Below are 133,760 nucleotides of genomic sequence, written 5' to 3'. Positions count from 1 at the left end.
ACCTCGAATGTCACACTATTTCACTGCTGTGTTGGCAAAGTGCTAAAGTAGGACATGATTGAGCTCCAGTGTTTTCTCTGCATGGTGTGAATGTGAATGTCGGAGCAAAGACATTTCCCTCTCTGTAATTGAGAGTGCTCTCTATGCCATATTTACATTTATAATGATAGGTAGTGTTACCTTTCCTGTGCCGCGAGGCACTTTAGAGACCTACAGGAAATTTCATCTGAAGGCAATAGCGCATAGTGTCTGAATGTCGACCCTCTGAGCACACAGGGGGGAGCACAAAGTTGGCACCCACCGCTGCATAGACAGGGATTCTGCTCCCAGTAACAATTCCCCTTAGCTTGGCTGAGCTTTTCAGGGTTGTGTCCTCAGATGGGAAGCCAGTGAGGGATGGTGTCCTTGAATGGACACTAGTGACTCATACTTAGTTGGTTGGTGAGATACTAATAGTCATTGCCTGCACATTTTATCTCAGTGGATGCGAAAAGAAGCTGTTCCCTGTGCATCATGTGTCGTGGAAGAAGCACATACAGATGCCTTTAAAATTTTTACCAAAAAAATTACCTCATTTATTCAGTTTGTTTCTTTAGTTTTTAACTCCTCTCTACTTCGTTGTTGCATAGAGAATTGGACATTCTAACTCTTGCAAAAAAGGTTTTGCAATGCAGCTTTTCACATGTGAGAAATTCATAATAGAGTACCTGTGACGGCTTTTGTGGTTATCAGACAGCTACAGTACATGTGAAAACATATGTTTAACGTGCTTGTAAGGGACAGAAGTTTCACTTGGGAATTCATCCAAGTTAAAACTTTGCAGTGAGATTAAATTCATAATATAGGTGCCATGGCCGTAGCTACCATTCAGTGCTCTGATGTCCTGTCCTTTGTGACATTTCAAGTTTCAAGGTGTAATGACATCAAGAGGAGTTTACATCTTACAGTTAGACACATACTGGCATGCATGCTGGAGAATAATTGCACTGAGGGGCGCTATGCAGTGAATGTGTGCGCATGACTATTTATTTACATACGCTCACACCAGCAGCAGGAAAACTGCTCACTTACATTGGTTATTTCATCAGCCATTAGTCCAGAGAACGTGCGCTACTTCACCTCAGACACAATTCTTCTTTTGTCTGCATGAGCCAAAATTTTTAATATTTCATTTTGAATGGTGTCAGACATCCAGTTGTCTGTTTACTGAAGCCATTCATGTCGTGTACCCTGGCCAAATCATAAGTCCATCTATCGCCCACTCTGTCACAAGAGACTTGAAACTTTAAACTCTATCCACTTACTATGCCCCCACAGTGGAAGTCCCTCACATTCACATTTTTATGGATCTAAAAAGCATCTCCTGTCATTTTTTTTCAGTTTTTTCTCAGTCTGTTCAGCCTGTCCACACTACTGATTAACTCCTGCTATCGCAAATCTCTCCTAAGGTCAGCTGACCTTCACCTTTGTATTTTGATCTCGTCTGACTCATTGACATTGTTATGTAAGATCAGAGAAATAAATCAAATCTGCACATTTAAACATCTTTTTTTTTTTAGCTAACCCAAATGGTAAAATAGTCAGTTACTTATAGACTATATTGTTACTCCCCTGGTCAATGGGGGTGTTGTTTTGGGTATAACATAACAACCAATCCTTCACAGAGGACGAGAGATGGGATTGGTCTGCCGAAGTGGTCGCTAGTCAATCACAGCACTGACACATATAGACAGACAACCATTAACACTTACATGTTCACCAATAAGCAATTTAGAGTTGCCGATGAATGAATCAGTGTGGGAGGTTTAAACTAACGTGGCTGAACAGTTGAGTCAAAGTTTGGTAGGTTGTGCTTCAAAAATTCAATGTTCTGGATGGCTTTGGACTCTGTTTCCAAATTCCTTCCAATGGCTCATATGTGCATGTGAGGTGTAATGCTCACTTGAATTTAATGTTTTTTTTAAAAAGGGTTTTTGGGAAGAAAAAGGTGAAGTAGTTGCTTTTGCAGTAAGCACATATTGTTCTCATTTCCTTTAGCATACATTACAGACACATGACTAATGCTATTTGTCTGGCAGCCTGGTAACACTGCATAGACATAAGCTATGTAACACTGATTGCCTGCAGTTATTCTGCTGCCGCCGACCGACCAAGTGTCGTGAGATAAGATCAGGACATCAGTTGTCGTTGATGAGGTGCTGCCTCCTGCACTGTAGACTTCTGGTTTCCTTTCCGTGGCCATCTGCCAAGTTACCTAGTAGCAGGCAGAAGGAAAAACAAAACAGATCCCTTTTCCCGCTCCTTGTTTTCTGACTTCTTTGAAGTTTCCACGGCATCAGCAGAATTAGAAAAAAAAAGCCACGGGGGTGTTCGTAGGGAAACCCCACCCTCCCCCTTGTTTCGCTGTTGACTTCTTGCTAATTTTAAGGGCTTGGTCTCGTTTTTTCCAGTCTATGGTTTTACACACTGACATCATACATTCCATTTGTAAAAATCACCTCCTGAGGCAGACATGCTTTCGTGCATGTATGTGTATGTGATGGAGTGTAAACTATGTAATTACCTGCTATCGACACATACTCCGCTGTGTATGACACACAGGTCTGGTTGTTAGAGATCAACGGGCTCATCACTCTTTAGATCAACATGATGTAATGCAGCTTTTTAAAGACCTTAGCTGGCCTGCCTCTGCCGAAGGAATTGATTATGTATCTGTTACAGATTTTCTACTTTTCCTTCATGCATTTCCATAGGACATTGTGTTCTGATGCGTCCATTGTGTTGCTTTGATATCGCAGCTGAAATAGCCAGATTAATGCCAGCAATAACTTGGGGAAGATTTAAGGGATAACATTCGGAAAGCCATCCTGTGTGTCTTTTCTGCCAGAGGAAAAGAGCCTTAGAATAACAGGCTTAAGATTAAGGAGGAAATATTTTCTGCTTTTGCTCACTGTTAGTACAGCTCACAAGAATTTTTCAGTGGGAAAGAAGTCAAAATATTCCATGTGGCTGATGGTGATGAGTAACAGGGAAGAGATTTGGAGAAAACCAGTGTGACAGGACAGCATTTGCAAATTGTAAGATGATCTCTTATTTTTTTTAGGTGAGGGAGAAAAACAAGGAACTTTCTGCTCTAAGTACCTTTGACAAAAGCAGCATGAATGCAGAAAATGAATCTGTCATGATTTTAATGGAGCTCTATACGACATTCAGAGCATATTTATGATTCAGAGTCTGATTCAGGTTGTTTGCACATGGTTGTCAACATGGAGGTAGCCAAGCTGACAGCTAGCAGCAAATGGTGCTACTAGTGTGAACAGTGCTACCAACAGCGACAGGTCTAATGGTGTTAACCAGGGATTGTACATAAAGATGAATAGCACGTCCCCACCTACCCTCGCTAAGCTTAAGTAAAGCCAAAATATCCCTGATACAGCCACTGCCATCTTGCACCGGTGATGTATTTTGGAGCCAGATTCTGCACAGTAGTGATTACAGCAGTGGGGGAGTTCCCACCAAAACATCTGTTCAACCAATCTTGAGCAGCGCCATGTAACGCAAGTGCATGTATTGGCATAAACAGCTGTCAGTTATGGTGGAAAATCCCCTTTTTTTTAGAATTAAATAACACATTAAAACCAAACTTATCAGAAAAACAATGATATATCAGCGTGATACCTTAAATACCTTTGAGAAACATTTATTTGGTGTGCACTTTGAGTTTTTAGTTTGGCCCGTGTCCCGCTCACTCATTCTCATCCACTGTTTCATTCACTGTCCCATATAGAGTCCAGGGGGCAATCGAGATGTCTAAGCCTCACTTTGGGGGAGCTGTCATGACATCCATCTTTATATACATGGTGTTAACCAAGGGGAACCAGAGGGTGGGCGCTACGCTTTAGCACCACGGTCATCCCAATATCAGCGGTAACTGGTGTGTGAGTGCAGTGCAGCGTGGTTGCTATTACCTAGCCAGCGAGATAAGCACTCATGCACGTGCAGCTGCATTGTCTACCACAACAAAAAAACAAAGAAACTCAGGACTCAAGAGATAGCGTGACTTAATTTTCCCCATTTCTCCATAGCAAATGGTGGTTTGCTGCTGTATTAATCTTCTGAGTTGCTTGCAGCTCCTTTAACATGTCATAGCAGGAAAAGCACAGGTGTAAATGATGGCTGTATTCCAGTAAGTTGTTAGGTTTTGTGCATGCTGGCTCACTGTCTTGGCGTACTGAGTCACTGAATGGAACAGCGCCAACAGTTATTTTTGCTATTAATCACACCTGTGCCTTGCTACTGAAGAGTGTAGATAGATAGATAAATAGATAGATACTGTAGATAGATAGATAGATAGATAGACACAGACCTCATTTTGCCTTTTAGCAGGCTGGCATATGTTTGCTAAATAGCACGAACCAAAGGTGGGCTTATTGGAACATCATTAATTTTGCAGGTATCATAAACCAAAGTAGCCTACAGCACAAAATGAATATCTGATCTTTTGATGGTGCTAGAGGAAAAGTCAGGCGCTTACCAAAGATATTAGAATCTGTCCTCTAGGTACAAAGAACAACTGTAGCAAACTTTGACAAAAAGTTTCAAAGCCAGTAAGGTTTGTTCTCTGAGTATGACTATCTACAAAAGTTCATGACAATCCAGTAATTACTGAAATATTTCAGTCTGGACCAAAGTGGTGGACCAGCCAACAGACTGACATTGCCTTTCCTACAGACAGGCAACAAGCTTGATTTAAAAATTCCAAATTGCAAATGGAATACCCAGTTTCATGTTTTATAAGCTCACATTGTGGCAGCAACAGCTGAGAGAAAACTCCTCTGTGGTGTTATCAAATCGTGGGGACTTTCCTCCAACTTGTTTTTGAGACATTTAAATGATGCATGGAGTTCCTATTAAAAGTTTGATGGTTCACCTATACAAGCTATGAAAATCTGGTCATCCCATTGAAATATCTCCTTGTTGTAGGATGTTATTTGTTTTTATTTAGCAGTACATTTATGCACAACACCACACAGGGGATTTCTGTTGAAGGGCCTGACCCTGCAGCTGGGCCAGTTTATGAGATGTGGCGTGCCAGGTGGTAATAAAGCAACTGGAAAACCCACAGTTAACCCACTAATGCTCGCTGGTGCTAGTTCTTTATGTGAGTAGTTTTCAACAAATCAACATTTGTGCTCAGTATTCCCGTTATTCTGAATATGACAGCATTTTTGATTTGACGTGGGTCACATAAACAGCATATTCTGTTTAAATTTTCAGAATTAGGCCATTTTCCATGTTAGTATTTTCCGATTAAGACATGGCATATGCAGATATTATTCGGGTTTTCAGAGCATTATTTGGACAAGTATACAGCCAATGTGGAATACGCACCTAATTGGGGTTTCTACTGCAGTTTGTGACAAACAGCATGTTGTCTGTTTACAGTAAGCTGTGTGTGGGGAGGAGAAGTGTTAGTGGAATATTCATTTTCATTAGACATGTAAATAATGTGGTAGGAATAATGCCTTTTTTGAAAAAGGGGGAAAACTGGACTACTTTGTGCATATGAAGTACTCAATGGAGCCATTAAAAATGAAGTTGCACAAATAGCTTTTTGTTCACGACACATGATGCAAGCGTGATTTTATTTTAAAAACAATGCAACAATTTCTTCATCCACTAGAATGCTGCCAGACGTGTGTGTGGGAGTTGAGTCAGTGTCACTTTGCCATAATCATCATGAAATAGTTTAAAATAACATACAGAGCTGAAAACCCCCAATTAGGGTGCAAGGCCCTCTTGTCACCATGCACTGAATCTGTCACGCTAATCACAATCTTGTGCATTAGGAACACTTGTTCTCCTGCCTCCCTCCTCTTGACAACTGTCTGTCTTTGTCATATTCCCCCTTTTCTATAAAGTCTGTTTTCTTCACAGCACCTGCAGTAGCATGTTTATCTTTTTCACTACAGACTTCAACATATCAGCTTCTATTCTTTTCATGCATTCAAAGGATTTCAAATGAGCCCTCCCATCCATCCCCCTCGCTGAGAGTCGCTCCGAGGGCTGATCTGACGTAGACCACATGCAGAGCTTGTGTATGATGGTATTGACTTTACATTCAGTCTGCTTACTCTCCCAGGGCTTCCCTCGGAGAGGTAAAATGGGGTTGGCAACATTATTTCGCCTCTTGTGAAACCTCTCAGTGAGTTTCTGAATGCAGAGCTGATTTATGGATTTGTTCTGAGGTGTGAATCAGGTTTCATCAGTGGTGACAGTATGCAGATATGATGGAAAAATGGCTAAAAGTACACACAAGGTATGAAGTGCCAGCTCTGCTTTAATGTTGCTGTTGCTATTACCCAACATACTCTCCCAATGATGTCAACATGCCTGTATGAATGGTGATGTCATCTAAAAGAAAAGGGTTGGGAGAGCGTCGCCAACACAAGACTGTCTAGGAGCCAGAGCATTAGCATAGAGGCTAGACAGGTCCACTTTCAAACCCAATCACCCGAGCTGTCATCCTCCTGCTACTGCTGCTTGTTGCTCCAAGCCCCTGCCAGGGCTCAGTCTCAAAATAACTACAAAATAATATTCAAAGAAATGGCTGTATTCCATAAAGATATTTCCCCCACAGAGCTCATCTCTCTGCCTCGCTGTAATTGGGGTGTGACCTAAATATCTGACTGAAGCTGCACTTGTGCGAGTCTGCAGCCTCATTGACCTACATATGAGGAGAACATTGGTAAAGCTTTGCAGGAATCAATACACCACAATGTCCTTGCACTTGGCACTGAGGCTGTCCTTTGAATGGAAAACACTTTGTTGTTCTTGTCGTGGGTAGCTTTTAATTTAGACTTAGTTTGTGACTGTATACAGGTTTGTTATCAACCTGTTGGCTATGTGAAATGTTGAGCATTTTATTTTGAAATATCTCATTTTTATGCAATGATTGAGGTTAAAAAGTGAATTATTGTTCATGGCTCTGCTCTCTGAACATTAAGAAAGAGTTTTGTAACCACTCCCTGTTTGTCCTCCTTACGTGGCTGTGTCAGCTATAGTGTGTTTCGTAATGACTTCAGCAAACCTCTCAAGTTTACTTTCGACCTATTTAGGCTTTCAGTCCTCTCACTAAGTGTTTCAGTTGTGCTGCTGTAGTTAAAGTTTGTCCCAGGTGTTTGTGGTTTTAACGTTGCATTCAGCACCCTGCCCTTCTTTTGAGACTTGCATGGAAAAGAATGAAGGTGACTGCACAGATGACATCTCAGAGTCATAGATAGTATCTGATGTCCATGCAGGTTGCATAAATAGTTTTGCTTAAAAATAATATTCTTAAAATCAGCAACAAATTCTGTTGAACTTTTGCATAATGCACTTATTATTTGCATTTATCTGCTCACTAAGACTCAAATTGCAAAGTAAAATACATTCTATCAACAAATTTACATAGTAATTAAGTGGCTAATCTGTCTGGTCTGAATTTCCATAAATATAATGTGTCTCTATTTAGACAGGCACAGAACTTCTGATAGTATTCCCACAAAATGTCTTAAATACGCAACATTTTGTTAACAGAAGGGATTTATGTTGAATGTGAAAAATGAACTGTTCATCAGCGCAGAAAGTCCTAAAAATAAAACAAAGAGAAACAAAGACTGCCATCAAAATTCATTAGGGCTATTCCCTGCGGTTTCGTAATTGATCGTGACAGATCCACCTCCTGTTGATGACAGCCTCTTTCCTACTGTGAGCCCCTCAGTGAGTGGGATTGATTTAGGACTTCCTCCGTGCTCTTCTCCTCGGCAACAATAAACTGGCTCCAGCCTGATGTTCCTGTGTTCTTACCCCTCCAGGGGTAACCAGGCTTGGTTTGGTTTACACGTGCCCTGTAATTAGGACCATCCTCTGGGTCTTGTAATGTCCATGAATTAGGAATTGTTTGTGAGGAGATAGCCAGCACTGGTGTATAAAGTTAGAGACGCCGTTGGAATAAATGTGTGTTTTACAGCATGTGGACGCAGGGTTTCTCAAGTTTTTAATTACAGGGCTGTCCGCACTCAGATTATTTATCTCGGGTGAGAACTAAAGGCCAGGCTAAACAGAGGTTAGGCACCTTGTGGCTGTCTTAAAGTGATGTTTGGTTCTATGTGGGGTATTAGATTTGACTATAGATTGCTGATGAAAACACATTGTGGTACCACTGTCTGTTCTACTTCTTAAAAGAATTAAAGTGCCAGCTTACACGTCTGTGCCAGCAGAAAATGAAGCCATCCACAAAAAAAACACATGCCAAATAGTGACTACTGTGAGTTGTATTTCTTTGGTAATGCTAGCAGCATTTGTGTATGGATGGTAATGTAAGTCAGTTGCTCCACCTCTTTGGGCCAGACTGAAATAATTCAACAACTAAAAGATGAAATGCCATAAAATTCATTATCCACAGAGGATGAATCCTACAGATTTTTTCCTGTTGCACCATCACAACGTTACAGTTTTGACTTGTCCAGTGTTTTGGTTTATAAAGAAATGCCTGCAAAAGTTGTGGTATTCCCATCAGCCTCAACTGTGGGATAACCACGCCCACTTATTACACATATGACAACTGGAAATAAATGTGTCACTGCAAAAAAAGCGCACTGAAATAAAGTGTCATTACAAAATAAAATAAGTAATAAAATAATGTTTAAATTTATTTATGTCTGTCCACTTTTTACTCCATTTATTTATTTAATATTGATTAAAATGGCATTCTACATGACTATGCCTTAAGTTAAGTGCTAATTAGCAAATTTCAACATGTTTAACCAAGATGGTGAACATGGTTAACATTATACCTGCTAAACCTACAGAGCCGCTAGTATAGCTGTAAACTCCCTGAAACTGTCCTCCCTCCAAAAACCTACACCATAGGTTGTTTGAACAAGCAGATTATTACAACTCATACTAACATTTAGTGTAGGAAGTGACATCTAATGGCCATAGTAATAATAAAAGCAGAAAAAGAGGAAGTCAAGTGACACAAATGGTTGGGTTTGTGGACGGGTCAAACAAACACAGGATTTTCTACCAGGGGACTGCTGTTTGTGTCCAGTGTTAAGCCAAAAGTTTAGGCTGAGTTATTTTAATTTATGTATGTTTGTTTGGAATGTTATATAACTTAACATCATGTAAAGTTGCATAACGTCACATAGCGTAACAGCACGTAATGTCACGTAATGTTGCGTAACATCACATTGTAATATTACATCAAGTATGTAACATGACGACACCTAACCCTAACCCAACACCCAACTATGATTCTTTTCGCAAACCTAATCACACCAGTAGGGGATCTATATTGAAAAAAAAAAACATTTCTCTGGGTCGTATTAGAAAGTAGAAACTTAAAATGGTTGTATGGGTAAATGAGTGTTTTCATTTTCTGCACAACGAAGCAAAAAAAATTCTATGGCATGAACACAACTTTGTGCTAACAATCCCACAATGCAATGTGTCCCATTTCGTAGATGCAAAATTTAACGTTGTGCAACTCTAAATCTGTCAGTGATAATGCAAAATTACAATAATGGATAAGTGTCCAAAATCTTAATTTATCTATTTCTGTAAAGTAAACTATATAAGAAGCACTATTACAAATTTGAATATAACTGAGAGGCCATTTAAGGTTTTTTTTTTAAAGTGTAACTTCTGCTCCACCTAATTTGCACAAACAAACCTGGCAATCAAATGCAAAGGATCTGGTAGTGAAATGCTTTGTGCATCTTTAGGCAATTCCTTTTATTGATTGGATATGGATGAAATGATTCAGGGGAATCAATAATCATGGCTGCACACATTTTTACATTGTGAAGTAAAATGTGTTTTATATATTGTGCTAACTGTGTTTGCACTGACAAAAAAAGATGTAGTTATTGAGGTTGAGTTGTAATAACTCATGGAGTTATTTGTCTAAATATTGAAGGTAATAATTAGTTCCTGGATGCCTCATATCTTCATCTGTCAGTGTCACTAATTGTTTCATTCACATTTCCTCGTTGTGCCTTTTCCTCTGCTCTTACATAACATCTCTCTTGTTCCATGAAGCATGATTATTTACACGTGATCTAAGCAGCGAATGATCGTCCGGCCTCTTTCAGTGTTAGGAAGTTGCTTTTTCTCTGACCAGCAGCCAGAATTACAGGCAGGAAATTGAGAGCAGAATCGGTGCCAGAGGGTGTGTGTGTTTTGTAGCAAAGGGTGTTTTGTGGAGACAGCAAGTTGGATTGTGGATCCCGTCCCCCGCTCGGCGCCATGAGGCCCACGCACAGGAAGCTTCCCCTGCTAAATACAGCTGACCCCCCCTCCCTCCTCCCCTCCCATCCCCTCCCTTCCCCTCCTCCATCTACAGGTCTGCACACTGAGAGCTGAACAGAGAACAGACAGTGAAAGTAGCCTCTTCTTCCTCCCCTTCTGCTAATTCGTCCCTCCATCCCTCCACAGCTGCGAGTTTTAATGAGCCCTCACTTTTAGGCTTTGTTGCAATTCACTGTTTTGAGATAATATATTTCTCTCTGTAAATGGCCTTGACCGTGATCTGACCTCGCTGCTCAAAAATCACACAGACACACAGCTCCACTCAAGACCCCCTGACCCTCTGTGGCAGAGACCCAGTAAAAAGCGAGAAACGGGCTGTGGCGTCGGAAACAGGCTCTTTTACAACCTCCCTCTTCTTTCATGGGCTGCCATCCCTTTAACACCCTTTCTTTGCCTGTTTAGATCCTGAGCGAGGCTTGCTAATCAGCTTTTAACACAGAGATAGAGACTTAGGAGTTGGTGAAATTAAGCCCCGAGCACATCTCTGCACCAACACCTTGGGTAATAATGTCCTCACTGTCCACAGTTGGTTATTTTTCTAATCGTAACCACCAGAACAGACTGGGAGAGCGGCAGTAATCTCAGCAGAGTGCTGTCTGACTGGCTGCATGTCAATCTCCTCGCCTTTGAATCAATGAGAATACTGTGCATCAGCACTCTGCAACCACCAAGTAATTTGGTGGCATGAAATTTTGGATTTAGCGTCGGACAAATGGAACCCTTTTTTTGGCTGATTCCAGGCAGTGGAGAGACCTGTTAGCAATAATTACAGATCATTCAAGTCATTTACACCAAAATTACATTGTAAAATAATTAGTTTAATCCCAGCCCAGGGAATTACGTTCATATTAGAATGCTTTACGTCCGATGCCAATACTCATTGCCAATGCAGGATGAAGTGTACCCCTTATAAAGCCAAGTGGAAGGGATGGGTGGTGGACAATTTGAATTTCATGCGGGACACTGGAGTTCACCTCAAAGACAAATGTATTCCTTATTCCTATCACCATAACCTTCTTAACTTAAACTGCATTTTAAGATTTTTTTGCCATAAGCAACAAAAACCAGCCATAAACACAACATTGACAATTAATCACCTGTTAAATTAATATGAGCGACGGGGGGTAGGAGAAACTGATCACAATTCAGTTATGTCGATGTAAGAAGTTGATTTATTTTTCAGAGATGAAGGAAAGACTTTTGTGAGCAGCAAAATATTCCTCTGGGAGTGCCTGCGGTCATCAGTCTAAGTATCCGCGAGTCCAGACTAAAATGCAATACCAGAGTTTACAAACTAAAATTGGGTCAGTAGTGTTTTCAAATTCTCTAGTGACTTGAATATGCACGAATAGTTTGGTCACTAGTTATAGCAGGCAGTAATAGTTATGTATTTTAAAACAAAAACATAGTGTGTAAGTAGCCTAAGAGCAATAAAGTGCCACAGCTATTCGCTAACTTTGTCTACTGTTTAGTGTTTTGCAGGCCATGCACAGTGGAATTTTTTTTCCTCTAAATAACCAAAAGCAGCTGTCTAAGTCATTAGACTGCACCTAAACATTTTGGTTTTATGCAGGACATAAAACCAAAATAATGAGATGCTAAAATGCTCTATAGAACTGAGGGAGACTGCAGTGTTGGGTGATAATTTGAGGTGGGTTTGATAATATGAGTGACACTTTTAACATTACAGTCATTTGATCCATTGTTAATATGAAAATATTGATTATAGCAGCTTTAACCATACCATAGTTGAAATGCTTCAATATTGTAGAAAGTGAGAATTTAAAAATAATGTTGACTCTGGACACACAAAGCTGTAATTGAGTGTAATCCTGTCTTTTGCAGAATCTCCAGGTAAACAAAACGCATGAGCCTGCTGATTACGGTGCTATATTCAGAGCTTAACAAGATATTTAGGGCTGACAAGCTGTAACGTTAATCGCTATAAACGGCACGGCCACAGCTATTTACACTATTGACACTCCCCCACAGACACACACCAGAGAGCCTCTCATAGTAGAGCCGCTACCCCAGCCAAAACACAGGTACCCAGACTCCCACCAGACAGCCATCCTTTCCAGCAGAGAAACAGAGAGGCTGGCAGTAGCTGCTCATGGATGATTAGCTCTGACTACCAGCTCCCCCCGAGTCACGTACTATGTAGAGTTTCTCTGCTGCTTTTTTCTGGTATAATTTTTTCAGCGGAATTTGAGTTTTGATAGGAAATGTTTGTTTAGTGCAGACAAAAAATAGAAGGAGGATCCTAATTTTTATTAACGCCAACATCAAAATAATCTAATTTTGTGCAGAAAATGGGCCTCTGTTGTAGACAGTGTGTGTCTAGTATAGCTGTTTGTCCTCTTTTAACTTCCTGTACTGTACACTAAGCCCAGCAGCCTCTGTGGGATGTGTAGCTGGCAGATTATGGAGAGATCAATACACTCTGCAGGAGGCAGCAAATGAAGGAGATACGAGGAAGAGACTTTAGGATGAGATGGGAAAGATGATGTGGAAGCTCTGAAGACAGGGATGAGAGGAAGTAGGAAGAAATTTTCTGCTGAGTGCACGCCTTGATGACAGACCACTTATGAATCAGTGTGTGCAGAACTAATGATGAAATAAGCAATGCACTGTGTGCTGCCATGAAGACTCGATGGAAGTGGTACAAGGAAATCAAAGTGAAGCAAACATGTCTGAAGAGGAATGACTGCTGCTGTCTTGTCTGGGTTGCTCGGGCGGTCTGATCTGAGCTCAGGGAGAGTTTGCAGTCAGATCGAACTCAGCCACAAATGGCTTGTCTTAATGTGATTAGGGCTCTTTGAACCCTTGCAGGGCAAGGTCAGACCCTTTACTTGTTACCTTCCCTGGTAACCTACCAGTATGGAAGATGCACTGGGACTGGTCTCATTCTACATACTGGGGCTGTTGAAGCTGGCTTTTCTTGTAAGGTATTTCGGGATAATGACCCCACTTATGGTATGGAATAAATTACAAAATGAAAATTGCAATTAATGATAGGAATGCAGGTGTCAAGTGCAAGGATGTGCATGAATGGAAGACTAACAAAGAGATATGACAGGTGCTACTGTCAGGCTTTTTTTTGTGTGTTGCAGGTGGCCACACTGATTAAAGTAATACTTCAACCACAAAATTGTTATTTTCATATCAGTTACTCACCCTGTGTTACCTTGAATTTGTAAAGAACTTAGCTTTTCTTAGCTTAGAGTGTCTCAGTGGTGAACTAAGAATCCAAAAACTGTTCTTGAAGAATCACAGTAAAGCAGGCTGTTCTCATGCACTGCTCTTATGTATACCTTCAAAAAATGATACATCACAATTCATAAATGACCCACATAATGATGAGCCAGTAATCTGTGTATAATGCACATAATTGGGTAGGTTGATCATGTGACCAGTGTGCTAATAGTATAAAAGTAGAACAGAATTTTATGTAAAAAAGAAAGTTAGGGTGGTGGATTTGTCAAATAACACAGGACTTTCCCCCAGGAGTCTGGTGTTTGTGTCCCATGTGAGACCAAGTGAACTTTTTAATCTATATAATGTTGATATATGATATAAAATTGACATTGCTGTTGTTAAACGTGGCCCCATTTACTTTGATTCATCAAGAATTCTTGTTGTTTAAGGATTTTTCCTTCATTGTGGACACGTGCAAGAAAAATTACGTTTTCTTAACAAATCCAAGGTAACACAGGGTGTGTACTTGATTTACAAATGATCATTTTGTGGGTGAAGCATTCCTTTAAATAAGCTGAATATACCAAATAATGACAATCCTTTCTACTTTTAGTAAGCGTTATGATGATATGACAAACAGGATTACAGGTACAGAAGGATTTTTTGGGCTTCGAGTGAGCTGAAATGTGACTGATCAAAAAGCGTCAGCGGCTCAGTAACAGGAAGATGTCCCCGATAATTGGCGCATTCTGTGAATTTTCCACTGGGAATTGCTGGTTGTGAGCATAATTGACCAGCGGCACAGCAACAGAGCATTGATAACCAAACATGGACAGAGCGGGCTCAGCTGTTTAAGGTACTCATCTGCTGCTGTGTATTAATGGGGCTTTGGAGTGCTCCTGAGCTCTGCGGTCTCCTTATCCCCATCACTGTTGTGTAAAGAGAGGGAGCCTAATCCTATCTGGCCTGCAAATCCTCCTCTGGGGCCCAGACTGTGTGGAAACAGGCAAACCAATGCACAGGCGCCTGACTGGCCCTCTCTCTGTCTTTTGTACACTTAGTCACACATGCACACACACACACACACACACACACACACACACACACACACACACACACACCTCTGGAGAGCTGCCAATGCCACTGCAGTCACAGGTGAGCACCGTAGTTTACTGCAAACAAAGAAAGGGATTGTCAGGATACTTTCCTCGTCACATACACTGTGGTGGAAAGTGTCTTGTGTAATGTGTATGCATAAGGGGAAACTCATGCATTGGTGGGTTATGAATAGAAATGTACATCAACAGAGTCGAGACTGTAAACAGCTGAAAAAATGTGGATCTTTCATTTCACACTACATTTCCCAGCAGTGAATAAAGAGGCTGCTGAGGTGAAGTGAGAGTACATGTCCTTCTTTCAACTCTCTGCCCCGCCGAGTGCTCTTTTACAGTAGGACAGTTTGCCAGGTGATTATTACACTGCCGCCAAGCAAACCTGACCAAATGAAAACAGTGACCTCCTCTCGTCTCCCGTTCGCGAGCCAGCGAGAACAGTTCTCTAATTGTTGCTTTGCTGCTCTGCTCTCCTTTGCCAGCCAGCTACATTATCCCTAAATGACAAACACACGGTGTTATTTTGGGTGATCTGCAAAACTGCAGGAGCCAGTAGGACTCCGCATTAAAACACACACTAATGATAGTCTGCTAGGTTTGGTACACAAATCATCCACTAGAAATAAGCAGTGTGTATCCAAAATGTTCAGAAAAATTGTCTTGGTGTTTTAGAAATAAAAGCAAAAACTTATGATTTAAAATCGCAGGTTATTTTGAGTGACAGTTTTTTTCCTGTTTATTTTAGTATTTTTCTCATTTGTTTTTTTAATCATCAACAACTCTAATCAAGCATTAGTCTGTCAGTTAATTTTAGTTTGCAGGGTGTTTAGGGACGAGCCAGAGGAGCAAGTGAACCCATGAGCGACCCAACACAACCCTCTGCCCTTTTCAATGCCTTGCAGACTTGGTTACTAACTGCAAAAAATAAGACAAACTGTATAAGGGCAAGCAAAAATTTACCTCATGCAAGTAGATTTTGAAAACTTCTACCATTTATTGCACAGTTTGCAGCAAGTTTGAGAGCATGGCAGATAAAATGAGGTCATTTTCCAGTGTGTTCATGAGTGTTCATGACAAAAAAATCATACAACAATTTGTATAGGGGCAAGCAAACACTTTCTTCAGGTGGATTTCTGACCCTGTTGCCCATCTGGGCAAACTAGGCAAATGGCAAAAAACATCAATGTTGAACTGGGGTATTAGGAGTAAGGGAAACTTTATGCTAGTAGTTCCCAGTTGGTGGTCCGTGGTCCAGAATTGGGTCGCATGGCCATTCTGAATTGACTGCAAGTTTCGGGTTTGTAAAAAAAAAAACACACTTTATTTTGAAGTAGAGTGAATTTATTTTGAGGTGTCATTTCTGTCTTATTTCTTATGTTCTAAGCCAACGTTTTGTTTACATTTTGGGAAATACATTTGAATTTGAGGTAATTTATCTGATGTGTGGACTTTGGACTAATGACTAAGGAGAAATCTGGACCCTGTGGCTGGATAATAATAATAATAATAACAACTGATGTTTTACACATGAAAATAATAGAAGAGAAAATGCAAATTAAGACATAAAAAGCTGCCTTAAAGGAGCAGTTGTACATTTTTTTTCTTTCTCAGAGTCAGGTGAGGACATTTATATTACTCTCGTATATCAGAGTCGTATCAATTCTAATGTAATTCTCTGTAAAAAAGGGATCCAGTTACTGAATTGTCAAACGAGTCCGTGAATATTTTTTGCCTGTTTTTTTCTTTTCTTTTTACAAAAAATATATTACTGTGATAATCAATGATGAAACAACTCCAAGATACATATCAGCCAAACCTGAAATCTCTTTGCCACATAATGTCATCAACACCAGAAATCATTCCATCACATCTTTGTAAATTTGCATTTTTATTAATCCCAAATCACTTCCCTGAATTGGAATAATTCCTCGCCGATTAGCGCCCCTCTTTATTCCTCTGAGGCTTATACTCCTATAGTCGATCTATCTCAGCTCTGCAGAGCCCATAAATTGTGGCTAAAGAGGGGAGACAAACAGTGGGCTGGTGATGTGGGAATCAGGCGATTTAATCCTTTGTCATTATCTGGCAGGCCCTGCCAGCAGACATCTGCTTGTGAATGCGGTTTAGGGAACACTGAGAGACCCGGTGTTACTTAGGTTAGAGAGGAAGAGACACACCCTGGTCCCTTTATGCCGCTTACATGCACTTCATTAGGGTCTGGGTGTTCTTCTCAACAATGGAGAACTGGCCCTGTCGCTGATAGCTTTATCTCTGGGTTGCTAAACAGGCGCCAAAATCCGCCCAGAAGTGGTTCATCCCATTGCCAGCTTCAGCAGAAAAAAAAACATAACTTCCCGTATCCTGCCGAGATATGGTCTCCAAGACTGATGAGTCAGGTTAATAAAGGTGAAATGATGAGTCACGCTTGAAAACAAGAATACAGAGAGTGCCGGAGCGGTGAAGTGAAACCGATCGCACCACGCAGAAAAAAAGTCTTTTGTGTGATAGTACCTGGCTGAGCTGTTTGACATTTCAGTGTGAAACAAGGTCTGGCAGTCAGTTTGGGAAGTGGAAAAAAGAAATCTGGTCTACAAGACGTATTTGACGAAAACAACATCAAAACATAAAGAAAAACAGGTAAAACTGATCCTGTTTGTTTCTTAAAAAGGACCACTGGAAAGGCAATGTGGCAAACACAGGAAAACAGTCAGTGGAAAGGATACTAATCTAGACCTAATCCCCTCAGCATCTGTCACTGATGCATTAATCAGACAGAAAGGAAACATGTTATTCTGTAAGGCCTCCTCTTATCTAAAAAGCCACTGTTGTTGAATTTTGCACACTGGATGTGGGTCACATGTCTTCTAGAAAACAACAGAAAACCTTGTAAACCAGTTTTACCTCTTGTTACTGGATTTTAGTAGATTAGAAACAGAGTCGTAACACTGTGAATTAAGAGTACACATATAAATGGTTTGTAAAGGATTTCCAAATTGCTCGTAATTAGATTATAAAAGATTTACAGGCTCCATATTTCATGCTTACGTCCTCTGAAAGAGCTTTATTAAATTCACTATATCTGCCGTGCTGCTACTCCTGCTTGTGTTAAAGGTTTAAATTGGCACATATTTGCTCGCGAGGTGTCAGATTGCATCAACATCTTGTGCTGCCATCTATAATCACACCTGCAAACACGGGCCTGATCTACTGAAGAATTAACTCTGGGAAGCTATAAATAAATTTGCTTTACTAGTTTAATTAATTAGAGTATCAGGGCTCCATTAGCACATTGATGCAGATCAGTTAACTCTGCAGTTATTCGCACCAAACAAACACTTTTCATCGGCGCTATTGTGGTCGTTACCTTAACAACTGCTGATAGATTCATCGCTGACGGCATATGGATCCATTGTGTGTGAGATAAAGCGGAGTGTATTGTTTATATGATTAACAGCACCTTAAAGTGTGATGCGTGGTCACTGATAGGCTCCTCACTTAATCATCATGAAACACATGCTGTCACTCCCTGAGCCCCATCAGTCAGAGAGGGGCTTATGTTGGGGCCAATCCCGGCCGCCGGGGATGGGGCCAAACAGGCCTGGATACATGTGAAGAGTATATGCTGCTACAGTGTGATGTCACGTCAGGACTGAGATGATTAAAGTAGCCACAGTGCGCATCAAATCTCAAAAACACCATCATGATCTGCCGCCTTAATCTCTCTGCAAACGCTTGGTTTAAAAAAAAGAAAAACAAGCGCTCCTAAAAACATGTGTTTACACCGACTGAGATCAGCTTCCCGGCTCTGATTGGATTCGCTTTGTTGTGTGTTTTTGATTGAGTAACATCAGCCCTTTAACGTCCTGCTCTACTGTTTAGAAGAGCACTTTTAGTCACTATATCTTAATGAAAAATGTGATATCTCTACCATTTGGTTTAGGTTTGTTATAATAATTTGTTAAAATATAAAATGGTCAAGAAACATTAGAAACATGCTCTGCCACAATTTGATATATGTTGGTATACCAACAAATTACCAGTATTATAACAGTAAATGATTTGTAATTATGAGTTTTTCAGTTTTATCATTACCATGAATAGCCATCTTAGCCAGTCTATATTATATACAACAAAAAAACTATGAGGTCAGTTTAAAGAAATAAACATTGTTTTTTGCTACTTAAGTCCCAAGTGCGAAGAAAATGAAAAAAAAATACACTGCTTTTTTCTTGGTGTGGACTTTAAAGGGTTAGAAGTATTTACAGCATTGATGGACATTTAGTATCATCTGCATCTCTACCTCGCTACACGCAGGGTTTCAGACAAGAAACTAATCTGCTTTATCACGATAAACACATTGATTATGCAATAACACATAATTAGGATAATGATTCACTCTCCCGCACATGACAGTTAACGCCTGCGCTCAAAAGGAAACAAACGGCCCCTTTAGCATATGGCTTTTGTTTTCAGTTTCATCTTATCTAGATTAGTCTCATTAAGATCAGAAATCTCTTTTATAAGCAGCAGAGGGACATTTGGCTCCAGATGGAAATCATTGTGCAATAAATGATACGTAATAAAAAAAAACTTATTTGCATCTATATACCAGTTGTTTGCACAAACATACACAAAATCATACATGAGCTGTTGACTAATGGAGTCCTGTGTCTGCATGTGACGTGTAACTCCCTCTCCATTTCACCCCGACGACCTTCCTCCCGGTACACAAATATTGCTCATTACATGGGGGTTTATGTGCTCGATATAGCCATTGACCCTCAGCCTGCCTCTGGCTCCTGCCTCTCCTCCTCTCTCCCACATCTCCTCCCTGTCGATGGCTAGTTACCGATGGGGCAGTAAATTAGAGTGGCTGGGCTGGGATTAGGTATGAGAGGGGGGATGTCTGAGAGGCAGCGCGGAGGAGGCACGCACACATACACACTCACACACACACACAAAACAGACATACCCACACAGATGATTGTCTCTTCGTATGCCAGACAACTCCACATTTTACTGGCCCTCCTCCTCCTCTACCTGCAGATTGTGCTATCAATCAATCCAATTTCCTGTTTGCTTTTTTTTTTTTTTTTACTTTTTTATGTTTGCAGATGCTCAGGTTTGCATGCAGCACACCGTACGGCACATCTCGAGGCTGAAAAGGGCCATTTCTGCAGCTGTTTGGACACAAGACGTTGGATAATTAAGAAATTAATATGGGGACTTGTTGATGAGTGTGGGTTTTTTTATCATTGCAGGCAGATTCAAACTTTGGAAAAGCGTACTATATTTAAAAAATATGCTTATTTTTCTTAAAGGGTCAATGTGCAAGACTCAGGGGGACTGCAGATTGCAACCAGCTGAAACCTCTCCCAGTTATAATTCCTTTAGTGTTTATTTCTCATAAGTACTTGGACTGTCCATTCTGGGCTACTGTAGAAACCCTGCAGTGCAACTTGGCCTCAAGTTGCTCCTTAAACAAGGACCTGCTGCTCATCTTGATATAAACAGCTCACTCTAAGATATCAAATACACAACAATTCTTATTTTTGGGTAATTATACACAAAATGAAATATACTTATTACATTATATCCCATTTCTGCCAATGTATCCCCCTAATCCTACACACTGGACCTTTGAAACAAGCAAAATAATGCAAGTTTTATATTTTTTTCCAGTGAGAATAAACTTTTTTTAATAATGTTTTTCTGGGATTTAGTCATTTTTAATGAATAAGTGACACCCCATGGAAAAATTTTGTTTGTTTAATTTTGTATCTGCATGTGGGAGTGCATGACTTGTTAAGGTCGATATTATTATTTTGCAGTGCGTGTTGGGGGTAAGAGGAGCCTGTAGTCTTAATATAGGGGATGACCTCAGTGGTGTCCTTTCTTCAGCTCCTACTATAGACGGACTGTGCACACACGGATTCGCGCTCGAGGCAGCCGATGGAAATAGAATTGCTGCAGGGATTTCTCCACCAAATGACCTGGAAAACATTGCCTGCTTGACTTGTGGGATAATATGTGTATCTCCTGCACATCTTTGCACTGATATCTAATTTCTGAGGACACCAGAGTCATCTTTAGCTATTTGCTTGCTTGCTTAATTAGATCAGATACTGTTTTTTTTTTTATCACCATAAGGAAGAATTTGAAATAAGATTACTTGGCTTCATAAGATTAGGGCTCTTTAATGTTTTAAATATCAGGTCTGTGCTGTTTTGTAGGAACAAATTCACTCCATGACTAAATGCTAAACCAATTCAAGACTGCTCTCTTGGTGTGACTCCAAACTATTTGGCATTCCATTCTCAGTTCTCTCTGCTGCGTGCTGCCAAAACATTTTAGAAATAATTACGTGTACTTCTGTGAAAACGCTCAGGAATCTCCTACCTCTCTCCTGCTCTGTCTCCTCGTTCTCTCACATGCACAAACCGACATGCATGTATTCATAGTGTTTGTGTGTTTGCGAGTGTATGCAGTGGAAACGGCGTGTGGGGTCTTTGTGTCCAGGAGTGAGAGACCTGCTCCAGTGATTAATGGGGTTCCTGTGTGAGGCACCGCAAGGCGCCGTACACAATCACTGGGCCAGACCGCAGCCCCGCCAGGCTTGTCCTTCACATGAGGAGAAGAGAAAGGCGGGAAGGAGGGAGGGCAGAGGGAAAAAAAATTCCCTCGCTGTCCTTTACTCTCTCTTTCCTCCCTTCTGCCCATCCATCCTGCTTTTCCCTCCTAAAACGATCTACTTTTACTCCCACCCATTTTCTCCGTCCGCTCCCTTTCCGTTGGCCCCTGTCCTCTGTTAAACTCCACGTCCACATGTACTTGCACACGTGCACATGAACACGATGTGAGAAACCTTTTTTTTTGCAAAAACACTCAGGAAAAAGCAGAAGTGCAGTGAGAGAAAAAGATAAAGTGAATTGTCAGCACAACACGAGCTCAGCTTTGAAGAAAAAGCTGGGGTGGAGGGCGAGGAGCCTGCTGTGAATCCCTCTCCCTCCCTCCAACACCCCTTCCCTGCGGTTCGGGTATGCGGCCCCTCTTCTCAGTGTTAAACAAGCCTTTTAAATAGGCTTTAACCTGGGCCCACCCTCAATGGGGCCATTGTGGGAACGGATGTGTGGACAGTAGTGCTCGGTAAACACTACTACTTGTCCCTTTCTCACATTCTGAGGCCATTCTGCACCAGCTAGCCCGGAGGTTCAAGCTGTAGTGTGTGTGTGTGTGTGTGTGTGTGTGTGTGTGTGTGTGTGTGTGTGTGTGTGTGTGTGTGTGTGTGTATTTGAGGAAGTGTGTGTATCAAAGTTAGTGAGATACACACTGAGAAAATTTGAAATGGACTGATCAACAAATTGAAACAAAAAGAGACGAAGATGGAAATGACGGGCGGTGGAGGAAGTTTTCACTTCCTTTACTAGTAAAGTAAGAGATATCACTCTATGAAGATACTCTGTTACAAGTAAAAGTCCTGAACTTAAAATGTTACTTAAGTAAAAGTAATAAGGTGTAATCAAGAAAATGTGCTTAAAGTATGAAAAGTAAATTGAAAAGTATCCTATTCAGAAAAAAATGAAAAAAATAAATTCTATAAATATAAACTACCAAAAAAAAAGATGTTTGTTAAAATAATTAACAAAATATCCAATTTACAAAAAACACCCATAAAACTCAAAACTATTCAAAAAAGAAGGAAAAAAATGACTCAAATGTTTAATTAAAATATTACCAAACTACCTAATTCAGGAAAAATAAAAAACACCCAAAACCTCAAAACTGTTACAAATAAGAGATTATAAAAAAACAAAAGTAAATGACTTTTTTGTGTTTGCTGTATTTATTAACATAGTTGTCAAATAATGTTCTGTCGATCAGGTAATAGATTAATAAACTAATCAAGTCAGCTGTACTTTACACTTTACATAAAGTATTGGATAATCTAAAAATATTAATTTGCAAAGTAACTAAAGCGTTCAGATAAATGTAGTGAAGTAAAAAGTATAATATTTCCTCCTGAAATGTCGTGGAGTGTATAAAGTATGAAGTGGCATAAAAAGACTCACATAAAGTCCAAGTTTGTACTTTACTACAATACTTGAGTAAATGTACTTAGTTACATTCCACTACTGGAAATGACAGTTTGTTAGAAGAGGGGAAGGTGTGGTAAATCATGCAAATCAGGGACATAAAAGTGATGAAAAATGAATTTTAAACTTTTGTATAACATGGTACAAAATCCAATAGACTTCTCAGCCTGTCTGTCAATAAATCTGAACGACCGTCCAGGCGTCTGTGACCACGTTCTCTGCCCTGACATCCACCCAATCGTCTTTTTTGTTAACGTTAAACGACTGTGGACTTATTTGGTTAACCCACGTCAGTTCGGGGCTGGATTTCATTATCTTCCCACTCCCGGGGTCTCTAATTGGGCCTCACTGTTGTTGGCCCGGCACCTGCAGTTGGCCTGCATGTCACTGTAGCCGTGGTAACAGCAGCATGCTGTGATGCAGATTCTCCGAGCCTCAGCGACTGCACGTCCCCCAGCCACCCCCCACCTGCTCCTCCCCTGCCGATCCCCCATTACCAGCGCCGTAATGTCCTCCATCCCCCCCGAGTGAAAAAATGCCACTCATTAGACGTTACGGGGGGATTTTGTTTGACGACAAGCAACCACTGCAGAGCCGAGAGCCGAGATTTAGTTAACTAACTACACTGCAAAGCTGTTTTAATGGAGTGGGTGCACACATGACTCAGACATAAACACAAATATCTGGATTACATAACCAGAGTGAGTTAAATTATTACATTTACACGGCTCACAGTCTCCTCTGTACATCTAGCTGAAAGGAGTTGTTCAATAGCGTGGTAATGTGTATAGATGTGTGTTAGTTTACAGCCTAATTGGAAAATGGAAAGTTATGTTAGAAGATTGATGCCACTCTGTTGTCTGTGCGGTAAATATTAAACTACAGCCAGCAGCCTGTATTTGAAGCATGGAGCCACATGAAGCCTAGCTCTGTTCAAAAGTAACAAAATCTACTCACCAGCACTTCTAAAGCCCGGTATACGCCTTGCGTTTTTGGGCTTCCCCAGTCGAAAGATGACCAATGTGAAAGAAACGTGGCAAAAAATAACGTGGCGTTCTTCTTCATACTTTTTTAAACACACATAAATGCCACTATAGCGAGGGCTCGAGTCATGTTTTTCATTTTCCTTTTAACACTACAGTGGCGGAAATGGATGATGCATGTTGACAACGTTTTGTTCTTGCGTATTGACATCGATGGACATAGGTCGTAGCGTGCGATTTAGTAGGTGTTGTCATTGTTCTGTGTGCGTACATGAAACTTGATGTCATACCCAAGTGCTAAAATCGCACGGTCTGTAGGAAGCTTAAACTCACTTATTTTCTAGGTTTTGTTCAATGTTAAAATAACAAGCTGTGGTTTTCGAAGGGTCTTTGTGCGAAAAGTTTGACTTTCTGGAGTCACCTCAGTCTACGTTTAGGTTTGTGTACAGATCATTGACTGTAAATTGAACAACATATAGTCTTTATGCTAAGCCAAGCTAACTGGCTGCTGGCTGTAGCTTCGTTGTATCAATGTGAGAGTGGGTTCAGTCTTCTCCTGTTTTGATTGAGGTTTTGATGCAAAGAGATTCGTGCATCACAGGGGGGAAAAAGGCTGTGGCGGTGGAGTGGAAAATCTGTAAAGGAAAATGTTTTACATATAAAAACTAATTTCCTATCATATAATACTGCATTCATCATAAGTAAGAACAACTATTCATTAAACTTTAACAATACGCAGTAAATGAAAGCTGCTATCCACACATGCTGCACAAAAGAAATTATTGACATTTTACTCAAACTTCCCTCGGCCATCTGACAAATATAATAAAGTCATTAACATAATAAACATAAACATGAATTTTTGGTCACTGGCTGAGTGTATGGCTACCTGTTCACAGGTAACTTAGCTGTGATAACTACCATTAGTGACGGTAAATTGATAAGCACTTGAAAATCAGCCTGTTTTCACCAGTAGGGTTAAAAACCGGCTTTTCCTGGGGTACGGCAACATTAATTGGACAAACAACACGCAGAACTTTAGTGCAGTGTAATACAAGAAGTGGAAATAGCCAAGTAATAATGGCAATTTATTGCAAACTATTTTTTCGAAGGATTGTGCCTGGTTGCCTGTTGTAGCTAACTTCTTTTTTTTGATCAATAATTGCGGGGGGTGATGAATTTATTTCCCAAAATATGTAACTATTCATTGAAAGTGTGTGTGTGTGTGTGTGTGTGTGTGTGTGTGTGTGTGTGTGTGTGTGTGTGTGTGCGCGCGCGCGCGCGCGTGTGTGTGTTTGTGTCAACTAGCTGTAATAATAGTCTCAAAATGCTACTTTGCTTTGTTGTTGCGAAGCTGTTGCTTTGATTATAACCTGAACAGCATGTGCACAGAACCGAAAATACAAAACCACACGTGAGCAGACTAGAAAAACTGATGACTAACTCAGCTTTGTTTGCTGAGTGATGGTTACTAAATTGTTATTTGTCTCAGTAAGTGAGACGGTGAGTGAGCTGTTGACATTTGACTCACAAATGTTTCTTCTTAATCCTCCAGACTACATGATCAGTTTTCTGCTATTGTTTGGAAATTCCAGCCAGCCGGCTCGTTTCTTTTTGTTGTTGTTTTTCCCCAGCACCACCTATTTTGACATTGTGATACACTGTAAACTGTAAAACAGACAATGAGAACCAAAAAATGAGGAAGTGCTCCGTTTGTGACGGGAAACGTGTCAGCGCGGTGGTTTCCTTCTCCTTGTGTCAGTGAGAGTGTGACGCGGAGAGGGACTTCCAGCGTTCAGGCCGATTCTCACCTTTTGTTGTTTTGCAATTTTCAGTCAAAGCAGGTCAGTTACTGTAAAGCAGATCAAGTACTGTAAAGTATGTCAGTAATAACGCTGATGAGTAACAGTAACAAAATGAGATCAGATACATCAATAACATGTTCAGTGGCTATAAATCTTGTAAAAACTTTATTCAGGAGGCAGAGTTTTACTATTTTCTTTTATGATTTTAGCCTCAGTTTTTGGTGCTATGTGTGCACGTAAAATCCGTACATGAGCTGCCTGTTATCAGCTCAATATCAGCGGAGCAGCACAGAGCTTCCTGTGCTTCAGCCTCTGCCTTTCTTTGAAAGCACGTGTGCTGCATGTAAACATTTCAATGAGGAAGTGCTGCAGTAAAAGGAAAATAAGCAGATGAGGAGTTTCGCTTTTGTTGTCTGGCACTCAACCGAGCTAATATCTCTGCGTGCACTCCCACACTACATCTCTTAGAACTGTTATGTAGCCATAAAGCACAGGTTGCCACATATTGATTTCTGGGCAATGCAGGGAGCCATCAGGAGCTGTAAATTCTACAAGACATGTGTCCCAACAACACCGCTGCCCGAGCACTGACAGTAGTTTCGCAGCAATTGAGGAGAGTGTGATGGCAGCTCTGAGGTCTACAATGATCACAGCGTCTTTGTGATGAAGTGGCCCCAATGAAGGCCAATTGCAGGGGCCGCTGTGGAAGTGAGGTTTTAGCTCAGTCATGTGAATAACGGGCCTGAGTGTTGCTGAATGATGTGACTGGCGTGCTGCGAGCAGGGGACCCCTTCCTGTGTCACTCAGCATTAACCCTTTCAGTGCCAGATTTCCACACCCTCTATTTTCACTTTCTGTTGTCTGTAACAGCGTCCTTTGAGCAACGTTTCTGTGCAGCGAGACATGCCGTTTGGTTGATCTCTCTTTACCTGTTCTCTTCCCAGTGCAAAACACTGCAATAATAGATTCAGCCTATTAATATTCAAGGTGCCAGTGCCATCTGTCTCATGTCAGGGTTTGGAAACTGGATGATTACCTGGATTCACAGAATGTACCTCATGTCCACAAATCTGTTTTTAAAAGAAAGGTCGGTGTTTATGGTAAGCTGTGTATTGAATTCTTTTAAGAGATAAAATGATTGTTTCATTAATGGATCAGTTAATCAATGAAAATTCATTCATTCATCAATTTTCAAGCTAAAAGCCAAAGGAGTTTTTTGTGAAGGGTTTTTTGCAAATAACTTTTATTTTTATTAAAATTTAGGTTTGGTCTATTAGAGGTCATAACATTAACATTTATATTTAGTTAACATATTCAAATGCCTTGTTTTGTCAACCAACAGTCCAGAAATCTCCCCCAAATCAAAAACACATATTTGTCCTTTTACCTGTAGTGTTATTTATCAATAAAGATTGTTTTTTGTGAGTTACAGAACATGTTCAAAGCACCAAAAAAAGAAAGAAAAGAAAAGCATTTGAAAACCTTGAGCAGTGTCTCTTTCCAGAAATTGTGACGCAGTTACTCAAGATAATCTACAGACCTTGTTGCAAGCAGTTTCATGTAGGAATTATTTTCTTTCTACTGAACTACACCTGCCTAACATATCACTGTATTTATTGCTAGCTCACTTAGCACCACTGAGGTAACATTAGGTAACATTATAGCTCAACTGAGGAGGTCACCATTAATGTTTACATCTTGCTCTAGCCTCATTTTCGCTGCACAAAAAACCCACTAACACCCATTAACATCTAACTTTTAAATGCAATGGGAATGCATCTGGCACCGACACACTATAAACAAAACAACACACACATACAGACTTCAGCTGACAAAAAGGCCAAGGTGAGTTCAGTGGCAGTGGGAATTGCTCATATTTAGTAGGTTTGCCCGTTTTTAAAAATCCTGCGTGCACACGCTAACTTTGGTGGGAATGTGGTGTCTGTTATGAACACGAGCCTCTCATCCATGAGTAGATGCACGCTTCCTGTACAGTAGGTGGGTGTAGCTGGGTAGAGAGAAAATAGTTCCTACATGAACCTGCGCACAACAAGGTCTGTGGATTATCTTGAGTAAGCAGGTCATAATTTCTGGAAAGTGACATTGCTGTTGAGCTTTTCAAATGTGTTTTTTTCCCACTTTGACAACAAAAGTCGAGTGCCATCAAGTTCCATTATAATCAAGGAAAGTAAACATCTCTACGGTTAATATCTCCAAGACTTGGCAACTTACATCAAAACAATCTAATGTGATGAATACAACTACACCTAAGAAGAAAAATGTGTATAGGGTGAACTGTGCCTTTAATATCAAATTTAAGAGCAAATTAATTTTAAAAATAATTTTCTGTTAATCAGTAAATCAAATGATCATTTCTCTCCTGTGTGATAGTACATTTAATCTCTTTGGGTTTTGGCTTGTTGGTTAAGCTTTAGAGACATTTTGCACTATTTTCTGACCAAGCGGTTTTTTGGTTTTTTTTGAGAAAAAAAAAAATCTGCAGATTAATCAATAGGCACTAACTGTTACTTGCAGCCCTGGGTTTTTAAAATCTAATTATCTATAAAGAATAAAGGTACTCTAAAGCCTTGGTGCCTTGAGTGAGGCCATTCTTTTGATAGTCTATTAGGCAATCAATAATATTATGTCAGGGGGAAGTCTATAGCACATCACACCAATGAATAAAACATAGAACAAACGTCCTGGGAGAGACAATCCAGAATGCATTAGTCAGACAGCACTGTGACGTTGCCAAGTAAACAAAACACAAACTGGCAGCTTTTCTCCCCCTAAAGCTAAAGACACATCGCACAGAGAACCAGTAAGAGCAAACACACATACTGTATGCAGTGAGGGCAACCAAAACATAGTGCTTGTTTGTTAGTGAATGAATGGAGGCATTGAAAACTGAACATTTCTTGTCTCAGTGTTGCGGCGACAAAGGAAAACAGCAGAGGCAAGTTGCTGGATTTATGAATCGTGCCTGTCTCTGCGCCGAACAAACTCGTGAATATTACTTCCATTTCAGACAATCCTGGAAGGTAAAAATGGAAATAGATGCTCTTTTTATGTTTTAGGGGGGGGAAAGAAAACAGGAAAGGTAGATGCTTGAAAGGGTCTTTGTTCTTGTGAGAGACGCTCTTGGAAAACATCACGTTTCCTCACTCATCCTCAAAGGGTGGGAGAAAAGGGGGGGGAAAAAAGAAAAATTGACCTCTCCTTTAATGGGCAGCTGATGATGTCATATCACTACACACAGATTCTTTGGTCTCCAAGTAAACCAGCTCCTCTGCGTGCTGATTGGCTGACTGGCTGCGAGAGGGGGGAGGGTGTTTCTTTTTTTTTTCTTTCTTTCTTTCTTTCCCTCTTGCTTCTGGATTAATTCCTGTGCCTGAGTGAGCTCATCGCTTGGTCTTTTTTTCATGTAACTTGTGTCGAAACAACAGTTTCTCTGCATGAAATCATGTCTGCAAAACTGAGTGATTTAGACTGCATTGTCATTTGAAGATAATGTGTTTTAAGTAACCAAACAAAACACTCTTTCTGCTCCAAAATCCAATAAACGAACCTTATGCATGCTTCCCTCTGCTAAATCTATCTCCTCAAGAGCTCTTTTCTTTTTCTCCCGCCGCTTGTTTTCCCGGCCATGATGAACGGTGGCCTGAACTTTGCATTGCACTGGTTGCCCTCTGCAGTGAAACACAATGCCATGCGCCTCGATCACAGTCATGTCTGGGGCTACAGGTGACCAGCTGTCTGCCTGTGTTCCTCTCCTCTGGGACAGCTGGAGCCATCAATCAGCTCCCCCTGAGCCCCGTTGTGTCCGTCTGCCCCGCTCTGACCACAACAACAACATCAGACTGTCTCATCTGGTGTGTTGCTCCTCTGGGGGACACTTCTCAACTTCTATTTTCACAAATGTTCTTGTGAATTTATATATTTCCAAGCTTCCTGGACCAACGCTTTTAATCTCGGCTGACACTCTTGTGTTTTTTTTTTTGTTGTTTTTTTTTTTTTAATTGTGTCTATTTATTGTTGCCGTTTCACTCTGCGGTCTTCACCTCAGGAGCACTTTTTTATGATGCCTGTGATGGCCATAAATTGATACATTGTTGAGCCCACTCCACACAGCACGTGCAGTCACAGGCCTTTCTCCCTCCGCAGATGGAAAGCATTGAAGCCCATTATTGTGCTCTTGGAGGGGCGTCTTCCACCATGAACTCTCTGGCACACTTTTAAAGAGAGTGGCCTTAATGTATTCAGGCCTGATTCAGTGGCTTTGGCACTAGGGCGACCATCCCCCCCCCACACACACACATCCAATACACACATATGCAGCTCTTTTTCTTAGAAGAGAGGGTAAACATGTGTGAGTTGCACTGTTCCCTGGAACTTTTCCTTGTTTATCAAAAAGGGAATGGATGGGGCTGACAGGGGACTTCAAAGGGCAACATAAAAAAGCATGAGTTCCACCGCCAAGACATTTCCTGTTTATCTCGAGAGAACTTCATGAAGGACACTTCATCAAAGAGCGAGAATCGGCGCAAGAGCTCACGAGTCATTTTTGCTACCCAGATTGTTGCGTAATGTGCGTCCATCAAAACAGCATTGTTGAACCTGTGTGAGCGATCTGATGTTTGCCAACTATAATTAGGCTTGAACTGATCCACAGAAGTGGCAGAGTGAGGAAGAATGTCTCCAGGCTCTCTGGGACTTGTCAAACAGAGGGCTAATTGTTAATGCTGGTGATTATTAGGTTTTTGTGTGTGAAGAGAGCAGGATTCCTCAGTAATGGCTGTGACTGTTGCTCATGTGACTGTTGGTTTCGTCCTCGGGGCCTAGGATGGTTCATTGTTGTGTCCTAAAGAGTCGCAGGGCGACAGGGAAGCTAATCGGGTGGAGTCTGTCTGGACACACAGACTCCCTGGCTCACACTGGGGCTTTACCGCGTCACACACCCTCACCTACTGCATTACACACCTTCTACACATGAAAACAAAAACAAACCAGATGGTATTAAAATTACAGCTGCTGTCAGATAAGAGACAACAACAAAGATTCCTCATGCAGATAGCACTAGTGGATGTTTATTTACATGTATAGTTATTTGTTTACTTAACCTTTTATTGTATTGCCTTTATTAAAAATATGTTTTATTTTGAAGGACTTTGGATAATTAGAGTAGTTTAGAGAAGTTTTGAGAAAGTAGAGTAAAAGTTCCCTAAAATAATATAAGAATTTCTATTTTTTTTCTTCTCTTTTTCTAATAAATCATCTTGTGATCTCTCAGGTTAGGAATTACTCTCTACAACTCCTTCCACCTCTTTGGGTCGCAATGACAACAGAGACTGCAAAACCACTCAAAATTATCCCTTTCTTCCCTACAGTGTAATTAGGCTATGACAGTATGTGATGAAATGGATATATTATTTACCTTGATCTTGACTAAGAAAATGTTGTGTGTTTAAAACATAAGAAAAACACACAGACGCTCACAAACATTAGGGGAGACTGGGGACTGTTGTAACATGGCATAGTGTTATCTCTTCCAATTTCTTCAACCAGGAACAAACTACAAATCATCTGGTTCACTCTGCACATGTTCAGTAAAATAAAAATAATAATAATAATATTTTTTAGGTCTGAAAGTACCACACACATACACACATACACTCAAAATTACTTTATTGTGATTTACAAAAAAAATATATCATATATTCACCCACCAATGAATTTTTGTCCTTGATGTCTTGCAGATCTACAGCAACGTGAAACCTGTTCTACGGTAAGCATTTGTTCATAATTTAATACAGTTTGTACAGTTTTTATGCTTAACTCATGTTCATTTTGTTTATATGTATATATATTTAATAGAAGTTTCTGATGCTAATGTTTTAGCTTTTAGCTGTAAGGTTAGCTAGTTCATGGTTATAAGAGTTGTTTTGTTAATTGTAGCAACCTTGAAAAAACTGTGTCATCCTATCCAGGCATTTGTGGGTTTTTTGGCTTTTTTGTATTTATAGGCGTATTCAAATTTCAGTAAGTTTTGGAAGAGAAAGAGTAGGGCTGGTTGATACAGAGAAAATCAAATGTTAAGATAGTTTTGACCAAATACCTCAACAATGATATTGGGATATTGGTTCCCAGTCTACTTCCAAGTCTAAGTTTTTTACTATATTCACTCAAGGTTGTTTTTTTGTCATTTAAATCAGAATCTAGCTTTTATGTTAACGCTAACTTGTTAGTGTCAAAACCTCTAAGACTTAATCTTTGCTCAGTTGTTTTCATGTGGACACATCAACTCATACAACACCCGCGTTGTTTTGTTAATCAGCAGCTTTTCTCACATTTTCACTACAACCTCAAACGACTCCTTCAGCGCCACAAACAAGTCGTGTGGCCAGCGATAATCTCTGTTATCTAACACGTTCATTATCACAAAGCCGTTTGCCGTTGTTTGCATGCTAATGTTTGACTCAGGTGAAACTGCCAGCCTAAAAAGGAAACCACTGAAAACAAGTAAACCCTCTCACATGCATGCTGCATGTTATGGTTTTTTCATCATGAACTCTGTATAAACTTGGACAGAGAACTTGATTTGAAAACAGTAACACTGTGGACCCAATGGAAGCACTAATGGGACTATTTCTGCTGTTGTTCAGTTTACTGTGCTTGTTTTGTCACGGTGGGTGAGGCCCTAAGTGGGGCCCCCGGGCTCAACAGGTCAGCGAGAAAAGGGCCCTCTATTAGCAGGAGACAATTAGCATATAGCTCTACACAGCTTTAGGAGACCTCCCCCCAAATATCTGAGTCAAGCACCTGTATTGACATTGGCAGAACACTTTGCCTCAGTGTTGAGGTCCAGCTGAGAATGAAAGCAAAGCATGTCAGTGCGCTCAGTGTGAGCAGCAGGACTTGTAAATACCTGAGAGGAGCTCAGGGAAAGAGGGGAAGGGTGTGTGACGCTGCTGCTTGTGGAGAAAGCGGCTGCAAATTGATCCGTGTTTACAGCACTGTGGAATTTCAGTCATTGTGCTGATGTGAAACCTTTAAATCAGTGAAAATTAATTCTTGATCTCGTTGAACAGTAGTCTCAGGGCCTTAGGCCTTTTCATTTTTCATCTTATTTGTTGGTTTAGCAGTTGAGTTACATTTTCAGCTGCTGTTATTTTAAGAGGCCGTTCCTATTTTCCTCTGAAAATCAACAACTGCTGATAAATCTACTCGACCTTTACAAAGCATCCTCTATTTTCCCAGGAATTTGTTCCAAATTACAAAGTTCCTTCCAGAAAATGTCCTTAGGAAATTATTTGGAAATCACAGACTGATAAAAATAAAGAGCCCCCTTCATGCTGTCAGAGGTTATTTATGTATTTGTTTTATGGCCTTAATGTAGTCAAATTTAAAGCAGCATTTTGACATTTTGAAGAAGCAGCTACATTATTATTGTGGTTAAAAGAGTTCATGATAACGATATTATTGCGATATTGATAGAGAAGCAAAAAATTATTGCTCGCAGTCAAATTCATTCACTTCATATCTGCTTATTATGCCTTTTGTCTCTTTTTGGCAAATGCATTACACTCAATATATGAGAGTAGGGAGGTGGAGAGAGAGTCTGTTGCCGTAATTGTAAAAAAAAAAGTGTACAAAAAGAATTATTACACGTAATGAATAGTGAAAAGGCAAACAGGTAGACAAAGCGAGAATGGAGAGAAACAAAAGTTATTCAGAAGGCGCTGGATTATTTACATGATATTATATGGTGTTATTAACAATATATTAGTATTATGTCATTTTTTATCATTAATACCTGCACATTGCGACGACCGTGCCTGCTGATATCTCCACTTATTGCCTGACAACTGCTCCCTGCCACAAAATAGTCCGGATCATATTCTCCTGTAAAACGGTAAGTTGTCGTTTTTTTAACTTTGATTATTTTTATGGATTTAACAAAAAAAGGTAGCGTTAAAAGGTGCTGGTATGCTGTTTCCCCTTGCTTTCTTTGTGCTAAGCTAAGCTAACTGGATATTTACTGCAGCCTTATATTTAATCGTCTGATGTGAGGGTGGTATTGAACTTCTCATCGTACTTGAATAGGTACAAGCTATTTCCAAGAATGACGGACTCTTCCCTTACCAACACTGATTCTAAAAATACAAGATTCAGCCTAAAAATTACTCATGTTTAAATTTAACTGTGTCTCATTGGCTTGCTGACAAGTGAACAGAGTTAAGATTATTTTGTCAATTTATAAACTGTCATTGTAAGTCACACACTTTAAAAGTGTTGTTTTGATCGAGTGTTATGGTAAAAACGGTTGTTTCCTGTGAAACTGTGCATATTTAACTTTTGTTTTCCTTTAGACAGAGAGTGAGTCATTTCATTCAGTCATTTCAAGCTTAGTCAGTATTTTCCTTTAACTGGAAATAAGCCACACCACAGAGTATTACGGCACCTCCCACGTCACTATTAGAGATGATGCTATCTGTCTACTGATGATACAACTCCTCACTGCGTGCCAGTTAGCTCACACACACAGGAATCTGGGGATCCTCTGATAATGGCTTAGGGAGCTTTCCAACAATTGCTTTTTTATGTGACAACATCAGACTCCACTCTTATTTGAACAACATTACAAGACAATATATTACTGCTGTCCTGTTAAAACTACAGATCTCCATTGCACCAGCTTTTTAAATAGTTTATTCTGCTAGATAATCAGGACAATCCACAAAAACACTTATACTTCCACTATATATAGAGGATATTATACTACTATATATTAAGAGAACTAGTTTTATTTATACTTATATTGTAGACTATTGTTTATAGTTGGAGGATGTTTTAATAAATGTATCTTCTGAAAGTGGTTTATGGAGCTTTCCAGAAGTTGTTTCTTTGATGTGATAGATATCAGACACTCCACTCTCATTTGCTCTTTTCAAGTTAAGAACATTACCAGATAGTTTACAGTATATTATTGTTGTAATGTTAAAACAACAAATCACAAAAACATCAGTCCTACTTTCAGCTTCTTGACAATGCACTTTTTTAGATGAGCAAATGAGCTTTTTTGATAGTTTGCACACATGAATAATAAGGAAAACCTATTTAAAAAACACACACTTGCACTTTATGTACAGAATATGCTATACACTATCCTTAGACTGCTAATTTTATATTTTAGCTAGGATTTAAGCAAAATATGTTTTTATATACCATGTACAAAATGTTATGTTGTGTTGTTTCTTATTGGACTAGGATGCTAGTTTTAGTTAAATATCCAATTTTGTATTTTTTATAATTTTGCTCGTATTACTATTTTAAAATATCTATCTATCTATCTATCTATCTATCTATCTATCTATCTATCTATCTATCTATCTATCTATCTATCTGTCTGTCTATCTAGTTCACAAACTCACCACCAGAGGCTCTTTAAGGGCTCATCAGTGACTGTTTTATTATCTGACAAAAAATATTATTATAATTATTATTATCATCATTATCATATTAATACAATAGATGACCATATGCAACCTATTTTTCTCCGGCAGGTAGTAGGGGCTCAGTCACAGTGGAGGACAGGCAGGAAGCGGCGTGGGCAGCCTCCCTGTGTCACCGCCTGCGTCAGACCAGACGCCAGGAGGGAGTTTTCCACTGACGAAAAAGGCTGCGCTTCTCGGCAGTCTGCTACAGACAAGGGAAGCGCTTCAGCTGGTACGGAGCCCCGTACGGCGGAGAGACACAGACAATAGCAACCGAGATCTAGCTGTCTATATGCGGGGATAAGCGCTGCTATCTATTCGTGCCATTTTTTGTTGGATTTACCTCCACCGTTTTACCCCACCGGCGGTTTATCCAGCGCTATTTTGTCACTAATGGTGATCGGATACTTGAATTGGTGGTGAGTAGACACAGAATGGAGCTGATTGACTGAACAGCGTATTTTTATGTGCTTGATCTCAGCGGAGGAGGGACGCCAAATACTTTAAATGTTCTTTCTCATCTGTCATTTAAATGTTTGTGAGAATTACGCGTGAATCTTTACGCCGCGTTGGCTGGATTTCCTTTTAAACATACTTTATTGTAAATATTGACACGCTTGGCTTCTCGCTGGAGTTTAAACTCACTGCTTCACACACAGGTGATCATAATCTGATTAAAAATAATGTATTGATTCAGGCGAAATTCCAACAATCGTGATTAATGAATAGATCGATCGCTAAATAATCGGGGCTTTATTAGAAACTTCCCAGCTCGCACCTGGAGTGTTTTACTCCGTGTTGCGGTGTGGATTCAGCTATGGATTCATTTATGTGAACTGTTGATGAGGTCGGGCTTTGTGTATTCAGCGGAGTTGTTCTTGTTCACCTCAGCGGTGCTGGTGCGCCTCTTGTAACTCGAGCGACTCCTGAAGGCAGTACATCTGAGCACACACAGCTGACAGGGGCTGCTGTCATTAGAATTAGCATTAATCATGAGGAATGATCGGGTCAACGGGGAGAGAGAGCGAGAGCACATGCCTCGCGACGCGCGCACGTACGGCTACATTTAAGGTTTGATTGGTTTTGTGCATATATCAGTTTACGCTTTAAACCAGGTGTGGATACGGAATGTTGAGCGCCTTCATTGTTTGAATAATTCCCCGTAACAGCACATGCATGTGTCCTTAGAATAACTGTGACGCATAAATGTTTGTTAGTTTACGCAGCCAGTGCGCTTTGTTTATTTACGAGATGATTATTCCCATCACAGGCTGTTTTATTAATGCATTACCCAGAAATGACACTCCACTCTGAGGCTCTTGTTTTATAGAGACCAGACTGTTTTTGATGGAGTCAATTTAATCGTCTCTAGCGCGACCTCACCCGGATCTTTTTTGGAATCATGTTTTCTAGAATTAGGCTACAGAGAGCTGAATGATCCTTTGTTTACAGAGAGGGAATATAGCAGTTGGTGCTGTGCATTTCATGTGGCATTCATTTCCCAGGAATGTGCAGTGTTGTTGAATAACTCTCTATGCACACTTGTGTTATATGATTTTTTTTAGTTTTTGCTTACATTTTACACCAAAAAAATAGTTTTAAAACTTAAATGACATAAAGCAAAAATGGGCAATATATTAGAATGGTAGTTACCACTCATACCTCCCTCATATCCATCATATGATCCTGTACTCAGCTAACCTTGTGCTGCCTGCAGCTGTCAGCATAGATGATCTGGATGGCCACTTCCTGTGCACTGCAGTGTACGTTTCACAACCTCAGGAAGCTTACACACTCTTTTAGTATCTGTCTCCCCAGCTGGGAGAGGCAGCAGCAGCAGCGGTAGTGCAGAGTTCAGACAAGGTTGTCTGTGCCTGCTTCATTTTGGTCACGCAGGATGGCCCCCACGCTTTTGTGCCTGGAGATGTGAGAGGGGACGAGGAGGTGGGGGGGTGCAGGGAGCCTGCTGACGGTCTCCCACACACAGCAGTCAGCAGAGAGCTCCCATCTGCTTTGTCCTCTCCCAGCATTCCTCACTGCAAGTGTCCCAGACTGGAGCACGACCCCTGAACCCACAACCGCCTCCTCCCTTCCTCCACACACACCCAAAGCTGCATGTTTGCTGTTATGTAAAGGAATTCTTTGCTTGAGATTTTCTCAACTGTTTTTTTCACACAGTTTCTGATCCATGCAAATCATAGGAAAAAAAATATTTTTCTTTCTGCATAGTGAGACTTTCCCCAAGAATGACCTAAAACCAGTCCTGTTTTTGGTTTACAGTGTGAGTAAACTAACCCAAATGAGTAACAGCACACAGTCTGACTCCTGCAGGCATCACCTGGCTATTCAAGTTTGGCCCGCATACGAGATTAATGACAGCTGAGGGCATGTGAGGTCCACGTGCAAGCTAATACCCTGTCAGGTGTGGCCAGGAGAGGAAGCTCGCTCGGCTGCCTTGAGGGAGGAGGACTTTCCAGTGGTTAGCAGTAGAAAACACATCTGGGTTAGATAGAGCCTGTGTTCTTCTCCCACTATTACAGCAAGAGTGGTGCTGCCAGAATGGAATTCCTGTGGCCTGGAGACATGACATTATTTATTTGTTTTGTACAATCCTCCCTCCTTCTTCCCACTACCTCTCCGTTTTGGAATCAGAGTGTGCACGGGTCGGGGCAGAGGAACAGAATGTTTCTGTGGCACAGTCACGGAGAGCTTTGGGGCTTCGGTGAGAACAACAGGCTCACAGAGGAGAAAACAGGAGCTCTCCCTGCTTTGTTCCAGCAGGTGGAGCGCTTTGAGTAACAGCTGAGTTGAAGAATTGAGCCAGTGTTTCCCCAGCTGTGCAGGCCGCTGGAATTCAGCCCACCGTCACCTTGATGGCTCTGATCAATTACCCTCCCCTCCCTCCCCATCTTCTCAGTGACAGAGCTGGAAGTGAGAGGTGCAATACCATGAAGCCTGCAGGGGGGGTGGCCTGCCCAGGCACGCTTCCACACACGCAGGAAGACTCCCAGGTTCATCATTATCACATTTTATGAGCACTCAACTCAGTCAGTCAGTCATTCAGGCACTGCACAGAGCTGTCAGTGTGCCATGTAAATGCTCTCTGCTGGCTAAGTTTAGTGCGACTTGTCGCCCCCACCCACACTGTTATCAGCTGCAAGAGGGCTGGACAGGCAGTGCAAGGGGGCAAAGTCAACTGTGACTTGTCCTGTTTGGCTTCAGGGCAGACAGGGTCAGTTTAAACAGGCTGCTGGGTGACGTCTCCACGCAGGCACAGATTCATGCAGACATTTTCTTTCCTTTTAGGCTTTTAAGATTTTCCTGGACATACAAATGTCACTTTGTCCTTTCTTGTTTTTTGTTTCTCTTTTTTGTGATTGCATCTTTTGCAATGTATGTATGAAATGGTGGAGGAGGTACAAAAAGGAGGATTTTTTTAAGCACTGGGAAAGATTTTTTTAAATTATTTGGCTCTGGGGAAGGACTTTAAATGGTTGTATGTCATGTTTATTTTATGCACCCTCCCAACCCTGAAACCCATAAGGTTTTAAAGGTATGTTTTTCTTTGAAAATCACCAAATCACACCATTTATCAAGGATCAAGGACTCTATATTGTCTCTATAGCCATGCAATATACGAGAGTAACAAAATTAAGTACTTTTCTCTCCTGAATTGCAAAACTATTAAGGAAGGGACTGTTCCTCCCTAAAATCCTTTTTTATTACTAAAGAGGCTGAGCAACATTATTAGCTTATTTATTGTTGAATGTTCATAATGAGTGACTAATTAAAGCTAAACTTTATAACACTCCCCCCTGTTGGAATAATTTAAGATTCCTTAACAAGGACTTGAAGAGCTGTCTGCAGATAAAACAGGAATGAATTGGGATTCTGAATTCATATTAACAGCCTGTAGCTGCATGTATCAAGATAATCTTATTCGACTGACATAGTTATGCGTCTGACTTGAGCTGTGTAGTGCTTCTGGTGACAAATCTCCTCGCCAGAGATTTATCTTCCCAACTCTGTGACAACTGGCTGGGGAGCACCTCAGCGGATGCGTCCTTTATCTGCCTGCCTGTGTGCGGTTGATGGAATGACAGTGATGCATAATTTAGTGCGCGTTGAAAACATGCTGTGCTCCCTCTCTGGCTCGGCTGTCCGATCACATCCATTCTCCGTTTTGGAGCCGACATTCACAGGCGCTGCTTTCTTGAGGAGCCGGCTCTGAATTCTACTCTTTCATCTTTTTTTCCTCTCCCTTCCCTCCACCCTTTTGCAAATGAGTCATTGCACAATTGTTGTCTTTTTACCCCTCAGTCCCTTGTTCCATGCGCTCCCCCTGCTCTGCTGGCCTTGTTCCGTGGGTGCAGCGGCTGAGCAGGCTGAGAAGCTCCAGATTGACTACAAGCCGTCCCCTTGCCAGGATTAACCTCTCGCCATTGTTTCTGCCCGTTGAACAGGATTAACAAATCAATGTGTCAGGTAGACTGCAGTCAAGAGACAATGACCCAGTTCTGACACCACTGCCCCCCTCCCACCTCTCTCCCTCTCCTCCCCCTTCTGCCTCACTGCAGCTTTTAATTAAAAAGACTTTGCTTAGCTGGCGCTATGCACTCCCCTGAGGATGCCTTGCAGCTTTGTTTTCATTTTTTTGCAGAGTATTGGGGGTGGGAGTAATGGCAAAAATGTAAGGTGAGCCCATGTTCTCACATTTAGGCTGCAGCATGGCGTTTACAACACACTTGTTGTCTGATCAGTGATAAGCAACAGATGCAGCACCCAGGTGTTTCTAAGTAGTTCCAAGGCAAATCCTGTGATGTGTAGCTGTGAGAGGCATTTGGAGATTATTTCCTGCATGACTAAGTTGATGAATGGGAAATGAGCGACTTCGGTAAAACATGCTGAAGCGGTCACTAGGCTTGGCTGGTATGTAATATTTCATACCTTCATACCTTCCTGAAATTTAACAGGAGTGTCTGGTATATGACAGTGTAAGTGTCCTCACCTACGGCACTACTTTTTCTCAGATAATTTGTCTTTTTAACTCATTATAAAACACACTTGATTCAAACTCAACAGAAGCAAAATAAAACTCACACAAACTCTTGCTAGTAATCTAATTAGTAAGCCCACTGTTCCAACAATCACCAGCTCCGGTTTGGTCAAAATAAATCATAATTCACTAAGTTAGATGTAAAAATCATTCTACATAGTTTCTCTGCCATTGCTGGATGCTGGCTGTTTACAGTCCTGTGACTTCTCCCTCCACCACTGGGTGTCATAGTGTCTTTCAGCTCAGCTGCCTGTTCCACCAGTAGAGACTGGAGACTGAGCTCTGGCTTTGTGTGCTGTGCACTACATACAATGAGTTTTATAGAAAGAGGATCACCTGTATTTATGATATATATTTTCCCGAAGGTATATATTAAAAAACACACCTTCAGGATTTCTAAGTACCCTGGGATACCGTAATACCATGACACCGCCCAAGCCTAGTCGTCACAGTGTAAAGGATGCTTTTTTTTTGCAGACACAGTACGAGCAAGTTTGACCTATCACAAGGTGATTCATTCATCATATGTGCACTGGGGACAACAATATCTGACTGCAGCAATAACAGCCCCCCCCCCCCCCCCACCCCAACCCCCCTACCGTTGGATAGCTGCCCCCACTACCTATACAAAGGTGTCTTGCCCTTGACTCTCACTTCTCTTTTATCCTTGTCAAAAGACAGGGCGGCTTTTGCATAATTGCTCCCTGTTGCATGCTGAAAATGACCCCCTCCTTACATACCTGCTTAGGCATTTTTTTCTCCTGTTCTTTGATTGCTGACGCTTGCATAACATCCTGATAAGACAAACCAGGCATGCAGGTCACACACGGAGTTAAAGTTCCTCTAAAGCCATTGGAGGATCTCGAGGCGTATCCTGTCTTAGCTGTCCTCTAAGGAGCAGTGGTAACAAATTAGCCTGTTGGCAGCACAGCTTGGTGTCTGAGCCGTGCTCAGTCTAATAATTGACATGTTTGGGACATAAATTTAACTAGTTTAAGATCCTTAATCTGAGTTCTCCCCATAAAGAATAGTCGAGCCAAAAAGCAACAGAAAGAGCAATTTCCTTATAAACATTTAGACAAAATTACAGGTATTACTGAGCAAATATTTGAACAAACACAGCTAAAAATAACCTAAAATCAAAGTGCATAAATAACATGCCTGAGCCGCAGCAGCTGTAAGTGATTTGGCTGCGATTCCAAACACAGTAAACAGTTTGATGGTGAAATGATCTTTTTAGGGGCAAAGTAAAAGCCTCCTTTCCTCATTCCACATCATCGTAAGGGAGTGTCTGTACTGGAGTTGAGCCCAGTCATGTCTTCCCTCTCCCCTCACTTCCTTCCTCCCACCCTCCACCCCTCCTTGTTTAAGCCAGCAGGAGCTCGGCCTGCGGACTGCGGTGATGACCTGTCTTGTCTCGCAGTCGCCTCACGCTTCCCAGAACTTGTGAAGAAGATCGTCTGTTGTTTGTCAGAGCGGCATGGCGCGTTTACGTCCCATAACCGTAAAACACAGCAGCAGTAAACCTTCCTCCTCATCCAGCACGTTAATTTTTCATGTCAGTGGTTTCTGTTCTTTTTTCCTGGAAGATGCTGAAGACAGGAGGTTTATTCGCTTGAGCTATGAGAGCATTTTTCATTGACTAAAATAAGATTTAAAGATGTCTTGTACATGGAACAGATATTGGGCAATGTTTTTGGAGATTAGAGGGTAAATGGCATTCTCTTTCCTCATGATCATCTTTTCTTTCCTTGTCTCTGTCTGTCTCATTCAAAGGATTGATTGTTTTTATCGCTGAACCAGCAGCCCCTCTCTCGGGAGCTCTTGCAGAACACACGCAGGAGTTGCATAGCAAAACATCTTAACTATGCATAGCTGTACTATGAGCGCCGTGCAAACACATTGAACTGAATAAGTGGCAAATTGCCTTGGTGCTGGCTGGCATATTTGATAGTGACAGCTGCCTAAAGGGAATGATTGAAATTAAACGTCCATGGCTGGATGATTTGGTCACCTCTGTGCTCAGTCCTTCTCTCCAATCAATGTATTTGCTGAGCTGATGGGATTTGGAAGAGGGTGAAGGGTCCAGTAATTGTTGACTTATGCGAATAGGACTGATTGATTGCTTTCTGCGCTGTGGCTAACTTCCACTCTCAGCTGCATGAGATTGGGATGCATACAATCTCACATGGCCGAGCACAGGACCTGACCAGTAAAGGCCTGTGTGAGCACAACAACTTTGTTGTAGGGTTGTCAAACGATTCATTTTTAAAATTATGAATAATTGCAATTTCAATAGTTCATTGCATTTTTTAACTGCATGTTTTCAATTCCATTATTTGCATTTCAAAACAGTCCATACTAACAAGGTAAAGCACTTCTTACCAGACTGTCTTGATTATGAATCAAATGACAGCAAAAAAAACTGCATGGGACTAGTAAAAAGTTGGGCTTGTCTATAAAGTGAAGACTCATGGCTACCTATAGAGCCCATTTTTATCAAGATATCTTGAGGTCAGAGGTCATGGGACCCCTGTGAAATGGCCATGCTGTTTTTACCACCATAACTAAGCCTAGATTTTGAGTGTTATTTAGCCCTCCTCTTGCATGACAGTTGACACCACCAGATTCCCTAGGTCTTCTAGTTTCATATGGTACCAGTAGCATCACTCTAGCTTTAAAATTCAGTCCAGTACAGCCTCTGAAATACAGGAATGTTGACTGGCGATTAATGCGATTTAAAAAAATAAAAAAGTTATGCACAGACCTTATTTGCATCGTGAGCTGTACTTTGTTGCAACATACAGTTTATTCATTGGTTCTGGTTGTCTTTTTCTGCACATTCATAAGACAAAACTTCAAAGTTGTTAAAATAAAGTGTGAATAATTTGCTAACAGCCCCTCCCTCTGCTCCTTCCTGCAGATTGTTCACACTAACGCCATGAGTGGGCTTCTCAAGAGGAAGTTTGAGGAGGTGGATGAGGACCCATGCTACTCCTCGCCCTCCTCCCTCTCCTCTGCCTGCTCAGGCTGGGACTCGGAGGGGGAGAGCTGCTACTCGGACACCCTGGATTCCACTCCCAGCAACCCCAGCTCCCCGGCAACACATTTCAACAGTGAGTGTCCTCATCCAGCGACGATAAATCATAGAAAGAGCTGATGGTACATGCTTTTTAATGCGTTCTCTCGCCTTGTCTTTACTGCTCCACGGAGGCTCTGATAACAAACCCATAAAGAACGGAGGGGGAGAGTTAAGGAATTTAGGCAGCTGGCAGCCCATGAAACACTTCACAGAAATGATTTCAGACTTCTGCAATGAATACCCCTTTTGATTTTATGCCCCAAAGCTGCAAAATGGCTAATCGCATTATGCAGTGGCTGCTCACCTTGGCTCTGCCACTCCACCTTTTTCTCAGAGCGTTGTAGACAGATACCTTTCTTTAGGAGATGTGGGTCGCACAGCTTCAGGATGTTTTGGTCTGGACCCGGGTGCTGGCCTTTAGGGGACTGGTCAGGCTGGAGAGGGATTGTAGTGGGAGAGAAGGGCAAACAGTTGTGAGGTTTCCAGGATGGCGGGGCAGGGAGCCAGGAGGAGAAGCATGGCAGGTTGCCAAGGCTGGGAACACACAGAGCCTTGTCTGAAGCCCGGGCATGCACCCAGCACAGGTGCTGAAAGAGGCTGGGTGAAGGGATACAAGAAGAGGAGGGAGTGAGGACTATCAAGAAAAGACGGCACATCTAGAGGAGCAGATTGTGCAAACCATTATAATCCGGTGTTTGTGTTGGACAGAAAGTTGCCTGCCATTGTGGAGTGAAGAGGGGAAAACAGCCAGCAAAGCTATCCCATTTAGAGGCAGTGGAGAAGGTGTCATTTATCTCCTACGGGTGTCATAAGCCTGACTGGATTTGATGGATGTGAAGTTCAAACTGGCAGTTTGTCTCATTTGTTTTACCCCTGGCGGCAGATTTTGACGACACAGCGAGGCTATTGTCTGTACCTGCATTGGGGTAAAAGGTTGCTTTTCATCATCTGAGCTTCAATTATTGCACACAGACTTTCCCGTTTGACTTCGGCGAGGGCACTTGTTCAGGGTGTGTCTCCGAGAACGCTCCATAGCTGAGAAAAGGAATTTCCCACCACATAATAAAGGTGTAATGCTCAACACATGTTAGGTCTTAGCATCTTTTTCTGATCGCACATACATAAAAAACTGATGGCTTAAGCTGAGGAGAAAGTTTTCTTAAAGCGAGGCTCAAAAGTCGTGTTGAATATTCCTGGGCAGAGGAAGTGGAATTTATTATAATGCTTGAATAATTGTTCCCGCATATGGTTCCACTTTGATACCCATATGGTTTTATTGTATTTGTCTGGGGATAGAACTACGGCTGGTTGCATTGGGTCCTGAATGTTTTTAACAGAGCGAGGACCTTTGACTCCTATGAGTTACTGGGCCATTTGTTGGGATTGTCGGCTTGCAGGAAAGCCAGGGTGGGCAGTTTTTTATTCGTGAGAGCTACACTTCCACCCTCCACCTCTTCCGGAAGCCCGGAGCATTTACTCACCCGTTTGTGATCCTGGCAGCTCGGCTTCCTCCGTTGTGTTGGCCACCATGGGGAATTTCCCGGGCTGGGTGGTTTTTGACGCACAGCAAGACAAGAAATGAGACTGAATGGATTCTCAGTAGTTTAGGTTTCTTTTTACAGGATGTAAATGTGTTGGATACCTGTTAGCAGTGTCTTTTAATTGGGTACATGATAAGGTTTGGGTGAGGACTAGAGCAATGAATCAGAGGGGTGTCCTTTTACAGTCTGTTCAGCAGGGTTTGTATGGGACATGATGCCATCTAGTGGCAAAATGCACCAATAACCTTCTGTTTAACTCTCCTCTTGTGGTAAGATGATTTCTAAATTTACTCTTTCTTCATCTACAGCAACATCCATTCTTAAGAAATCAAAGAGAGCACGACGGGGCAATGTCACCTTTGACCAGGTGACGGTGTTCTTCTTCCCTCGGTGTCAGGGCTTCACCAGTGTTCCCAGTCGAGGAGGATGCACTCTGGGGATGATGCAGCGCCACAGCGTTCTCCGCACATATACACTTGCAGAGTTTGCTGTGGAGCAGCGGCTCCTACGCCGGGAAAAATTCCTCAACAGACTCAGGGAGGAGAAGCTGGAAGCTCTCAAACTGAAGGTGAGAAAAGTTGCCATAAAGTGTTTTGGAAAGTTTGTAAAAATTCCCAAATTCTGACACAATTACTCATTTGATGACCTGTTGACCTGATGACCTGTTCTCCAGCTGACAAAGAATGGAACCCAAGAGAACGAGGAGGCAGAGCGGCTAACGGTGGATGACATCCCCGAGCAGGACATTGACATCAGCGGGGCTAACTTGGATGAGGGCTCTTTCCTCCAGCCTTACCCGCCTAAACGTCGCTACGCGCTACTCAAAGCAGCCGGCGTGAAGAAAATCGACAAGGAGGAGAAGAGACAGCTGCACGATCTGAGGATCTCCAGGGAGAACTGCGGTTGCGACTGTCAGGGCTTCTGCGAGCCTGAGACGTGTAGCTGCAGCCTGGCGGGCATCAAATGTCAGGTACGAGCCGACAGAAGAAAAAAACAAAAAAAACCTGTGGTTCAACAAATCAAAATACTATTGGGACTTCTTATCACACGTAATTTAACTCCTTCTTTCTGCTCCCCATAGATGGATCATTCCTCTTTCCCGTGCGGCTGCACCAAGGACGGCTGCGGAAACACAGAAGGTCGCATCGAGTTCAACTCCACCCGGGTACAGACGCATTACATCCACACTATCATGAAGCTGGAGCTGGAGAAAAGGCTGGAGGAGCAGTCGAGCACAGAGGAGGAAGAGGAGAACGCCACCACCTTACCAGCAGTGCCCTCCTTCCCCTTTAGTTCTGAACTGGCGGCAGCTGGAGAGAACAGTTGCAGCAGCGATATGACGGACTTATCAGACTCTTCGGGTCAGAGCGAGGACTCCGAGGCAGGCGCGAGCCCGTGTGAGCATCGCACCCCGTTGGATGTGGATGAGAAAGGCCTCAGCCGCATTTTGAGCTTCAGCGACACGGAGAACGGCTCAAGGAGTAGCAGGGACAGTGGGGACTGTAAAGACATTTGCTCTCCAGATCAGCGGCAAGAACAACAGCAGCCATCTACGGAGGCTTTTAGCAGCTTTAGCATGGTGGACTTCGCTGACGAGAATGACAATATAGATGCCGCACTGTTGGACGATCACACAGACAATCAAGCAACAGCCATCTCAGAACTTTTGGATGAAAACGCCAACCAGGGAAACGGCCTATTCCATAGCAGTAGTGTGCCACACACGCCGTCCCCGACCATCGACCGCTCTGCGAGCTATAACATGGACCTGAGCCTCTCCTCGGAGTCAGACCTGGAGTTTTTTGATGGTTTCCCCTGCTTGGGGCCCAGCTCGCTCTACAACTCCCTCAAGGAGTACGAACACATGGACAACTTTTTTCAGTTTCAGTTGCCTAGTTACCCCAGCCTCCCTCCGGCGAGCGACCCCGGGACCTGCCTCCTGGAGTCGCTGATTGGCCTTTCAGAATCAGTCCCAGAGCCCCCCGCCACATTTACAGACAATCAGCTGTTGGAGGAAGCCATGAAATTGTCTGTGATGGAGTCTGTGAAAGTTTGACGAAAATGTGTGGACAGTGCAAGAAAAAAATAGAAATAAAAAAAACGGGGGGTTTTGGAGGGGATCAAACATGCACATAAAAAAACGTCAACTTTTGGAGGAAGCTGTGATTTCCCTTTTGCCTAATAAATGTTCAGATTCCAGACTTGCCTTCAAAACGTTAGCAAAGCAGTTTGGGATTATTGCTGTGTGAGATGGCAGCTAGTGTTAAAAGGAAATCGAGATCAATTTGACCAGGCCCATAGAAACCAATGATGGCTCTCAGTTCCTAAGAAAGCTCTTTTAACCAAACCAAGATCACCAACCATATGCTAAACAGGAATTCACCTTTAAGGGGCCAGGTTGGGAATCTCAACACAGCTGAATGTGCACCTCAGGGATTTTTCTAGCTTTCTAGCTTTTGGAGGCAATGTATGGTGACCATTGCTGTGATGGCCTTCATATGAAATCAAATCGCAAAAGTCTGGTTCATGTCCTCCCTTTATTTGGGCTTGAGTAGGTAGGGTCCTCCCTGTGTTGAATCCTGAAGCTAGCGGACTCTTTCTCCTCAAGATCTCCCCCCAGGGTCTTTATGGTACACAAAAATCCCTCTAAAAGCTCCTCGATCAGCACTTTATCTGTGAAAAAAGTTATGTATGAATAGGCATTGTTGTAGGGGGTCAATTCAACAGTTCAACGCTAAATTATGGAGTTCCTTATTTATGAGCTGGGTAACTAGAAATAATGCTCATACATTAAAAGCTGTAGCTTATTTTGTCTTTTGTTTTAAATTATTTCCTTTTATGATTTTATTCTATTTATTTCAGATAAACTTTCACTCAAGAAGCACTGTGGTTTAATAGGTTCACCTCAAAGTGCAATCTTCCTTCCTTTTTTCCATATCACCTTCAGACATTGTTATGGGAAACGGGACCACAAGTCCGTCAGAAAGTATTTAATATCTATTCTCATATACATTTAACTTTTTTTTATAACTTATTATGTCATCATTTCACTAGCTATTTAATTTAAGACATTTTTGGCAATAAAATGGGGTTTTGTGAAGTTTACTGGATGTGCCTGCTTATCAGGGGAGCCACGCCTGCCAGTGGTGTGTGCGCAGTGCTTCCATTTAAGCTTTGGGACTGAAAACTGTGGAATCTCCCTAATCACTGAAACTAAATTATGGGTCTATTGTATCGCTGCCTATAATGTAACCATAGAAAATTACACTAATATTTTGTAACTAATTTATGTAGGTTGACAAAGAATTCTAATCACTGACAAATTTAATATTTTATTAAGAAAGCAAAATGATTTTCAATCTGGGACGACCTTTGTAATATATGAATTATAGAGAAATGTATGAAGGTTATCGCTCTCTAGCATTCTGAAGTATTTTTCATAGGCAGTCTTATGGTTAGATATCGTAGCGAAAAGCCACTAAAACTAAGTAAATTGCAAAGATCAATTTGATTGTATTCTGAATTTCTTGGAAGTCTGTGACTTGGGTTACATTATGTTATAAATGACACATGTAAAGGGTTTTGGTGGATAAAAACTGCATATATTATACAATTTTTATCGCACACACAAACCCTGAAAACTGAAGAGTTGCCTCATTCATGACAGAACAAGACCTTTCGAAGGTGATTCTTCTTTCACCTGCTCGACAGTTGAAGGCACTAGAGAGTTGATGTACATATCTCACCCTTTCTACAGCTGTTTCAACAGCCTTTCTGGACCCTTTAGAAATTATGCATGCAGGTCCTGTTTGTTAAAACTTGTTCTGATTAATTGTATACTTTGAAAAGTGCTGCGTGCACATCGGAAATGTATTATTCGCTTTTTGCCTTTTTGATTACTTTGAAAATCCATCCGATATATGTTCTTACGCCATGAAGAGGGCACTGAGTTTTGCAAGCAAACGTTTGTTTTCTCTTGTACAAAACATCAATTCTCATGAAGAAATGGCAACAGTGAGTGTTTATCAATGTAATGTATTACAGTACAGCTTTTTTTATTTTATTTTATTTTCAAAGAACGTGTCTTACTTTTTGCCTTTTGTTTTGTACATATTTCTGCTTGAATGGTCCTGCAGAGCAAACAAAGCTGCTTTATTTTTTATTCACACTTTAACCTGCTGTACAAAAACAGTTTCTTTCATCTAAGCCATTTTGACAGCCTGTCCCTCCAAATAATAATTAAAAAAAAACATTTTCTAAATGCTGTTGTTTGTCATATGCTGATTTTTTTTTTTTTGAACTTCACATAGTGGAAAAAAAGTCACATAGTGAAGTTTAGATTCAGAGGTAAAGGATACAGTTTTAGTATTAAAGGTAAATGTATCCAATGCAGGAAAAGCTTTTAAACAAAGAAAACATCTAAAAAACACCTAAATTATTCAAATAAAGTAGAAAGTGAATTCAGTGTTAACCAAAAATATTTTTTCTGCCAATCCACTAATTAATTATTCGACTAAATATTACAGCTGTGCCTGTATAAACTGTTGGGTTGTTTATAACAAAACAGGTTTTATAAACTCCTATTTTTTTAATGCAAAAATCTTAATTTGTTAAGTATAACACTCTCGGATAAATACAGAGAAGTAAAAAAAATACAATATTTCCCTCTGAAATGTAGTGAAGTAGAAGTATAAAGTGGCATGAAAGGAATAGACTCAAGTACCCCAAATACATACTGAAGTAAAGCACTTGAATAAATGTACTCACTTGCACTCCACCACTGAACATACCTACATATTTTCAGAATAATTTAGTTGAATGTAAACTTTCACACAGCCTGTGCAGCATTGTAGCTCAAGTTCAACTAAGTTTTTCTGAAAAAGTGTAGTGAATTGCCAGATATTCTCTCTAAACATTTACAGAAAGATAGTTGAATCTAATTAGCTGTTAAAAATGTTACAAATACTCTAAACTATCTGCAGTTGGACTATCCAACTACAGTGTCACCGACTTGGCTTCATAACAGAAAACATTCTCAGTTGTTTCATGCTCTAACCTACAAATTATTATATTTTCTATTGCACTAAAAACTATACATAATGCTCACATTAAATACACTGACATTCCTTTGGGTTTTTCTTTTTTTTTGTAAACCGCTGGAATTCATCTGTGGCCTCTGGTCTCCATGGTTAAGAGGAAAAAACACTGTGATGTCATGCTGTAGTCTCCTGTCTACCACCGCAAACATATGGCCAGAAATTCCAGAAAAGAGGGAAATGTCGGGCCAGTGACTGCATAGCTCACATTTGGCCACCATTAAGAAAATGTGGCTCTCATTAAGTCTTTAGGTAGATCTTAGAAGAATTCTTTATGGTTATCTTTGATTCTTAGCTCATTAAAAGGGTTTTGTTTTGTGTCACATTGCCTCAAGTCCAGTATGACTTTGGTCTTTAGTTTTAAAAATCCATCAAAATATCCTCAGCAATTCATCTACTAGGGTTGCAGACTGGGAGGTCAGAGGATCAGGATTTTTACTATTTGTTGGTTTTTGCCCACTGACTCTTCAACATTGCCCCATTTTCAGACTGGTTGTACATGCACAACAAAGTACATGCTACAGTCAGCATGATATTTAGGTCAAAACATGAACCATTGTGGCCACCCATTGGCTAAATTAAGAACTACAAGCAAGAATTTATTATATTGTTAAACACAAATGACTCAGATGCAAATTAATTTTATTTTCGATGCCTCATTTGACAGAATGCCATGTTCCATCTATACTACAACCTGGAAAAAAAGAAAATAAAAGTCAGGCAACTGAAATACGCAGATGAAATATGATGATCTGTTTTTTCAAATCAACAGGAGGCTTACTGAATAGATCCAGTCATAGAAGGAAGAGACTCTGGTGAAGACAGTGGGTTTAGTCACTTGGTTGCACATGCCGGCTGGGCCGTAACTGACAACACCGTGGACCCTCCAGGCTCCACCAGTGAAACAGCTCAGGGGGCCTCCAGAGTCGCCCTGGGGCAGGTAGCAACAAGAACAGATTCAAAAAGAGATGAAAGGTAACACTTTACCTTTTTTTCAGCCTCCTTTATACAGCTTTTACTGAGAGATCTGCACTGTTGTCAGAACGATCACCTTAAGTAGAGACACTGCAGGTGAACAGGGTAAAACTAAAAAAGAAATCTTTAAAGAAATCTTTAAATATGTGATTTCTCTATACATGTCCAGAACAAAAAATCTGAACAGTGGATAAGGCCAGGTTCAAAACACTTTATCTTCTTTTTATTTTATTTTATTTATTTTTTTTTTTTATTTTCAGAAAAAAGCCATGTTTTTTTAGGTATAAAATTGTATATAAATCAGGATATGAATGATATGAACAAACCCCAAATATGGATAGGAAAAAAACTGGAAAGTTTTGTATATGTCAGTGCAAGTGCAACTGAAGTGAAATTTCCACCTCAGAGTTTGAGAAAAACAGCACTAAAGGTGTAAAGGGTAAAACTTTTAACAATAGATATCACCATGAAACATATCCAGTCAGTAGTGCAGGATCACTGACTGACAATTTAACTGTGGAGTCACTTAGATATGGTCTTGCATTCTTGAAAATCAAAAAGTCTGCACACATAAGTTTGTTGTACCTGACAGCCTGATACGACTCCATCCCCTCCAGCACACACCATGGTCCTCAGAGCGATGCTGCCCCACCAGTCAGGCCGGGAGCACACTGAATGCTCCACCACAGGGATGGGGGCCACCTGCAGGATGGCAGGGACACTTCCACTGTCTGCAACAATAGAGTGATTTTTTAAAAATTATTATTTAATTTACATCAATGGTTTGCATGATACATAGAGTATGTGTATGTGTGTGAGTGTCCTCTCACCGTCCATAAGTCCCCAGCCGGTGATGTAACAGATTAACCCATGAGGCAACATCTCGCCAGGGTAGGGAAGGTCAGCGACGGCCACATAGCCGTTGTCATACACTGGACGAGCCAGTCTCAAGAGGGCAATGTCATTTCTAATGAAGAAAAAAAAAACCAAAGCACCTCATTCTTAAGTACAGCTCTGTGGCTCTAACTGAGAGAAAGTGGTACTACAGAATTGCTCCCAGTTGTAAATGTAAATGCACGTGATGCCCCCACCCTGAAACTCCCCCCTCAGGCCGCTGCTGTCAAGAAAATTGTGCTTTTAAATGGCCAAATTTATGTAAGTGGCCTGACTTGCTGTTACTTTACCCTTTGGCAAGGTCTTCAGTCCAGCCAGGATGGACAACAATCCTTTCCACGCGGATGAACTGCTCGCTGCCTTCATACTCATACAGGTTATATTCACCCACCACCACACGGTACGCGCTGGCATCCATGCTGACAGGAACACGAGAAACAAAAACACAATCATTCATCCACAGTGTTGGGAAGTAATGAGTTACATATTACAATATTACAAAATATATGTAATTGTACTTGTAAATCCAGGTACTACTCAAAAAGTTAATCATTTTAAAGGGGTTTCATACAAAAAATATATAAATACATATATAGTACATCCATTTTGCATTCATATAGACAGCTACATACATTTTTCAAGTTACATGTACAAATAATAAAAAGTGTATATTGATGCCAGTAAGGACCAGTGAGAGACCCAACCTGAGGATACAGTGAGCTGCAGTCATAATGTAGAAAACTATCGATGAGAGAGCCGCCACAGATGTGGTAGAATGAGCCGTCATTGTATGAATCCAGCTGCAGAGAAACCTGAGAGAAAGCATAGAACAAATACACACGGATACTGAGGGTTTATTGTTATTTTAGAGATGATGAATTATAAGGAGGTCCAGCAGTGTAATATTGAGAAAAACATTCATGCTTGTACCTGCCATTTCCAGGTGTTTGGTTTCGCATTGTGACCCTCCTATGACCCTCTCATTGTGCACGTTATGGTTGAAGGGCGTTTCAGCCCCGATCAGCCCTTCGTTGCACACATGAAAAGAGAGTACAGTGTTTAAAGTTTCACAAAATCACCAACAGCTCTGAAGAAGTCTATTGTGAATAAAAAAAAAAAAACAACTCACCAATGCAGGACAGAAAAGCCACAAGCCAAATCATGTTGGAGCAGTGAGTAACAAATGTAGTTTGCTTTTAACTATTTATATCAGTTTGTGACTGGAAGACCTCCAGGATTATTAGACAACCATTAACTGCCAAGAAAGCCATGTGGATAATTCCAGATCGAACGGACAATATGTAGAATGGAAAATAATTTGTATAAAAAGAATAAAAAGGATTTCTTTAAAGGCAGCCAGCAACCATGGGAATCTTTCAAAATCCAGATAAAAAAAAATGTTTTATAGTCATTTTATTCTCATTTTTATTTATTGAGGAAAACAAGAGCTCAGGCTATTTCTTATCAATGTGGGAAAAGAGCAGGTGCATTCACCTTCAGGCAAAATTAACTACACCACCTGTGAAGAGCGTGACTCAAACACAAATGTTCCTACAGATAACGGAAACAGATCAACAAGCAGTGAAAGAAAATGTTCCACCCCATATAACCCCAAATAACCCCATATAATCCCATGTTGTAAAAAACAGACAAAACCATATGCACATTAAAAAGTTACCTGTAGAAATGTCTTAGGCTAGCATTTTATAATTGATTGATCTGTAAAATGTAATCTATTACATTTTAAATTCATTTTAAGTTCTCTGCTGAGGTGTGGACTTGGGTTACGTGACTTGAACTCAAGTCAGTCTCCAGTCACAAATTTGATTACTTTACTTAACAAAATAAAAAATAAACTTGCAACTCAACTTGTTGACACTAACTTAAAAAAAAAAAAATAGCCTACTTGATAACTTTTCCCAAGACCAAAGATTAAAGAGTAATTTAATATCAGAGATGTTTTATATAACGTACTATTTTGTAACATTTACATTTTACAAAAAGACAGGACAGAAACATATAAAATTATTTTTAAAATTATATAAATGAGAAAGTGCAATGTCACCACTACTTTTTATGATTAAGATCAGTTGCTTGACCATTACATTAAAACATTTTTATTTATTTATTTTTATTTGATAGTCCCATTGAGGTTCAGAATTTCTTTTCCAAGGGAGTCCTGGCCAAGACAGTATGAAGAATACATGAAGAATTTCACATTAAAGAACACGTAGACTAAAAACAGCCAATTAGCAGTGTTCAGAGACCATATATGTGCATCCAGTGTCCAAAGCGTCCATAATCCTGCTTTTAAAGTCCCCCTGGGATGATAAAAGAGTCTAGTTTAAGGTGACCTCTGCTGCTGACACCAAGACGACAGAGAAAAAACTCTAAAAACACTTTCACCAAAGACAGTGCCAGCTCGGGAGTGACATACAAAAGTTTCCCACGAGACCAAAAGTTTTAAAAAAGCATTCATTGTTTTGTAGTTTAATATATTATTATTCATTTGGTGAAAAGCACATTATGATTTGTTTAGGATTTGAAGTTTAGGACTTGACTGGAAACTTGAGTGCACAGACTTTAGACTTGTGACTTTGTCACATCTGTGTTCTCTGCTTTAACACCTATTAAATCCTCTTTTATGACATTTTTTGGCTGCATTTCTATGAATTGTGATATACAGACACATGCTTATTCTTCCTCAGACATTCTCAGTAAACACATTTATACCTACAAGTTTTATTAGCCTAAATATTCAAATTTTCCACGGAAAATGGTTTTTTTTTATGAATGAAATTACAGCTTTTACACTAGCGTTTCATGTTGCTATGCAACCGCGTAGCACACCCTGTCAAGGAGGTCTAATCGAACGCAGTTCGCTTGATATGATCACGCTCTACCGGCTCGATTTTTCGGGCATCTGTATTTATTAGCTTTGCCTGAGCGGCTGCTGTTAACCTGTCTCAGCTGTGTTAGCTCTAGCTAGCTTGAATCACTTCTGCAGCTTTCAGTAATGACTTCTAACTTTACTCTACCTCAGTGACAGTTAGTCCGTGTTAATATTACGTAGCTATACCCGCTTAAGGCGATGGGGCTGCCGCAGAGCTCGTTTTTGTCGGACGGGGGAACTTATAGTGGATATCATGTCCACGGGGTAGGTAACGTAATGCAAGGTTACACTCGGTTTGTCCCTGCAGCTCACTTTTTCAATCTGGGTTAGCCTCTTTTTTTTAAGCGAATTTACATGCTAACTACACTTGTCCTGAACATATATTGTTGCTGTGTTTATCCGTGAAGAAACACAGTGGCTAGTTTTGAATTATCAGGTTATTTTGTATGTGTTGTAACTCGCAACATCGTGGTCAGCATTAATGGTATCCGCCCATGATGAGGTGGCACTTGGCAAACACCCAGGCTCTTTGGCTTTGCAGAGCCTGCAGCTGTTTAACAGCAGAATTTTACACTTGGAAATATAAATTATAAAGTTACATATCAACCACGTGAGGTGCATCAACTGTGTGATATTTCGCAATGAGGATTCCCAAATACTGTCCAGTGTAGTATCTTTAGTTGGCACACGGGGGCGACTAAAACAGGCTATCCTTTATGTCAAATCAACCAAATCTAATTTGTGTTTTGTTTTTTTTTCCATATTTAAGGTTCAAGAGGACTCACCAGCCCTGAAGGCTGGACTGGAGCCCTTCTTTGACTTTATTCTCTCCATAGGAAATACCCGACTTGTGAGTACAATCCTATGATGCTTAAAGATATCAGGATTTTCCTAAAATCAATGTATAGATTGATTCAAAAGTAACTATATATATATATATATATATATATATATATATATATAATATATATATATATATATATATATATATATATATATATATATATATATTCTTTATTAATCAGGTATATCCTGAGCAGCATAAACATTGTTATGACAATAAACAAGAAGCAGACAAGTGCAGCTATTTTAATTCATCTGTTTTAACTCATTTAGTTTGTTTATCTTTTAATTTATTCTTTTATTCCATCTCGATCGTGTTTAATTCTTAGTACTATTATTTCTGCGTTTACTGCTATTATTCTTTGAATTTTCTTTACTCGTTTCTGTCTTGTTTAATCCTACTTTAAATTTTGTCTGGCCTTAGTTCAGCATTTTCTTGCCTCTGCAAGATACCCTTCTTGCTTCTGCTTTGCCTTGTTTGTCAAACCACTTTGTAAACTCTGCTTTTAAAGGTGCTATATGAATATTATTATTATTATAACTGTCAAACCACAAAGAGCAAGGAAAAAACTCAATTTTAAATACAACACAAAAAACAATCAAATTCATACACTTGTACATGATTTCTAAAATGATTTCAATCAATCATCATTTACAACCCACTAGAATTTGACCTTTTGCCTGTATTTTCTTATTTTCTTCTTATTTTGCGGCGTTGGTGGCGTTCCTGAGCTGCAACCTTTTGGATGTTTTTTTATGTCCACTTACCAAATGTAACTATATTACCATGTAGTTGTATTGAAAGGGTTTCATCAAATGGATGAGCATTTTTGATGAAGAAAGAGATATGAAAGGAAACATGAAATAAAAGGACAAGCTCAGGACTAAATGAGTTTAGAAGCAGCCTTTGAAGGTCCCATTTTACATTAATTTTCAGGTTCATACTTGTATTTTCTGTTTCTACAAGAACATGTTTACATGCTTTAATATTCTAAAAAACACTTTATTTGTACTGTCTGCATTAATACACCTGTATTTACTGTCTGCAATGCTCCGTTCAGCGCCTGTCTCTTTAAAACCCTTCTGCAAAAGGAAATTTGAGCATTAGATTATTGATGTAAGAAATGCTGCCAACCATTTATGTGATGAGGACTAGTGCTAGCTGTCTTGAGTCTTATAGAAACTGCAGTTTTCCATAATATTTTATGTGTCAACAAAGATGAACTTCCTTCCTTTTTTTGGGGCCTTTGAAGTTTACATTGATGTGTGTTTTAGTGTTGTGTTTCTTATTTCCCCACAATACAATTACACATCAGCCCTGAATTATAGCCTGGGCCATGCAGCCCGCTATAACCTCATTTCATGTTCTTTGACATGAAATCTGCTTCGCCGTCTCTCTGCTGTCACAGCAGGTTTAGTCCACAAATCTCTTATTTCTCCAGAACAAAGAAAGCGACTTGCTGAAAGACCTCCTAAAAGCCAATGTGGAGAAAGCGGTCAAACTTGAGGTGTACAACTCTAAAACCCAGCGGGTGAGGGAACTGGAAGTGGTACCCAGTAACATGTGGGGTGGTCAGGGTCTGCTGGGCGCGAGTGTCCGCTTCTGCAGCTTTGAAGGAGCCAATGAGAATGTTTGGCATGTCTTGGTAAGTCAAGTCTAGCCTCAATGAGGGCTATTCTTAAACTTTTTCTTTCTTTAACTCTAGCTGGCCTGATATGAAACAGTTTACTGGCAGCTTTGAGGTAATAGCCAGCACATTTTCTTCTAATGTTTACTGGTAAGTTAGAAGCAATTAAAGAAGAAAAAGGAGTAGAAGGTTCAAGTCTACTCAATCATTTTGCCAAATTTGCCAGGGAATTTAAAAAGTCATATTCCTACAGGATGTGTGGTATGTTAGAATAGGATTGATGGGAAGTTATTAGTGTGTTATTGTCTCACCCAAATTCCCATATACAAAGACAGTGTTTTTAATAAAAACTGTTTTCATAACCACCCCTCTCTTTTCAGGATGTGGAAGCCAGCTCTCCTGCAGCTTTGGGAGGCCTCATTGCTCACGATGACTTCATCGTGGGAGCTGATCAGGTGTTGCAAGATGTGAGCTTCCTTTTTTTTTTTTTATTGGCTTTTATCATACCAATGGACATAAAAAGATACTAGTATTCTTGAACAAAACGCGGTGAAAAGATCTTAATTTTGTTTTGTGTTGCAGTCAGAGGATTTCTTTTCTTTGATTGAAGCCAATGAGGGCAAACCTCTAAAGCTGCTGGTGTACAACACACAAACTGACCAATGCAGAGAGGTTGTGGTGACTCCAAATGGAGCATGGGGAGGAGAGGGAAGGTATTTCTTTCGAACAACTGCGGGCTTTTTCTTGTCATGTCACCTGTGTATATTTATACACGCACAATAAACATTTATATTAATCTCCTGGTTTTGTGTTTCTTGTTTTAAGCTTAGGCTGTGGCATCGGCTATGGCTACTTGCACAGAATCCCAACTCGTCCAGCTCAGCCTAACACCCAGAACAAAACTGTTCTCCAATCCACTGTGATAGACAGCAGTGAAGAGCTAGCTGCAGGCGGCCACACTGAGGTACAGGTTATCACATCTTTCTTTTATCAAATGTTCCTTGGGAGAGACATGTTTTTTTTCTTGTCTAAAACACATCTTCTCTCTTCTCAGGTGCCTTCGGTGGATGCACGTAGCCCCTCTAGCATCAGTGAAATAGATTTGAAACAAATCGAGGGAGCTGTGCAGGATTTGAGTGTACCCTCGCCTACACAGCCACCTGTGGAATTAGGTAACCAAATCTAATTTTAAGAGGCGCTCTTTTGCTTTCAGTGTCTAATTTATTCAGTGTATTTTCACACAGAATGAAATGTTTGATTTGCAGATATTTCCATACCTGAGGCGATGACTCCAGATTTGTCAGACATGGTTTCTGCCAATGAAGCTGGCCAGAGCTCCATGTTTGCTAATTATGGAGATGACACTGGTGATCAGTGCAGCTTGGGTAAGTACCTCTCCACAATCGATTGAACTGTGCAGCTGAATAGAGCAATTACATGTTTTTTTTAATGCCACCCTGCTAGAAAGGATTAATGAAAATAGTTAAAACCAGCTTTTGTTTGCACACCTCACATACAGGGTTCCTGTTGATCCTTAAAAAGCCTTAAAATGCATTGAATTAATTATTTTAAAGATAAGGCCTTCATGAGTATTAAAATGTCTTAAATCAATCTTTAAGAAGTCTTAAAAAATGTTTGGGATGTGTACTTTTTTGTTTTTTCTTTTTAACATGATGGTTTAACTTGGTGATCTATTTTCTATTTTTGCCGGAAAAAAAGTAAATAAAAGATGTGTAAATACGTGCAACAAAGCTTAAATAGCAATAATGTAACATGGTGTTTCTAAAAGACTTCTTTTAATTGAAAAGAAATACAAAGTTATGCAACCATAAAACAGCATTCAGCATCCTAAGTTGGAACCTTCTTTGACTATACTTGTATTTTTTTGTCACAGATACCTCATCTGTTGACCAAAGGCCCTCATCTCCAAAGATGAAAGAAGACTCAGACATCCAGGAGACTCAGCAGGAGCATGTTATTGACCTGATCGCCGCTCCTCCAAGAGAGAATGCGGATGACCTTGTAGGCCTTGAAGTCACCACAGAGAACCTGAATGAAGCCAGTATCCCAGACTTGCAAGGTACTATTTCTGAGCCCTTAAGCCCAGCCAATATTATGGAGGAAGAGACTCCTGAGGCTGCTGCATCAGACAGTTAAGAGGGTCGCTGTACCAGAGTGTAAGTATAGTTCAACTCATACCTGATGCTAGCTGCATTAGAGATTTAGAGCACACTAGGATACAGAAAGCTTCACTTATGATGTTAAGTTGCTTCACTGGAACTATGTTTTAATTTCTGAGAGTTTTATTTATATACAGTTGCCATTGCTGCATGCAGAATTGCACTTTTAAGAAGGATAAGGTATGTTGACTGAAAAAGATGCTTAATACAAAATGAATGTACTCTTTAATTTAGGCATACTGTATGTCTCAACATCAAGCAGGATGAAGCCTTAGTTGTTGTTAAAAGTCATCCTAGTTTGCACTAAAAAGCCAAAGTTGAATAATATTTTGTCTTGTTGCTCTTACCGTTAACACCTGCTGAATATTAGGAAACACTGTTAGAAAAAAAACTGTAGTTCACAAAGATCCATCATACGTTTTTATTTTTGCTATATATATTTTGGGGAATTTGGTTGTGAATGTTTTTTTATTTTCCTGTAGGTTGAGTTTGAGATGAGTCCACTTGAAAAAAAAAGGAATTAACCTCAGGCATTTACCATTTAAGCCTCTTTGCCTTATGTCTCATTTTAAACACCCGCCTTTCTTACCATATGTGTAGGTTTGACTTTTGATCCGTGTAAATGAGTGAGCCATGTTTGATGCAGCTCTGTGATTGTTTTCCCGTTTCTCCTCTTTATATAGATTTTAATTAAATTATGTTTCAGATTTTTATGGATGGACATAAATATTCAAATATTTATAAAAATAAGATGACCGGATGAACCTGCAATGTTGTCATTAATGTCTTTTTATTCTATTAGATGTGTGCATAATTAGAACGATAAAGTCACTGACACTTGGGACACTGGGGACATGCCCCAAAACTTTTTTAATTGGTCAATTTTGAACCCATCATTTTATAGAGGAACATTTTTTAAACATGGTTAGAAAAATAGCTTGCGCCAAGAATGTTATTTAAAAAATGAAAATGCTCTTTAGAGAGGTTTATATTCACATTAAGAAATAAATAAAATAAAAACTTGCATGTGCTGATCAGTAACTTTTAAAAAGCATTTTCTTCTAAATTTTCCATTCTCTCTCTGTGACCATGAAAACAGTTTTAAAGTCCAGGGGTTTATAATTTTACTAAAATGAAATAATGTCCCGCATGCAAATTTTAAGAGGATACAATCCCAAACGAAAAGAGGATGAAAAATTTGACAATGCATGCTTGCTGGCTCAGCAGGGATACCATTAAATGAGAAAAGTTTACCTATAGGAGATAAAAAAAAATATATGAAAGCAATACAGAATGCCAGACAACTTTACTGCATTATATCCCACTACATTTTATATTTTGAATTGCCTGAATTTGGTGAGTGAATACATTTCCACCATTGGTGCATTAACATCCACCAGAATGCAGGAAATGACGTGTTAGATGCTCAGACCCTCTGGGGGAGTAACGTCCGGACCCCTGGTTTCAAATTTGCCTCCCTGAATGTTGAAATGAAACCTTCACCCTTGGCAGTAACCATGTCATGCCCTTTTCACACGCTTATTTTTTTTTGTTTCCATATCATAACATTTCCTAAATTCCCTTGTAGAAGATGTCTCAAGAAATGTTTTGTTTGCATCTGAGCCCATATGTGCCCACCGCTTTTCAACACAAAGCGACACCCTTGAGGTGAAATATCTGAGTAGTATCGAGACAATACAGAGCCAGCTAACACGGCATACATATTTGAACTTCATGTTTTTAGACAGCAGGTGTCAGCAAAGCCCTCATTATAAAGCCCAACCAGTAAACTTCATTTTTCCTCCATTGCATCTTCAAAATCACTGTCACATTAGATGTTTTCTGTCATATTTTCTCTAAATTAGACTTAAAGTGTTTCTGGAGAATGTTTTTTTTTATTGCAAGATCAAATCTGTGAACTTTCCAGAGATTTATTTAATCGATCTGGCAGAACAAGAGCAGCTTGCATTATAGAGGGAAACTTAACAGCACTGATGTCTTTCAGACCCAGTGACATGAAGCATCATTTGTACCATTTATATCATCCAGTGCTGCACGAATTCAGCTTTGGCCACGTGTGTGGTGCCTGCTGGGTTGGCTGGAAATGCCCTCTTCAGAATGAAATCAGGAGCAAACAGGGGACATAAAATATTAAAGAGATATTCTGATTTGGAAATGATGGTTCTCTAGCTCATGTTATAGAGACTCGTGTTTGCATTTTGCTGTTTGATCCCCCCCTGAGGATAATTGTTTTCCAGCGCATCTGCTGCATCAAACATTAATCACAGCGTGTATCATGTATTCATAATATCTCTATTTATATTTGTAATTCTGGAACAGATTAACCAAATATTGGTGAGACCCAGAAAATGCACAAAAAAAAAAACTAAGCAGGGAAGCTACAGTAGCAGAGGGGGAATACGCCTCAATTATTTACCAGGGCCCTCCTCAGTGAAGGGGGGATGGGAATTAAGAGGGAGAAAGGACTGTGTGGGGGAGAAGGAGAAGGGAGACACATTTGTCTTTATCCAGCAGAGAGAGTGGTGTTTTTACAGAAGCCTTTCTCTGGCGCACCTGTGTGTGCGTTAAAAGACGGATTATATTTCTAAGGTGAACATGTAGAAGCTTTGGCTCTGCCTGTACTCTGAAATTTAATAGTAGCAATGTTGAGATCTTGCAGAAAAATAAAGCCTCCAGCCTCTTAAATCAACACGGCACAGAGCTCAGTGGTGTTTGTGTTGCTTTGCTTTTGATCTCAGGGTGAATTAGCTGTTTCGTGGCCTCCATGTTAGGCTCGCAACACGAAGATAGCTTTATTTGAAGAAGCAGCCCGAGGCAAAAAGCCAGCAGCTGCGTGCCAGGAAGAGCCAAGAGGTGAGGTATAAAGGGGGCCACCTCTGGAGGAACATGCCTTGCCTTGGTTTTCTCCCTTTTCTGAGGCAGTTTCAAAGGACACTGTGACGCAGATGAACCCACTTGTCAGCTTAGCTTTATCTCAACCCCTGAGAGGCTCGGCTCACAGGCACCAGCATAGTGCCCGTTGCCTCAGCCTGTCGATGCAGCATGACAAATTGTGAAATAGAATAACTACAGAGAAAGAGAGAAAGAGAGGGTGGGGGGCATGGATGGAGAGAAAGGATGGAAAAAAGGTCTATAATGAGAGAGAGAAATGAGCGAGTAATTACTTCAAACCCAGTGGTCACATGTCTGCAAATAAAAGAGCATCTTGGTGTTTATCCTCTGGCTGATGTGAATGTGCAGAGTCGTGACTCTTTATCACTCAGAAACACTAAATTGGCATGTGTGAATACTCAAGTGAAATAAAATGAAATAAAGCAATCCAGTGACATGTTTATGGCATGAGGATTGAGATGAAACGCTATAAACAGACTCGTTTCATATGCGTGGGCACAAATCCCCACTACGCTCACAGATTTCTATTTTCAGATTTTGCCACCTTCCCACCCTAATCACAGATATCTTGGCGCAATGTAGCTATATTTGGACGTGCTGCAAGCTATATTTCCATACAAGTTTCATGCAGTGTTTCTCACAGTGTGAACACCAACTGCGTTCCAACATTAGTGCAGAAATGGCCGGAGCCAGTTGACAGACTCATTCAAAGACAATATTTTCATTTCTTTCGCCCAGATAGCCGGGTTTCAGGTGCCTCCAAATTTGAGACTTTGTTAAAGAAAACTTCTCTTTATTCCCCTCTGAAACTCCTACCAACTGGTTTAAGGACTGTTTTCGAAGAGGCTCTACCATAAATGATCAAATTAATGCATTTAGCTACCATGACGTCACCTATTCGTTTGTGGACTCATGTTTTGACAATGCGTTCTTATCCCAGTTGTCACGTATTGCCGCTGTCATTGGACTTCCGCATCTACATATTATACTCTACGTAACCTCACGTGTCTGCTGTTGAGCTGTTGCTGTTCAATGCTGGGACGTCAACAAAAGCACATGGTTAAGATTAGACAGCAAGGGCACGGATGGTTAGGTTTAGCTAAAAAGGGTACGAGGAAAGGTGTTTTTTTTATGCGAAAATCAGTTTTTCCAGGACTAATATAATAATGTCTACAAAAAAAGAAATGTGCTTTCATACATTTAACCTATAACCATATCTAGAATCACTTAACAGTCTTTATTTTATTTTTTAATTTAGCATGTGAGTTTACTTGGTTTTTCCTACATTTATTTATTTTATTCATTTATTTCAATTTACATTTTACTATCATTACTTTTAGATTTATTTTAATTTAGTCTGTGTGTTGGTCAGTCTCCCACATATAATGTGTAAATGTTTGAAAAACCAATAAAAACATTTGAATAATAAGCGTGTGCACACCAGAGCCTGGGAGTAATCTCTGTAAGAGCCGCTTGTGTTGCACCACCAATGTACAGGTTGTAATAACATTCATTCATGCAGGAGGACTATCGCTCTGTGGCGCCTGAATTCATTAGAAAGCTGTTTTCATCTCCTGCAGTCAATATTAGCCGGCTATATGTTTGCTTCCGTTTGTAGAGGGGACACTTATTTGCTCCCAGTAAATATTGATATTTTTTATACAGCAGTGTGCTTTAAAATTCTTGTTCAGTACATGCTGTAGCCTGAGGGACAGTGCTGTTGGTAGTCAGTTGAAAAATAAAGTCCTCATACCTAAATGGCATGACAAAATATAATATTTGTGATTTTATTATTATTATGGGGGTATTTTCTGCTTTTGCTAGATAGCTGACAGAGATGACAGGAAATAGTGTCTTTATAGATTGTCGGTATAACACCATCGTGCTACTTTTGCCTTGCCTCTGAGAGAGGACAGTCATCATTCACATGAACACAAGAGGTCACTTGTCAGATGGGCATAAAAATAGATTTTGTTCAAAGCATTTGAACAAAAGGCCGAGTCTGTGTGCCAATTTTGTGTCCCAGAAAAATGTTTAGGAGTCAAAAGCCATGTCAGAGAGTCCATGAGGCTCTACTCAGGCACAGTGGTGTTTTGAGCTACATGCTAACACCACCATAATGGCATGCTTACAGTGCAAATGCTAACATGCGGACATATTCATTTAGTTTAACATAGTTAGGTGTGGAAACAAAAAGCACACCTGAAAGAATCCTGGATGGTTTTTGGTTACAAGTCTGAAATAAGGTCTGTGGTTAACACAAACCTAAAAGACTTTCATGTATTGTTCTATGGCATAAGATCCATCCATGAATACCCACTCAGGAAACTTTGAAGCTTCTGTGTGTCTTAAAAAGGACAGTAGCCAACAAATGCCTGAATGAGACTGCACAACCTCATCATGCTGAGCCGTGCTGAACATGGTTTTACAGCCTCATAGCATTGGCAACAGGCCAAACATGTAGTTCATTTATAGCCTAACATTAGCTTTTTATTTCAGGCGATTGTATTTAGGCTTCTAAAATCCTGAAAATGGTGTTCATTATTAAAGATTATCTTGTAGAAGAAAGAGTATCATAATAAGTTGTTTACCACAGTGATTATTTTCTCCAATGGAAAAATCCCATAGGCTTTTTGATGAGGGAACCAGGTAGACATTAGCTTCCAGGTTCTCCTACAGAAAAATGTAATTCCTGGGGCACTCTGTAATGTACGATTATTTTTTAAGCGATTGACTTCTTGAGCATTAACAGTTTGTAATTGGCCGTTCTGTTTGCTAGTACATTGTAAATATCCTGTGGGGCTTTGTTGTTAATGTCCTAACCGACTAACCAGCGTCTTAAATCCGTTTTCCCTTCTCCAATGACGAATACAAACTGAAGCCACCTGCTGTCAGCCATAGTTGCTACTAGTTTTTTGGTGTTGGTTTGGTGTGTCTGGGTGTTAAGACCCAGCTTGAATAAGTGGACTTTCAAACATCCAGTATGATTATTTTTATCGAGTGTGTCTAAGTGTCCAGGACTTCTTGTGTGGGATCTCTCTCACACAGTTTCTTTCCTGCTATCTAAGGAGGTAAAATTGCTCAAAGTAAATCTTTAATCTTGTACAATTTGTGCTGGTTTCCTGGTGACAACAGAGCAAGAGATAAGGCAAATAGGATGAAGCAGCCAATAAGGAGGTTAGGAGAGGGTGCGCTGCTTTATTTCCAATACTAATTACCATTCAGCAGGGGTGAGGAGCCACCGAGGACAGCGCGCATTGTTCTACTGTCAGGATGACCCTGCTGATGTCAAGTCTGCACCCATCTGCTGCTGTGGCTCCCACTCTCTTAACCTGAATAAAATGACTCACTTTTATGTTCACCATATTTTTTTGTTACGGCTTAATAAACACTCAAGTCATGCAATTTGTCAAAATCAGATAGCTTCTTAATTATCAACCAATATCTTTTTGTCATTCAAGTACTTTAAGGACGACCAATGAATTTTAAATGTAGCCTTGAGCTGTTTTCTGGTAGATGCTCATTACATTTCTTTTCCAAATAGTTTGGAAGCAAGGTTTTCAGCCCATTGTGTCCTAAAGGCATCCCTTTTTGAAATTATATACTAACATTAAAAAGAAATATTGCTACCGTATGACTGCAACAAGGCGGCTGCTTTCGTCATAGCAGAGAAAAACAAGAAAAAGCATTTGTTATGGCAGCTTTTCAGCATATTACATACAGTGTGCTCAAAAAATGGTCAAGCGGCTTCAACTCTCCAGTCGTTTTTTCTCACTTTTTTTGTCTGACTGATCAGGGAGCCCTTTTGTTCTGACGATAAGCAGCATATGAGACAGAGGGATAAAGGTTTGGCTCAGCCTCTCACACTGAACATGAGTGGATGGGGAAACACAACTCAGCACGTTCCCTGCTGTTTTCCTGTGTCTGTGACACATTTGCTGTGACATCCCCACCACTACCCAGGCTTGGTTTTGACCCGATAGGGAGCTGTCTCTTAGCATTAACGACTGCCCCACAGGGCAATGCACGCCTTGCTTTGGCCCTCCTCAGTCATCATAAACACCTACTCAATATAGCATGCTATTCGCTAAAGGAAAAATGTTTTTTTTGCAGGATTCGCGTGAAAGTCAACAGTCAACAATACGTAGGTGGTTTGCAATTTCCTAACATTGCAGCTGCACTATAGACGTATTACTATGCTCTCTTATATGCATAAATCCTGTTGTTACTTAGCACATCCAAGCCCCAAAAATCCTGATATTGGCCCCATTTTGTTGGTCCAGATTGTACAAATGTTCCTCTGTCAAAACATGAAATCCTCTGTCACAGGATTTATCATCCACTTGTACAAAATGCTCCAGCACTTATTCCCAATAGTAGCTCCTTCAATCAGCTTTGGCTCTGCTCTGCATGTGCGTGGGTTCATAAACAGATGATGAATATTACAGCACAACGTGTGCAGCTTGCGTCAGTGTCAAGCCAGAAAAACCACCCATCTACCTGATAGCCCCGTAGAGATGCATTTCTACAAGGTGGCACTGCCAGTATGGTGGAGGGGGAATGAACTGTGTCAGCTTTTCAGAGCAAAATGGAGGCATGTGTCTCATGGCGCTGTGGGGAGGAAGAGATTAGAGCGAAACCGTGGCTCAGACAGATAAAAAATGAAAATGAAGGGAAATTATCCAGGAGAGTTGTTGGAGGTGTGCAGTACAGTAGGAGGCAGGAGAGGGGATGTGAAAATCTGTTTTGTGTTAAAAAAAAATAACACATTTAACCAATTAATTTAACACTTGTGACATTGTTAGGTATTTATTGTACTACAGATGGATCGCACTCTTCTGTTGACTATAAACAGAGGCTCTATGATTGCAAGTATACCAGTCATAGTTGATAATCTGACCATAAGACAGTGGTGCCAGATTTTTCATAGGCATGTCTAGATAAGGGTCATTTAAATCTAATCTAGTTACCAAATAAAATAACTAATTATCTGATGTGCAAAGACTAATACTGGTACAGCTAATATTTTGAGTTCCACAATATTTTGTGTTATGTGTACACATGTTGGACAATTATTTGTTCTTAAATAGACTAGTTGTCCATTCCTTTAAAATGACAGATTTGCATCTTTAATATGAAGGAGTTCATTGATTGGAAGTAAAAAGTATCAGCCCTTTTTACACAGAGATCGTGCTTTAGAGCAGATATGAGGTCCCCTCTTTTGCTGTTTTAGCATTTTTACACAGAACCAAACATCTCGCTAAAAATGGGCTATAGACTTCTTGCCTATTGCCAGTATAGAAGAGCTGTGTACACGACTCTGCAGCAGATGGTTGTGAATTGATTGAATCATTGACAGGCAGGAAAAAAGGTTAAAAGTAGAAATGGATGCATGGATGAACACATGCGAAAAGTTTACAGTGGTTACCTGTCTTCATATATTTGTTAACTTATTCAGTCTGTCTTTCAAACTCGGTGCAGACTGCTTTCGATCAATGTTTTAGTGCTGCCTAGGTGGCGATGGACAATATTTAGTGGTGGCGCGTTATCGCATCTCCCTTAAGGAGCTAAAATAAGCACCCGGGTGTTTTGTTTCCATCATTGCCAGAGCCAAAGCTGATAAATATTAATGACTACTACAGAGTCATTTGACGCAGATGCAAATGCTAATTGTTACCTTTCCCTTTACATTAAGAAGCAAGATGTTAGCGAGTGTTGGCGGTTTTTTTGTGCATTGGAAAATAGGCTACAGTGCCCCTTCGGCCACCCCCTTGGGTGTGCCACTGCCTCCATGACTGCAAATATACTGATGTTAATTGATAGTCTGTTTACAAGACAGTGAATCTTCTGGCCTGTTCAGATGGCTACATAGAATCAAAAAGCAGAATAAATAAAAAAAAGCAGAGTGATACTATTATTGTTGTATCTGTAGGCAAGTGATGCTTATGTAAACATGTAAAGGTTGATAGAGGTAGCCTTTGCTGCTGGGCCTCAGTGCTGTGCCTCTGTGTACACATTATTTTGACAAAACCTGAGCCCCCAGACATGGAGCGAGTTATAATAATCAGACAGAGTTGGGAGGGGGTGAAAATTGAAGCGACACAAACAAGACAGCCAATGAAAACAATGGCCAAAATGACAGTAGCCCAGTGGAAATTTTTGTGTGTGTGCGTGTGGGTGGAATGTGCACCGCATGTGTATACCAAAGTGAAAATGTGCTGTTATCAGGTTAGGCCAGAGCCACATCCACCAACAACAGCTGAGCTGCACAAACACTCAGCCCCCCCTTGAGAATGCCTTTTTTTTGTAATTACTTTGCAGCACAGGAGGAGGGGAGAAGATGTGCTTTTTTTCCTGCTGTGTGAAAGCCTTACGCTCCTCTTCCTCCTGCTTTTAAATGGTCTGGCTTCTGTTAAGAGCTCTCCAATTTAGCCTTCATCCACGTTACTAATGCACCCTTAAATGCTGCATGAAATCAGGGGGCCATTTGTTATGCAAGTCATTAAATTACTATTAGGGTTTACGTGAACGGCTATCAGTTGATGGCATTAACAATCTATCATAATTATAGTGGTTGTATGAATGGGCAGGCTTTGCATTGACAGTTTAGGCTGTCTGTGTTTTAGTGCAGGGCCAGCACATGAAAGGAAGGCTTTATTTACCTTGTGAAAGGCAAACAGAGAATGGCAGGTGGTTCCAGGCCGCTGCCTCCACCTGTAACTGCAATTACTGTGATAAATAGAGATCAGAACACCGAGGGGACTCAGAGGGCCGGCTGATCACTTATCTGGCTGTGAGTCATCAGCGGCTCCTACTGTCAACACTGGCCCATCACATGCAAAGGTTGGAGGGAGCATTATGTGCATGCATCTAGATGTGTATGTGCATGTGTATTTGTGTATGGGTGGCTTTCATAACGCTGATGGCAGCTTTCCACAGTGGTCATCTAGCGTCCTCTGACAATGTGACCGTACTCTCTTCGGTTTTCCGGCGCTGCCTGCAGACACACGTGTCACACAAACATGTAGATGGAGACACAAGGCATGAGAAGGAGGGCCGCACTGATTTAGATGGTAATTTCTCCACAGTACATTGTGTTCCCTGCATGCACTTCACCTCTGTGGTCAGGGCTTCATCACATGTGAAGTGATGACGGTGAAGAGGCTAATTAATGTCTTGGCTTTAACTAAATCACTCTCAGTCATCTAAATTAGCCCTTTTGTCTGTCATGCTTTCAGGAAAGTTGCATAAGCAGATCTTGATTATGTAAAATGTAAAAAAAGGAAGATTGCTTCAGTGTTACGAGTATTTGATTCCAGTATTTTAAGCTTTTAGATTTAACAAAACATTGATATTTTTATCATAGAAACAGTGTCTTTAACATGTTAAATAATCTTTTTTTTTTTTCTTCAGCAGACCAGCACGTGGGTGTGTAGTTTAATTGATTGCATTGTTTCTGTCCCTATGGCAACTGGAAATTACCATGAAGGACATAATTACATGGTGCTGTGAGATGTATGAAAATATATGAAAATGGCTCTTCTTTTTCCAACTTCCCATATTCATACACCTCCTCCTATTTTCTATTCCTGTTATGCTTATATTGATCTTGCAATTGATTTTTGAGGGACCAGCTATACTAAGCTATGGCTGCAAAGGCACCGTGTGATTAAATGCCAACACTGAAATAAAAGGCAGGGGTGACCGTATAGGTGAGCCTGGTGTGCAGGGAACTACGATCAAAGAGTTTTTTCTCCAGTAAAACCATAATGTAGCTCATCATCATGTAGGCGTGACAACACTCATGTGCCCTGAAGTTAGCCAGCTGGCAGCTGCTGATACTTCTCCTCCCTTTCGTTGCTATTTCCTTAGCCCTAGATTCCCATCATGACATTTCAGGCATGCGTGCAATTCCAGTAAGAGATGCGAGAAGAAAATCTGCACTCATGTTCGAGCTTTTAATATTAAACATTCTGCAGCAGTCTCAGCAACGTGATATGTTTGTACCTCTGTCAGACGCCATCTGTTAAATCTGATGTAGCAAGAATGAATTCAGAGTGTGTTACATTCGCACAATGCTGTGGAACAAATTTCAGCAACAAAAGAGTGGATTAACAAAACAGCTTTTCTCTGTCTGGCAGCTGGTAGTATAACAAGATCTATTTCCTCTCCACTCAAAAATATCACCTCTGTTCTACTATCCACACGAGTAAATTCAGACATCAAAGTAAAAATGCTTTTTTCAAACTTGATCCTACAAAAACAGGGAATCATGGTTATGTGTAGTGTACAACCTACAATACAGTATCAAACTCTAAGTGCGGCTTTGACCACATTTACCATTTACCATCTACCACCTCCTCTGCTGACCCTTTCATAACCTCCTAGAACTGCATGCACTCCAGTCAGAAACAATCAATTGATCGAAAAGGCTAAGTAAGATCCATTTTCATCCAAGTAAAAGCCTCTGGCACATTGCAGTGGTCGTACTTCTGCATGTTCCTTGGAGGTGGGGTGCTTTTGGACAAGCGGGGAACGGGGTGAAACTGTATGTAGTTAATAATGCACCATGAGCAGCTGGATGTGAGCTTGGAGAGCTCCAAAGCTTCTGAAATGCTGTGCTAGAGGCTCTCCTGTGTCATTGCTTAATTCTTGTGTACATTCACGTTCAGTCCACATTGACAGAGAAATACAAATTGTTTTATCTAATGATGTCCCTCTTTAACATAAACTATGCAGGTTTCTCCTAGAAAACTAGGGAAAAAAACTAGAGAAATCGTCATTTTCTACATATTTTGCTGTGTTTTGGATGTTCAGAAGCACTGCACACAGATGAGGTTGGGACTTTAAGCAGCTATAAGCAGTGCATATCCGAGAGGAAGCTATTAAAATGCAGATACAGCACCAAAAAAAAAACCCAAAACAAAACAAAAATATAGCAGTTTGTTCTAAAGCGAGACTAAATCTCGAGTTGACTTTGACTTTCACCTCTCCTTTCACCTTGCTAAGACCTAAAGTAGAATATTGATACAACTTTTATGTCTAAATGCTAAATTAACCTGCAGCTAACAGCCAGTTAGAAAGAAACAGGGTAGCGTCAACCCAGAACGTAAACAACAGACACAGACAGATACCTACCTTGTAATATTTAGATTTAGATTAAAATTAAACATACAAGATATACTGTAACTGAGAGTAATACTTCACCTGCAAAACAACAGTTTGTGTGTCAGTTAATCATGCTGCGTTACCTTAAATTTGTGAAGAAGAATTTTTGCTCATTACACTTGAAACAGGGGGAAACAGCTACAGTAGTTCGGCTCTATCTGAAAGTAGCAAAATATTACAATTACTATTACCTCTAAAGCTCATTCATTAACATCTGATATCTTTTTTTTCCCCTGTGAAACCACAAAAAAGCTGTTAATTATACACCACCAAGAGACACTTTGCTATAGGCTATAAAATGCAAAAAGACAGTTAAAATAATTGGCATTAATTTCACCTGATGAAACAAATATAATATTGTGGTCATTTAGGAGTAATTTGATAGGCACAAAAACATTAAAGGCGTTTGTAATTTAACTGAACTATTTACTCTGTTTCCAATATTTCATATTCACACAAAACAACCAAATACATTCAAATATCGAGATCCATAAAATAGGTACGTGATGTTAATTCGGCCTGTGATTGAATTCGTCCTCTCTGATAATGTTGCTCTCAGACTGCTGTCAGGGGCTTTTATCTCCACCTGCTATTTAATGTGGGCAAAGGAGCCTTTTATCTTGCCTGTTGATTCAATAATAAAACGACTGTAATGCCTGCTCGCCACCACACACACGCAAACACAAACAGGGACAGCAGATAATTCATACCTGTGGCCCGAACGATGACGAAATGCACAAAACACAAAAGCTAGAAATGTGGTATGATAGTTAAATCACATCAAAGAGATAAAAGACGGATATTTAATTGGCATTTTTATTATTATTTACTCTCCTTTAATGACATTTTATCTCACACGTTTCATTCCCCCATGCCACATCCTTTTAGATAGCACCAGCTTTTTCTATCTGATGCATCAAAAGATAAACAATATGAACATTCTCATTTTAGAGATGCTGTAAAATGTAGTGTTTTCCCACACACCCTGGCATTTTAAATTGTAGGTGAATATGTAAAATTACAAACCAGTTTAGAAATCGTCCATGCTCTGTCTCTTTACATTTAGATATCCATACCTGAGTCACATCCTTGTTAAAGCAAGTGTCCGTGGATTTAAAGATTCAGATCCGTCACTGTTTGATCTATAGGAGATCCCGCTGAGAATTTAAACACAACACTGTGCACCGCAGCGGAACTAGCAGTTATAAGCTGCTTAGTTCTTAGCCTGTGATTCAGTACACTGAACGCAGTGCATGAGTCAGCTGCATTTAAAATCTCATCTCTTTTTCCATTTTCACTCGTTCACACTTTTTTCCTCTTTAATCCCTGAAGATCTGAGGCAAGGATGAATGAAAATGTATTGATATTTAAAGCGAATGAGTAGAGGTGATACTCTTTGGTTCGCCGTAAAATAGGTAGAAAGGTTAGAAAAATGTATCAGATTATATATTGTACAAAGACTATATGGCCGAAACTAAATGGACACACTAGGAAATTATGTGATCACCTAATATTCCACTTGTGCATTAAAATCCACAGGGTTTAATATGCTACTTTAATATGCTCCTCTGGGATAACACAAGTTTTCATCCCAAGTTGTCACATATTGCACAATTGTCAGTGGACCTCTGTCTCTAAATATAATGTTTTATGATGTCAACAAATGCACATGGTAGGATGATGCTGCATGTGCTTACATTTAGGCAACAACAGCACATTGCAACCCAAGCTGAAACATCAACAAACGCACATGCTGGCACGGATGGTTACCATCACAGTCAGATGGGCAGTGAACACCGCATTTCCACATCAAAGTCCCTTAACTGTGGGACCTCCCCTCCCGCCTACCAAGTGCTCTCGTGCTGCTTATATTATGATATTACTGGAGGCGATAAGGCCTGGCTCCAAGTCTGCATTAAAATTCATTAAAAAGATACTGGATTGGGTTGAGTTTTGGATTCTGTGCAGGTTGGTCAAGCTTTTCCTGACCATACTAGAAGATCTATTGCTCTCTGGACGTCACCTTGTTCATAGAGTTCGGTTATTGCAATGTTGAAAAAAGACACAATTCCCCAAATTGTTGCCATAAAGTTTAAAACCAACAGCTGCCTTTTTTGTCAACATTAGCTGTTCCTGTCCACAGGCTTTTGCTCTCCTTTTAGCTCTATTTTTGGTCAGCAAGTCCTGAGGAAAATTTGTGGCTCTGTAGCTGCTAAATGTTGTAGCTAATTGCCAACTTTGTCTGGTGCTGGGCAGGTAGCATGCAGTAGTTTCTGGTTTAAACACGTGTCTGCTATGCTGAAAACGAGGTTATAAAAGCGGTGAGAATGAAATGAAATGAAACCGTAAAATTGCAGGATGTAAAAACAATGAGCTGAAAGATGCTAGCTGATAGTTATAATTGTCTTTGGGTCTGCAACACCCTTCAAACTTTATCATTTGATCAATTGTTCCATAAAAGTTGATTAGAGCAGCTTTAAGATTACCTGCAATTTGAACTGAGGAGCCTAGCTGGGCTGTCCACATACTTTTGGCCACATAGCATGCGATAATCTCTATGTAAAATGTTGCAATGTCAACACTTGTTAAATCATTTTGAAGTTTTAATAAATTCCCTGTACCATAATTTTGTAGTTAGTTTTTAGTTTTAGATTAACTTTTTGATGTAGAGTTGCAAACACTTTCTCCTCCAGAAAGTAAGTCTTCAATGTGACAGAACACTTTGAGATCAGACTTCAAATAAATTCTGATTCGTGGACATGACGCCACATCAGACAACCACTAAAATGTACCATAAAAATGATATAACGCTGAGTTACGGCACTAATCGATCCAGGATTCTTGCCTCTTTTTATTGCTCGGATAACGTTGCACATTCCCGGCCTGCCTTCAGCCTGTGGGTCAGTGATTACATGACATGAGTGCTGCCTACCTGACCCATCCATCTCTGTACGTCACCATTCAACATGACTCACAGCCCATTTTGTCGTGACTATTAGTTCTCTCTCCCTCATGCTCCTCCTTTTTCTCCCTCTCCCTCTCTTTTCCCTCAGAGTGTCCATGTCTCTGTCACGGACACATTTGTAAGCACATTACTGCACACATCGACACACACATGCACGCTTTCTCCTCTTGTTTCTTTTTATTATATAGTTTATTGCTTACCAGAGAGTTGGGGCAAAATTATAGATATACTGAGATGTAACAGTGAAGAGGTGGCTTGTTGTTCGAAGCACAATAAAGCAGCATGACCTGATTAAACAGCCACTGTGAATCTACGCTGCTCAGTATGTGGCATGACTTATTCTCTCCTGAGTTTCATTTTTTTGTATTCTGTGGAGTCCTAGAAATAGCATTTCACATTTCCAGGCTCCTCTGCAGTCTGCCAGGCTGCCATGTTGACAGCTGCCTGGTCGCATAAATAGGATCCCTCAGGCCAGACCCACAGAGAGGAAAACGAGTGAGAAAATAAAAGACAGAGAAACAGGATGATAACAGTTGGTAGGGCGTATATCTGTCTCAATTCATCATGTGCTCAGGTCGCTTCATGATACCAAGAGGAGGAGTGCCAGAAATGAGGGCAGGCAGTACTTCAAAAACCTCTTTAGTAAAGCCCAACACTTCTTTGTGGGTGCGAGTTGGTATGAGGAGGAATGGCTCTGCCAGGGAAGAATCCTCTCTAATGAGGCCATTTTTGGGATGAAGTGGCGGATAAATACACAAATCCTCGCACAAGCAGCAGACGCTGGCTCTAACAATAACTTCAGTAACAGTGCTTCTCCTTCGGTAGGGTTTTCTTCTGTCAGTAAAAGACCTTGAAGTTCTTCTTTCTATGCATGCATGCATATTAAAAAATCATTTTCCCAGTGATAACAGTGTCAGGCAGAGAGTACTCCAGCTATGATTCCTAGTGAGTGGTGTTTGCGAGCTCGAGTGTGTGGGTGGGAACACACGTTCAGAGCCACAGACTATCCTGTGGTGAACAGGCTGAAGCCACAGAGCAAGTCTTACAAAAAAAAGTAGGGCTGTCAAATCAAATTTTTAACATTTCGATTCAAAACAGAATTAGTGTAGTTAATCCCAATTAACTGCCTTTTTTAATCATGTTTTCATTTCCATTATTTTTGCATTTCAAAACTGTTTTGAAGTCCATATGAAAAAGATAAAGCAATTTATACCTACCACAAAATCAAATAACCGCTATTTTAAGTAAAGTTACAGGTCTGTGAGCTGGCAAGTGGAGAGCACTTGCTTTGACGCTATTCCCAAATTGTATGTTAGTAGCAAGGAAACCGAAATCCATGTTATAAAGAGGAGAAATTAATTATTTTAGGATGACTCTGGGACATTTGGACAATCTGCTGTCAAACATCAGGTATGACTATGGTTGATAAAAATGTATCGGAGGTGACAAATTTATTAAATTGGCTAAGTTTTACAAAATGTTGTTACATCACCACCACAGAAAGCCCGTTTCTCAATTTGTCTGATGGTAAAATAGAAAACGATGTTGGGTGCATAGAGCAAAACATTAAAGTCTCAGAGGAAACCATTAGAAAAAGCCATGCTAGGGAATTATTAGTTGTATTTCATGATACATTAGAAATTAGTTTATAAATTTAATTAATAAACAATGGAGAGACTCCCAACAACAACCCAAAATATCACAAAAAAATATCTGTATTTTCCACTATTGTATGTATATATTTGTGGAAATTTAGTGTAACGAATATAGTGTATAGGATGTGTGGGGTTGGGAGGGTTAATGGATGTTCAAAAATGTTCTAAGAAATGCTTATTTCTGTTCCCATGAAGCAGAAAATTGGACACAACAGCACAATGGGGGCAGCTAATTTGTCTGTTTCCACCACTGCATTCAGGTTGCTGGTTGGATGTGCACCTCCTCAGGATGTGACCTAATCATATCAGTCTTCTTTTGAACACATAATTGCTCAACGTCTTTTCTCTTTTGCCACTGTGCTGCTTAGTTACACACAGTCAGCGAGCCTCCCTCTGTAATGTGTGCACCCTCGCTCCGTGTGATATCGCCCATCTCCTCATGGTCCATCTGTTCACTCAAAGGAGGTGTGTGGGGTTTTTTTTGTTTGCCAGTGCTGACCGGCTCCATCTGGTAACAAGGCAGTAAAGATAATGGCTACCAGGAGAGGTAGCCAGTCAATAAGGGCTTGTTCTTCTGGTCGATGAGGTTTTCTGCTGGCTCTGAGGCAGAGGCGTGTGAACGATGACAAATGTAATGTGCTGTGATGGCCCTTCAGTGACTGGTATAAGCCTGCAGGGGGGGAAAAATGCTTTACTGTAGTGCTCCGGTGTCAATTTATTCTGACTCATAATAGAGTCTTTCCTGTGACACCTCTATTTCAAACTATAGCTTGAATTTCAAGAGTTTTATATAACATCCTGAAACTTTCTTGACCAAAGTTTCTTGTGTTGTGTGCATGAAAATCCTTATTTTCTACAGTAGTTCTTTACTCAGCATAATTCATGTCTTTCCTCTGGTGACATTATACTCTGATTAAAATGCACCAGAGCACAGGCACCTAATAATGTGTCGCAGGTTGACATAGTGATGACATTTGTAGAAGTATTTTATTAGAGTATGTTATGCTATCAGCCTCCCTGACAGAACTGATGTGACACGCTCCTGCCACGCCTGATTGATAATTTGCTGTTTACACCGACTCCGTTATCTCACATCCTTTTCCCCTTCTTCTCACTCTCATTATCTGATTCTTGTCAACCTTTTCAGCGCAAATGCAAAATTAGCGTAGAGACAGCTTTTATGTCATGGCAACTGTGTTTGCGGAGATAAATGTAATAGGTTGACCTGGCTGTTCAAATCAATATTCTGTGACTGGCGACAAAGGAGTGTTTGAAGAAAATGTTCCCTTGGACCAAAATCAAAACAAACTGACCCGTCTAATGGTCTAATACACTGAGAGGACATGTTGATGGCATTTCAAGGAGGCACTCTGTGGGCGTAATGGAAAATGCAGGCAGTCTTGCTGAATTTAAAAGCTGAATTGAAAATTTGTGTAGTCAGAGATAATGAAGAAATGGCAAATAGTCTGAGAAATGGGAGCTAATGGGAAAAGAGGTAGCGTGGTTCTGATTAACACATTTAAAAGATAAGTCTGGCGCTGTTCTGTGTTTTTTCTATTGTCAGCGAGCCCCAAGAAAAGACCAAAAGCAACAAAGAATTAGTTTCTCGGTGCATTGTGACTTCTCTGCCCAGTCTGTGGCACTCAGCCCAGAGCCCATTCATTTCTTACTTAATCTTCAAAAATGTGTCACAAATATATACTTTTTTTTATAAAGGCTCAGTAAGTTTTTGAAACAGTTGAGCACTGTACTTTTTCGCAAACCTTTCCCAAACAGGGGTAAAAAGTGCTTTCATTGGGATCTATTTTAGCTGTGGATGGATACACATATATATTGTGCACCAGGGATTATTCACAGCACCATGATAATGCATCTTATAAATAAAATAGAGTGAACTTGTTGGTGGTAATGAAGAAAAATGTCATTTTTTGCAGCTGCATGGCTCAATGATGTATTTTAAGCCATGCTGGAGGCATGGCTCCAGGGATGGCAATGTTGGCCTGTCAGTGTGGTCCTGACTGAAATATTTCAGCAAGTATTGAATGGATTGCCATGACATTTTGTACAAACATTCATGATTGCCAAGAAATTAAGCTTACTCATTTTGGTGATCTTTTCACAAAATATGCATTTAAAAATGTTGATTTATCACCAAAAACCTTGGTCATTGACCAACATTTTCCATACTATTCTTATGAACTTTGTGTTTAGTGTTTAGTGCTTATCAAATTGTCAGATGTTAGCAGGCTAACATATTAACCCTTAGAAACATGGGAAAATTGCCTTAGTTTTTTTTTTTTTTAAATGTGGGAAGAAGGCTGTGATCAACATAAAACAAAATTACCCAAAATAAGCGAAAAATGTGTAAAAAAAAAAAAAAAAAAAAAAATGCAAATCACCTGAAAATTAACAAGAACAAACTAAGAAAATTGGGAAAGAAAAAAGACAAACCACTCAAAAATTATAATAGTTCAGTAAAATAATTTTAAATATATAATCATGGTAAAAAATAAAAATAAAAATTCTTGCGATTGGAGGGACATTTCTTGCCAAGTTGCTTGATGCCTTTTTTTCAGATTTTTAAAAAATATTTGCAAAGGTTTAGATACTTGTGAAAGGCGTCTGTATGCAGCACAAAAAAAGGGATGTCGAACCAGGTTTCAAAGGGTTAAACTTCAGTTGTCAATAGCATATCCACATTGTTATTGTGAGCGTGCTTATGATAGCATTTTGCTAATCTCTAAAAACAGACGTCATGTATGCAGAGTTTTTGGGCAACCAAACAAGATTTTTATGTTAGCCTGCAAACCTTCACCATAAACTCAAAAAAGTACAGATGTTCATCTGTTCGGTTGTTGGGGAAAAAGGATTTATGTTGAAGATGATGTCATGGCAGTTTCACATGGCATCATTATGGCATACTATCAGCAACGGAAAATGAAACAGAGGAAGGACCATGTAAGTGAATTGAGTCGAGCTGTATGTGGAAATGGGACATAAATGAATAGCTGCTAGAAAGGTTACAAAAGTTTAGTCTTGTTCATAGCTTTCGAACATTATGGAGCTCTATGACAGTGAGTAATGAGCTACATCAGGCTTTGGCTCCAGCAGCAGTGTTCGTTAATAGGATCAATTAATTGTTAGTTTTGGTCTTTTTGTGGGATTTGACACTGAGAAAAATATAGAAATATTACTAGATACGCTTTATTGGCAGCCCAGGCTTGGCTTTTCCCTTTCTACAAAACAGCTTGTCATTCAAGTCGTAGCTACACCAATAAATATTCTCATTTTATAGCGTGGCTATCAGTGACAGTACACGCAGTAATGAATAGCTGGAATTTTGATTTAAGTCTCTATTTAACATAGGGCTGCAGTGAATCTATACCCCCCCCTAATAAATCACCATGCTCTATGACCTTCCCGTCTCCCACCACTCCATCTTTAGATAACACCGTTATGATGCAGATGATGATTAATTCTCTGTCAAATAACGGGTTGTGCTCCTCTTATAATTTGGCCCCACATTTCGCTGTAATTGCTGGTGTGCATCACTGTGCTGTCACCGTGGTGATAGGTCAGTGTGGGAAAGGAGTCATCACATGTCATAACGTGTCGCATCTTTTCCCTCCTCTTTCCGCTGCCCAATTACAAACCACCTCAGGTAATGAATCTGATAAATGCATCCGATACTGGACAGTTTGTTTTGCAGCAGACTAGTGACTCCACAAAGACTTTGAAGGACACATTTATTCTAAGGTGCGGCAGTCAATCTGATTCCCATTTGATGTTGTTTTTGAGATTGATTTTATTCAGGCCCTCTGTAGTGGTGGTGGTTTAATTCTCAGAGGACTTCCTGCGAGTCAGCCGAGGTGTAAAACAGAATATCCTATTGATCCATTTTCCTCTTTCATGGCTTTGTACAAGGACTATAGTATACTGATACTACTGGCTCACTATGTGCTCATCTGAGTTTCCTCTGAAATGAAGGCAGAACACAAAACAAAAGGAAATACATGCAAATTTCAGTGATAGATGGTGGACTTTATGCTAGGAAGCACAAATTGAGTTATAAATTGAGTCATTTTTGCACTGGTAAAATCACCTCTTCACCCAGAAAATTCAAACATAATAAGCTCCTGGTGTCACTCTATCATGCACCTGTAATTTCTCTCCCTACGAGGCATTATAGCCGGAATAATATCCCTCAGGTGTCTGTGACCTTTGTAACTCATGACAACTGAACAAAAACTCTATAATAGCTACATTTCCCAGTGTTGTGTTAAATGTCACGCCATGCTCTCAAATGATTTAACATGATCAAGAGACTGTAATGATATACGCTGTAAAAGAAGAGTCTCAGGTGGTCAGCACTGTTTCCATATCCTTCGCCTTTAATAAAGCACTCAGACAGAAATCTTTCTGTTAAAGCCACGTATCATGACGTCTGTGACTAAAGGACTGGCTGCTGTAGCGTGTGAAATGTTCTCGTCAAATGTATTTGCATATCATTCATATCAATTTCACAGTTTTTTTCCCCACGTCAAGGGATCAAATGAATGTGAGAGCAACGTGACTATGGGCAAAACAGAGTGAGACTCAATCATATTACAAAGATTTGTTTGTGGCTGCAACAACCAATTATTTCTATAATCAATTAATCTGTCCCTGTTGGTTGTCTTGTCTTTTTGCTTGACAGACTGAAAGACAATTTAAAATTAAATATTTTTAACACAGTTGTTTGGAAAATAAAAATTGTTTTCATATTAATTTTAAATCAGTGGATTAATAGACTCATTATTCCAGCACTTGTGCATGAAAAAAGGTGTAACAAACCATTTTATTTTCAGTCTTGGGGAGTATTAAATGACACATAGTCTTTAGTGGTTGCATAGTGAGTTAAATTGTTAAATTATTTTTTGTGTAGTTAACTACTAAAACAATAAGAAATCGTGGCCCATAAATGGTAAGGAATTATTATTATTTTTAAATATTTTATTCATAATGCTTCTCTACCATAATTGATATCCGCCACATATTTCGCCACATTTTACTTTCATATTGACTGCTGTGAAGGCATGCTCAGACTTACTCAGGCAATGCATTCAGCAGGCAGAAATAGTACAAATAAACTTGGATATATTAAGTGTCAGTTAGTCACAAGTACCTTTATTGCTATTTATTAAAGTTCAGAGAAGTTGCAGCATACTATTTTAGAAGTTACCTGGGTAACAAAGTAATCCTGCTTGTTGCAATGCCGCCACCTGTTTCTAAAAGTCAGCGTCTGACTGATGGACACTGCATTTTCCCATGAATAGTGTGGTATTTCATTATTTTGGGTCATAGCCTGTGAAAAGTGGGCAGTTTTTGTAATACCCTCAGCTGAGTGGCATTTTATGCAGGCATAGGACTTTTTTTGTATTTTATTAAAAATTTGCATTGCCTATTTGATCATCTTATATTAAGTAGCTTAAACTACTTTATAAAAGTAGCTTTTGTTAACCAAACTAGATTTCTCCCAAGGAAAGCTTTGCTGTCGTTCTGCTTCTTCCAGTGTGAAGTAATTGGTAGCTTTCAAAGTAGCTTCGCCAACACTGCTGATTTAAATATCTAAATGCAGGAAAATAGGAGTGTGATAACTGTCACTGAATCATCAACATCAAAAATGAAAAATGGCAATTGCAACGTTTTGCATAATTTTAATAAAGATGGAAGAGAAACACGCCAACCAGCAAGGTCCCATAGCATTAAAAACAATTTTACAGTACATGTTTGTATTGGCATCAGATTTTTGTATTACAGCCACCTTTTCTTAAGCCAACTGCTGGCCTCATAATCGTTACTGCTGCTGAGGTAGATGCATCTAGTTTGAGCTGCAGGTTTGAGTTGCTGACTTACACCATCACATTACAGCCTTTGCCGCTCCTCCTGTCATAAAACACTTTGATCAGTGTTGTGATTGTTCTGTGCTTCTGCAGCATCTTCAGCCTGCAGAGCTCTCACACACAGCGAGAGTGTGATTTATGTTGTCACAGCTTGGTTCATTTTGCACCTCATAATATGACTGACACATCCTGCTCTCCAAAACAGCATAATGGATGCATCCCCACTTTACACCATGTTTTTGTAGCTGCTGCACTGTGATGACAATAAACGCACCACAGCTACCTCTTGGGGTTGCATTACTGTCTATAGTCTTTACCTCTCGCTGTCAAGCTTTAAACTATCCCACAGAATAAACAGGACTTACAATAAAACAGCATCCAAGGCAGCGTGATGATCCACTAAGACATTTAACATGATTGTAATCTAATAAATTGAGCAGAACATTTATTTGTGAATCAGGATCAGAGGAGATGTGACACTGTAATGGGCGGATGGATGCAAAGAAAAGGGCATTCTCATGAGAGGAGGCGTGTAGTCAGAAGCGTCACATGCATTATGGATCAGCACATACACACACTCGCACACACAAAGGCTGCAGCGTCATGCCTCGTGGGTCGGTCTGTGGCAGGAGTCTAAAGGGGTTGAGGCACAGGCTAATCAAAACTAGAAATGGCGATGTCCTAATCGCAGACTCTGACGTAAGAGTAAAGGACCTGAGGCAAAACTTAATGTTTCTGTTCAAGATGGTCTCCCCGATGTTATTTTAAGATAACGGAGAAGAAGATTTTTGTTTGCTTGAACAGCAGTGACACTCAACCAATGGCCGGCAGGCCAAATCTGGCCAGTGAAAAGGTGCCAGGTGGCCCACAATCCCAACAAAAAATTTATGTGCATTCATTTTATGTGCTTTAAATTCAAATAACATGACAGAGTGTATTAAAAAGCATCAGAATTGAGCTTGTTTGTAAAAAGTGTTAACTGGCCTCTGGCCTCCTGTTTTTGGTAAAACCGGCATTTGGGCAAAGGAAGTTGAGTATGCTGTGAATACTTATTATATGTAAGGTAACATTGTCCTTCAGAAGTGGTAGTTTATCATAATAGACTTGGTTTTATTTTTTTTTGCACCACCAGGGGGTGTTCAGGGGGGCCACAGCCACCCTGATACAAAGATTTCTGGAGGCACCACTGCTTATTTTGTACAGCCTAAATAAGAGACAAAGCAGAATATTCCCTCTGTTGAACAGGCTCAGAGGTACAGTGCCCACGGTTAATCACGAATATGCTTGAACTGACTTAACTATGTCTAACCATGGAGAAAAATGAAGACATCTTCTTCACTTGTATACTCTTGTGGTTTTAATCCGAAGAGACAGCGCAGCTCGCTGTATTTCCAGGATTCACAACCTCACCTCAAAATGTCAGTGAGTCCAACATTTCAGCATCTCACACATGCAAAAAGGTGTTGAAGGCAGCACTGTGAAGCACCTGCTCGTACAAGTCTCAGCGGTCAGATTCATTTCCACAAAGAGATGGGAGAGTGATACATTTGTCTCATCGTCACATGACAAGTCCTCTGATTTGCTTCCCCTTGGATGCAGTATCCAGCCTGGGAGTGAGTCCTTTACATTGCATATTTGAGCCTTAAATATGATTTCCAGTCTAACAGTTAAACATTGTAAGTGATTTGTTAGCTAAAATAGATTTCCAGAGTATTTCCAGAATCTCTGTCCCATGCAACAACATAACCTCATCCAATACGATATAACCAATTTCAGGCACGTTCCTGACAGGAACATTATACAGGATGAAAATTGTTTAATAAGAGTGGCATGTGAGTGAGATATCAACAGCATTTTAAAAAAAACACTTTCTCTCAGCCAGCTGTTAACAGCCATTTGTGCCTATTAATGTAAATAGCTACAGATGGATAAAAGTAGTTGAGCGGCTCGACTTTCCCAACCATCATAGCATATATGCACAGTATGCAACAGGCAAATATACAATACATAATAGCAGAATTGGACAGGAATATTGCCTAAAAAATGCACCTCTCATAACAGAAGTTTCCCTAAAGGTCCTACTGTAGCCTGTTTCCTAAGAAGCAAACTTTTTACTTCCAACTGAATTAAGTTTATGGGTGCAAATAAAAAAGATAATCAAATCAGGCGTAATACTGTATTGCAGCTGCCTGGAGAGGCACTGAGACATCTAAAGTCAGACATTGTTCTAAAAGTCTTTCCAACAGTTTAGCCATGGAAAAACTGACTAATGGCACTGAGGAAAACACTGAGCTTTTTCAAAATCTAGGAACAACTAATTAAATATTTTGAAAGTCAATTACGAAGATGTATTTAAAAAGAGATGTTTTAATGCATAAAGATGGTGTAATGTAATTCAGCATAATAGCAACATAAGAATTTAAGAATCACATGCTCCTTTTTTTTCATTTGAGTCTGTTTTAATGTCTGTAGATATGCCAATCAGAGGCAGAGGTACACCTTGACATTTTGACATCACCAACGTGTGTAATTTGTAACTTTTTCCAAAGAATACACACATTTATACATGCATGTACCCAATAAGCACATCAGATGTCTTTGTGTTTGTGCAGTAAAACACAAAATTTGCACTTATAGGAACAAACATACACATTCAATGACACATCTTTCCCCGGGCATAATGAGACAAATTTTAGACTGACCCATCTGCTGCTCACACTCAATCACACTAATGATAGTCTCAAGGTGCAGTCACAAGCTTGCTGTGAGACATCTGAAAGTAACGACAGAAATGGGGCTCTGATTTGAAAAAGCTTTACCGACTATTGATATATGAAGAGATCTCGAAGGCACGATGAAGTCACACGGCAAAACAGCTGAAAAAAAAGAATGAAAGAAAATTAACAGCTGCTGGAGCTTCAGGATCCAATTATACTCGATGGCGGCTGCTCTGAGGAGCTGATAAAATCACAGTAAACCAAAAAAAAATAAATAATGTGTTAAAACTCATCATCTGCTACAGTGGATAAAAGTTTCATCAGAGAGGACGTTGAAAAAAGTTGGAAAAATTGCTTTCTCCTTAACGATAACTTTCCCAAAGTCCATTTGGATTGATATTCTTGGATAAATAATTGGTCAGATATACGGATGATGACTTTACTTCATTTTTATTTCATTTCATTTCATCTTTTGATCCTCCAACTGATTTTAGTGAACTTTGCTTGCACGAAGGCTTATTGAAATGGCAGAATTGAGAGCAATAATCCTCAGAGGTACAGCATGCTTCCACATCATTGTCCTGTCTGCTTGAAACAGATTCACCATATGGTCAATTAACGTACGCCTCCTTGTGCTGCCTTTCTCTGGTGTGTGTTTGCGTTCTAGCTGAGATGATACTTATGTGTTTATTTTGAGTTATTGTCTTTGTGATATGGTAACCACTTTAAGGACTTGTGACAGTTAATTTCCTTCAATATTCCTCATAGTTTTCTACTTGTTGTTTGTATGTAGTGGAATCTTTGGTTACTTGTCTCTAATACTGTAGCCAGTGGAGGCTTTGGGTGTCTTAGTACATGGTGTGGTGGCCACAAGCAGCAGTGTCTGAGGCTGAAAAATAAAGCCAAAGTGCCAAAAACTGCAGTTCCTCAAACGACCACTTGAGGCTGGCTCCAAGAGAGAGTCAATCCGTACAGACACTCTTGTTATAATGCTCAATTTTTCAACAGGTTGCTTATTACAGCATTCATGACAAGTCTACAGGGGCGAATTTGTATATAACCTATTGGATTACATTTTGTTAAGGCTTAAAGTTACACATATTTAAGGGAAGGCCACAAAATCAAAACCAGAAAGAAGACCCTCTCTCTGAAAGTAGGAATCCTCTTCAGCTCATACATTATTAAAAAGGCTGGATTTGGAACAAACTGCTGAGTTGGCCTATTTATGATTCATGCAAGAATGAGGCTCTGTTTGGTTTTGGGTTCAGCAAATAGACAGAAACAAAAGCGGGGGTAGCTTGCCAACGGGGACGAGCTATTCTCAGAGCAATGTCTGAAGGAAACATCATGTTGGGGAAAGTTTGTCTTGGTCCTTGACAGCTGGGCGAACATTAAAAGTGTGTTCTTGCAGATAAAGTTTAACACCCATCAGCTTATCTGCAGGATCTCTGATTCATATGATGCAAATCCATGGGATTCACATTTGGATGTTAAGTGTTCAGTTAAACATACTGTTCGTGCATGTAGATGTTTAGCACTGCTCTTGTTGGTTAGTGAGGGAATTGTCAGGTGTGCTTGATCTCATTTACTATGGTACTTTGTTTCATTAGCCCTAAAAGTGAACAAAACAAGAACCCTATCTATTCTTTCCCCACCCACACACAAATTGCCTATTTAAGCCACCATCCTCCATTTATTCCACTTTATTTGCTCCATGTCAGTGACAGCCCTGCTCTCACCTTCCCTATTCCCTAAATCCTTAAATTGCTGTATACTAAGCCTGTCAGTCAGTGCACCAATAGAAGGAACAGTGTTTTGTCGTTTTCTGCTCCACGGCCAATAAAAGCTGAGATATAACTGCTTAATCAATGACAGATGGCCTAAGCCCCAGATGGAAGATAAATGAGCCACGCATTCATGGTGAAAGCCTCCTAGAGGGACCTGACAAAAAAACAAAGCAGGTGATCAATATAATACACACTAAGGCTCTTATATTTTTTTCCAATATGCTCACCAACAGCCAGAAGAATTTTTTTTTTTTTTTTTTTAGTAGAAAAGAAGTTCGAAAGAAAAATTAAGAAAAGAGTGAGGAAAAATATGACACGACAGTTGCAGAGAAGGACAGGGAATTGTTGCACCTTCAGGCTGCAAAGATTTAGCCACCACCGAAATGTGAGAACGCAAGAAAACCTTGCAGATATGGAAGGGAAAATGTTCGAAATGTCACCCTGGCAAATATCCACAACTGAAGTTTCTGTGTGAAATCAGATCTGTGTAAAAAAAAAAAAAATCTTGTGTTGGTGTTGCTTTTTATTAACCAGTGCACGACCTCATTCCTTGCAGAAAAAGTACAAAGTTTTGCACATGACTTGAGATTTTTCCACTCATTAACCACATGTAGTGCAAGTAGAGAGTTGTTCTCACGCATACTACATCATCATGAGTTATGTATGCTGGATTTTTACTGTCTTAAATGCCGTTGTGATGCAAAGAAGGGCATAATAACAAAGGCAACCTGCTATCGTCTGTAATTAGTGTTCATTATGTGCTCACATCTGTTTGTAATTGTCCTCGTCCACACGTTTAGCTGTTGAGCTCGGGCATTATAAGGCATACAAGCTGCTTATATTAAAAAGATTGCAAAATACTTTCCATGCAAGCTGATGTACCAAAGCAGGTATGATTACATAATATAATCAGTGTACTTTGATTTTAAGGAAAGCATCTGCCAGTGGAGCCTCTGCTAAAGCTCCATGACAAAATGAGTGTATTCAGGCTTGGGAAAGCTGAACGTGTTGCTATTTCCCCAGAGATAGCCTCTTTAATAGAGCAGATTCATTCCTCTGTTAAGTAAAATGATAATAACAGCATTTCACTTTCTTGTACTTCTCTTCAACAGTCTGATCTTTCCTTTAAGTAAATCATAAAGCCATCCATAAATTTCTTATGTCGTGATTACAAACCATGGAGGGTATGAAAAGACATGGCATGATTGCTCTCCAGTTTCACTTTGGTTCAGTGAGCTGTGAGACAGTTTAGAGTTCATGGTGTTGTTTTCATCCTTCAGTTTAATCTTGTAGCAGTGGCACTGGATGCTTAAGCAGTTACAACTTCATAGACACCCAGACAATAGGTGACATATTTTGATAAATTTAAAGACATTTTCACCCTAAATTGATGCAGAAAAGGCACAAACTGGTGCATTAAACTCACCAGGACGCAAAAAAAAATGAGTGTTTGATGCTCAAAATTAACCTCAACCCCCTTTTCATTTGCGTCCGACCCAATGTTGAAATGAAAGCTATATACCGTTCCACCCAGAGTCGTCATTTTGTTTTTTAATAAGCTGGCGAGCTCTATCCTCTTGTTTCCAATGTTTATGCAAAGCTTAGCTAACTGTCTCCTGGCTGTGGCATCATATTTAACAGATTTTGGACTCTTATCTACAATATTTTATGCTGTATTCATATGCTCCTTGAATGGTCCCATTTCCTGAGTTGGTAAGTTGTTCTTCCATCTTTGGTGTTTTCATGTGCTTTTAAATCATAATCTGGAAACAACATAGACGCCACAAAGAAAATGTGTCATATTTAATGCTCACAGCATTTAATGTCCCAGAGGAAGATTCATCATGCTATCCAAGTATGGCTAAACAGTTTGACGCTTTAGATTACAAAGTGATTTTATCCTTGACTTGTTGTTGTACCAGTGGGCCACATTTCATAAAACTACCAAAATATTACATTGTTGACTTGTTACCAAGGCTAATGCTAATAAATAACATTTATAAGAGGTCACTCTACACGGACAAGAACTAACTGCTACATATGTAACCAAAAATGTAAGCGCAATACCAGAATTAATATAGTTTAACATCAACTAAACATGTACCTTCGTCCTCCATGTTTCTGCATAATATGACATCAGCTTGACAATTTGTGTGCCAAATTTTTTGCTAATTTTCTGAGTTGTTGTTGTCCAAATTGAGAAGGTGATGTGTGAACTTTCCAGTGGGGAACTCATTTTTTCCGGCTATTCCAACACCTCATGAATACGGGGTCAGTCACAGTGCCACTTTTCGTGAGGATGGTACACATTGACATTTGTGTTGCTTCCAATTACTAATTCACCTATTAATCATTCTTAATAACACATAAATATGACAAGCCTAAATTAAGTCCTCAAACCACATTATTTTGCTCATACTACTAACCTGTTATCTCTTTATTTTCTGGAAAGTTGACTTGCTTGCTTTTCATCTGTTTATAAGATAATAGAATAATGATAAATTACTACAATTATTGCAGCCATAGCTCAATTATGCCCCTTTAAGTTCATATTCCCCGCTGCGTGATTGATTTACTGTAAATAGCTTAATGTACACAACGCCGATTTAATTGCCACAACATCACAAATCACCTTTCTTGCTGCTCTGTCCCAATTAAAATCACAGTCATGTTACATGTTGAGGCAGTGGCAGCACATGGCAGTATGATCGTTATTACCAGCCAAGGCTCCTGTTGCATAGCCTGGGGGGTAAACTCAACAATCTAATTTAAGTGCTTTCAACTTCCCCCATCTTGAAAATGGCAATAAATGTTTGCCATGCCTTTTATCAACCTGCATAAGCTGCCTCCTCTTTACTTTGAGGTTGTTTTGCATCAGTATTCAGCACATGTGGCTTCTTCTTTGCAAAATGGATCAGTGTATTTAGACAGGGACGGTTAAAGTTAGCCTCCTAAAGATGGACAGGCATTTATTGCTCTTGGAACAAGTGAAATGAGCATGGCACACAAGGGAGACGCGCCGCTCTCATGAGAGTCTTCATAGAGCAAATTAGAAATTCCCAGAGGGTTATGGGAATCCCAATTACTCCAAGCTGCAACACTAAATAAAATAAAGTTTTTATAGTATCTGTTTGCAGATTTATGCCAAACAAAGATGTTGCAAATAGAGTGAAGTCAGGCAATTTCAGACTTCAGGTAAAATGGGACAAATAAGATTTTAAATCTAGGGCTCTTTAAAGATTATCAGCCAACTGTGTTATTGTATTGTTGCCACAATTGTCCTTTACATGAAATAATCACTTTTATTGGTTTGCGATAAGCAATTTCAGCTTGGCCAGGGGAAAGAGTCAAAAATCCATTGGTCCTACAATTTGAGAGAAAATCCATGTGGCATTGGCCTATAATCAACATATTTTCACAATGCACTGAAGTTTTAATGGGATAGGGTTTTGTTTTGAGTGAGTATATAATGAAGCTGTGAGTCTATGTCAGCCACATTACTCCAGAGTTAGCATAACTGGTAGCCATGCATGTCCACTGCAGACAATATGGCACCAAGGAAAACAATTAAACACTCAAAAACATGGGGAGAAGGCAACAAGTAGTTTAAAAAGAATTTCTTGGAATTTGTGGGATATTTTTTGCCAAGTTGGTCATTGCTTTGCATGCTTTAAAATGAAATCAGAATAATTTGCTTAGGTCTGAAAGGGTTGGAAAAAAACATAACTGTCCCATTTTACCTAACATGTCATCAGAGTGAGGTCAGTTTTCTCCCCATGTTTTTTTACGTCCAAAGTTTCTAAATTATAAATTTTCCTAGTAGAAATACAGCAGAGAACCACAACGAGCTATAAAAGTAACAATTAATATAGTCTGCAGAGTTTCAGGTGGTTCTTTTGGTAATCTACCAAAAGGTGTCTTACATTACCTGACTTCACCCTATATGCCCATAAATAAGCAATATGGCATCCTTTGCACGTGATGTCATACAAAGTGCATTTAAACCGATGCATGTTAAAGAAGGGGGGCGAAAGCTTTGATTCCCGACATCACAGTGTAAAAACTTCAAAACAGACAAATGAAATCTTCCTCTTAAAGTGGATTTAATCTGATGATGATGAGTGACCGACGCACATCCCTTTTCCCTCCTGAGAGATGACGAATGAGCGGCTCTAGGTGGCAAGAAGTGGGGAGGAGGAGGAGGAGGAGGAGAAACCACTGGCTGTGACAGTGACAGTTGCTTCACTCCCCGGCTTTCCCCCTCCCGCTTCAGCTTCATCATCATCATCATCGCCATCATCATCATCATCATCATCGCCTTCAGCAACAGCAGCTTCAGCTTCAGCAGCAGCAGAAGCAGCGTCCATCGACAGCGTGGAGAACAAATAAGCAGCACGCATCTTCAAGAGGCGCTCCGCTCGAAGGGGGAAGATGGGGAAATGGCAGATGACCAAATGTAAGGAGCAAGAAACGAAACGAGATCTTCATTTATGATCCGAACCCGGGTTTTATGCACCGACAGGAACTCTTCAAGAACATAAGGTAAGACGATATTATGTTTTTCTTGCAGTTAATACAAGGGTGCAAACGCCTCATTGAGGAAAAAATATCTGTTTCTAACGATTTTATTAGGTTGGTAAGATCCTTTTTTTCTACTAGTTTAAACCTAAATTAGACTACATTTTAAGAATTTGCATGCCAAGATCTTGCATTTGCCAACATGACTCCTAATCTCAAGGATTTTTATTTTATGTTTTGCTATTTCCCGTTTTAGTTCTTGAAAATAGCCTATTTTTCTCAGCTACGGGTTATTATCGTTAAATTGGCTGCAACAGCTTTTTTTTCGTTTTTTTTTTTTCGGATTTAAAAGATAAAATATATTTGTTTTTTTATTGAAGTGTCCCTCCACCTAAAACAATAGTTTATTACCATTGCTTGTTATTAAGAATCAAGTTATATTCATGTTTATTTCAAAAGGGAGGAGCAATCGCATGCAAGAGGAGAGAAGGCAAATAAGAGTATCTATCTGCCCCCTTGTGGTTTTGATTAATGCTGAGTCTTAAAGGACAGACAGAATGAATACAGTTGTAGTAATCATTTATATATATAAAAAAAAAAAATACTATTATAAATAGTATTTTCAATATCTACAAGCTTTTATTTCGTTTTTTTTTCTACAAAAAATAGTCTTTATTTTATGACAAAATTAAATAAAATCACCCTTAAACAAAATCCCATTTCTGTTTTAAGCATCAGAAATCTCTCATGACTTAAGTTGGGTATTCAAACTATTAAACAAAGTTTAACCCTTTCATGCAGTTTTGTACCATGGTTTGTTAATTTATGGTGTGCAGCTCCATTCATCTCATACATGGCCCACATTCATGTATCGTCCCCTCTGTGGTTTCCTGTTATGTAATTTCATCCACATCAGACTGCATCAGCCTCACATTGTTTGCTGCCCGGCTTATATGAGCTTGCATGGATATATATAGAAGTAACACAACACACGTGTAAAGCCAGGCAGAGTCAAAAGGTAAGTGAGACAGCGGTGATACAGCAAGTGTGTGCTTTTATCTGCGTGCGTGCATGAGTGTGTGTTTGCAGCGTGTGTGTAGGTGTCAGGGGTGGATACTTAGAGAACATGAATTATGCAAACATTTCTCTCTCTTTCCAAAAAGGTCTGTTTTGGCTGATTAGGGAAATAAAATCATACCGCAGGGCAAGAATTTATTTGAATATAATTTCAGCACAATAACACTGCAATCATTTTTATTTCCTTTTTCAGATTACCCCATCTGACACGTAAGGAAACATGGATGTATCTTCATCCTCGCTGCAGTACGGATCAAAAAAACGGGTCAAGATCCACCCAAACACAGTGACAGTGAAATATGCCACACACTTCCCCCAGCCTGGCGATGAAGGCTATGATGACGCACCCTCTTTTGAGGAGTTTGGCGCCTTCGCGGAAGCTAACGTGGGAAAGAGACTTGTGTCAGACACTAAAGGTAGCAGGACTTTGTTTGGAACCATGGAGACCCAGCCCAAGCAGCCAAGTGTGCAAAAGGACAAGGGGGTCGAGGGCCAGCTGGCCAGCTTCGGGGAGGCGAATGTGTTGGCCTCCAGGGTGACCTGGATGGCCTTGTTTGGGGCAGCGGTGGCTCACGGCTGTGTGGCGCTGATTACTCGTTTAGCAGCAGACCGCTCTAAAGTGCCCTCCCTCGAGCTGCTATTTATCCGCTCCGTGATCCAGGTGCTGTCCATCCTGGTGGTTTTCTACTACCACGAGGCCCCCTTTGGCCCTAAGGGCTACCGGCTGCGGCTCTTTCTCTATGGCGTGTGCAACGTTATCTCAATCACCTGCGCCTACACCTCTTTTGCTATAGTACCACCCAGTAATGGCACCCTCATGTGGCGTGCGTCCACCACAGTCTTCAGTGCAATACTGGCCTTCCTGTTGCTGGATGAGAGGCTAAGCTACACAGATGTGGTCACGGTGGTGGGGAGCGTGTTCGGCCTGTGCCTGGTCATGGTGCCAAACGTCGCAGACGAGGAGAAGTCCAGGTTGGGGTTTTGGAAGGAGGCCTTTGGCTACACAATGACAGTGATGGCCGGCTTGACCGCTGCCCTCTCCATGATCGTCTACAGAGCCATCAAGGAGCGCGTCAGCATGTGGACGGCACTCTTTACGTTCGGCTGGACAGGCACGGTGTGGGGTGCCTCCACTATGTTTGTCATGCAGGAGCCCATCATTCCTCTTGATGGGGAGACCTGGGGCTACTTAATTGGGATCTGTATCTGCTCCACTGTGGCGTTCCTCGGAGTCTACTATGCTCTAAACAAGTTTCATCCGGCCTTAGTTAGTACAGTGCAGCACCTCGAGATCGTGGTCGCCATGTTGCTCCAGCTCATTGTTCTGAGGATGATCCCGTCCGTCTACGACGTCATCGGAAGCCTGGTCATCATGGTCAGCGTGTTCACACTGACAGGAGTCAAGCTGTACAGGGTGAGCAGGGCTGTGCGGCAGGATTATCAAGAGATCCTCGACTCGCCCATCAAATGAGTTTGGATATGTCAATCTATTTGTTTACAATGTTGCTTGGTTGTGCAATTTAAAAAAGAATGTCTGGATCTTCATCTGATGATTTTGTATTGTTGTGTGTATTGTTGGAAGGGTGCCAGTTGTGTAACTAATGTCTTAATATTTGTGTGTGAAATAAAAGACAAATGTAATATGGTGACTCTGTCCCCCTGATAGTACTGCTTTAATGTCAAATTGTGTCAAAGACCAAAATGTCAGCAAAAAAACAAGCCAGTTTAATTTTTGTGATTACTTTTGCTCTGGCATTTTAAACCATATTGAATCTGGTCTTGTGAGTGGCAGTGTAAAAATGATCATCTTAAAGGTCCAGTGTGTAAGATTTAATGGCAAAAATAGCATATAATAATCATACCCATGTTTTGTGCTTTGGTTACCTTAGAATGAGTCGTTTATATCTACAAATGGAGGAGATCCTCTTCCATGTAGATTGCCACATTGTTTCTACAGTTGCCCTGAATGGACAAACTACATATTGGCTATAGGTAGGGGCATTCACGTTTTCGTGTCAGTCACCATAGTTCTCCTACAGCTTTTTTCACACAGGAGAGGTTTCAGTTCTGTAACCTCAACTCTAGATGCTACTAAATCCTATACACTGGACTGACAATGATATGCACCTTTTTATGAAAATATCATCAGCAAGGTGTGGTGTATCTGTCTGTTGTCACACTGCCACACTTGTCACACTGTGTAAATGTCAGCCCAGAAATCATTCATACATACAAGGAAAGAAAGAATAAAAATAAATACCACCCATGTTTCATAAAATAACTGGTATTGCTTTAATCGGTTGCTGAATTTCTTCAAATAAAATAACATTATGAAGGATCCAGGGTGCGATATAGTGAGCTTTATGTGCTGGGATAGAGCTTCTTGTCATTGACTGTTTAACTGGGGTTTTTATTAAAATGTCTCAGTTTACAAATAATAGCAAAAATATTTTGTGCACAAACTGCACCTTTCTTACTGCCTTCACATATGTTCTGTCCCCAGCAGCCACTTGATATTTAACACTAGCAATTACATCCTTGGACGCTGCCTCTGTTTACTTTCAGATGCATATCAAACTAATGCCCAGAGGCATGTACACTGTATTGAATTAAAGTCCCCTTTAACAACATGAGACCATCTGCTTTTTCTGTAGCGGACGATTCAGCCGCTCACCAGCGTGTTTCCTTTCTCTGTGTAGAAAACCAAGGCAGCACAGTCAGTCTCTGTGATTTCCCCAGGGCAAAGCAACAGTGATGGAATGAAATAATGGCAATGATGATGCAGTGCGGATGAAAGAGGACATGTTGCGGTTCAAAAGTGACTCAACGTGGATGTTTCACAAAGAGCCCAGCAGGTGGCATTCACAATCCACTCCACTAATCAGTCAGTATTAGCTGAGAAAATACTTTATGACAGTAAATAATGAAGGTAATTTGTGGCATATTTCATGGTCAATAATAGTCTGCAGTTAATTCATAAAAACAAGTTAAATGCATGAAATGTCACAGTTCATCCAAACTCTTTTCATTTAATGAGAAGAAGCAAATTTATGACCCCATAAAGTGTTATAAATTTATGACACTCTGTTGAATGTTTAACATATTTCTATTGAAATAGGAAATAGTAAGTATTGTGGTTACAGCCATGCAAATAGTAGAGGTGTTACCAAATAACTCTGTGTGATGACAATCTGTTATCACTGATGTCACAGTCAACAAAATGATGAGTAAACCCACAAGCTCAATCAATTTACAACCAAAAGTTAAACAACCATTATAAACATAATAATCTGAGATGGTCTTTCACTTTGAAAATGTTCAATCTGTCATGTCACATTTTTTAAACACTTTCTAGTTTAGAGTGTATTTATTCAAAGGGTGAATAAACAGAGATAAAGTGGGTTTACACGTGTTGTATCATAGTCTTGTTTTGAGATGGGATTTTGGGTGCGGAAAGTAGAATACATGTAGAGGAGGCCCATCTGTTTGAGCAGGAAACAGATTGCATCCTGCAGCGAGCTGCACAACCTTCCAAATTACTCTGCAGCCCTCCTCGCCACAGACATGTTTATTAGAAGTATCACTTCCCAGGAGGGGCCTGAGTGGAATTTGATGATGAGTTATTGTATGTGCGAGTGTCTCTATTTGTGCTGCACAGTACAGATGACTGGGCATTTTTATGAAGGGCTCAAAAACACCAGGCTAACTATTAAACTATTAAATATCTATTCATCATATAAGGCAATACTTCAAGTACATACAATTGCTGCCAGCTGTAGCCAGCATTAAAGCCATCATGAATTAGTGATAGATAATATGAGATTATTCCTAATTTGGGGGAGATTTATCATTACAACAGTAAGGTCGAGTACAACAGGAAGCATCAGTACAAAAAAAAACAAAGATACATAGTCATATACTGACAATGTATCTGTAAAAAGACCACACAGATCAGTTTATTAGGTAAACAGCAAAAACACACAGCAATATTGTAAGTAGACAGAAAAAAGCAAAATATGATTTTAAAAAAACAAACAAAAAAACAGGCTGAATACCTGAATTCACATTATAGTATAGATATGCTACAGTTTAGCATATACTGGTATTGCACCTTGTCTTGGGCCGCTATATATATATCTTTATTAAGATTTGAGATTATACAAACAAAGAATACAGAAAAAATATACAACTCATTAAAACCCCCCAGAAGGTTGGTCAAACAATATGGTGCTTTGGACATGTTTTGAATACGATCTAACATAGATGCACCAGAAGATTAGTAATGTAAATCTCATATGTCTGCCCAAAAGAGTTTAAGACTTGCAATTTAAGCCTGTATAAATTGTTTTATTCTGAAATGTTTGCGTTTTTAGTACTGCATACATATTTCTGGTTGTATTTTAGACTACTGAGAAATAAATATGTATGATCACTATAACCTCTAAAATAACAAAGTTCAAGATGGCCTAAGACATTTACACAATGCTGTACATGTCTTTTTTTGTAGTGTTTAGGTTGACTCTTAATCCTCACAAGGCAAAAATCATGATGGATGCTTATGGGAATGCATAACATCAGCAGCTGCAGTATGATTGACTGACAGCGTCCTGGTCCAATCAACGCAGAGTCGATTCCTCTACGGCCAATCGGGTGCGAGTGGGCGGGATCTTGCGTCCGAACAGCTTGTGAAGCTGCTGCTAGTTAGCCTAGCTGTGCTACTGAGCAATGACATGCTTTGATATAGAAATGCTATTCCAACGGGGCACAGCGTCTCATCCGCTAGGCTAGCTTGTTGGAGTGGAAAAATAACTGGCCGCCAGCGAGGTTTCTGGATATCAATTGCGTGACGCTTCCAGACATTGAATATTTCGTGAAGGAGATAAGAAGAGGTGGTCGTCAGGAATCAGGTAAGACACGGTGTGAATCTGAGCTGCCACTGACGGTGAAGCTATCTGATTGAGGCTACCGCAGTACCGTTTCTCACGAGAGCTACAGGCTAGCTGCTATCCTTGGATTCACCGAGTAACGTTACAAGTCACGTCGGCTAACAGCTAACTGTTAACCCAGACAAAACCAGTCTGTCGCCTTGCCAACATGGCCAACATACGGTTATCCAGCTGGCTAACGGTTAGTTTGGCTGCAACCGAGACATTGGTCACCACGAAAAGCAATCTGGGGCATTTTCTTAGCCACGTTAGCCAAGTTAGATAGCGTGACACGCTGTCAAGCTTAAGTTACAAGATAAAAGCTCCGAAAAAACTGCTGCTGAGTGTGGTTACACTTCATTTCGTGCAGTGCACCACGTTAACGTTTTAATTCCTCAGATTGAAAATGGAGAGGACGCCTCAGCGGCAGCAAACGGTTTACAACGCAAATTTGCATCTTCTAATTTACTGCAGTCCCTCTCAGTAGCTACACAGTTTTTATGTAACGTTAACTAATGCTCAAGTTTGACTTGTGCAGCTGATCATGATGGAGGCATTCCCTAAAATTAACTTATGATTCCCTTTACTTGTGTTAAACAACATGTTTGCTGTGATTATACACACTTGAATAGATATTTTAGTCATCTCTTGTTTGCTTGTTTGCGTTGTAACAATGATTTATTTTCATTAGTCATGTATCTGTTTGTTTTAACAATTAATTTAATATTCATTCAGCCCTTAAAATGTTAGAAAATAATGGAAAATGCCCATCACAGCTTGCCAGAGTCAAATATGACAGCTATAGATGTATTGTTTTGTCTCAAATACAAATGTATTCTTTTTACACTGATATAAACTGCGTAAAAAAGCAAATCAGTACATTAGAGAAGCTGCCACCAGAGAGTCATCAGGGTTTTTACTTGATAAATGACTTAATTAATTTTCTGTCAATGGACTGCTCATTACAGCTCCAATTCACAGACAGTAACAAATGCATACTTAATGTCTGTTAAGGGCCAATCCCTCCTAACTAACGAATTCCAGTATGTTATTTTCATGGCCAAGGAAAGTTCAACTAATTTTTGTGAACATGAGCTATTTAAGGATGCATGATAATATCAGCACATTATGGATATCGCAGACATCAGGTTTAAGATAAAATATTGACATAGACGTGAAATGAACTTTTCTGCTGATATGACTGGCTGATAAAATGAAACTATGATTGTGGGACTTTAATTTGTTGAAAGAGTTTAAATTAGCCTTAGTTTCGGCTATTGTCAGTATTGTCTTAGGGAGAGCATCCTCCAAGCTTGTTAGTAGAAATGTTTACAGTTTTGTTTAAAATGTTGGACATGAGAATAACTGTGGCATGTTTTACATGTAACCCAAGTTAAAGTTGTTTCATTGTTTTGCCCAGTAAATGTATACATATTGAAAAACACTGTATTTCATTTCTGCATCTGCCACCAGGAGAGACGTGATATTCTCTGTAATTAGGCGGAAAAACACGTTCCTTGATCGTTATCTGCCAAAATGAGTCAGAAAATATCTGCATTACAGAAACAGCTTGTGATAACTTGAGTATGAAATCCGGAGCTGCTTCATAGACAATGAATTGAATACTCATTTTGTGGACCCACCAAATGTTTGTTTTCTCTTCTATATCCAAATGAGTGTTATTCTATTGCAGTGATTTCCGTTCTGAAACAGAAAATGTATCCATATATTCAGACCATTCACCAGAGTGCTGGGTCATCTTTCACCATTTACTGTCTGTAGAGAGCCAGTAATGAGTCCTGAAACAGAAATCCATCAGCATTTCAGCATCTCCACTTCCCTTGTCTCAAAGTCAATTAGTTTTTTGAATGGGTTTTTGATTCACTTTCTGAAATAAGGCCTGTGATTAACACAAGCTGAAGAAACTTTCATGTTTTGTTCTATGACATAAATATATATCAGTAAATACCCCACTTTTGAGCTTTGAAACTGGTATGTGTCTTTCAAAGAGGCGGTTGCTAACAAGTAGCCAAATTAGACTGCAGAATGTCATCATGCTGAGCTGCGCTGAACACAGCTTTGAAGCCTTCGTGTGGTGGGGACATTAAATCATGCGATCATGGTATAGTTTGTTGATAGCCTAACATTAGCTTTTTTCTTCTGGCGATTGCATTTAGGCTTCAAATATCCGAAAAGTGGTGTTCATTTGTGAGGCCTACCTTGCTGAGCAAAACGTTTAAGTATAAGAAATATTTGTTTACTACAGAGTTTATTTTCTGCATTGATCCAAAATCTAATGTAAAAATATCACAGTTTTTTGGGCAAGGGAACCAGAACAAAGCTAACTTGCGTGTCAGCTTGCAGAAAAAGTAATCCCTGGGGTGCTCTATGGGGCAGTCCCAGACTTTATACCCTATGAAATCACATATTTGAGTTTTAGCTTTCTAGTTGTTTTTTGGGGGGGCAATCTGGTAGAGTTTTTCATGTTTACTACCTAAGGAGTTTGTAATTAGGCAAATGTACTGTGTAAGTGAAATCATTTTTTGTTTTGGTGCAAGATTTCAGATAATTGCTCCCTCTGCTTATCTCCTAACATTGTTTCTACCTTACACAGCCAAAGCCAGACTAAATGTCATGCTTCAGTAGCACAATGGCCGATAAGGCTGTATAATTGTTGGCAAGCTTTCGTGCTTGTGTTTGTGTGTGGCAGGCTTCAAAACTTCAACAGCACTGTGAAACAATCAGCAGATTAATATGGCTCAGGCGTTTTATCTCACAGATATTAATTTTGAGATATGTGGTTAGTTCTGAATGATTTTAAATGGGTAGCATGTGTGTGTTTCCAAACACCAAAGGTTTTTTTTTTGCAGCTGCTGAATAGTGCAGTTTCTGTAATTATTGTCACACTGACAGACCTCTTCACAGCCTCTCATTAAGGTTTCAGGGAGGTGAGAGGGGGAGAGACACATTTGGTCTGCTGTCGCTCTGTTCCCAGTGGGAGTCAGAGGGAGGGGAGGGACAGTTTGCAGGGTTAAGATGGTGGAGACCTGAGCATGATTTGCTTGATGGCTTGTATATTTCTCTTGAGCATTGAGCCCAATTTTCCAGATGTGAAAATGACTACTAGGAGACGCATAGAGAACGTTTGCGCCCATCAGGTTGTGAGCTCACGTTCAGAATCAGGACTCCCCCAAAGCTTTGACTATTCAGCTATGCATGTTGATATCATAGTGATGTGGCCCTATTTCATCTATGTCCTATTTATAGCTCCTGTTGACTCAGATACCCTCTAACAGTGCCCTTGTTTGAGTGTAATGACAGTATAATCTTATGGATATGCAGTGATGAGCTCTTTTTCCTGCCCTTGCCTCTCCTCGGTGCCTGCTATGTGCTCCCGGTGGCCTGAAGCAGCCAAATCTGTCCTCACAGCTTCGGGGAAAATACCAACTGTGCATTTTCTCGATAGCCAAAATCTAATGTGGCTGAAAAATTCCCAGCTCAAATGACAAGTAAAGGAATGTATTTAACATCTTTAGGTTTCTACCGAAGTTGAGAAATTATGGAGATTTTTTTATTTTCCCGTAACTCTCTCTTCTCTTTTCTTATCTCCCTAATCTCACTTATTACATACAATCACTTCCAATTCCTCTTTTTTTCATATCTGTTTTTTTATCTTCTGTCTGACACGTTTGCTTTGACTGATCACGCATGTAGGCCTGTTTAAACAGTCAGTAGTAAAGGGTACTTTCTATGAGTTAATCAAGGTCACCTGCTAAAAAAAGGAACTTAGTCTTTTGTCAGGAGTGGAAAGGTGCCCTCCTGTTTTTTTAAGTTGAGCTGATCGCACAAAAAAGCTCTTTTTGGCTGTTAATCCATGCAAAAGCAAAGTCATCACGCTCTGCAGTTGCTGATGGTGTGATAACATTTCTCCTCACTTCTGTAAAACTTTATGGTCTGGCCTCTGCGGTTAACATATTTCATTTCTCATTTGAAGTGAGTGATTTGACTTCCTTGTGTAGGAGGAAAGAAGTGTTCAGTTTCAGTGCTGTTTTTCTCTATTAGTTCATTATGGTTTGGATTTTTTCTTTCGGTGGGTTTGGCAGTGTGAAAATGAGGATGTGTGTACTTATAACTGCTTCTTTCATTGTGATGACAGAATTTAATGTGTATCCATTACTCAAATAGCTGATGTCAAAATGTGCTGTGAGAATGATGAAATTCACCGAGTAAAAATTGATGAAAGAATGCTTTTGAGACACAGTTGCAGTTTCACTGATACGCTGGAGCTATGTTTAGACTGGCCACCTCCAGATATTTTATGTGAAATTGTTGAACCAAAAATAGGTCTACAGATCTTCTTCTCTATTACACATTGTTCTCTGAGGACTGGAATTAGTGGCCCTGTCATCATGATTGTGAAGAACCATTTAAACAAATATTTCTTAAAATAGCTCTATCATAAGATACTTTTCTAATTAGCCTAAAACATCTTAAGAATTATATTCTTGGCAAATACATTAGATTGCAAAATATAATAAAACATTTACTCATTTTATATGTGAAGGACCCTGTTTACCAAAAGCATTTGAAAGCCAAGATTATCTGCATTGTACATTTATATGCTGAGATATTCGTGATCTAAAGATGCTTTTGAACAGAACAGAGTTGGACAAACACTGCATTTTTGGGGACCAGAACCTGCTAGTTTTAGCTTACACTGTAGTAGGGCTGCACAATTAATAGAAATTTTATCAAAATGACATTTATGGTCAAGTTAAATATTCAAATTGCAGGAGCTGAAGTTTTTTCGATTAAAAAAACTAATAGAAAAGAAGCATTTTGGTCATATAGCGATGTCCAGGCCTACAAATCATATTTAAGACATAGGGGAACATGCTTATTTGGTACAGACCCCAGCAAAAATCATATCATTTTCTATATCAATACATCATAAAATGGATCTTTTCACATGTAGGAAAGTGGACAGTAGGGTTGCAATGGTGTGATAACCGTCTTAATAAATATTCGGGTTTCACAGTATCACTGTACACAATCTTTTTGCTTGTAGAAAGAAGGGCCGATTCTAGTAAAAATGTAGTCTTTGTAAAGCTTCTACCTCATTCATCTTAGTGATTTATTAACACACATTGTTGTCTGTCATCTTTTTCTGAATGTAAAAGGTAACTATAGGTAAATTGACACACTCCCATTGTCATTAAATACAGACCTCCCTGTGCTGAAAATACGTGTAGGCAGCTCAGAGGTGAGGATGTCTCTGGAAAATGTTTTTCTTGCCTCTCTCCTATCAAACATCTTGATTTGTGCAGACCCCAGATTTTTTTTTTTGTGGCATCACCATGCAATCTGGAATACCTCCTGCTCTCAAGATGCTCATACGCAAGTTCCAACACGTGGCCCTCCCCAGACTTGTGTCCTCCCAAGTGGCTTGTTTAGTCCTATTGTGACAGCACTCTAGGGCTCATATTTGCCAGGATGTACGAAGACTTAAGAGGAAGCCAGTGTATCTATTTCATCCCTCTGACACAAGCTGTCTGGCATTATTATCTTGCGGTTTACAAATGATCTGCTATTTTGACTGTAACAAGAGCATTTTCCAGAAGGCTGCAGTTGCAACAAGGTATACAGCTACGGTACATTGCCTGGCCAGATTTAGATTTTATGTGGATCATCTCTTTTACTGACTCCTAATGCTGCTACAAAACCAAACCACAAACAGATTTCTTGCACAGTAGAGTTTGATGTTAGGAATCCTCCTGCTTTGTAAACTTGGATTAGTCATTGGGAAATCCCCTGGAGCTCCCAGAGTTGGTGAGGTAACCTGAAGATTTACTTTGCTGTTGCCTTGATCCCAGATTGCTTGGATGTGGCCATCGTTGGACCTGGTAGCTATAAGCAAACAGGCCACCCAGAACAACAACTCAGGCAACAAGCAGGGCGTGGATGCGGATGTGTAGGCTCTGCTGAGGAAATAGATCCTTTCTTATATAGAGGTATTATGTTCTGATGTGCATTCGTTTACAGCGAGGATGTAAGTGTTTTCATGCTGGTATGCTGCTGCTGCTAAGGCCAGTCATAGACTACATTAAACTTAGTGTAAATTCTGGAAGGTAATAATTAGAGTCTGGCTTATATTTAATTTATTCCTGCATACCAATGCAGTGGTGTTATTTCTAAATTTAGCCATTCTACAAGATTCCTACAAGCACTTTGGTTATGTAATTTGTTGCTGTGCATGATAGGGGTGCTTTGATCAGGCTTTTCAGGGCTGATACAGATCACTGATTTACTTAGTTGTGGAGATCTTTTCGAGAAGCACTCATACAAGTGACTCTGTGTAGCCACAACTTTTGTCTCATGTTTGTGTCACCCCTTTCTTTTATGTCAAGCTGGTCTCATCATTCCAATATAAAGGACACAAAAAGGACATCTCATCCTGTTTTTCAGCCACAAAACAACATGTCAGTTCACCAGTACTATCCCTCTGTGGGCTAGACAGTAACATCCAGCCTCATGCCTTGTGAAGTGGAAAATATGCAGTCGTAATCGACTAGGAAGTAAAAATGGAGAAGTGAAACACTTTTCAGCTATGCTTGTATATTTGCCTTATCTATATCTATTATCTATATCACTTTTGCTGATTAATCAATATCCTCCTCTTTTGCGAATGGGTGTTAAGTATCAGAATAGTTATGGTTGCTAAAACATTGATACCAGGAATCTGAACAAGTAATAGTCTGTGATAAAAGTTCAGTACATTTAGATGAGCTTCCTCTAAGCTTCCTAAATACTGCTCTTGTCTTTGTAATACCCCATTTCCACTAAAATTAGCACATGTATGCAGATTAGTTTTAACATGGCAGGGTTCCTGAGGGTCCTTAAAGGCATTTATTTCATTAATCTAATAATAAGGCCTTAGTTGGTATTGAAATTTCTTTAATCAATACTTCGTAAGTCTTGAAATGCTCAAACATAGGAAGTATTGTTTATGAGTCATCTTTTTCTGACATCCCATTGTAAAATATCTCACTAACACTAACTCCTGCATGCAGAGGAAGGAAAAACAAAAAATGGCAAAGCAAACTTGCCAACAAATGCCAGATATTTTCCAGGTCAAACCAGATCTAACTGTTCACTGGACTGGAATGTTTCCTGCAACAGTAAACAACAAATTGTTCTTAACCTTTAGTCAAAAAGAAAACAACAATGTTGGTTCATGTTTTTTTTCTTCAGTTTTGGTTATTGCAAAATTAATCTTAATTTTCATCCCTGGTAGCCTTAAAAAAGTCTTAAATCAAACTTGCCTTAAACTGTAGGAACTCTGCACAGGAACACACACTATTAATAGGCAATAGACTCCATTACTGTTGCCAGTAAACCAGAGCTGTCAACATGGTCTTGAAAAGCAGACAAGTATCCCTTTCTGGTGTGTTGGGGTGTGTCACATTTGACGTAACAGACAGGCCAGAAAACAAGTCAGTAAACAGTAGAGCAGCATGGAGGCCAGTGAAAATGTTGCAGTGGTTACTTCTTTTCATATCTTTTACTTATACAGTCCGTTTATCAAATTTGGTGCATAAGTGGAAATTTTTTTGAGTGCTGCTTGGATGGAGAGAGAAGGTGTTTTTTTTTGGTGGCAAGTATTTGCATCTTCCCGGTAAAGTTGCTAAATTTGCATGTTCATACGGGTAATATATTTGTATCAAAGCCGATCGAAGCCGGAGCCATTAAATACCCATGACTACTGATGAGTAATTTGACGCGGGTGTGAATGCTGAATGTAATCTTTCCCATTACATTAAAAAGACAGATGTTAGCGGGTGTTAGTGGGTTTTTTTGTTTTTTGTTTTTTGTGCTGTGGGAAAGTGGCTTAAATAATTTGTCTGTACAGTATGTCAAAGTGACCAGACTTGATTTTGTGTGAGTTTTCATTTTGTAACTAAATTGCTATACAACATATTTCAAACCGTGGCATTTGCATATGCTTCTCACAGATTTGTTTTGAGTGTAGAGTGAGCCTTTTGATGTGAAGTTGGCCTTGAATAGAGCTTGAAACTTTTGGTGTTGGTTGTTGCTATGAGAGTAAATCTCTGGCAATTCTCAAAGGACATGATCCCCGGTCTATTTTAGGCCATTCCCAACTGCTGAGGGTGATCCCGAGGGGTGGATAACCAACTGCTTTCACACAGTCATGAGCCGATATGCTTAGCCCAAAACACTAGAGGCCCCTCTGTCCTCAATTAAGTTTTAATGTGATAGTGGAACAATGCAGTTTACTAATGGGGGACATCATATTTTGTCCCAGTAACACTGGTGTTTAATTGGTGCTGAACTCAAACTCTCATCCCTTAATTATGGTACATTACATGCATCAATGCAAAGCAAAGATAAGTTATCTGAACTCATCTGCACTCCGAGGTCAAGCCTGCACTCTGTCAGATTGCATCACTTTCCCATCATCCGGTCGCCCTTGTGTCCACACTTCCTGTCTCACAGCTGGCCTGCCAAGTCTCCCATGACCCTTTGCTGCTATGCTTCTGTTTTGTTTTGAGAGAATCTAGGACAGCTGGGATGAGATGCAGTCTCATGGGTTTTAGCTGCTGTGTTTCGATGTGAAAAAGAGCACAGTATTCATTGCTGCCCATCCTGCGCTGTCCGACTGTGAACCTTCCCCCGTGGCCAAAATATGAGTTTTGGTGTAAGTTGGAGGAAGTGCAGCAGTGCCAGAGGGGCTGAGTGAGCAGTGAGCATACAGAGCACATTCCAGAAGGCAGCAGAGGCTGTGATTTTAGCAGGCTGTCACAGGGATTAGGTTACTCTGTCTGCCTCTGTGAGCTCATGCTGTTGCTGTCTCAGTGCCTCAGCAATCCTGTCGAGCAGTGGCACTATTTGCTCCCACAGTGAAGGGGGACAACGATCCATAATTGTTCTCTTAGGCTTTTTTAGATTATGCAGTATCCAGCTGTTGTGACATCACAAAGTGGTGGCAGTCTGGTAGATAAAGTCAGAGCCACTCACTGGAGACATGCTGAATTTTATGCTATTACAGTCCTTTCCCTCTTATGCATATCTCTAATATTGTATCCTCATATCATGCATTACCACATAGGCCACTGGGTGTGCTCTTTGACTAGATCACCACTTTTTCCTGCAGAGACACAAGGGCTTGTGGTGGCAACTGTAGACTACAGGATGTGGTTGATTTAAGTCAGCATTGTTTCATAGTAACATTGCAAATTTGCACACTGCATCTCTATGACACCACCGATGTGCAGTTGTCATGGTTTGTGGTTTACTGTCACTTAACTCTTTTTAAATTTGATCTATATCTAAGAAGCAATGACTGCGCTATGTCTTTTAATGTATAAGATGACAGTTGCAGATTTGGGTTAGATGTCTTGTGCTGATGGGAAACAATTGTGACCAGTGTAAGCACTCTTGAGAACATGAGTGGATGACTGATAGAAACACTGGCTGACCTGTCACCAGCCCACAACTTCTCCTGTGGCAGGAGATAAGACCGGCCAACTCTATCAGCCTGGTGTTTAGTGGTTAACAAAACTGTTTATTTGCAAGACACAAGTAGGCTTATGTCTAATTTGTAAACCTATTTTGCTCATAACAAATTTCCTAATATGGTTATCTGCTCCGGTGACGCTATTGCAGGTGTATATATTACGTAGCCTACACTGTTACATGCAGCTATATGCTAATATCAGGGAAACATGTAATCTTAGCTGCCAGTGCTATAAATTTCTCCCAGGTTTTGCACTATATCATGGTGGTATCAGTTATGAGGACTTTGGTTTAGAAGCTTTTATTTGTGACTTTTTTCTACGGAAAGTGCATACTCAGGGTTCCCACAGTCATGGTGGTTTGTGTCACTCTATTTGTGGTTTAACATCCAAAGTTTTGCAGGTCTGTCAATGCAGTGTATCAGGTGGAGTTCTTTTTATCTCTTTCGCAGCTGAATGTCACTGGAGAGGTGGTTAATTGATCTGTTGATATGTTCACAGCTGATCAGATTGATAGATGAGAGGAGGTATTTGCAGATTTTTGCCCACCATAGTGTTTGTTATTAATGGGAAACGCTGTTGGTTGAAATTATGTTGCAACAAAGTTTGAACAATGCTGGGTAAGTGGGCCAAGATTTTTTTTATTGTTATGGGTCCTTGAAAAGTCACAGGAGTTTTGAAATTTTGTCCATAAAAATGTGTGTACACAGTTGTTTCCCAGCTGCAATGATGGTGCACAGAAGACCTTGAAACACTGACCAATCAGAGCAGAGAGGGCTTTTTTAAAAAAGAGGGGGATTTTTGGACATTAAAGCATGTAAACATGTTCTAGTAGAAACCCAAATGTAAGTATGAACCTGAAAATAAGTATATTACCTTCACCTTTAACCATATTTGATAATTATATGTAAACCAAAAATGCTAAACAAGTTTTGGTTCTAAATGGGAGGATTTGTTGATTATTTATATATATATATTATAATATATATAATATATATAATTTGAAGAGTTTGGGCTCTGGGGAATTGAATTTCTCTCATTTCAACTCAATTTAAACTAAACAATTGATGTATCAAAAGTATAATCCAGAATTTCATCAATAAGGAAAATGTCATCAATGCTGCCATCAAGTTGCCAAATTCTGTGTTCCCCCATTATAGATTGGCTACTTCTTTTACCCAGTTAAAGGAGCTGTGATTAAGTCAGTTCCCCGAAGATAGTTTTAATACTTTCTGCAGCTGTTTTAAACTGAGTGAACATAAAGCAGCGACAGGAAATGCTACTTCAAATTGCTGTCATTTTTTTGTCCACTAAAAAACAGGGACATTCTTTTAGTGCTCTTCAGTCAGCGCATCCGTTTTTCATATTACGAGGGAGAAGTAGGAAAAGATGTATCCACAGTTAACTGGGAAAACCCTGCAGTTACCACCGGCCACCACATTTGACCACCTGTCTACCATTCCATGTGGTCTGCTCGCCCTTGTTGACAACCGCAAAGCTCGTATATACAGATCCTTTTTTTGCTTTATGTCTAGCACTCAAGTTATTTTCAGAGTTGGATTTGCTTGTTCAAAACATCTATACGGCCAGTTACTCATTACAAAGGTCGTACGCTGTTTGACTGTGAGCACTGTGATTCATTACATCATTTGTCCTACTTCTGTGACAATCTTTTTCTGACTCTCAAAGCAGCAAGGATTTTACCTAAAAATCCTCGATAATTCTCCTTCTCTTGCATGACTCTTAACAATCACTGAACAGCTTTAAATACAGTATAATAATGTGCTAAAGCATATTCCTTTTGCATGTCTTTCAAACTGAAAGGAAAGAAAATGAAAAAAAGAAAATTAATAGACAACTATTTAATAATAATTGTTCACGTCATCGTTTAAGCCAAAAAAAGCCAAACATTTCCAGGTTCAAGCTTCTTAATAGGAAAATGTGATGCTTTTTTTTTTGCTATTTACTGATAGTAAATGAAGAGTCTTTGGGTTTTTTAATTGTTGTTTCGACTGAAGAGGCAATTTGGATTCATCACTTTGGCCTCTGAAAAATTTGGATGAGTATTTTCTTTTCTTTTTTTTTTTTTTTTTTACAGTTGATAGACCAAATGATTATTGATTAATTGGGAAAATAACCGGCATATTAATCAGTGATGAAAATTACTGTGAGTTGCATCCTTGTTGAAGTCAGTGTTGTTACTAATCAAACTGACCTTATAGCAGACTCACACTTGCATCTTAGGTCACACCATGGTTTGTTTTTCTGATGACAAAACAGGATGCATTTTAACTCCAAAAAGCTGCTCAAAATCAGATTTTAGTACTTTTGCTTCATCAGAAACAATTTTATGCAATTTTTAAATAACTTGTTTGTTCTAAGGAAAAGTTGATAATGTATGACGATGATGAAAGTTAGAAACAAAAAGATGAAATTTTAGGTCGGACTTGCTAAACTGTGCTCTCATTTATGTGCACTGTGGGGTCAGTGATGGATTGGGTACATTTTAATTCTGCCAGGCAGCAGGGTAAACAGAGATCCACTGTGGATATGACACCGTTTGAGCAGTTTGACCTGTCTGACCTCGCGTTTAGTGCTTTGGACTGGCGAGTGGCCTTGGCTCAGTCTGCAGCTGTGCGATTAGCTCAGAGCATCTGTCGCCCAACTTTTTTGATCCACCCTCACATCTGCACTAAGTCACTGCGGTGTCAGTGTGCACTTAGTGCGCCGCCACCCTAGACATGGGGGGTGATGGCAGTTAAAAGAAGTGAGACTGGGATGCAGTGTGCTTTGTGAAAATGGGAGATAGCTGGGAAAGAGTTAGTCCTGCATTGATGATTCTTTCATGCATTGGCAGGGACAGTAGAAAGTGGGGGGGAAAAAAAAGATCGTAAGGGAGGGATGTTGTAAATGGAGAAGCAGCACATATACACACTTGTCAGCCTCTTTGGCAGGCAGTTATCGAGCCCAGCCCAGGGAGTGGAGAGATTGTTGCCTTTGTCTTGGTGAAAGAGGCAGCACTCGAGAAGAGTAAATCAGCTCTTTGTTTTTCTCTGCCGCTCCCTAACATTTCTCCCAGTGTTCATTAATGTAATTAGACATGGAAAAGGAGCCGGCAATAACATGCCATGAGATAAAACCACAGTATACACCCTAATGTTTTTGGTAAATGGAGTCAACAAAACCCCCCATGGGGGAAAAATATCCCAGACCACAGGTGTTGTCCTTTAAAACTGGGTGTATGAAATGCAGAAACAGTTTGGGATCTATATATTACTATATTACACGTCTTAGTTTTAGGATCTTGTTAAGTCCAACCCACCGTTCATCTAATGGAGAGGGGGAAATGAGAGGTGGTACGAGGGTTGGGGACTGCCTTTTTCGGTACTTTATTGTCTCTGTAGTAACAAATGTAATTTCAGTTGTAAAAAATATGTCCTAACTTCTCAATTTAAACATTTTTATTTATGTAACACTTTATTTACTTAGGTTGTTTTGTGGAGATGCCTCTTAGTAAAATGCTCAGTAAATTTAAGTTCCTTCTGGTAAGCAGTAATGCAGTATTTCCAGGGCTTTTTCTGTAAATGCTAAGAACAGAGAGAGTGAAGCTGTAATGTGCTGCCGTTGACACTGTCTAAAGCAATAAAGAGTTTGCAGCCTTGGTTCAGACTATGAAGCCTCCATGTTATTATTTTATTACCTACATTAGAACAGTATGGGCACAACTCATAACATGGCTCAGCTACATTTATTCAAACATTTAACACACTATAGAAAATAGAAACCCTCCCTCTCCCTTTCCAAACACGTCCCCAGCAGGCCATGCTGCATTCACATGCTCCTTGGATGGTCTGATTTCTCAGGTTGTGAAGTCATTTTTCTAACTTCAGTGTGGTCATGAGCTTTTAATTCTTACTGTAGAGACAACATTGATGCTATAAAAAAGGGGCATTTTTATTTGAATGTTTAGCGTGTTAAACATCCCACTGAAGATTCATGTTGCTATCCAAGTGTGAAGAAACAGTTTGAAGCTTTATGTTACAAAGGGATATTACCCGACACTTTGTGAATGCAGGGATAGCTGCTGTGTTATTTCTCGGAGCGAGTGTTGTCCGCATCAAGTTTTAAAAAGCGTAGTCACACTTGTGACTGCTTTTGGCTTACCATTGTCCTCACTCACCATGTACGTTTACATTCACGTTTAAGTTGAGCTATGGTTATAGCTCGATTAGGCCATTTAATTGGACTTCTGTCCTTGTCCCAGTATACAAACACCGGGGGAGAATCCCTTTATTGATGAAGTATGTCCAACTGCACCACAGTATTTGTTGATATGCCCTCTTTCAGCTTGTTGCTATTGGACCTTTTTGCGGTTGATCTATTACATCACATAACAAACAAGTTGACAAGTAGCAAACTGGTTCGGTGTTAAACTGTCTTTTGGTGCTGTATATTTTGCAAATACTCTGTGCTTTACTTTTTGTTTGTTTTTGTTATCTTCCCTTTTTCTACCCTCAGCCACATTTATCTTGGTCCAACTTTGAGAAATTCAAAAAGTACAGTTTCAGTTGGACTAACATGTTTTCATATTTTTTAAAAGTCCAGTTTCCTTTTTCAAACATCGTGTAAATGTGCTGTTTGCGTCTTTAACAACTTGCATAGGTCACATTGTCTTGTTTTCTCTCTGTTTGTCATGCTCTAAGTTACTCTTGCACCCAGATGTCCTCTCATATAAGTACTGAAATTTGACACCGATTTATTTATTGTGAATGGGCACTTGGTAGTACCGTCGCAATTCAGCTGGTACCCTTGAAAGTACAGAGTTCGGTGCCCAACCCTATGTGGCACTGTCATCCTCTGTTTTGTTTACTGTAAAGATAAACCTTCTCAGCAACTTCTTGACATTTTCTCTAGAAAAGCATAAGTAAAGTTCGTCTCAGCTCTCAGCCTATAGTTATTTGGCCTACTGTTTATTTTACTCCCCTTGGCTAATCATGCTGAAAGTTAGCTTGGCTCCTTATGTTTGCCTAAGATCAGGTTCTGGTCCTATCTCAAGGCCAGCTGCAGCTGAAACCTAGACACTTGTGCTTCAAATAAAAACCAAAAGCTCTCGATCAATGAGGTCAGTGTCTGGTCCCTGAAGTTAGTTGGGGGGGAAAGGTGAAACTCCCATGACATCAGAGCAGCCGCTTCAGCGGTGCCTCACTCCTCCAGTGCTGCAGTATTAACCTAAGCATAGATGTGCTGATGGCTACATGGGTCATAAGACTGCTTGTTGTGAATGTGCTTATTGTTAAACACAAACAAGTTTTGATTGTGTATCACAGTACTCCCAAATCATAATTTTGAAATGCCTGGGGACTGTGGAAGCTCTTGTGATAAGCAACATGGCAAACAATGGAGCCATGCTTGTAATGCGGTTCACATAATCACACCATTTGCATAGTCTGCACACGCAGGAATATTTATAAGCCTGTGCTAAATTTAAAGGAGTATCCTACATCATTAGTGCTAAGTGAGAGCTTCACTCCGCTGACGCACAGTGTCCCTCTTCTTACTTCCCTATTACAGTAATCTTTGCCATCTTCCTGGCTCCCAGGTTCATGTTTGATGCCTGACACAATAGACAATAGTTGGACTGCTTCTGAGAGGAAATCATCTCCTCTGTAAATTCACGAAGAATGTGGATACTGAGAGATTGGCTCTATACTCTCTGGCAGCAGTTAATGTTGAAGACTAAGAAAGAATAGTCATTTATATCTGTTATTTTGAGAGTACAATTGGTAGGGGGAAATTATGTCTGAGGAGACTAAACTGTGGAAATGGTAGCTGGCATTTCATCAGGATTCAGGCTTAGCCGGGGGACATTTGGATAACACATATGCAGCGATACGGCGCTATATGGACTGTGGCACTCAAGTCACTTAAACAGAAATACAGATGCAAGCTTTTGTGTATTATTAAAGAGTGAGAAGAGTCAGTGTCTAATTCTCCTGCCCTGTCTGTTCTTTTTCTAGGACTACAGAGAAGCATCAGAGCCCTTGAAGTTCTCAGCTTTGATGCAGTACAGGTACAGCTATCTATATCTAAACATTGTTTCTAAATTTGCCTTTGGTGTATTTCTAAGCATCGTGTCTGGAGCAGGCGGCGCAGTTGGAGAATAAAATGTGTACGAAGGCTGGGAAGATAAAGAAAGATTCTCTTGTCAGTGTAAAGGGAGGTTCTGTGAAAACTGGGTTCCAGATATGTTATTTTAGTTAATTCCCTAGTTATGTTGACTGAATGCATGTTGATGTATTATTATTGCAAAAGAGCAAGAAAAAAATGTCAGCATTGCTCCCCACCTCTGCTTACCAATTTCCTGGGGGAAACCCAGTGTTGTTTTACTACAACAGAAACTGTGCCATTGTGTTGTCTTCATCATTCTGGTGGTAGAAATTGAGGCTAACTATATTACTGCTACTACTGCTGCTTATAATACCACTGGCCCAGATTCTATTATATAAAAGATATTTTCTCTGTCTGTGTCACAGTACTGTGACCGCTGCTCATAAACAAAATAAAATAAAAAAAACCCACAGAAAACAGAGGTGGATATGTATCCATAGGAGATGCACCAAATTCAAGTGAAGGAGAACCTTATTTTAAGTCTCATTTTGATGCAAAAATAGTACATTGGCCGCAATGTAGCACAACATTTAAGTAAGTGTTATTTTAGCAGTGTTTTGTTTTTGTTTTTTTTTTTTAATTCAAATGTAAAACTGCAATAAAAATATTTTTTCCTCCCAAACAATAAATAAGCATGAGAAATGATCACGATCTTAATTTTGATCAAAATAATCATGATTATCATGTTGGCCATAATTGTGCAACCCTAACACAAGCAGCCCTGAGCATTTTTTTCCAGTAGTGTGGAAATATGATGGGTTGAGTCAGACCTATCTCTAGTGACTAGCCCACTCTGACATATTTTTCTTCTCCTTTCTCTGCCAGTGTACTGAGTGCAAGATGACGGAAGAGGTGATTGTCATCGCCAAGTTCGACTACATGGCCCAGCAGGACCAGGAGCTGGACATCAAGAAAAACGAGCGCCTCTGGCTCCTCGACGACTCCAAGTCCTGGTGGAGGGTTCGAAATGCCACCAACAAAACAGGCTTTGTGCCGTCCAACTACGTGGAGAGGAAAAACAGTGCCAGGAAAGCTTCTATTGTCAAGAATCTCAAAGACACACTTGGTAAAACAAATCACTTTTTCTCCTTTTCTTTGCAAGTGTTACATTCAACAAATGATGAGTTGATAAGCTTTTGCCAGAAACTGTGTGAAGTGTACACTTTCCACAGTCTGTTTGTGAATTTTAGGAGCTCACAAGATTTCAGTGAGCCTACCTCTATGTTTTCTCTCACATCTTTGTGATTAAGACCTCTCTATGTGTCATAGTGTCATACACATTTGGTTATTGCTGTTCATCATAAATGGAGTCATCATTCGGTATCTAGGCCAACGCTACTTCAGTTTTGTTTTTGACCACATTTTGTGGTATCTAGTGTACTGTATAACAGCCCCCACAGGAAGGTGGTCCCAGGCTGATGTCTGATTGGTTGAAATGCTGACAGCTACTTTACTTAGACTGAGGCTTCAGTATCTGTTTCGAGTGTCTGCGGCGTAATGTCTAAAGTACTGTTGCATTTTTCCATGTTATCTTGAAGCATTTGCACAGGTAAGGCAGTAATTTATTTCTATGATTACAGAAGTTTTTTGAGGTCAAGTATAGACACAAACAAAAGTAGACTTTTGGTTTCTGTGGCACAACAAGAAATGTCTTTGTTTTGTGTTGACAAATCTAATATCTTCTGCCATTTTATCACGACTAGAATTGATGCAGCACAGGTGTTGTCTGCTCTGTCAACACAGCAGTAATATTTCTAGGCACTGCCATTTGCCAAGGGCCTCGTACTGCCAGGATCAAGCCAAATGTAACTGCGACTGTGAGCCAAGGTTACCATTTGTCTTTGCGTAATTCTTCTTGATGACAGACGTTCATGTTAATTTGGGATGCACACTCTGACTGCTAGCATCCAGGCTGGAACACAGCCAGATAACCTGGTATTTGTTTTGCCAATGATTCTGCGTTTTCATTATCTCTCCTGTGCGTGCGGTGTGTCTTTAGTTTCTGATGCTTTTCACACTTTAATCTCCAACGCGTTCTGCTCTGCAGGGCATCATTGTCTCAGTTAATAACATAATGGGATAACCATGTTTGTTGGTGTACTTCAGCCATGTTTGTTTGCGGCAGATCCCATTAGATTAAGTTTGTTTGTACACTTGCATTTACTAATGAGACTTAAAGGCACACCAAAACAGGCCTGCACCATATTGATAGTAAATAGTGTTTTTTTTTTATAAAAGCTATGGGTTGTGATATCTGTGTATTACTATTTAGTTAGTGTATTGTAATCTGTGCAGATTTTGATGCTCAATGACAAAGCAGAAGTTGGGACCTGTTGTTTATGGCCCAATTTAGCAAAAACATAACATCAAACCACACTTGTGAGACTGATAAAAGAGGTAGCCTTATCTGCTTTGCTTATTGATGTGGTGATGATGAAGCACCTCTGTGTGGGTTGACCTCCTGCAAGGAAGCCGTGGGCCACAAAGCGGCTTTTCCTTGCACAGAGGGACTGAAAAAATGGGGATGTCATCTATTTGTAACTGTATCACACACTGCTGTGTTTGAGAAACACTTATCTGTTGGACACGTGAACTCTGTCTTCCTGTTAGTAGCAGAGCATGTTTTTTCTTTGTGTGTTTTTTTAAATGTAGTTTTGTGGTTAGAGGAGACTGCTGACATCCGGGCAGCCCTGTGTGCTGAAATATTCTGATGAAAAAATGAAGAACAGGAAGAGGCCGCTTTAGGTTTTTTTACCCCTCTTATGTAGCTAATTTCCTTAAACTTATAGTCATGGTCCTGAGCACACTGACTTTTATTAACATGATGTTTCCTTGTAGTTATTCATTAACTCAAGCTTATACAATGCTTATGTTTTAGTCATTTGTCCTTTAAAGGGACAAATTGCGGATTTTCAACCAGCTTTGTTTTAAAACAGTGTGGGTAGTATGTGTAAAGGAACGGGTAAATTTTCGTCTATCTTACCAGCACCTAGCTCTCCCTGCTTACCTCTCAATTCACCATGTCATACAGCAGTTTCACACTGTTTCTATGGCTGTTTCTTGGACTACAGATTTTACTTTTATATTTTTGTTTGCCTGCAACTGCAAAGAGCATAAAAGTGGAGTGAGAGTGAGCTGCTCTCTCTCTCTCTGCTCTTTTTCAAAACTCAGATCACACTGCAAAGCTAAGCAGTGCAGATCTAATAAAAACTTGGATTCTGTTACTGCATTCCCATTTATCGTCCAAAATGTCTTTAGAAACATATTGTAGTGCATTGTTTAGCTGTTACATGAAAATTTGTGAACAAGAAGCCATATTGTTTCTGCATTGTAAAAACCGAAGCTCAAACTGTAAAACTATGCGGTGCTAATCAAATATAAAAAAAAAAAAAATTAACCAGGATTTTGTTACTGTATTGCCTATTTCTCTCCTGAAATGCCAGAAACATTTTAGTGCCCTATTTAGCTGTAATAGTGAGAGTTTGTGAACAGGAAGTCTGCGCCACACTGCATAGTGAAAACAGAGCCAAAAAAACGGATATAATATGGTAAAACTAGGCAGAGCTGATCAAACCAAGACTCTGTTACCGCATTGCCTCTTTCTTGCCCAAATGTTCTCAGAAGCAAGTTTTAGTGCCCTGTTTAGCTGTAATGAAACAATGCTGTCCAGGACATTCTGGTTGTAGATTTTTTAAAATCTCTTGAGCAAAGTCATTTTCCTCTACGTTCTCTTCATGTAGCACCCTGTAGACGGCCTAGTTTTATAGAAAGACCATCTTTCTAGCAGTGAAATATTTTATAAGTGTGTAGGTTTGTTTGTCTGTCTGTAATATGTAGCGTGTGAGGATGTGTAGTGTGTGCGTCATTAGGTGCTGGTATGTTTTGTCATGCACCACAGCCATGAGCCTCGCAACAACTTCCCACCTGTCACTACATCCATTGATCAAATAACCTCAGGTGAACAGCTGCACGACACACACACACACACACACACACACACACACACACACACACACACACACACACACGTGTCTCACTTACACATAAAGCCAATAAAACAGAGACTAATGTATAACACGAGTTAAGGCTACGCCAAGCCTTGTGAAACTCATGTAATCATAGAAAGCTTGTAAATTCACTTCACCTTCATTTGTCCTATTTTATGATCTCTAAGTAGATTTAAGACATTTTAGCTGGAAGATTGTGGGTGGTTTGTGTTTTTCTTGTACATGTGTGGGAGAAGAATAAGAGAAGCAGCCGGATGACTGCACTTTCATATGTTATGTGGGAGGAAAATGTATCTTTCTTTCTGTTTTTTTTCTTCATTTTGAAACAAGCCAGTTGCTGGGTGTGGAGCGGTGTCATCGTTTGAAAGAATGTGTGAGGGTATGATCTGTCTGCAGATGGCTGTGTTTTGGAGTGTGTGTTGTGTGTGTGTTTGAGGACTCATGTTTCCTGGGTTTGTTGTTAAGTTATAAGTGTGTCTCTACAAACAACTGCAGTCATGTGACACTGAGCACTCAGTGACTCACTCAGCCGTTGCAGCGTCCCCACAGATCCTTTCGGAGTGTATTTCTCAGATCACTTCCCTCTTAGAAAAACCAATCTGCGCCTCAGTGTTGATAAAATAGCTCCTCCACTTTTCCTATATCTCCCTTCTTTCATCTCTTTTTCTTTCTCCGTGTCTGAGCTTCAACCCCCCCTCTCCCTCCCTACTTCTTCCCCTTTCCATGAGGCCTCTGTACTCTGCCTTCCAGAGCTGGATCGGAGGCCTCCCTATCCCGCACTCTCATTGGCTCAATCTGACCACATGGTCACAGAGTGGGCCGCCCTGCTCTGCTATCCGCCCAGCTCGCTGGGTGTTCACATGGAATAACTCTACAGCTGCAGTGGGAAGAGAGCTGGGGCTGGGAAAGAGACAGAGAGAGGGAGAGACAGCGAGCCCAAAATGGACATGGCTAACCTATTCAAACATTTCTTTCGTGAGTTTTTTAAAACTTTTATCGTCTTCTGTAGCTCCTTGTTTGTTATTTTACAAGTGGTTTAGACAAGAGAGCTTTTTTTCTGAAGTTTCTTTTCTCTCTCTGACTGTGCAGGAGTGGTTGTCAGTGTGTTTTTTTTTTTTTTCCCTTTCTTTCATCTTCCCTTTTCTGATTTTTTCCTCTTGGGTTGTAAGTTGGTTTCATCGTCAGGTTAGCCAAATGAATGTGTCATATTTAGAGCAGGCGGAAACTGATTTCTGTGCTAACATGTTGTGCTGGCAAAGAGAGGGAGAGAAGGGTGTCTTAACAGCTTTTTTGAGGCTGTGTCTGTGTGAGCGGCTGCAAAGACTGGGTGGATATGCCTTTCAGAAGCCTTCTGCTGAGCCGAAGCCTGTAATTGCCTCAGCAACCCTTCTCTGTCTCTTTCTTTTAAACACACACACACACACACACACACACACACACACACACACACTCAGTAATCCAACTCCACTTTTTTCTAGCATTTGTCCTAGTGAGTGGGCCACAACTCAGTGGATTACATTATCATGCTTGAAGACCCTCTCTCCACCCTGTTTAGGAGTATCTCAAGACATAGCTAAAGTCTGTTTTCTTTTATGCCACCCTCAGGGCGAGCTCACTAGCTCTGGGAGTCCCCCCCCCCCACTCCATCCCTCCACCCCACCGCTAGTCATGAGCTACAGTTGAAGGGACGCGGGGTGCTCATGTAGAACACTGTAGTCATTGTGCCGAGAGGAGGACGGGGTCTTTACTGATTGATGGGACCCGGGCGCCCATCTCCCGCACCTCGCTCGGTTATCAGAGGAATGTCACTGCCCCGACAGCTCCGTGGGCTCGTGGATACTTTACAGTCATGCTGACACACTTTTTCAAAAGGCCCTGGCACACACCCATGTTGTAATCTCACCTTGTAACTGCTGAGTGGTATCTCCTGTCTTTGCCTATCTTCCCTGCGTGTGTGTGTGTGTGTGTGTGTGCGCGCGTGTGTGCGTGTGCGTGCACGCGTCGCTTGTAAAGAATCCAGAGTGTGTAAAGGGGCTCCGGAGAACATAGAGATGAGCTAACAAACCTTTTGCTTGTGTAAACTAAGAGCTGCTAGTCTCCTCTCTCTCTTTCTTTCCCCTCCCTCTGTTTTCCTGTTTCTCAGCCTCCCCAGCGAGCGGAAACTCTAATTTGAGCCACATTTCTTCCTGAGCGTTGGAGGAGAGCAGGCCAGAGAGGAAGTGAGAAGTTAGAAGGAAGTTGAATCATTGTGCGGGGTCTGTCCGTTTGACTTTCTGGCAGTCTCTGTCCCTCGCTCCCTCTTTCCAACGCCCGCTTCTTTTTCCTCCAAACCGTGGCTCGCTGTTCCCAGACCAGAGGAGCGAAAGACATAATCATAATTAAGAGATTGTTAGTGGAGTCATCAGCGTCACTTAGGATTTAAGAAGTTTTTCTCTCGTAAAGCTGTCCACTCATCGTTGTTTCCCTGTGTCCTCTGCCATTAAGAATTGCTCAACAGGAAGCGAGGGCCTGTTGAAGACTAGAAAACTCAAACATCTACAGCACAGCTCCCCTTGTATTTGTAACATTTGAACCATTTAACGCTTAATTCTGCAGATGTTTAATAAATTATATATTGGGAGTATGTGACAATGCATGAACATATGTCCATATTCCCAGAATAATGTAGCTGAACTTGAGCTATTCACTCAACCTATGCGGCATCGTTAAAGTGAAAAGTTCAACTAAATTATTCCGAGAAAACACATTCACCACTTTATGGGTAAACATTTACGAAGTGAAACAGTTAAATTGTTGAATCTAAACTACATCGTTAAAATGTTACAAATACTCTATAAACTCTATGTAGGACTTTCCAAATAAAATTTTACCTTCTTTTCAGCAAAAATGACAAAAAGAAAAGTTGATGGTTCCAGCGTTTTATATGTGGGGATTTGATGCTTTTCTTTGTAGTATTTAACAGTAAATTAATAGTCTGTGGGTTTTGTTTTTTGGTTGGACAAAAAAGCAGCATTTGAAGACATTTTTATTTAATTTTAGGACATTTTTCAGAAAAAAATAACAATATTATAGGCTTATCAAGGAAATGGTTGTGAAATATGACCATTGTTGTTACAGCCCTTGTCTACAGAATGTCAGCAAATAGCAAAAAAATGTCCATCACCAGTTACCAGAGCCCGTTGTCACATCTTCAAATGTATTTCTCTTTTTGTTTTTGTCAATCAGCACTCATCAACATTAAACGTTTACCATCAGAAATAAATAAGTAAACCAGAAATCATTCCCCATTTGTCACGCTGGTGCCAGTCAAGTTTTGTGCTTTGTCTTGAAAAATAAAATGTCTTTAGGAGATTAATCAAAGGGTTGCAGAATAAATTCCAACAAACTGTTTGAGCTCTTACAGTCTCATTCCCCCACTGAAGGGTAATAACCTCCTGTTAAGAACTGATTTGGTTGTTAGGTAATATGTATCCTAAGTCGTCATTTTTGAAAGCCCATGTCACATCACACCTCAGTACTTGTTTGTCATTAAATGAAATGCAGCACCAAATATCAAATTGTGTAGTACTGAAGGCTGGCATACGTCTTGTAAGTTTTGCCATGTGTGACTGGTCTTTAGACAATATTTTAAAACTCTGGCTTCTTTAAAAAAATGGTTTTGTAGAAAAACTTTCATTAACAGTTGCCTAGTTCATTAATGCTTTTTGTTCGGCTCCTGTCATTAAACTGATTTTTGAAGAGGTCACAAAGGCTAACACTTAACTCTCAGTTTAACTTCCTTACAGTTGCAGCTGCTTCCCACAAATAATTATCTCTCACAATTCAATACATGAAAACAATCAGTGTCATGGCATCTGTTGCTTCACTGGTGTATCACAACGACACAGTCATACAATATGGTATGGAAATGAGGGGAACCCAAGATATAATGTTCTTTAAATGTGGGTCACCAGAGCAGAGGCAAAGAGAAAAAATAGGTCAAGTGAAAAGACTTTCCATAAAGACATTTTTACAGGTAGAAATGCTGCAGCTGGAGTTGGAGAGTGTTGCTGCAGTGATGCAAAGTTACACAAATGTCAATAGCAAGAGTTCATTCTCAGCCAGATTTCAGAAACAGTTAATAACTGCTGGAGTTAATACAACCACCTGTTTGTTTTACTGTTCATAGCTGCTGACAGTAATGCTGCACTGTCCAGAGCTGTAAAAGCCAAATGGAGCACCGTGCCTCCATCACTCCCTCTGCATCACAGAGACTGATGGCTGACTGCTTTTGATGTCTCAGACGGCTGAAGTTGAAAGAGCTTCGCACATTTCCTGTGCAGCCATCACTCAGCTATCTTAGCAGCTTGATTGAACCTGTAGTCTTAAAAGACCCCCAAACCATCGCCACTGAGGAACACGCCAGCTCGCTTTTTTGTGCCTTCCCTTTAGTTAGTTTGACTCACTCTTTCTGACTCCACAAGGTCTCATTACATTTAATGTGTAAGTCTCATACCAGACCATATGGCTGAGGGTTGCTGTTTTGCGTCACATGTGTGGTGAATGCAAACGGCACATTGCCGTCAGAGTTACAACTGCCATGGAGGCACAGAAGTGGACCTTAGGATGTGATAGGGAGTTGAATTTCTAACACAAATTTAGCTCTTAAGTATTTCTCTTTGTTTCACTGCTGCTGAACTTGTCCCATAGATCATGTTATGTTCAAGTACGGGGATGTTCAGACACTGTCAGACAGCCTGACGCGGGGTGTTGTCGTCCACAGAGGAAGAGCCCTGGAATGGAGGGAAGCGGAGGGGTCGAAAGGGCCCTGGCAGACAATGGACAGCCAGCCAGCGTAGGGAGGCCAGAGTTAAAAAACAAAACTAGTTCCTGGCTGTCACTGGCAGCCAAATAAACTCCCCGGCACTTTCTTCTCCTCCCGCCGGGGCACCTCATCTGCAAACAAAAAAGTGAAGTTTTTCGGAGGGGTTTTACATATGCGTGTTAAGGTCTTTGTCATTGTTTGCCGTGATTTACTGCCGTCTGACGCAACACGCTTTCCTTCCTCTGCATCCTTCTCTCAGGAAATGCACAGGAAAAAGCATCTGACGTCGAAACAGAGAAACTCACAGTGCATTTTCAGTCCTCCTCTGTCTTGAAGACATTTCAGAGGTAGCAGTAGAGTGGCGGCATTGTTTGTGGGGGAAGCGTTCATGCGTATCATGCAAAGATCATGCAGTTGGCAATATTCAGGGATGACTTCAAATGAAGCGATGACATTTTGGCGCTGAGAGGAGGCCTGTGCTTCCCACAGATGTGGTGCCGTTGGGGGCGTTAATGTTTTTGGTTTTGGTTTTGATGTTTTTGTTGTGGATCCTTTAAATTAGGGATGGCTATTTTAAGTAATTTCCATATCCAAGTACTTGCATTAAATTATACCCACAAGATATATCTAATACAAGCAGTTGCATTACTACACCCTGTCCCCAAAAAATGTTTTATTAGAAAGCAAAATCTTGATTACTGATGTCCAAAATACTCATGCCCATCCATACTACAATATTTGGGCACAAAATTGACATTATTTAATATTATTATTTACTGTTTAATTCATGTGGTTGTGTTGTGGTAGGGGTGGCAGGTCTGGACCGTGCTGTGGCCTACTGGCAAAATGAACTGTCCCATAATTAAAGATTTCTGGTTTCAGTCCTAATAACAACCAGCGATGTGTCTGTCACAACAACTATGAGTCCTGTCTGAAGTGCTTGACCTCAAGACTGCCCAGTCATTGCAACTATGTAACTTTTAGTATCATATGCAGGGTTTGTGTTGCCTAGAGAACTCGCATCCTTTTAAAAAAAGGTCTAAGTACACTAACATTACAGTTAGACATAGAACTAGCTGAAAATATTGGTATATTTATAATCTAAAGATAATCAGAAATGTCTACTTTACACCTTATACACCTGAAAACTCGTCCTGTCTTTTTGTTTGCAGTCGAATATGTTTCCTTCAGCGTCTTGTCAATACCAGAAAGCCTGCTTGACATGCCTTTTAGAGGTCAGCACATTAAAGGTCCAAAGATTGTCCTCTTAGTTTGGCTTTATTAAACTCACAAACGTGGCTGAAAAACATGGCAGAATATCGAGGACGAGGCAGCCAAAATCGGTTCCCACCAGTTGAGCAGAATGCAGCTGTGTCCACTATTGAAGACAGTGGTCTTACTTTAATGAGCACCACGCTGCGTGCAGTGCAAAACCTTTGTGAGATAAGAGCCTCTGCGAAATTGTAAAAGGAAGCACAAACTCAGTCTTTCGTCGTGGCCACATGAGTGAATTCACAGCAATTAACCTACAGCAGCATGACAGATGGGCCCCTCAGAGAAGCACATGCCCTCAATAACCCTTTATCTCCTCTCAGTATCAAATCCTACCTTTCCCTTTATTACCTCAGCTTAGATTGAGCATCTAGTCAAATGCAGTGGTCCTGAGCTCTGCTTTTTTAATGCAAAGTGTTCGGGTGGTGGTAGCAGGAAGCGGCAAATAAAATCCCTGACGGGGACACTGATAAGGCCTGTGTTACCTGGCCGGGGAGATAAAATATAAGCTCTCAGTTGTCTCTGTCCTCAGCTGGAACTGAAAGATACTTTATTTATGCAGAGTTGACCCCTAACCTTTGTTTGGAGCTAACTAGGTCATTTCCAACTGTGCACTGAACACATTCTGGGGCTTGCACCTGCACGAACATGTTCTTCCTCAACATGTGATATTGTAGATCATTCTGTCTGTCATTTTTGTCTTAATTTTAAATGCCGAAAGGGAATGAGACGTTTGCAAACGTTTGTGTAAACTTCTAATCCAAGGAATTGTGGCCTTCTGTAGTTCAATCTAAATGTAAAATATTGATATATAGATGTTTTGTTTTTGTCTTTTCGCTGCTCTGAGGGATAAGTAGACCTAACCTCCACGTACAGACATCAGCTCTTAACACCATGTCTGGAGTCTGTAGTTACCTACAGTTGTGTGACTAATAACACGGTCTACCTGGAAGCAATTTGACGTTGGAGTCCCGGCACTACCGTGAAATTTGTCTGCACTCCTTGAGTCATGGACACGTTTCAGTAACAATTTATCTGCGGTAAAGCAGATCCAGTATGGCGTTGTGACAAATTAGTCACGTTCCCCGCTCAGAAAACAAACAGACACACACACACACATGCACACACACACACACACCATCCTCGCAGCCTTATCCTGCAGGCTACACCCTACCTTCCTGTATAATTTCACCCAGCTGACTTTTGATTATGCAAGCAATAGCCGTGCAAACGTAATCAGAAATGGTGTCACTACTTCTCGCTGCGTCTGGCAGCAGTGTCTGTCTGAGCTTCGGTCAGGTTTGCTTGCATCATCAGTTAGATCTGTGATAATAACAGTGATGTTGCTTTTGAAAGTAATGTACAGACAGACGAAGCTGTGAGTGTATGAGCTGCTTTTTAGTATCTCGGAAAGTTGGAAGAAGGTGTGATCTTGCCACTGCTAGCCGCACATGTGTTTCATACAGCATGCCAGGCTGCCAAGTGGAAATTCTTGTCTAGTAAGACGATGACCACAGGCCTGCCAACGCTCGGCCTCCAGGCTCTCTAACCCAGGAAAAGGCTAAAGGACCTGGTAATCCCCCTTCTGTTAGCCTCTGGGCTGTTTAGAGATGCCAAGAGGTCGACTGCATGTATGATAAAATTCACCATGTGCTCAATCCCTGTGTGACTTGCTGACATTTAGCCTGCAAACCAAAAGGAAAAGCTCATCTGCTGCTAAACCACAGTTGATAAATTCTTGATAAATATGCCCTTTTTAATCAGCTACGCTAAAGTCAAATGGTCAGCTCAGTGGGGTGCTTGGAGCATGATTGGAAAGTTTTTGAGGATGGAAAGCTAGAAGAGAGGAGAGCGCTGGCCGAAGTGGGACGGAGTTTCCAGCTGCTGTGCGAGCACGGCCGCAGGTGTCGGGGCGGCTGAGGTGATTAGTGCAATGTGATTAGCAACAATGAAATGTGACTGAGCCTTTTTCCCCGACAGAGTTCAAGGCTAAGTTAGTTTGTTCATTTCACTGTTAGGTAGCAGTACTATGATAAACCAGTGAAGATATTTTAGTCTCCACAGGATTTATAGTCTACGCCAAAACAAGTTTTCATCCCACTCTGATTTTCTTTTTTTTTTTTTTTTTAAACCACACCGGCGTTGCTTTTTTGTTTCCTCAGCAGCCAGACCTAATCCCCAAGAATGTATCTGGATTTGGAGTGTGGGGGGGTTAGGCCACTGTAAATGCAGAAAAGGAATGATTTTAGCTCTACTTACCCACCCTCCCTCTATTTCAGTACAGTCCCTAATGCTTATTATCGCTGCCTGGTATTTGTCTGGGATTTTTACTCCTCCCTTAAATTTTCAGAGGTGTTTTTGAATGGTGTGTGTGTGTGTGTGTGTGTGTGTGTGTGTGTGTGTTTTTTTTCTGTTGAGACTTGTTCCACATTAGCAGAAGGGATGTGAAAATGTGAATTCCAGAGACGTGCTTTTTAGTAAAATGGTGACTTTTAAGTTTTAATTTACACAAAAGCCCTGCAGGCCTGTGTGCCTCCTCATTAAGCCTCTGACCTCATTCGCTGGACTTGAATGAATATAATGATGATATCTCTTTAAACTCCTGCACCTTTCCTTGATTATTTTCCTCAGGAATTGGGAAGGTGAAGAGCAGAAAGGGGGGGATGAGAGACACAGCCTCCAACGCAGACACAGACATGTATGCAGATAACGGCGAGCGGCTGTACGACCTCAACCTGCCAGCCCTGGTCAAGTTTAGCTACACAGCCGAGCGCGAGGACGAGCTGTCTCTGGTGAAAGGCACGCGGGTGGTGGTGATGGAAAAGTGCAGCGACGGCTGGTGGCGCGGCAGTTACAACGGACGGTCTGGCTGGTTTCCGTCCAACTACGTGACGGAGGACGTGGATGGGACGGCGGGGGGAGGGGGCATGGGTGGAGTGGGAGACCCGGCGGGATCGCTAACGGAGAAGCTGGCGGCTGTAGTGAACAGCACCACGAACGGGAACAGAGTGCTGCACACGGTTCAGGCGCTCTATCCTTTCAGCTCAGGCAACGACGAGGAGCTGAACTTTGAGAAAGGCGAGGTGATGGAGGTGGTGGAGAAGCCTGAGAACGATCCGGAGTGGTGGAAGTGTCGCAAAGCAGATGGACAGCTGGGCTTGGTGCCTAAAAACTACGTCACCGTGCTGGACTCCACCTCCCATAAGCCCGCAGCGGGGCCTGCCGGGCCACCCACACCTGACTGTGACTACATCTCGCCCTCGGGCAGCGGGCGCTTCGCGGGGAAGGAGTGGTACTACGGAAAGGTGACGCGCCACCAGGCGGAGGTAGCCCTCAACCAGAGAGGCATAGAGGGAGACTTCCTCATCCGAGACAGCGAGTCATCGGTCAGTAGATCTCACTTGTTCACTGTACCATCAGTAGGTGCCTTTCAATCCATCTCTTTTCATACGCGTTTTCATTTTCATTGCCAAAACATAAAAAAAAATAAACTTAAAACATCGCTTAAAATCTTAAAGCTTGGGGAAGGTGTAAAAGTCATATATCGATGAAGGTAAGAACTGAATAACTGAAGAATTTGTGCCACCTGCTGCTTATCTTGATGGACCAACTCACCATATGTACATGACGCACATGTATTCACATTTTCTTTTGCCAATATTCTAAAAAGTCTATAAAAATTTGTGCGACATTTGGATAGAAATCAAGCTACTGATGTGTTGTTCGTGATTTATAACCATTAAGGCCCCCTTATAATGAACTATTTGGGCTGTCAGAGGTTGAAAGCTGACATTTGTCACAGCACTGTGGTAAAATCTTCGGTCAGCATTACAAATCAAATGGTCCTAGATTGCAGTGTGAAGGCACCTTTATTCACAACACCGTCTGAGCACCAATAACCTTGTATTTCCCTTTCTTTTCCCAGCCAAATGATTTCTCCATCTCCCTGAAGGCGCAGAGCAAGAACAAGCATTTCAAAGTGCAGCTGAAGGAAAACCTTTACTGCATTGGACAGCGCAAGTTCAACTCTATGGAAGAGCTTGTTGAACACTACAAAAAGGCCCCAATCTTCACCAGTGAGCAGGGAGACAAACTGTACCTGATCAAGGCCCTGGCCGCCTCCTGATCCCTCTCTGTTACACACACACGCACTTCCACTCAGACACCACACCTAAACATTAACTGCATCCATATATATACATACAGATACTTACGGCAGAACACACACTAACATTTAAACTCCAAGCCTGAGGACTTAACACATCATCAGGACTTCAATGCCCGATTTGTGAGCATTCCAAGAGGAGGTATGGAAAAGACATGGGAGACACAGACGAATGGGAGGGGGGAGACGAAAGACTATGGACTCCTGAGAGTTGACTACAGACCTCTTGGTCGCCTATTTTAAATTATCCAGATGTGTTAGGTCATAGGCAATGCCATGTATTTCCACCTTGATATCTATTAGAGTTGCATTTAGTTTCCTTTTTTTTTTGTTTTTGTTGATAATATATAATCTTTTTAACAGTTTCTTTTTTTTTTTAAATTTGATTTTTAACCGTATCCAACAAGAAAAATCACCCATTTTTCAGATGATAGCAAACTAGCCTACTAGCGGTCCACATTTCAACTCATTTTTGTGTCGTCTGTCTTAATTCGTTCTATTGTGGACACACTAATCCACAACTTCTGCTAACTCTGCTAAATCATGAATAAAAATTTAAGTGACCAAAATATATTTATTGATACAGACCTGTTAGGATCATGGTGGTAGAGATGGAAATATTGCATCTGAGGATTTGGAGGATTCCTCTTCTTGTGCAAAGTCAAACTAGTTGTTTGTGCAACCGAACTGCTTGTCTCACATATTGCTGTATCCATATCATGTGAATGTTACAAAGCTGCGGCATCACAGACCGTGTGACTTTGCATGTGTGCATGCAAACAGAAAAGTGTCCTCACACCTTCACTGTTATCTCCCGAAAGAGTGATAGGCAGTCTGCGTGAGTGATGGCGAGTTTATCCGTGTGTCTAGAGGTCGCGAAGAGTCGGAAAGCAGTTTCCCTCACAGTCTGGAGATTTTGTCAGAGCTGAGCAGACCCCAACAGCTGACGCGTCGTCTCGGTGTTGCCAAAGGGGACGTTTCTCTAGAGACGAGGAAGATGAGGGCAGCGGGGTGGGTGCATGTTGACAGCAGTGTAGCTTCCAAACACCCGTCAGCTATGTGGAGCTGGAAGGGGAAATGGAGGACCAGTTCAGGCAGGATGATGTCACCGCTCCTGAATTAGTGATCACTGGAGGGAGTGGAGGAGTTTAGGGGTCACCCAGGGGTCATTTTGTGCATATACATCAGGCGAGGAGACGCCCTCTTTCTTAAGAAGGCTGTTTTCAAGGAGAAAATGACTATGTAGAAAAAAAATGCATGATGCTTTCTGTGATATCTGGGCGTTTATTTCCACGGCCAATATGTCTTAAGAAGTCTCCCAGTTTGGGGAATCCAGCTTGTTTTTCTGAAGTCAAAGTCAAGTTAAAGTGCAGTGCATCTAAATGTTTTCGGCAGAACACACGGATTATATTTACAGTGGATGCTATTTGTCGACTGAAAATGGACCAAGTAGTGTTTTGAATGTTGGAGGGGGCAGCTAGAAGCAGCGCCTGCAATCAGAGCCGCAGCGGCCGTTGGCAGGGAGCCGCTCCAGGCAGCGGGCTCAGGGAGATGATGATGATCGCGATGCTTCGCGATGATGAGTTCTCCAGCTGTGGCCAGTTGGACCTGAGTGCAGAGAGAGAGGGAGGGGGGGGTTTCATAGAGGAGGAATGGAAAAATGGACCCTAAAAAACAAAAGCAGTGAAGTAGGATCTAGGGAGGAGACTTAGAGAATGTGTTCCACAGAATAAAGTATCTGGATTACCGCTCCCAGCCTTATACGGGTGGGGAAATGAACGCAGGCCAACGCTGATGTATCATAGTGGAGAATAAAGGATTTCTGATGGGAGGGCTTTTAGAGGTCTAATTAATCCAAGCATGAAAGAGTCAGTCGTGTCACAAAGAACACAAAACTTGGGTGTGAACCTCTATTTCCCGCTTTATTCCCCAGGTGATTGACAGAGCTATTACTACAAGAGCTGTGAGTTTCTTTTCTCAGTTTTTGGAGCTGTGGAACAGTCAACTTCTTTTGAGTTTGACTTGTGACGGGTTAAATGGCATGTTCTAATTATGCACCTACAGTAGCAGTTGTGGGTTTATTTAGGTGTTAAATCTTATTAAACATTATGAAAACTACATTCCAGGACTTAAAAAGCTTCTGTCAGGACTCAGAAAGGTCTCGTTGAATACCTAACATGGTTAAAAATGTAAATCGCAGGTTTGTTTGTCAGTATGGCTTGGTTTTTGTTCCTTTTGAGTCCCAGATCTGTAAAAAAAGGAGAACTTTTGTGCCTGTATACCTTTCAATTTTAATTATCCCCTTTTGCTTTCTGTGTTATCTGTCACCAGGTAAGTATTCGGCTCACAGGAATCCCATCACATGTCATTTCTTACACCCAGTCCCTGGTGTTGTTTTTGTGCCATTTCTTCCGACACTTCAGGTGCGATCGTGTTTGCCTGCCCCACAGTAATAACCATCCGCTATCAACAACCCATTTTCTTGTGTGTGTTAAATTTCCTCCCTGACTTCCAGCTCTACAGCATCTGCAATATAACTCAGCATTAAAGTGACAAACGCCAACGCTACGTGCCCCAGTTTGAAGGATTTAGGAGGAGATTTTAAATGTGCCTTCACAGCTTTCTGTCAACCAAAGGTTTAGCGTCCCTTTTTTTTTTTTTCTTCTTCCCACTTCTCTTGTCACCCGTGCGTGCTATTTGGTTAAAGCTTTGCATGTGCGTCAGTCTGATTAGCGAGCGATGCGTCGGGGGGTGTCATCCTTACAGAGAAGGGTGTTTTCTCATTTAGCTCATTTGGCTGAACATGTCTTTTTGTTTTTTCGTCACGCATAAAATGCCCATTAGATGATATTGTGTGTAGTTTCAAGTGACCTTACCTTTGCTGATTTCATCAAGTATAACTCCTTAAGTGAAAAGCGAATGCCTACGTGTACAGTATAAAATATGTGCTGGTGTTCATTCAGAAACATAACCCTCCCAGGTGTGATGTAATCATGACCTGAATCTCATGTACGAGCACCTCAAGTTAACGGCATCACGTATCGTCGGTTGTGAAGAAACTGTCATGGTTTCCAAGGAAATAGTTTTTTATGTCTGTATGTATTTCATATAAGACTAGTGTAAGACATTCACTTTTGCAGTTTAGCCACTTAAATATGTAAAAAAAAAAAAAAAAAAAAAAGAAATCCTCAATACTTAAATGTTTTACTCGATATTGGAAAACAGAACTACAGTATCTCCCTGCATAGATATTGTTATAAACTGGGATCTTTTTTCATTTTACACCAACGGAGGCCGCATGAGCAGAGCCTTGTAGCTGTACAGAAATGGTTTTAAATCTGCTTACACTGAAGTCATTTGTGACGGATATTATCAAGTGATTGTTCATCAAACTATGTTTCAAGAACTACATCGCAGCCGGACATCTCTTTTGCTTCCCGACTGCTTACCAAGCCTGAGATAATCTTGAATCTCCACATTGATTTCTTGATAATATTCCGAACAACTGACCCGTGTTCAACTTTGGTGCTTTTGTGCTGCTTCTTGGTGTCCGTTGTCTCACAGAGCTTTTTTTTTTTTTTTTTTTTTTCTGTATGAGAGAGAGAGTGAAGAAAACAGATCCATGCTGTGGAATGATAAAGGCAGTGCTGTGAAATTTAATGTCATGCTCTTAATACTGTTTTTATGGAGGGGAGATCGTCTTCAGGTGTAATAATTTAGAAGAGTTTATTAGAGTGTTGAAAAGACGTAATAAACGGCATAAAAATGATACGTCTGTTTTTATCCGTCGCAGTGTTTGAATGCTCAAAACTGAGTGTTAAATGTTGGTACTTCCACTTTCATTTTATCTCAGCAGTTTTTTTGTTTGTTTTTTTTAAACTGGAATTCAAAATGGCAATTGACAAAATGTTTTGCAGACTAGGTCTAATGGTTGCCTGTAAGTCCTGACTACATAAAAAACTTGGTCGATTTTTCTCTCTGTGTTTCAGCTTTGCTATAATGTGATTATAATGCAGCTTAAATTGGGACATTAACAATATCTTAAAGACTGCAGATAATTCATGCATGAGGGCAGCCACTGTAGTTTTGTATGACGCATGTACGCCACCTGGTGGCTGTTTGTAACCATACATCTACTAAAACCTCCCAGGCCGATCTCAAAATGCAGAACACCATTGTGTTTTGGTCGCTTTATTTCAAATCACTCTTGAAAAAATGATACTGTGATTGTAACAGTTTCAAAATAAAATGCTCTTTTCATTCACATCATTTTATATTCAGAAAACTTTTCCATTACGGAGGGAGGGAGGGAGGACGGGGAGAACCTTTTTTTGCTCAAGCACGCCCATTAATCACATCAATCAAACTCACTGTCAAAGTAGCACGCAGGGTCTCATGCTGCATGTGAGACAAAGTGGGCTTGTGTTGTCGTTGCGTAACTTTGGGGTGAGTCGAGCCAAATCTCACCACCGCCTTACTGTAGCTGACCACGGTTTGTTCCGGCGAGAACCACAACAGAACAGCAGGAGTCTTCTCTTGAGCTCGACCAGCTTTGGTCTTTGAGCCAGTCGGGGCCCAGAAGATTCCCATAAGGCAAAACATGACAAGCATCAGGGGGAAAAGTCATATGGGGACAAACATCTTTTTTTAAAGGGACAGTTCACCCGAAAATAAAAAACACTCTTTGGGCAGGTACAGTTAAATATTTTGGAAAATTAGTTAATTGCCATTTACCAAGGATCTAGGCTAAAACAACATATTTTCATTATTTTTTTCAATATATGAGCTATAGTTGCGAAAATTGCAGTTTGTGTCTCCTGAGATATATTGCCCATTTAGGTTATAAGTTTAACACTTTCCCCTTTATTGAATAGTTCATATGCCAACTTTTTAAAAACTGTATAAACAATTAATTGGCTACAGCATGGAGTGAGACAGAGACTGTGGAGAATTTACAGGTCACAGCAAGTGATGTCTAGTGTCTGTAAAAAATGCTGTTGGGCATTTGTGGTCCATCATTAGCGCCGCTAGCTTGTTTAATATGTTACATAAATCTTGCTGTGACGCTGAACAGCCTGCAGAGCCCTTTCAGATTTATATGGAAAACAAAATGAATCATCAAATATTCAAAGTGAACAGCCAAATCCGATATGACTGGCACAGTTTTTCCTTTTCTTTTTTTTTTGAGCACCACAAGCCGAGTGCCATCTAGTTTCATTATATTTAGAGAGAAGGCAAATTTCTATGGAAAATATCTCTTTGCATCTCACAGCAAAATAATCTCGTGAGATAAATAGCATGAAATGTAAGAGTAAAAATACGATTTTTTTAAATTTTAGGGTGAACTGTCCTTTTAAGCTAACACCACAACAAGCAACAATGCAGTATTCATAACTACATATATGTCATAGCCCTGCTGACATTCAACACAAAGTAGTTACTACTTATCATGGAATATATCTGTATAGATAAAGTTATGGTTCTTGTAAGACATACAAAAAGCAAAGTGCAATAATTATCTTACAGTTAAGTTTTAAGGCTTGATCAGTGAATGATTTAAAGTGCTGAGGAATAGGTAGCAGAGAGCCCTCTTTAGGGTAAGTCTGTTGATCTGTGTAGCGCTACATAGTTGAATAATATGCTTCTATATGAAACTGAGTGACCCAATTCAGGAACAGCTCCTCTTTTAGAAGTAGAAGAAGTCGGATACGGCGCCAGGCAGATGGGTCATCATCTGAACTCTGATCCACCAATATGGCTCCATGGGGTAGTATCGCGTGTAAGGACGCTTGGACATGATGGCATCAGTGATGTCATCCAGAACAGGGGCGACATCCTTCTGTCCGCTGCTGCAGTAAGAGCGCATCAGAGCCATGTTCTGCTCAAAGTGCGCTCTCCCATAATCCTCCTTCACATGTGAGGGTGCCTCGTTCCACAGCTTATTGGCCGTGCTGGCCACAATGTCTCGGGTCATGATGCCAGTGGCAACGATGAAGTTTCCTGGTTCGATTATGGACACTTTGACTCCCCAGGTCTTCATCTCATAGCGAAGGCAATCAGAAAAAGCTTCCACTCCGTATTTCGACACACAGTAAGGTGACCGCATGGCATTTCCCATCCTCGCGTACATGCTGGCCAGGTTTACAACACGGCCTGCAGAGATAAACGTCACAGAGATGTAGTCAGGCTTGTATGCGCTTTCTGAGAAAATTATATTAAGTTAATAAATTCAAGTGCCTTTGGTCCAGCTTCAAACTCAGAGCCTGTTAAAGGTCCACTGTAGAAACATAGATGTGTAAATGAGGACCAGCCTGCTATGTAGACATAAACGTCTCTCTCTTCAGGTGATTATACACTAAAGAAATATATGTTTACATTGTTAATATTCTATTTCTGCCAATCTCCCAAATACACCAACTAACACACTGGACCTTTAAGGGTACAAATCCAAAGTTCAACTGTTTTAAGACAAAAACATGGCCTGGAGGTGAACTTCACATCGACGTTTTCTTGATTAGTCGCTCATTAAAAGCGCTGCACTGCACTGCTGTTTTGTTGGCCGCTGATTAACTTCCTTTTGCATTTGCATATCCTGAACACTGAGCAATCCAAGTTTTCTATTTGCTTTAAAACATGTCGACTTGTTGCAATGAGATGTGCGAAGAAGCACCATTCATAGTCAACTCCATTACTTTTGAGTTTTCTTTTAAATGTCGGCTCAAACACACCTTTTTTTAAACTGACATTTAGCTGACTGGTGTAACCCGTGTGAAATACAGCACTACCAATCCCATATAGTGTAAGAGGTCGTTGCATGTTGTTCCCAGTAGGGGGCGTTAGCGCTGTAAACGTGAACAAGTTGAGCGTGTTTGTACCTTCCTTATCTGTGCGTGACGTCACTTCCTACCTGTTTTCCGGAAGACCGTTCCGGAAACGTCTCCAGAGCGTCCTGTGCGCGTCTTTGTTTACTTTTCA

At 40.4% G+C, this 133,760-nt stretch overlaps 6 protein-coding genes across 9 annotated transcripts; 4 read left to right on the top strand and 2 right to left on the bottom strand.

The window, feature by feature from the left end:
* The first annotated feature begins 35,243 nt into the window (after nt 1-35,243).
* Nucleotides 35,244-48,981, top strand: csrnp1b (cysteine-serine-rich nuclear protein 1b). Of its 2 annotated transcripts, none has more exons than XM_042510088.1 (5): nt 35,244-35,460; nt 43,021-43,213; nt 45,029-45,288; nt 45,394-45,690; nt 45,802-48,981. In XM_042510088.1, exons 2-5 carry the CDS (start codon nt 43,039-43,041, stop codon nt 46,774-46,776), a joined length of 1,707 nt encoding a protein of 568 aa, XP_042366022.1. In that variant the 5' UTR covers nt 35,244-35,460; nt 43,021-43,038; the 3' UTR covers nt 46,777-48,981. The 2 variants fall into 2 exon arrangements, with proteins under 2 accessions (XP_042366022.1, XP_042366021.1); XM_042510087.1 differs by lacking the exon at nt 35,244-35,460 and adding an exon at nt 36,026-36,112.
* A 1,460-nt stretch (nt 48,982-50,441) lies between these two features.
* LOC121960734 (elastase-1-like) lies at nt 50,442-52,863 on the bottom strand. The gene is given in 10 exon segments (XM_042510580.1): nt 50,442-50,510; nt 50,598-50,747; nt 51,377-51,522; nt 51,622-51,758; nt 51,976-52,104; nt 52,390-52,424; nt 52,426-52,497; nt 52,616-52,651; nt 52,653-52,711; nt 52,815-52,863. Coding segments are annotated over 10 exon segments (810 nt in total). The 5' UTR covers nt 52,849-52,863; the 3' UTR covers nt 50,442-50,498.
* A 1,762-nt stretch (nt 52,864-54,625) lies between these two features.
* Nucleotides 54,626-60,017, top strand: LOC121960778 (Golgi reassembly-stacking protein 1-like). 2 transcript variants are annotated; one of them, XM_042510634.1, is made up of 9 exons: nt 54,626-54,842; nt 55,348-55,428; nt 56,864-57,067; nt 57,430-57,516; nt 57,632-57,762; nt 57,875-58,013; nt 58,104-58,221; nt 58,315-58,434; nt 58,944-60,017. In XM_042510634.1, the coding sequence occupies exons 1-9, from the start codon at nt 54,777-54,779 to the stop codon at nt 59,204-59,206; spliced, it is 1,209 nt and encodes a 402-aa protein (XP_042366568.1). In that variant the 5' UTR covers nt 54,626-54,776; the 3' UTR covers nt 59,207-60,017. The 2 variants fall into 2 exon arrangements, with proteins under 2 accessions (XP_042366568.1, XP_042366569.1); XM_042510635.1 differs by lacking the exon at nt 56,864-57,067.
* A 30,618-nt stretch (nt 60,018-90,635) lies between these two features.
* slc35g2b (solute carrier family 35 member G2b) lies at nt 90,636-94,171 on the top strand. The gene is made up of 2 exons (XM_042510665.1): nt 90,636-90,858; nt 92,105-94,171. Exon 2 carries the CDS (start codon nt 92,132-92,134, stop codon nt 93,380-93,382), a length of 1,251 nt encoding a protein of 416 aa, XP_042366599.1. The 5' UTR covers nt 90,636-90,858; nt 92,105-92,131; the 3' UTR covers nt 93,383-94,171.
* Nucleotides 94,172-96,621: 2,450 nt separating this feature from the next.
* nck1b (NCK adaptor protein 1b) lies at nt 96,622-127,349 on the top strand. 2 transcript variants are annotated; one of them, XM_042510787.1, is made up of 5 exons: nt 96,622-96,818; nt 112,387-112,439; nt 113,363-113,603; nt 125,252-126,006; nt 126,546-127,349. In XM_042510787.1, the coding sequence occupies exons 3-5, from the start codon at nt 113,378-113,380 to the stop codon at nt 126,744-126,746; spliced, it is 1,182 nt and encodes a 393-aa protein (XP_042366721.1). In that variant the 5' UTR covers nt 96,622-96,818; nt 112,387-112,439; nt 113,363-113,377; the 3' UTR covers nt 126,747-127,349. The 2 variants fall into 2 exon arrangements, with proteins under 2 accessions (XP_042366721.1, XP_042366722.1); XM_042510788.1 differs by lacking the exons at nt 96,622-96,818; nt 112,387-112,439; nt 113,363-113,603 and adding an exon at nt 117,420-117,519.
* A 1,787-nt stretch (nt 127,350-129,136) lies between these two features.
* Nucleotides 129,137-133,005, bottom strand: LOC121960899 (D-beta-hydroxybutyrate dehydrogenase, mitochondrial-like; the record flags this gene model as incomplete). Its single annotated transcript, XM_042510789.1, has 1 exon — nt 129,137-133,005. A coding segment is annotated over one exon (534 nt), but the record flags the coding sequence as incomplete, so codon positions are not given.
* Nucleotides 133,006-133,760: the final 755 nt, after the last annotated feature.

Source organism: Plectropomus leopardus, chromosome 21 (genome assembly GCF_008729295.1).
Source record: "Plectropomus leopardus isolate mb chromosome 21, YSFRI_Pleo_2.0, whole genome shotgun sequence".
Lineage (NCBI taxonomy): Eukaryota > Metazoa > Chordata > Actinopteri > Perciformes > Serranidae > Plectropomus > Plectropomus leopardus.
Note: the sequence above shows the minus strand (reverse complement) of the source record. Positions and strands in the feature narration are given on the sequence as shown.

Bases quoted from the DNA above. Each gene is read 5' to 3' on its own strand.
- csrnp1b (XM_042510087.1), top strand. From the start codon at position 36,041: ATGATCGGGTCAACGGGGAGAGAGAGCGAGAGCACATGCCTCGCGACG. The intron at 36,113-43,020 runs GTTTGATTGGTT...TCCTTCCTGCAG, and splicing joins CACGTACGGCTACATTTAAG to ATTGTTCACACTAACGCCAT. The intron at 45,289-45,393 runs GTGAGAAAAGTT...CCTGTTCTCCAG, and splicing joins TGGAAGCTCTCAAACTGAAG to CTGACAAAGAATGGAACCCA.
- LOC121960778 (XM_042510634.1), top strand. From the start codon at position 54,777: ATGGGGCTGCCGCAGAGCTCGTTTTTGTCGGACGGGGGAACTTATAGT. The intron at 55,429-56,863 runs GTGAGTACAATC...TTATTTCTCCAG, and splicing joins CCATAGGAAATACCCGACTT to AACAAAGAAAGCGACTTGCT. The intron at 58,014-58,103 runs GTACAGGTTATC...CTCTCTTCTCAG, and splicing joins CTGCAGGCGGCCACACTGAG to GTGCCTTCGGTGGATGCACG.
- slc35g2b (XM_042510665.1), top strand. From the start codon at position 92,132: ATGGATGTATCTTCATCCTCGCTGCAGTACGGATCAAAAAAACGGGTC.
- nck1b (XM_042510787.1), top strand. From the start codon at position 113,378: ATGACGGAAGAGGTGATTGTCATCGCCAAGTTCGACTACATGGCCCAG. The intron at 113,604-125,251 runs GTAAAACAAATC...TATTTTCCTCAG, and splicing joins GAATCTCAAAGACACACTTG to GAATTGGGAAGGTGAAGAGC. The intron at 126,007-126,545 runs GTCAGTAGATCT...TTCTTTTCCCAG, and splicing joins TCCGAGACAGCGAGTCATCG to CCAAATGATTTCTCCATCTC.